We start from the raw sequence: 137,887 nt of genomic DNA, 5'->3' as shown, positions 1-137,887 counted from the left end.
TTGAGAGAGCTAGATAAGAGATGAAGGAGTAGATTTCATTGTATTATCATATGGCTATACAAATGACCTTTATATAGGATTACAAGTGTCAGTTACAAGCAACTCAAAGATCTAGCTAGTGAAAAGCCAAAAGTCTAGTCACTGAAAAGCCAAAGGACATCCACATAAATATATTATTTATAACACTTGTATATATATTCTTCAACCCAAAAAGTACAAAAAGAGATATTAGAGTTAATTAAAAAAATATTAATATGAATTATTAGCGGCATATTTTAATAAATTAGCTCTATGACTGGCTAGGATATATTCTAACTATATTTTTAATTTCCAGATATTTCAACGGACAAGCTTGCAACATTTATTTGACTGCAAGTCCGTTTACTTTTCCTCCATTCATCAATCATCAGAGTGATAAGCAATTTTTATTAAATTTTCGAGAATCACCAAATTTTTATCAGAATAATAATATGTGTCTTATATATAATTCTAGATAGGAGTTAAAATTATATATAAAATTGAGATAATATTAAAAATGTATTTTTTTTTCAAATACAGATAAAAATAAAAATGATACAATAAAGAAGATCTCAATAATTCCACGTCCATACCAAGTAATAGTAAATCAGTGAATTAAGTTACCAATTTGTAAACCAAACTGCCAAATTTGATGCTTTTCCGACTAAATGGACAACTAATATTTAAGCCCTCAACTGATGTTCTAAAAATTCAACTCTGCAAAAAACAATAATTGCGGTAGCCATGCAAACCAGCTAAATTGTGCTAGCCAATATAATATTACTAAAAACCTTTAGCCGGCATTTTAGAATCCATCTTTGCTGATCTAGATAAATGCCCATCACAAAATTACTAATTCAAATAAATTTGAAATTCCTATTATCAGAAGTGATTAACTATGAACCAAATCTACGACGAGTAAGCTGGTTTGTTCCATATTTTAGAAATATAGGACTTCATGTTTCATTATTTTGTCCCAACATGCAAGGTATTTACATCCATCACGGGCGAAAAAAGTACGTGATACTTACAACCAGTGATGGATACAGAATTTCATATATGGTGTGTGACTAATTTAATATCAATAAATTTCATTCAATAATTGCTCAACAAGCAAGAAATATAATGATTTTATCAAATAATTTTCTGCGACATTCTCACAAATACCTTGTAAGCTCAGCTTTTTCTTTGTCAAAATGTATATTTTTGGAATTTGATAATTTTAAAAATTATCAAGACAATTTAGAAGCTGTATGTGTGGAGTTTGAGATGAATACAAAGATTTGTGAATTAAAGTCGTCGTTGGTGAATGGAGTCCGGAGAGTGAACAGGAGCTTAAGCAGAGAAGCTGATAGAATGATACTCCCTCCGTCTCTAAAAACTTTTCTCATTTGATATGTCGGGACTGTTCATAACACGAGACAAATTATTAATTTACATCTAATCTATAAGACTAAATATAGTCATGAGTGATCTTATTGGATTCATATTTACGAGTACCTTAATACGGTGAAGTTTTTATATTTAATATTAATACGAAATCAAAAATATTAATGATCAAAAGTGTGTGTTGGCAAGCGTGACAAAGAGAAACATGAAAAGTATTAAGAGACTGAGGTAGTACCATACAGACTAATGCTCACGTGCATAGACATATACAAAATTATAAAGATTTTTTTTATTTTAAATAATGGTGTGTCACATGACACACCATGCCAAACTGTACATCCGCCCCCTGCTTACAACCTGTTAATTTATCTATCAAATAATTATCACTCTACGTTCCCGAATGACAAGTTTACTTCAATCATGTTTTTCACATTTTAGTTAATAAGGCCACAGTTTAAATGAGGAATAAACTACTATATTACATGACTAAGCAGGTAGTTTTGTGTGACTAATTAGACTATCTAGTTATGTATTCGTTTTTATGATTAGTATAGCCGGTAGTGCCGATATTACTGTTGTTTTAGCAAGTAGCAGTGATTAACACTATTTTATATTAAAGATGTTTTATATGTTCTTTGACTAGAAAATAAGAAGAGATATTAGAGATAATTAAAAATATATTGAGAAAAATCCTCTTTGCTTTAGAAGAGTTATCTCGAATCGTGATTCAAAAATTTAAATTTGAGATATTCAATTTGGATCATTGAATGGTACACCGATCCAAATCATTTTAACATTAAAATATTGTTATTTTTATTATTTGATAATTTTGTTAATGTTATCAATAATAGATTAATTAAGATTAGAATATAATTAAAATGACAATTAATTATAAATTAAAATTTTAAAAAACATGAAATAAAATAATACTAATATGGACAGATAAACAATAATATACCTCAAAACAAAAATTAAATTATCGATTTAGTCGTCGACTAAATCAGTTTTTTTTCCTCCTAGAGTATCCATCTTGAACTTCGAAAGTTGAGTATTTGTAAGAAGAATATAATAATTTTAAGAATTAGTATTTTTATCTAATATTTCAATGCTTTTAATTTATTTTTATGAACCATTTATCTTTTTCGAATAATTTTGTAAGATTTTATCTTTGTCTAGTTATTGATTTTATTATTATAATCTATGGTTGGAGTTGGTTTTAGGACTCACTGGCATGTGTAGATCACAAAATATATATAATATTTTGTTGAAATTGTGATTAAAAAAACCATATATATGATGGTTTCAAAAAACCATAGTGTATATGATGCTCCCGTATAATTTGAAAATATAAAGTTATTTTTAAAAAAATCTTTGTTAATTGTAATTTCGTTTATGGACGATCCATGCAGACACTTTATGGCAGGCGCAGCTGTTGCAGCATCTTCTCTGTTGATGAATGAGTGTGATTAATTTCTTTAAACAATCAGTATAATTAATTGATGAGTGAATCTACACTTTTGTTTGGCCTTGTATCTTCAAGAGAATTAATAACATAGGATCATCATATAATTATCTTTAATTCATGTGATTCAAACTTTCAAGTCGAGCTCATACAGAACAGCAGAAGGTTAGAATGGTTTTAAAATCGATAGTTAGTACTAGTTGGAGTTATAGTATTGAGCTAAAGGGTTGACATTGAGAATATGAATATTTAAAAGTGAATATATTACTAGGATTATGACGCCAGAAGAATAATCAGAGCTTATAAAATCACTAAACGTGCTGGTCGACCTTTGACAAAACAAAAAAAATTATTTAGAAACCAAAACTCCTGAATAATGATCATGGATTCATGTATGAGCAAAGACTCTATCTAAAGCTATCTAGAACTTCTCTAATTATAAGTAGCCTTCCTCAGGTAACAAACAGAGTACACTGCACCAATATTACTAATCAATCAAGTTTCAGATATGGCTACCATGGTTAGGCCAGCTGTAGCAGAAAGAAACTACCATGTGCCGCGGGAGCAATCTCCACCACCTCCACCACGACCACAGCTGCAAGCACTAGCTGTTGCAGACAATACTTATGTACCTGTGCAATCTCTTCCACCTCCATCACCACCACCGCTAGCTATAGAAAATCAATATAATGCAGCGAAACCACCACAAAAGGGAAGCTATTATCTGGTGGCTGAAGCGGTCTTAAGGGTTTTATTGTTCCTATTCAGCCTTGCAGCTTTGTTGATTTTATTGACTAGTAAGCAAACAATCGAGTTTGGAACCGACGATCCTCCCTTTCATGGACCTTTTTCTCTCAAATACAACACTTATTCCCCAGCCTTCAAGTAAGTCTATTAATAATTTCCATGATGTGTGATGAGCATATGAAAAGCTCAACTAATTAATCTGCAACAAAAAATTTCTTTATTTTGCATGATCCATGCAGGTACTTTCTGGTAGCGGTCTCAGCATCATCCGTATATAGCCTGATAACAACAGTCTTTGCTTTCCTTAATCTCTGCATCAAAGGTAGCTCTCGATCAGGAGACGTGCTTTACCAATTAATAACAACCTTAGACGTGGTAAGATTTTCCCTACCCTTCCTAGTCTAATAAAGTAATAATTGTTCTGCACTTTAGAAAAATTGGTCAAATAACATACAGAACAAAATGTTCTCACGCTAAAACTGTACCCGTTAGTGCAATCTATTACAGCTTTCTAAATGATATGCAGGTGATGTTAGGAATGCTTGGCTCAGCTTCTGGAGCTGCCGCTGCAATCACTTATGTCGGATTAAGAGGAACAAGTAATAGTGTTTTCGAGTGGTACTCCATATGCGATTATTACGATACCTTCTGTTTGCATATTGGACTCTCAGTTATATCATCTCTGTTAGCGTCCCTTGTGCTAATCATCCTCGTCTCATTTTCTGTTTCCAGCCTTACCCAGAGAATAGCCTCGAGCTATGCTCAAGTAAGAAATGAATAAGCTGTGTGTTTTCTACGAAGAATATGTAAATAAATAATTTGATTTATGTATATTTCTTGGTGCATTCATTGTTTGTATATAATTAGTTATGTAGCGGAAACAAGTTTCAGCTTAGTCGAATTGATCTGTTGTATTAAACTATGTTCTTGTCGTGGCAAAAAACAAACAAACTATGTTCTTGTTCTGTACGTTGATTTCCTCTTTACTTTTTAATCTATGAATCGTAAGAAATCTTTGAATTCTAAGATAAATATTATTTTATTCGTTTAGCAGAAAAAATATGCTAGATGAGACGGAATAATCTCATAATGAATCATCCTCCTTACCATTACTCAAACAAACCCTACTTTATATCAGCACTGCCGCATGTCAACTTATCCTTTGATCGCTGACATTATCTCCGACCAACCATTAACTTGTTAATTTATTTTCTCTTCCTCATTAATTAGAGTTTTCACCCATTCTCTTTCTTCCTTATTTCTCACATATTTCACTATTTCTTTTTAATTACAAACTACAGTAAATTCTCTATCATTTTCGTTTCTCATCTATTTCAAAATCTTAATTTCATATTATTTTATTTTTATAAATGCTTATCAATTATTTTATATTTTAAAATACAAATATAGAAAATTAGAAAAAGGATATAAACAATGTAGCCAAAGAAAGTTTTTAAAAATAAATAGATAAATAATGGGACAGCATTGAAAGATGAAAGATGAAATATATAGATAACTGATGTACAAACAAACGAATTTTTCTTTTTGGCAACGGTGCAAAACCAAAAAGGTTCAAACTGCCGGTACTTCAGAATTCAATGCAAGTTAATGGGTGAAGGAGTCGAAACCAAAGAGTTGTTTAGAGAATGTAACTTTGAAATCAACATTCTACACTGTTGCACTTCTCTATAATTTGAAATGAGTTCTATAAAATCCTCCCCTGTACAGTCACTTTAAGCACTCTGTAATAGCTCACCTGTAACTCGGAGTTTCTTTAGTTGCAGATGTGAGATGACCAATAAGGAAGTAGCCGTTGGAATTGATCTAGGTACTACATACTCTTGCGTTGGAGTATGGCAACATGATCGAGTTGAAATCATCGCAAATGACCAGGGTAACAGAACTACACCCTCATGTGTTGCTTTTACTGATTTGGAGCGTTTCATCGGTGAAGCTGCTAAAAATCAGGCTGCTTTTAATCCTGCAAACACTATTTTTGGTACTTTATCTTGTATTATTTGTTACTAGTATTTTACCCGGTTACTTATTTTTTTAATAAAATTAGGGGTGCTCTTTGATTGGTCATCAAAATCATTTTTCTTTTCTAATCGGTTAACTGCATGTTGTGATAGATTCATACACATGAAGTTTCATGTGTAGTGCATCTTAATTTAAATGTGCTTTAAGTGCTTTATATATATTTGTATAAACAGATGCTAAAAGGTTGATTGGGAGGAAATTTTCGGATTCAACAGTGAAAGATAATATGAAGTTCTGGCCATTTACGGTGGTCGGTGATTCTGATGACAGGCCCAAGATAGTTGTGAATTACCGAGGTGTGGAGAAACGATTCTCACCCGAGGAGTTGTCTTCCATGGTTCTCTATAAAATGAAAGAAACTGCTGAGAAATACTTGGGAAAGGAGGTAAAGAATGCTGTTGTCACTGTCCCTGCGCACTTTAGTGATTCACAGCGCCAGGCGACGAAAGATGCAGCAAGAATAGCTGGACTCAATGTATTGAGAATCCTTGTTGAGCCGACAGCTGCTGCAGTTGCTTATGGTCTTGACCAAAAGCTTACAAGTAGCTCATCAGGGGAGAATATAGTTCTTGTTTTTGATCTTGGTGGTGGTACTTTTGATGTTTCTCTCCTTAATATTGCAAAGAATAGCTGTAAAGTAGTGGCTACTGCAGGTGATACTCACCTTGGAGGTGAGGACTTTGACAATCGTTTGCTGAAATATTTAGTTGAGGAATTTTCAAGGAAGCATGGAAAAGACATAAGTAAAAATGCTAAATCCTTGAGAAGATTGAGAAATGCTTGTGAAAAGGCGAAGAGGGTTTTATCTCACAGTGCTATGACAACAGTTGATATAGATTCTTTGTATGAGGGAATTGATTATCATGCAAAAATTAGTCAGGCCAGATTTGAGGCTTTAAATTTGAATCTATTTAGAAGTTGTCTGGACACTGTAGAGAAGTGTTTGAGAGATGCTGAGATGGACAAAAACAATGTACAGGAAGTTGTGCTTGTGGGTGGATCTACTAGAATTCCCAAAGTGCAACAGTTGCTGCAGCAGTTTTTTAATGGGAAGGAACTTTGCAAGAATATAAATCCTGAAGAGGCTGTTGCTTATGGGGCAGCTGTCCAAGCTGCCATATTAAGTGGCAAGGGTAGTCAGAATATCAAGAATTTGATGGTGCTTGATGTTACTCGACCCATAAATGGGCTTTCGAGTGAGGGGGAATGTTAGAACATGATCCAAGGTTTTAGGAGGAGGGTTTACCAGGATCATGTTCTAACATTCCCCCTCACTCGAAAGCCCATTTATGGGTCGAGAGTGGATCACGGGCGCCCATCTCTTGGGGCATAACTTGCCTTCGTGTCCTTAATAAATTCTGAGAATATTGGGGGTCACAGGGAGTCGAACTCGAGTCTCCCGCGAGCCTAAGCTCTGATACCATGTTAAGTGACCAATTCTCCTAAAAGGTTTTAGGAGAATTGGTCACTTAACATGGTATCAGAGCTTAGGCTCGCGGGAGACTCGAGTTCGACTCCCTGTGACCCCCAATATTCTCAGAATTTATTAAGGACACGAAGGCAAGTTATGCCCCAAGAGATGGGCGCCCGTGATCCACTCTCGACCCATAAATGGGCTTTCGAGTGAGGGGGAATGTTAGAACATGATCCTGGTAAACCCTCCTCCTAACACCTTGAGGTTTTAGGAGAATTGGTCACTTAACAACTCCTCACTCTCTTGGTACTGAAGTAGGTAATGATGATCTCATGGATGTAATTATTCCGAGGAACACAACTTATCCCATTTCAGTGGAACAAACATATTATAGAATTAAAGATGATCAAAAAGCTGTTAGAATTGGAGTATACGAGGGGGAGAGTACAAGAGTGGCAGATAATAATTTACTTGGGGATTTTGTACTATCTGAACTGCCTCCTGCCCCAAGCAGCAAAGATGATATTTTGGTGACCTTTACAATTGATGCCAACGGGGTACTAATTGTTTTTGCAGAGCATAAGAGTTCTGGACTGAAGAACAGCATTAAATTTATCAAAGGAGGAACGCTATCAGAGGAGGAGATTGAAGTGATGGTAAAGGATGCTGAACGTTTGAAGGCTGAAGATGAGGAATTCAGGAAAAAGGTCAAGGCAATACTTGCATTTGAGGATTATATACATAACATGAAAGCCATCAGCCAAAAGAACTGCATGCTTGAAGCTTCTGTTAAAGAGATGCTAAGTTATTATTTCAAGGAGGTAATTGAATGGCTAAACTCAAACAAGAATGCTGAACTATATGAATTCAAATACAAGAAGCTGCAGCTCGAAGCAATCTGCAATAAATTCATTCCTGGCAGTGAAGGTATGGAGATTGAGGACTATGAGTAATGTCCATGTAACCATGTTCACATGTAAGATTCTAAATGCTTGTTATGTTTCAGTGTTTGGATATATTAGCTATGTTCTGGAAACAAGTTTGAGCTTATAGTCTGACATTACTTTGTATGGGTTTTATCTGATTTTTATGAAGAAGTCTTGTGATCTCAAATCATATGTCAAAATTAGTCCAAAACTATTTCATTTTACTAATTTAGCTATATTTAGAAAATTTGAGGTTTAACCATGCCTATGAATCCGTCTAACCCGTCAAGAAAGTCCATAGCAATCTTTAATTATATATTGTAAATTTGTAATGTGAGTAGGCCGAATTCGATCTGCTGCTAGTATCTAACTTGAATGCGATCACATCCATATGAGCTCTACTTTGATCCTGAATCTTCTGTTCTGTATCTACGGAGATGTAACGAAGGAGTTGTAATCAGAGACCATTTCAGCAGAGACAGTGTTTTTGCAGCTCAAGTTCTGCAAGGAAACCTCAGTCCTCAGGAACAAGAGTTCTTCAACAACTTATCAATTATCATAAACATTTTCAAATTAATCAAGATTTTCATGTACATGAGCTTGACTTACAGAAATTTTTATGTGCCAATGGTGCCATCAGCTCCATTACCACGGCAAGTAATTCATTTACCAGCTATAGTAGATGTGGATTTTATGAAAGTAATATTTGACATTTACATTATAGTATTTGAGTAATAACATTATAATATATTAAAATGAGATTTTACTCAATATTAATATAAAATAATATAAAAAAATCGAATAGTTAATAAATCAAATTATCAACGTTTTCTTTCTAAAAATGCTTAGTTAAAATTATAGTTGACATATCAAATTAAGATATAAAAACAATTGATGAGACATTTGTATTGTGGAAAATTATAGCGAAAATCAACATACTTAGGGGCCGTTTGGTTTGATTCAGAAAAATGGAATGCAATTCAGAAAGAGAAACGAAGGGAAAGGAAAAGAATGATACTGAATTGTATTACCAGTTTGGTTTTGATCTGGAAATAAAATGAAAAATTATATGATTATCTTTATATTTGATTTTCAGAGATTAAATAATATCAAAGACTCAAATATATTTATGTTTATAATAATAAAATTTATTTATGTTTTTTATATTTTTATACAATTTATTATTTTAAAATGTCATTAATGTTTTAAATACCTTGACTTATAAATTATATCATAATTATTTTTAATACATAATCTAAATTAAAATTTATTTTTGATTTTCAAAGATATTTTATATGTTACTTCTTATTTTAATGAATTCTGAAATACATTATAAATGAAAATGAAAAAAAAATTCAAATGGAAAGGAAATACCAGGTGGGGTGGGGAATGGAGTATGGGGAATTTTGGGTAAACCTAAAACTAAAAAGAAGGAAAGGGAATGAAAATTTTTTCAAAACAAACACCAACAGAGAGAACTAGATTTCTTGTTTCCTTTTCCCTTTCTTAAATACCCCGGACGACCTCTTATTATATTTATTATTCAAAAAAGACACAAATTATTCTAAGGGAAATTATCGGATATACAGCTTTTTATGTTTTTTATTGCAAACTTACTACTACATTCAATTAATTGCACATTTACGTTTTGAGTAGGGAAAATGAGGTGAAAATTGCATTAATACGATACGATCGTCCCACTCCCCCATTTACCCCCCTCTCTCTCTCTTCACCCACCCTCTTCTCATATCCTTCTCCTTCTCTTTCTCTCTCTCCTCCATCTCCATTTCTTTAATTTCTTTTCTCTCTCTTTTTACCTCTCTCTTTCTCTCTGTCCTCGCTCGTTTTTCCTTCTCCCTCTATCTTGATGTCTCTTTACACATTCGGGGGGAAGAGTCGGGGTTAGATAGATAGAAGTGAAAATGGATTCTAATGGTGATGGTGGGTAGTGAAGGAGGATGAGGCCGACACTCGGCGGTGGCTGAAAGAACGGGTATATGAGAGAGGTAAGTGTGGAGCAGAGAAAGTGTGCTAATTGTTTTTGAGTTGATTTCTAATTTGTTGCTTTAGTTGATTTTGTGGTTGCAATGTTTGTTGATTTTGATTTTGTGATTGTTTTTGGGGTTGTTTTTGTGTTATTGTTATCGGCCCCGCAGGGGCTTTTTTTTTGGCCATTTGCAACTAGTTGCAACTTATTATGCAACTAAAGGTAACTTTCAAAAGATTTTTTTAAGTTGCATTTGTAGTTGCATACATGGTTGCTAGCGTTGCAGATATGGTTGCATATGCAACCTCCGTATTTTTGCAAATATATTTTGAAGTATAGTATTTTTGCAATTTGTTTTAAAAATTGATAGTAATTTTGCAAAATATCATTTAGACTTGGGTATTTATGAGAAAAGCCCTTATTCTAATTACTTCAAGAAAATCTGAAAACTATGACACGTGCATAGGGTATAGCACAGTAGCACTACAGCCAGCCCAGCAAGAGCATGTGCGCCATTTACCAGGAAAAGGAAAATCCAAATGGGCCGGCCCAATTAAAAATGTAAAACTCAGTTACCGCTGTCGGAGATGTAATTCTAGGGTTTTACTTGGAGTGAAAAGTAGAGTGAGAACCGGCGCGAGTTTGAAACTTTGGAGACTACAGAGCGCGTATATTACCAATTTATTACAACTTTACTAGTTACTTTACTTGTTTAACAGAGAATATGTTCATCATTAACAAGGTAATTTTTCATTTACTACATCCTCATGGATTATTAATCATGTTTTAATAGTACAGTGCTAATACCTTGGTTTTGTTCACTCTTTATCAATAGTCATTGACATATCATTTATGTTTTGTCTATTTGGTTGTATACTTGTATCGAATTTTCTATGGTGTGCCCATGGGCACACAATAGTCACTAATTTTCATGAAAATACTAGCTCCTAATTGGTGGATAGGTAATAAATGTTTGTGGCCCCCTGCATTCACACCAATTCCACCAATCAAAATAGCCCATTTTCATAAAAGTTTGTGATTATTGTGTGCCCTTGGGCACACATTAGAAAGACCGTACTTGTATTGAGTGTGGATCAATTTTGATTGACTTTTTGATCTAGGGTGTTTATTTTAGCTTATTTTTCTTAAAAATTTCCAAGGAGTTACTTATTATTTAAAGTGGAGAAGCCGGGAAGAAGTTGATTATATTTGTTCATGAGAAAAGGCACCAAAATAAGTTTAAATTTTTTGTATTTTGCTATATTGTCTAAGATCATTTTCGACACCTTGAAAACAATCTGAAATGGTATATTTCAAATTATACAAGTCGAGTTCTAATTTCCAATTATTTAGAAAAAATTACCTTTATTTAGATGCCATGCAACACCAAAACACCAAATTAGTGTTACATTTGGCGTAAAACTTGCTCCAATCTAACATCACCAAATTTGGTGTCAAAGTATTGATTTGATGTCATTTTTACATTAAATTTGGAGTTTTTTAAAATCCCCACTATACCCCCATACTTGTTAAAGAAAACAAATTTATTTCTTCCATGTCCCATTTAAAGTTGTTTTATCTTATTTTTTTATTCTTCAATCATAATCAATTTCAAATTTTCATAAACATGGTTAAATTAACACTTCAATATTGATATAAATAACTTAAGAAAGAGAAAATATTTTATTTAATGTGGAAAAAATTCTTTTTGGTGTAGGAAATGGTGTTGATTGGCTGGAGTGAAATTTTGGAATGGTCTAGTTTTCACACCAAATTGGTGTAGTTTTGTCACCAAAATAGTGTCATGGGTTGGAGATGGTCTTAGAGTTGATAAAATGAAATCTAATATTTAAATGTTATCGTGAACCAAATCAAGAATTTGAAATGAATTTCAAGTTACCAAGGACCCTCGAAGAAATTCCCTCCCCATTATCACCTGTCTTATACTCTAGTTTATAACTGAAACCAACTTTCCGGCTCTTTTTCTTTATTAAAAACTGTAAGAAGACACCAAGTTATTTGGAAACTAACTGATTCATTAACAACAAACAGAAGTGCTGGAACATCAATCAGATTTTTAGGGAAAAGTGCAGAACCAAGTCCAAATGCCTATACTTCTGAATTTAAACTAAGTTGATTGACGAAAGAAATGAATACAAAGAGATGTTTAGAGAATGTAATCTGAAATCAACAATTTAACTGCTGCACTTCTCTATGATGCGCAAATAAGTCCTATAAGATCCTATTCTGTAAAGTAGCTGTAACATAATCTATAATAGCTTACAGATAATTCTGGAGTTTTTTCTTTAATATAGTTGCAGGATGGTCAATAATGGAGTAGCGGTTGGGATCGATCTAGGTACAACATATTCTTGTGTTGGAGTATGGCAACATGATCGAGTTGAAATCATTGCGAATGACCAGGGTAACAGAACTACACCCTCATGTGTTGCTTTTACTGATTCAGAGCGTTTCATCGGTGAAGCTGCTAAAAATCAGGCTGCTTTCAATCCTGCCAACACTATTTTTGGTACTTGTATTATCTGTTAGTATCTGTTTAGAGTTTAATATGTGGTGCACCTGCATCTTATTTAAAAGTGCTTTAATGCTTATATAAATATTTTGTGTACACAGATGCTAAAAGGTTGATTGGGAGGAAATTTTCAGATTCAACTGTGAAAGATGATATGAAGTTCTGGCCATTTACGGTGGTTGGTGATTCTGATGACAGGCCCAAGATTGTTGTGAATTACCGAGGTGTGGAGAAACGATTCTTACCCGAGGAGTTGTCTGCCATGGTTCTCTGTAAAATGAAAGAAATTGCTGAGGAGTACTTGGGAAAGGAAGTAAAGAATGCTGTTGTCACTGTCCCTGCGCACTTTAGTGATTCACAGCGCCAGGCGACAAAAGATGCAGCAAGAATAGCCGGACTCAACGTATTGAGAATCCTTGTTGAGCCGACAGCTGCTGCAATTGCTTATGGTCTTGACCAGAAGCTTACAAGTAGTTCATCAGGGGAGAAAATAGTTCTTGTTTTTGATCTTGGTGGTGGTACTTTTGATGTTTCTCTCCTTAATATTACAAAGAATAGCTGTAAAGTACTGGCTACTGCAGGTGATACTCACCTTGGAGGTGAGGACTTTGACAATCGTTTGCTGAAATATTTAGTTGAGGAATTTTCAAGGAAGCATGGAAAAGACATAAGTAAAAGTGCTAAATCCTTGAGAAGATTGAGAAATGCTTGTGAAAAGGCGAAGAGGGTTTTATCTCATAGTGCTGTGACAACTGTTGATATAGAATCTTTGTATGAAGGAATTGATTATCATGCAAAAATTAGTCAGGCTAGATTTGAGGCTTTAAATTTGGATCTATTTAGAAGTTGTCTGGACACTGTAGAGAAGTGTTTGAAAGATGCTGAGATAGACAAGAACAATGTTCAAGAAGTTGTACTTGTGGGTGGATCTACTAGAATTCCCAAAGTGCAACAGTTGCTGCAGCAGTTTTTTAATGGGAAGGAACTTTGCAAGAATATAAATCCTGAAGAGGCTGTTGCTTATGGGGCAGCTGTACAAGCTGCCATATTAAGTGGTGAGGGTAGTCAGAATATCAAGAATTTGATGGTGCTTGATGTTACTCCTCAATCTCTTGGTATTGAAGTACATAATGATGGTCTCATGGAAGTAATTATTCCGAGGAACACAACTTATCCCATTTCAGTGGAACAAACATTTTGCACAGGTTATGATGGTCAAAAATATGTTAGAATCGGAGTATACGAGGGTGAGATGCCAAGAGTGGCAGATAATAACTTACTTGGGGAGTTTGAACTATCTGGGCTGCCTCCTGCCCCAAGAGGCAAAGATGAAATTTTGGTGACCTTTACAATTGATGCCAACGGGGTACTAATTGTTTTTGCCGAGCATAAGATTTCTAGACTGAAGAACAGCATTAAAATCATCAAAGGAGGAACGCTATCAGAGGAGGAGATTGAAGTAATGGTAAAGGATGCTGAACATTTGAAGGCTGAAGATGAGGAATTCAGGAAAAAGGTCAAGGCAATACTTGCATTTGAGGATTATATACAGAACATGAAAGCCATCAGCCAAAGCAACTGCATGCTTGAAGCTTCTGTTAAAGATATGTTAAATTATTATTTCAAGGAGGCAACTGAATGGATAAACTCAAACAAGGATGCTGCAATATACGAGTTCAAGTACAAGACGCTGCAGCTAGAATCAATCTGCAATAAGCTCATTCCTGGCAGTGAAGGTATGGAGATTGAGGAATATGAATAATGTCAGTATTTACTTGCAAGATTCTGAATGTTTGTTGTGTTTAACTGTTTTGGATATCAACAATTTAGCTATGTTAGCCTATTGGGGTAATCTGAATGTGTATTAGCTGTTGGTCTAATCCTCTGATTTTTGTGAAAAGAGCAACTTTCTTTGCAAATACTTTCTTCTGTTATCCCTTATTATATTGCCAAAACAGTATTGTTTAGATTGATATTGATATGATTTCAGGTTTTGATGCGAGTCTTTGAATTCATTTCTTCCGATTAATTTTTTTTCTATTAAATATAATAAAAAATAAGTTTACAGAAAAATGATAGTAATATTTTTCTTAAATATGAGTTACTACTATGCGATTTATAATCCAATAAATTATGTTTTTCCTGATACGTATGCATTGAATGTATTGTAACATATTAACCGAAACAACGAGATTCCTTAACAAAATTTTCACCGTATCAATATCTGTAAAATCATCTTTACATGCTTTTGTGAATAATCTAATTATACAACTATATGCAAATTAATAATAAATCATTAATATGCAAAATAAGGTAATAAAATAAATACTATCTTCAATATAAGTAAATATAAAAATAAAATAAAAAATAAAAAAGGTCTGTCCTGTTAGTCTGTTACATAGAGGAGAAAGTGAAATATAGTACATTGAAATATTTTATTATAAAATTAATAGAAAACAAAACGATTATTTGTTTAGTTCGTTATTTGTTTCACAATCGGATTGTAGTTGACAGTTCGGATTTGTCCCGACTGAGTTTGCATTTCGTATTAATAAAATTTTTTGTTTGTCAAAAAAAAAAATAAAAAAAAAAATATTTCAATGACGTTGGACTAGCCTGGGCGAAAGAATACAACTGGGCCGCCCGACTAAAATATTAAACTGAGTTGCTCCCGGAGCCGGAGGATATGTCATTCTAGGGTTTTTTTTACTTGCTGGAGTGAAAAAATAAAGATAAATGGCGCGAGTTTGAAGCCTTTGAGACTATAGAGGCGGGGAAACTGCAAACTTATTACTGTAAGGTTGTGTTCACTTCGCATGAATGGAATGGTGCCGGAATGGAATGGAAGAAGGAATGGAATGGGAATGGAATGGGAAAGGAATGGTCATTCCATTCCCTTGTTCACTTGTCCAATTATGTAGGATGGAATGGAATGAAATTAGCCAAGAATTTTAATTTAATTGTAATGGAAGTCATATTTAATTTAATCATTGTAAAACCCAACCCGATTGTTAGATTTAATTTGAAAAAAAAAATATTTCGATCGACAAAATAAATACAATTAACTAGAAGTAACATAATACAAATTTTAAATTGAACTTCATCAAAATAAGTATAAAATAAAAATCGACAAGTCTCATACAAGCATCCATCAAAGTTTACGATACTAATACAAGGCACTTATTTCAACTACACGCCAAAGTTTCGCTACTTGACCATGTAAAAACAACAGAACATCAAAGTTATTTTCAGATTTTTAAACAGCACAACTAATCTGGAGACTCCTTCAACAGTTCAATGTCCACATCGCGTTATTCTTTGTCTTCTCCAGACATGCAATTATCTTCCTGCCATACAGATTGCTGCGCATGGAAGAGGAATTTTCATGAATTAACTTAAGCAGTGCATTCTGCGCAACCCCCTGCATTGCCAGAACGAAGAACAGATCATTAATATTATCACTACAAAACATACCGGAACAAAGGCTGAGGGTCAATTGACAAGTGAAGCATCTAAAGTCCGGTCAAAAACCAAAAAAACCAAGAAATATCTAGTTACTTATATTTACAATGATACATTTACAAACCAAGAAAACACTGATACATATACAGCTACTGACGCCTTGGTTAGTAGAGTAGACGCACACAGTTTCTCTTGTTGATTTACATACCTGCCCTGAGTCCCTCCTTATCAAGGCTGGTTCGTTAGTCTTAAATTAAGCAGTGTATAGCAAGTAGCAACTACCAAAGCCTTCTAATATGGAGTACTAATATCGGTAGTTTATTAAGAGTAAAACAGAAACTTAAAAAGTCACATAACTTAAAAAGTCACATAAGAATCTGTTGCAGTAACAGATTCTTTATCTAAAATTTAAATTATCCACACCTTTTCTGCTATAATTAAAGGTTATATTATAAGTAACTGAATTACTAGAAATCTACAATGCTGACTAGACTATATATATAGAAGAAGAGAAGTTGTTGCAAGTACGTGGCTGTGTAGTGACTATTTGTGAGATTCATCAGAAGAGCTCAGGTTGGTTTTACCATCCCCTTCACATGTGCTCCCAATGACACTTTCAATATGTAGGATTTGCAATTCAAACATTTGCTCAATCACATTCTAAATTCTAAATTCTAAATGTAAGTCTCACTTAGTTGTTAGAGTCCAAAGGTGAAAGGAACCTCAGATTAATATCGTTTCTTTAAGTAGACTTATTGTGTATAGTTTACGATACTAATATAAGGCACCTATTTTAACAACAGCACACCAAAGTTTCGCTACATGACCATGTTAAAACTTCATGTCTTTGGTTCTGGAGGACCATGCTCGTCGTGGAACCATGCTCATTACTCCAAAGAAAATACCAGTCCGTCTTATTAAAAGTTAGACGGGGATGAGCATTTAAATTTTGGGGGTCGTTTTTACAAACGCTGCACCATTGTTCATTACTTTAAACTAAAATGAATGAAGTCTTTCAATGCATTAAAATCTGTAAAACTAGCTTTCTTTTTAGTTCTGAGACCTATCAATAGAGCCAAAGACAAGAGGTTGAAATCTTAAATCTTTAGCTCATCAGACTAAGTAGGGTGGACAGATTAAATTAATTAAAACAAAGTTGTTATATAATCCAAAACTTCTGCAAAGTGATATAAACATAAAGAATTTATATATATGGCAGCCTTGTTGGCTACTACCAAAATCTCCTACATTTTCTCTTTCTCCAAATATATTTTTAGTACTAAAGCATCTTAATTACAGATGTTAGAGAACGGATAAACAATGTCCTAAAAGACGATCGCCAGGTATCTATGACCAGCCCTTTTATTTCTTGGAGTGCTTGTGTTCTTCAGATTGTTACTGCTATTCTAAATTCGTTTTCCATCACTTTATATTCCTTCCAGCAAAAAGGAGGTTTGGTGCGATATGGCTCTGTAACATCAGCTGGTTCAGTTTATTAATTATATTTGAGATCTAGCATTCATAACTCTATGCAATAAATCTGGTTTTCTGTGTGATCTTAAGGTCTAAGAAGAAATGTAATTAGTATATAGTCATTAATATCTAGTTACATGTCCTAAATCAGGCATATGTCCTTCATGATAGAGTTCAAGGAATCTCTTCCTTAGATAATAACAATAGACTTGTTATTACGGCAAAAGGAAGATAAGAATTTGTAAAGGGGGTCCAGTGCAGAACTACGCAATCAGCTAGTTGGCTTATATTTTTTGTTATATATTCATTTTCCTGCAGGTGTTTGCAGACCATGCTTCCAGCATAAACATCTGTAACTTCTATATTTAGAGGTAAAAAAATCTTACACACCATGATTTTGCAATAATCGTCGAACTGAGATAATAACACTCTCTTATCTTATTAGGTATGGAAACTAAAGACATCCAGTTTTGCTTCTGGAGAGGTAATAATAAGCCCACCTACTCTTGATAACTAAACACTAGTTACGAATGAAATTCTTTTATAAGCCTAAAACAGTGTTAACCAAGCTCTAAAACAGTGGTAGATTAGCGGGAAAACGCACAAACATCCACATTTTTTCATATGCTACCATATGGTTCCATCCAATTTCACCAAGCAAGAATATTCTCAAATACAAATTATTATGAAATTATTCTTAATTTTGATGAAATCAAGTAGATTATATCTAGTCTCCTAAAAAATTATCAGAGAATTACAAATACAAATTAGCAGAAAAATTATAAATATACGGCACCTCAAATCCTCAATACAGACATATTATCGACAATACATACATAATCAAAATCAACATACAAATTCTCAAACATATAAATCAAACAGTTCATAATACCGACAATGCATACATAATCAAAATCAACAATTCAAGCTGATACAAGTAGGTATTCGAATCACAGAGAGAGAGAGAGCTAACCAAGAGAGAGAGAGAGAGAGAGCTAACCAAGAGAGAGAGAGAGAGAGAGAGAGAGAGAGAGAGAGAGAGAGAGAGAGAGAGAGAGAGAGAGAGAGAGAGAGAGAGAGAGAGAGAGAGAGAGAGAGAGCGCGTGCTAACCGAGAGAGAGGGAGCTAATTGAGAGAAAGAGTGAGTGCTAGACAGATGATTGAGCTAATCGGGAGAGAGAGCGCTCTATTCGGAGAGAGAGATAGCATCCGGAGAGAACAATCGCGGGGGCTAGGGCAGAGAGTAGATCGTCTTGGCCATTTTAATTCGACAAGGGAATGGCTCTGTACCGCATGTTTTCAAAGGAATGAGTTGTTATTTTTTTTAGCCCAGAAGGAATGGACCTGGATAACTCATTCCATTCTGTTGGCCCAACCAAACAAGTTAATTATTCATTCAGCCCGGAATGACCATTCCATTCAGCCCAAAAGCATTCCATTCAAGTGAAGTGAACAGAGCCTAATGTTGTGTTTGGTTGGGAGGAATGAAATTTGTTAAGAATGGAATGAGATTAGGAATGGAATGGTGAGAGAATGGAAAGAAGGTTGAATGGAATGATCAATTCAAAACTCTTGTTTGGTTCATTTTTTTTATGATTGGAATGGAATGAACCATTCCATTCATTTGAGTTGTTTGGTTACTCAAAGGAATGGAATGGTAATTAATTATTTTTTTATCAAATTTTTTTCATATAAAATTTTAACTTCCAGAATTTATAAATCAAATAGACAAATGGATTAATTTCATGTCAATAGCATACTTCACATTTCATTACACAAATTAGTAGCAACTTAATCAACTATAATATATATTAAAAATTTACAAAAAAAATCCAAACTTTGGCCACTACTAATTCTCCTTCATAATTTACAAATAAAATACAAAAATTCTCCAAGAAGAGGTCAAGATTCCGAACTATTACTAGCCCTCCCACTTCTCCAGCATGACCAAGTCCACTTTCCAAGCCAGCATCAGGGAATAAAGCACTCTGAACAATATCAGAAATTTAAGATGAAGCCGCATTCAGTCTAAGATGCAGGTTCAGATCTGGCTGCGAACAAATTTAGTAGTTTAGCCAAAATTCAGAAAATTGAATGAACTGCAGAGTAAAGAACTTGACAGGAAACTTTGTTAGTCCACATTGACAAAACTGCAGAGTCTAAGATGCATTTTTCGAGTGCTCAAATAGACCAGGTATCACGTTTTAGTGCATGAAATGGCATCTACAGTGACAAAAAGTGAGTCATTACAATACAGCCCCATGTAAAAGATGAAAGGTAAGTGTGTATGTGCAACACTAGATGATACGACAATAATGGTCAAAAATAAACCAAGTGCAAATGCTTTGTAAAATATATATTTGTACACACCAGAAACTTATAAAGAATACAGGAGTACAAGGAAATGACAAGAGTTTGGTTTAACTTTAACTAGCCAGTTGAGAGTGAGATTATCAGTCCAACAGTTTGGTCATCATATATATAAATTAAGACATATTCAAAAGTAAACATTAATTTTCTATAATGTAGAACCTTGTGACAGCAATCAACGAACAAAATAGCAGAGTAAATAATTTAGAGTGTCACAACATGATCTAAATAACACAAGAGAGATTGTAGAAAACCAGGATGAGAAGTTCGTCAAAAAGTGTGTGCTCCTGATGACTAAACTAGCAACAGATGAAGATTCTACTTGGCAAAGAACAGAATATCAGATAAAACTATAATTTTATAAAATCTGCAGCACCTCAACAACATAAAATCATATGAACTCAGGACACATAATGATAAATCATATGAACTCAGCAACGCAGATTTATATGAATTAACCAAGATAAAAAGCCACCCAACAAAGCTATCTCCTGTGCAATTAATCACAATTTTCTTAATCAGTTCCGGTGTCTTACCTCTGTTAACAGAACCACCTTCAGCATCCTTTTCCTCAACAGGCTCAGGTTTCTCTGCCATAAGCACAAACCCGCCAAATTAGATCATCTAATAGAGTAAAATCCGTAAAATAAGGTTCAGATTACATCCGAAGTTGAGTCGACACAGCAACTGCTAAGAAAGATTTAGGCCTAATTATTCTTATGTTTCCCTTATGTTAACAAGATGAAGCTCCAGCAAACCATTATAATAAAGCTCAAATTTTGCATAACAGAAATCAGCTAGGCAATTCACAGAAACCATTATAATAAACCATCTGAGCTAGCATAACAGAAATGTTGGATTAAAAAAATCAGTTTTAAAAGGTAATGAATCCGGATTAGACCCCCATTACAATTTCTCTGGCATATCAGTTAGGACAATATAAATGAATGGACTTCCATACAATTTAGTACCACCAAAATTTAAAAATTAGAGTCAAGAAACCTATGAAAATCAGGACCAAACCCACAGCCAAACATGGCATCAGCCTTGTCTAAAACATAACACAAATATACTTGTGAATATAAGCAATCATATAGTTAAAAATAGAATCCTTGATTATAAGAGCCCCTGTGGACCTCCTGTAGATTCACTGTATAACACAAATTATCTAGCTTAACACATTCTCTGTATCGGCCTACTGACACATACTCCATCAGAGAATAAATCAAGCACAGGCAATTCTCATTGTTCTAAGAGGCATTTCATCAAACACGTAATACACATGGTGAAACACAAGCATCTAATCCGAAATGAGCAACTGCCCTAGGCACATCCATACACCGAAATCGCATAAATTAGCTAGATTGACAAATGATTTATCGAAATCAATCGACATAAAAACACATAAATTAGCAAGAATAATGAAGAAATTTAAATGGATGGAAATCAAACCTGTTTATTTAGATAAATTGAGGTTTGAAAATGTTAAGAATGGTAGATCAATGAAAACGAGACATATTCGTTGATGATTGCAGATTCGGTAGAGTTCGAAGCTCGCTGAGAATCGCCGGACATGGATACAATGGACAGTTTTTGTATATGTTGATTTTGTGCGGGAGCAGAGAAGAGAATGGAATGGAGCTGTCCCTTTGTTTTGTTCGAGAATAGGTTGTATACTGCCGGTCCAGAATGGAATGATTTAAAGAATGGACCATTCCATTCTTTTGGCCCAACCAAACAACAAAATTTTTTGATGGGCTGAATGGACCATTCCATTCTCTCCGAAACTCATTCCATTCAGGCCAACCAAACAGAGCATAACAGTACCACAACTTCACCAGTTACTGTACTTCTTTAAGAGAGAATAACTTTCAGATTATTACAATATTAATCCGAGTTAACACCAGTTTTACTTCATCATTAGCAAGGTAATTATTTTTTATTTACTGACACCGTCATTACTATTATTGATTTGACTTGGATTTTTGATGCAAAGTGTAAGTTAATTTTAGGACGTTGTTGATACTACTTTGCTTTTGTGCTTGCACTCTTTACATGTTGACTCTTTGAGTTTTTATACAAACAATATAAATAAGGTGATTTTATAAGTCCAGAAACACACACTATTCTCTGAAAATAAATACTCCACTTGTTCTTTGGAATAAAAACCGAATTAAGTCCACAAAAGTTTTATATTTTGCTAATTTGCCTCGGAACATTTTCCACTGCATAAAATTTGTTGGAGTAGTATATTTTAAATGATTCAAATTGAGTTATCAGTTCAAATTTGTACTGTATTCAGTTCATCAATTGCTATATACTCCCTCCGTCTCATTTTAGTTGTCACATTTCTATTTTTGTTGGTCAAATTGACTAACTTTTTGACTAAAGATTATAAGTCATTCTTTTATTATTTTAAAAAACTGAAAATCACATCTTAAAGTAGATTAAAAGTTGCTTCCGGTGACATATTTTTTTTTATTTTTTCAATTGATAGAATATTAATAAATTTCAGTCAAATTTTGGTCAATTTGACTGGCACAATACCAAATGTGACAACTAAAATGGGACTGAGGGAGTATTTAATATGCTGACGTCATCGGAAAATGATCAGATTAAGTATTTCCAGTATCAAAAACTTTAAACAGACACCCAATATTTGGAAATCGGTTTTTCTAGTGTGTGCTCATGGGCACATACTAAGCGCGGAATGTTACAAGTTTGAGAGATTTTGATTGGCTCTCATATTTTAATAATGGTGGACCCCCTGCAAATACAACAACCACATCAATCAAAACCTCCCAAACTTATCAAATTCCGCGCTTAGCATGTGCACATGGGCACACACCAGACAAACCCTTTGGAAATATATGATGGGATTTGTGATGCCAAACAACAAGCGAAAAGTACATATGATTTGGAGTATTATGTTTTTGTCAGAAGGTTAAAACCAAAGAGGTTCAAATGCATTTACTTATGAATTAATTTTAAGTCGATGATGAAGGAACAGAATACAAAGAGTTGTTCAGAGAATGTAAAATAAAATCAACGTTCTTAACCGTTGCACTTCTCTATGATGTGAATATAAGTTCTATATAATTCTCTTCTGCAAGTAGATAAAATCAGAATCTATAATAGCTCACAGAAAAGTCTGGGGAAATTGTTTTTAGTTATAGTTGCAGGATGGCAAATAATAAAGTTGCAGTTGGGATTGATCTAGGTACAACATACTCTTGTGTTGGAGTATGGCAACATGATCGAGTTGAAATCATTACTAATGATCAAGGTAACAGAACTACGCCATCGTGTGTTGCTTTCGCTGCCACGGAGCGTTTCATTGGCGATGCTGCTAGAAATCAGGCTGCTTTGAATCCTGTCAACACCATATTCGGTACTTGTTTTATCTGATCTACGTTAAGAGTTTTTTTATGTAGTATGTTAAGCTTGTATTCTACCCCCTCCGTTTTTTATAGGCTGTTTCGACTTACTAATGTTTAGGTGCTTTAACCGCATAGTGTTTGTTATTATTTTTAAAATTTTGGTTGTATATTTTAATTCACAGAGAGAGATAAAATTAGCGATTGTTAACAGTTGTCTGCATGTTAGTTCTGAATGTGTTTTGTGTACAGATGCTAAAAGGTTGATTGGAAGGAGATTCTCTGATTCAACAGTGAAAAGTGATGTGAAGCTCTGGCCATTCAAGGTGGTTGGTGATTCTGATGACAGACCTAAGATTGTTGTGAATTACCGGGGTGTCGAGAAACGATTCTCACCGGAGGAGTTATCATCCATGGTACTCATCAAGATGAGGGAAATTGCTGAGAAGTATTTGGGAAAGGAAATACAGAATGCTGTTGTTACTGTTTCCGCACGTTTTAGTAATTCACAGCGCCAAGCTACAAAAGATGCAGCAAGAATAGCTGGGCTCAATGTATTGCGTATCCTTGTTGAGCCGACAGCTGCTGCAGTCGCGTATGGTCTTGACCAAAAGCTTACAAGCAGTTCAGTGGGGCAGAGAACAGTTCTTATTTTTGATCTTGGTGGAGGTTCTTTCGATGTGTCTCTCCTTCAAATCAAAAAGGGTAACTTTAAAGTGCTGGCTACTGCAGGTGATACTCACCTTGGAGGTGAGGACTTTGACAATCGTTTGCTAAACCATTTTGTTGAGGAATTTAAAAGCAAGCATAGAAAAGACATAAGTCGAAATGCTAAATCTTTAAGAAGATTGAAAAATGCTTGTGAGAAGGCGAAGAGGATTCTCTCTCATAATGCTATGACAACTATTGATATTGATTCTTTGTATGAGGGAATTGATTATCACGCAAAAGTTACTCGGGCCAAATTCGAGAACCTAAACTTGGATCTATTCAGAAGTTGTGTGGACACTGTAAAGAAGTGTTTGCAAGATGTGGAGATGGACAAGAACAATGTAGATGATGTTGTGCTTGTGGGTGGATCTACTAGAATTCCTAAAGTGCAACAGCTGTTGCAACAGTTTTTCAATGGGAAGGAACTTTGCAAGAACATAAATCCTGAAGAGGCTGTTGCTTATGGTGCTGCTGTACAAGCAGCTGTTTTGAGTGGAGAGGCTAATCACAATATTAAGAACTTGATGCTACTGGATGTTACTCCTCTGTCTCTTGGTACCGAAGTGAGCGGTAATCTCATGGATGTAATAATTCCAAGGAACACAACTGTTCCCGTTTCAATGCAAAATTTTTTTAGCACAGTTAGAGATGATCAAAAAGTTGTGGGAGTCGGAGTATATGAGGGTGAGAGAACAAGAGTGGAAGACAACAATTTACTTGGAGAGTTTGAACTACGTGACCTGCCTCCTGCCCCGAGGGGCAAAGTTAAGATTTGCATAACCTTTACAATTGATGGTGACGGGGTACTAAATGTTTCAGCTGAGCATGAGAGTTCTGGACTGAAGAAAAGCATTAAAATCATCAGAGGAGGAACGCTAACAGAGGAGGAGATCGAAAACATAGTAAAGAATGCTGAACAGTTTAAGACTGAAGACGAGGAGTTCAAGCGGAAGGTTAATGCAATGGTTGCATTTGAGGATTATGTATATAACAGGAGGGAAGAAACTGAAACAAGTTGCATGCTTGAAGCTTCTGTCAAAAAGATGTTAAGTTATTCTTTTAAAGAGGCAATTGAATGGATTAATTCAAACAGAAATGCTGAAATTTGCGAGTACGAGTACAAGAAGCAGCAGCTTGAGGCAATCTGCAATAGACACATCCCTGGCATTGAAGGTATTAAGATTGAGTAATATAAATGATTCTGTTTAAAAAGCTTTCTGTGTTTCAGTGTTTGGAAAACCATAATTTAAGTATGTTTGGCTTTTTGGATAATCTGTGTGGATTAGCTGTTGGTCTCATACTCTGATTTTTGTGAAAAGATCAACTTTCTTTGCCTTTAGTCTCTGCTATCCCTTATTAAACTGCTCAAATACTGTTTGCAGCTTTTAAATTGTGTTAGATGATACAAATGAGTGAAGATGTTGAGTTATGACAAGTTCATGATCACAAAAGCCAATCCTTCCGAGTGACTATATAAAGCTTGATTTATACTGTTTGCTAATGTAATTTCAAAAAACTTAATACATACAAATATAGTGTTTCAGATTATCACGCCTATCGCCCTGCAGCAACCTGCTAGTAGAGACACATATATCATAATCGAAATGAACTCAACTTACTGGCACCCTTGTATTTGAATTAGATATATAGTGGGAGACCTCCTGGCCTAAGCATACCGATAAACCAACACACGGTGCCTTGGTTGCGGCATGCACACAGCCATGACACTAAGCGCGAGAACAATCAATAACATGATTATCTTGGGGTCCAAATTGCCTTCATCTTCTCCACCGCAGCAACACCCCATCTCTGACAACAACTATATTTCTTAAGAACTTGTTTGGTTTTATTGTTCTTGACAAGAGACGCGGAATTTATATAGGAGTTGGATATAGAGTTTAGGAGTTCTGGAGTTCTCAGTGGACTTGAGTTGACTTGACAATCCAGAAGTTTCACTACCTTTTCATTCTAAAGGCCCACAGAGTAGTGCAATTACTTGGTCTTTCATGGGAACATGGAATAAGAACCGATTCAAACTTTACATGAAAGTGATAGGAAAGGAAAACAGGGACCTAACCAACAATGAAAGAAAAGTCTTGGAAAAGATACAACATAGAGTTTGTTAGTTTCCTTCTTACTGTAGTGGCAAGCCAATCTATGAAAACAAGTGTTGGTTTTTCATCCTAACACATCTCGGCAATTGGTTTTATGGGAAGACTTATAGAAATAGTTTAATTAAGATTATGTGACCAATTCTGGAGGAGGATCATCTTCACCATCGAATTTGTACAATCTGGACGTACTATTGTAGAGGTCGATTTGCTTCCAGGAGCAGGACCATTTAAGCTCTGTCTTAGGAACCAGAGAGGTTCCAGTTCCCATTGTGCTGACGCTACCCTGATTGTAAACAATAGTTCAAGATAGTAATTAGCAAGAAAATCAATAGTTCAACATTAGGATATATATTCAGCCTTTAGGCCCTTCTGCATGCAAAAACACGTAAAGTGTATGAATGGTTACTAAAACCCTGCTCATCCTGCCTAAAGGCTATGACTTCTCATCTCCATGCTCTTGCAGATTGGTAATTTGGTATCATGGACGAAAGAAGTTCTTTTATGAGTTTACTGTATTACATTGATGCACGACATCCTGATCGACACTAGCTATTTTGACTAATTTGTTGTGACCACAAGTGTATTTGTATCAACATTACTTGCCTACAGGCCTCCAAAGCAAATCACTGCAGTCTTGAGAATAAATGACATTGAGAATGTTTTAAGCAGCCAAGTATATTAGCAGTGTGTGTAACATGATAACGTGTCGCATGAAAAAATATTGTAATTCTCAAGTTGTAGTCTGGCAAAAATAAAAAACTTATTTGCATTTAAATCTTCGTTCACCAGTACATTTCAATATGTGCATCTGCTTCAAAATTTTAAGCAGCATTTACTCATAAACTCCAAGGAAGTGAGCATAACTTTGGTACTTTGGCTCCCATCCTATTTCTTTCCGGGTTTTGGAGTTGTCTAACTTCTTACCCAAAGGATCATTAGTCCCTGCAAAAAAAACAGTAATTAACTAAACAATCAGGTGCAGAACATGAGTGCTGACAATTACGAATTATGTGCAATATTGTTTTGTTTGGTTGGGGTGAATGAATTTGGAAGGAATGAAATGAAATTTGAACTATATAATGGACACTTGTTCAGAAATTCATTCCTTACACCATAAACTAAATGTCACACCCCCAGTTTGGGAAGGAATGAACCATTCTTTCCTATTTCTACTTTCTTCTCAAATTTCAATACAATAATTTTGCACCGACTCATTATTTTTCAAAATTTCCCTTCATCCTCTCATATTTTCTTTTGTTTTTACTCATTCCATTCTCTAACCAAACACAACATAGATGCTTCCAAAGCTTCTTGAGAACTCCAGGCTGATGTTTGGTGCATATATATTGTTAAACAGAATGCTCCATCATCTCCTCAGATATAAACTAAACAACAAAAATTAAATAAATCATTAATATAACATTACCTGTGAATCCCCCAAATTTCTTGCTGAACTTTCCACTTTTCTCTATGATGTCCATCACTCCCTGCCTGTAAATCATCATAAAGGATAAATATTATAAGAGTAGAATAACTAAAAGCGTCCACCAGTTTCGCCTATATAGGAGAATAAAAACCTTGATAGAGGATGGTTATCACATCCCAAAAAGATCTGACTACGCAATTTCTTCTTCAAGATTGCAATAGAAAGGGAAGCCGCATCCTAGTGGAGAGACACAAGACAAAACATCAGATTCTACTGATATACTTTACTTGAGCTACCAAAACTACTAATTAGATGATGATATGATATGTGAAACAGAATTTTTTAAGATCAGTCATAACTGGATGCAAAAACAGCCATGTTCAGAATATTGAAATCCCTTTTCCTAGGAGTAGAGTAAAATTTTACTTGTTAACAAAAATAATCAAACTTTATAAATGTCATGTGATTCGCTACCTTGTTAGTTAAATCAAGTGAATACTAGTTTGGGATGTCCTAAACTAGGACAAACAGTCACATAGAGCATATAATATATATAAACTAGGACAAACAGTCGCATAGAGCATATAATATATATTGACCGGAATTTATGCAATGATCAACAACATACTATGAAGTAAACATCATCCACAATGATCTGTTCACCTCATAGTGTATAAAATTGAGAACGTGGTCTGGCCGAGCATCAACAGTCCCTTTCTCCAACCAATATACATGTGCTCCTCTGTCTTCTTTGTATTAATAGTTAAAGATCTTCATAAAATAACCAGAATACAAGGATGGAGTGGAGAAACTTCCCACTCTTATCGAGAATCAAAGCTTTTCAAAATATAATTAGCAAATGAAATATCTGGAACTGATAAAATCATATAATATATAATGCATGGCCCGAGTAAGATGATGGAAAATAACTAGTAACTTTCTACCAGTTATCTATGGCATTACCTGACAACTTGGAAAGTATGTGTTAATATTAAAATCTAGTATAATCAGTTAAGGTTAACAGACACCATATTATATGTGCCATTCATTGTTTAACCCAGTTCTTACAAATTTTAGTATTATATTACTACTCAATTTTCTGTGAAAGAGCAGAGATTCACAGCTATTTTATACAATGGCAAAGAAATTGTGAGAATATAAGCACTATTGAGGTGAATAAAGGATATGTAGAGTCCAGCCAATCTAAGCACACAACCACCTGCTGCTATCACTTCTTTCTCTGCTTTTAGAAGGACATCTGTCCGAGGGCTCCTGCCAATTGGCACTACTGGACTATCCTGTTGCGTTATGCAATAAAAAGTAAATCAAGATACTGAATATATGTTATATCAACAGCACACAGATTTGTTTGTTTTAGGATAAACTGTCTTTACACGAGTGAAATCATATTCGGCTGCTTATCAGCTATAAAATAACAGAAATATCTATATATATTTTTGGCATGGCTCTAACGCTATAGTTAAGCATCTAGTTTTCTTACTATTAAAAAATAGAAACCTTTCATAGAGACCCACATCCTGGTTTCTGGGAATACGATTAATATGTTTATAGAAATGATTATTATGTAATTTGTTATCATACAATACTAGTAGTTAGCTCTCTCAATCAAAATTAAAACAAGAGGTGGCTTACAATTTACAATTAGGGTAGTAGTTTAAGTTTTTGTATTTTGTATTGACTGAGGGTACTTTTAAGACAAAAAAAATGTTATTAGAAGATCTTATCTAAGGTGCTGTTTGGGGTTGCTGTTGCAGCCAGCAACAGCAGTTTTTTGCGGAAAGTCAGGTGAAAAACTGTTTGGTAAATCTAAAAAACAACTTTTCTGAACAGCAGCTTTTAGCTGAAAAGCTGCTTTTAGAAAAAGCAGGTCCTCTCATGCTTTTGGAAAAAGCTGTTTTCAGCTTTTGCAGGAAGTTGTTACAAATTTCACTATCAAACCTCACCAAAAAATTATTTTTTTTTTATATTACAACTCAAAATAAGTAAATATTAAAAAGATTACCAAACGGTAATCTGATTTCTACAACAGCACTTTTTTTACCAGCACTTTTTCTGACCGCACAACAATTTTTAACAGCACTCCCAAAAAGACCCTAAATCAGACAATATTGCATAAACAATTATACTTATAAGCCATCAATAAAAAATATTTTAAAAGAGATAAGCCTGTAAATATAACTTATTTCCTTAGCGAGGACTCATCCTAAAAATGGCCCTTAGGCCTGCTCTTAGTGAAATTGTTTTTGTCTTTCTTGTTGATAGAGAAATTTAGAGCATGGAACTAAATAGAAGCCTAAATGTGTTTTGAATTTAAGATGAAAATCACCAACTAAATTTTTAAGTCCATTTTAACAAAATATTGTCCCACTGCATTTAGAAGAGCATTGTTGGATATTCAATGTATCACCTCATTACAATATCCATTGTCATAGCGGTCATATGGTGCAGAGCTTGAGGTAAACAGAAAGGAACCTTCACCATTCCAGTAAGAGGCTGCTTCCCTGCATATTTTTCCACATTGACATGTAAACTTATATAGCATTTATCTACTACAATGAAGAGATAAAAGTAAAACTCATTATATTAGTATAATTTTCCAAACAATTGTTAATTAAGGCTGGTAGCTTAGGCAAACCTAATGAAACCAATATTCTATGTTCTTAAGTATAAGTATTGAAATTGGAAATTGGGGGGGGTGGGGGGGGGTATCTATATTGGTATCATGTAAGTTCAACACGTTTTGACGAGGTCCATTCTTGATTGGTATGTAAGATCAATACACCACAAGGTCCATTGTCTTTTTTTAACCGTTTAAGGAAGAACGTATTCATGGATTCTCAGGTAATATTATGGAACTTGTAAGATAACAATGCAGTAGAGCAACATTCATCCCCAACCAAACCTGACATCACCGGGGTAGTCAGACGTTTGATATGGCGGAGCACAGAATATCACAAAGGGGTACTTCCGAGGCAGTTTCGTTCCCTTTAAACATGGAACAATCCCCAAATTCAGCAACTCTTCGTGATGATCAGCCGTAACCGTTTGCCCCGTGATTTCACATTTCTCATGTTCCTGCCAAAAAAATCCCCTTACAGTCATCTCTCTGTCACCACAATTCACAAACCTAAACAGAACTTTCAATCCCCTCAAGAAATTATAAACACTTAAACAAAAATCAGTTTTCACTATAAATTAAAATTTTCGGCATTGTTCTTCAACATTGCACATAAACACCTAATCCTCGAGCTGTAAATTTACGAGATTACTCCCAAATCTGTAAGCGAAAACTTTTCGAAAAATCAAGATAATTGACAAGAAAATGAATAAACCTTGCGCCACTGATTAGCAACCAAACGTCCAAGAATCCCAGGTCCCACAATGAGCAAATCATTCGCCCCAATCACTCCGGAAGACGAGGTTTCTTCATAACCTGGGCAACACAGATAGTCAACATTTACCGATTACCGCGAAAAGGGCTTACCAGGATCATATTCGATACATTATTTTCAACATAAATGGAGATACACAGAGGATAGAAAGTGACCAGTGACAGCGTTGACTTGAAGAGGAGAAGCCATTGACGAAGATGTTTTTGAGGAACAAGAAGTGTGTTTGAGTTTGTTAGAAGTACTAGGTAGTGGTGGTGTTTTGGGAAGGGAAATAGTGGAAAAAGAGTGAGTGGCGGTTGAGAAGAGGGAGGATGACAAAATAGGAATGTCGAAATTCGAGATAACTGATCCAACCACCCTAGCTGTGGTGCCCATCAGATATTGATGATCCGCTTCTGTTTACGGTACCAATACCATTCACCAATCACCATTGACAAGCATTTATTTACTTTTGAGTGCAAAGTGTCCGACAATTTTTTAATCACTTTTTCATTTTCTTCGCACGATTTTTCACGTTAAAGGTGTGCACGGGTCGGTTACGAGATTAAAGTCAAATCAAATAATAAATATGTGTCTGTGACAAAAATAATACTCCCTCCGTCCCCTTTTACATGTCCACTTTGAAAAAAAATTTGTCCCAAATTACTTGTCCACTTCTCTTTTCAAAGCAACTTTTTTTGTATGTTTTTTCAAAAAGTAACAATTTCCAATGTTTGACTAGCATATATATACACAACTCTATCTAATTCATTACATTTATTAGGGAGATGTATGAAAACAAGATATCCAACTAACATTTTCTTAAGATGCTTCCAAAAGGGACAAGTAAAAAGGGACGGAGGGAGTACTAATAATAATAATAAATACGTGTCAAAATGTAACGTAAACAAACTGCTGGGACGGAGGGAATATAATCGCAACCTATTTGTGTTCACGTTAATTCGTGATTTATGTGATTCAATTTACGGTTCGACCAATTATTGTAAGAGCATCTCCAACGGTGTTGGCTAAAAGTGGTTGGCTAAATTGGACCTGTAAGACATTATGTTGTAAGAGCATCTCCAACGGTGTTGGTGTTGGCTATAATCGTTGGCTAAATTAGACCTGTAAGACGTTATGTAAAATTTGTTGAACCTGTAAGACATTTCTCTTCAATAGTATTGGCTATATTGGTTGGTTATAATTTAAAAATAGCATGTTATTAATATTTTAGATTGTCAAAATTGAATATATCAGTTCAATATGGTAATAAATGTTGTGCAATCTTCCTACAGATTTCTTACAGACCTGTAGAGGTTCGACAAATTTAGCCATCCACAGGAGATTGGCTAAGAGCCCATTTGTTTACTTCTGATTAATGCTTAATGAATAATCTGCTCACCGCATCAGTCATTCAGCTTATTTGTCATTGAACTTTAGGAGAGCATAATGGATAAGTTACTGCTGAGTGATTCCGTTTTGAGTTTATAACTCAGCGATTCAGCACATTGTTTGTGCACAAGTAACTAGTCTAATCTGCAACCAAAATTTTGGATATTCATAAAAATGTATGCTTGTGAAAGAATATATTTTATATTTATAATAAGCTCAGATATCAAAAAAAATTAAGATGTGATATTCTGTATAAAATTTCGAAGTGTCATATGGTTATAATATTACAATATCGAATGCTAATTTAGTGGAGTTAAATTTTTTTGGCTCAAAGCTCATTAAAATATGATATTATTAAATTATAAAAATATTATTAAATTATATGATGTTCTATTTAAATATAAAAATATTTTACGCTAAACAAATTTATTTTTTTAATACTATTGTAAATTGATTTCGTTCAGATATTTCAAAATTTATTTGTCAAATGATATTATTGATTCTGAATTCAGATAATTTACCCGCTCAGCTCATTCAGATAAGATAACGAATCAGATATTTTTAATTCAGATTTGCCAAATGACCCCTAAATTTATAGAGAACATGTTATTGTGGTTGGAGTGTGAATTATTGAAATGGTTGGCTAAATTTTTTATTTTTGGCATGACAACTCACCTTTTAGCTAAGAGCATCTCCAACCGCGTTGGCTATAATCGTTGGCTAAATAGGACCTGTAAGACATTATGTAAAATTTGCTGAACCTGGTTCGACAAATTTAGCCATCCATAGGAGCTTGGCTAAATTTACAGACAACAGTCGAGTATGGTTGGAGTTGAGTTTTTCAAGTTGTTGGCTAAATTTTTTTATTTTAAGTATGTCAACTCACCTTTTAGCCAAGGGGTTTCGATGGTTGGAGATGCTCTAAGGGGTATATTGTCATATGGTAATAAATGATACGAAATCTCGCTACAGATATTGCTACAGGCCTGTAGTGGTTGGCCAAATATAGCCAACATCAATTGGTTGACTATATATTTAGACAAGGGTTATGTGTGGTTGGAGTGGAACAAATTTTACACATTATCTATAATTTTAATTTATGGTATGATTTACCATAAGGCCATATCCATGGTGGTGATGGATAGGTCCAGAAAGGGTGGAGAAGAAGACTATTTTGGCGATAATTGTGCCTTAATTAAGGATACTAATTATTCTTAATTAAGGTTTTAGTACCATTTATGGTGACCATTTATGGCGACCATTATTGGGGCATTATTGGCCCATAAGAGGCATTTAAGTGCCATAATGTTGGCTCGTTTATGTCTTTTATTTTAATTTTAAATTTGCTCACATTCGTTCATTCTGTTTTGTCTTATTTTCAGGATGTTTGAAAAAGCATTTAAGAATTTATCTATTAAGGCGTCTTCCGAGAAGACGCGAATTTTGGTGGACAAGACAGTTGAGCAACAAACAAAGATAGAAAGGAATAAAGAAGACTTCATTTTTAGTCTATTTTGTAATCGATGTATTTTTTGTAGGGTACTCTTTTTCCCCCTTGAGTTTTTTTCCCACAGGGTTTTGCTCTTGAGGGGTTTTAACGAGGCCCTTTTTTTGTGGGTTTTCTCTTCGGACTTGAAAGGTTATGTTATCTAAGCGTCCGGAGTATTTACATACTTTCGGTTAGATGATATACCTTCTTGAATGAAGGAAACTCTGTCCATCCGGATTGTAATTTTTTCTTGGTTTAATACAACCGTTTATTGTGACAAAAAAAAAAAAAAAAAAAAAATTTATGGTATGATTTAATGAATTTAACCTAAGGGTTTTGATGGGTTGGAGATGCTCTAAATATACAATAATTGATAAATTGATAATATATTTTATATCTAAATTAATCATAAATTAATAAAAAAAATCAACGAATAGGGATTTTGATTTTCAGAATAGCTGTAATTATAAATAATAAAAAGATTAAAGATTCGTACCACTTCCCTCAGGTATTTGCAATGGGCTCGACTCGTATGATTTTCAACTATGTTGGGTCGTTGATACAGGGCCCAATTGTTTGGCAACAGGCCCCAACACCCGATTATGCTTGCACATCACACGCTACACTCTACAGACTTGGCTATATTATGCATATTATTAAATTAAAATAATTTACTTATTTGTTTATGTATTTTATTTTTAATAATGAAACCAGTCTGGATTATTTTACTAAATTCAGACTTATACTTCCTCTGTCTCGAAATAACAGTCACTTTGACTTGTTGCACCTGATTTCAAGCGTAAAAATTTGATATCTATTTTTCAATTTCTCTCCTTAATAAAAATTTAACATCTTTTTTTTATTCATAAGAAGATAATATATGAATTATGTTTTTGTTACATTTTAATTTATATGTAGAAAAATAAAATCTGGGACAGAGGGAATCAGAAATTAATAAATTTTGTCAAGAGAATTTGACTTTATTATTATTCTCATAATATTGCTTTGCTCCAAGAGTCGCATTACTGAGTACGCCACGTCCCCCAGCTTTTGATGTCGACCTGGAGTAATTTAAGAGCATCTCCAATAGTCTCTTAAATAGGCTCTTAAGACTAAAAATAAGGAGCATGAGAAAATATAGAGCTCCAATAGACTCTTAGTGGCTCTTAAAAACACTAAGAGTCTATTCTCTCTCCTCTCTTTTTAAGAGCCACTACATAGCTCTTAAGTTGTATTTTATAATACAATATTCTCTCTCACCCATTGGAATTTGAACTTTTGTCATAATGGAGTTCAAATAAGAATAAAATATAATGTTAGGAGTTGATATAAAGAGCATTGTTGGAGCTCAAACTCTTAATAATGTACTAACTTGCTAGGAGCTCAATATTTTATATTATATTTAGGAGCAAACTAGGAGACTATTGGAGATGCTCTAACAACATGAATCCCTTGTCTATTTTCAGTTCCTTTTTAAACACCTTTTGTGCCTTTTCACTTTCATAAAGTAAGGTAATTTCACATGAACTCAGCAGAACGTCCCTTCTGTTTCTTTGCTAGTGAATTTAGTCGGCAGTGTTTAAATTGTTATGACAATGGATTTCTAAAACTTTTTTCGGTTTTTTTCGTGTGTCATGAGCACATGTTAAACTCGAAATTTTATAATTTTAACTCATTTTTATTACACCAATCAAAATTTATCAAACATATAAAATTTCGCGCTCAGCCTAGCATGTAGACAGACCCAACTTTTTTTATTATAATATTTTGTGTTAAATTCTCTACCTGATATAAATTACAATTCGTACATGTTACATTCAGGTTTAACAAAAATATTTCTGTAATTTTGAGAAAAAGAAAAGGGGAAGAATTATCCTCTTTGTGTGATATATTAATATTTTTGGCTCTTATTTTTTCAGTAATTTTTCGTGTGTATCTATTTATACAGAAAGAGAAAGCCACGACCGACTGAGTGAACAGGAGAGTGCAGAGAGATATTTATAGTAGTTGGCTGCCATTAAAATTCGAAAGAAACTCAACACAAGCACTGAACCAAGTAGACAGCTACTCCATAAATACTGCTCAGTTTCCGTTGAATTAAAGTGGGAGTCTTTCTTGTCTCTCTTCAACCCCAGCTGGTAATCTCTCTCTCTCGCTCGCTCTCTCTCTCTCTCCCTCCCTCCCTACTCTCCCTGTCCCTCTCTCTCTCTCTCTCTCTCTCTCTCTCTCTCCCCCCTCTCCCTGTCTCTCTCCCATATCTGAATTTTCAATAAAGCTTTGATCTTTACTTGATACCCGTGTTTCTTTAGTTTCCTATATTCAATTATGTATATATACGTGAGAGAGAGAGGGAGAGATGATATCAAGAAGGTATGCAAAACTTATTATATGCTCTGCTTAGTGTTGGGCAAGTACTAAAAAATACATTTGTTATGAAAAACATGTTAATATGATACTATCAAGTATTTTAGTTGCCTTTCCTTTTGGTTGTATTAACTTTTTAATGTTTTTTATTCGATAATTGCAGTGATTAATTTGTGAATGTTGGTGATTTGCAGAGTTTAATTAGTTGCTGAAATTTTGTTGTAATTGGAGAGGAATTTTGTGAGTTAAGATGATGGGGATTTTCAACCTGGCTGTTTTATCGACAACAGTAGATAGGTTAGGCACCTCCGACTCCAAGTCAGTGGTATCGGTTAACTTGTTTGTTGCGCTTCTATGTGCTTGTATTATTGTTGGCCATCTTTTGGAGGAGAATCGGTGGATTAATGAGTCTATTACCGCGCTTGCTATTGTAAGACTTCTTTCGGAATTTTGATGTGTTTTTTTGTGTGTGATTACTGCAAAAGTGAAGTATGGTCTTTCTTTTGTATTGACAGGGGATATGCACTGGAGTTGTAATCCTGTTATTAAGTAAAGGAAAGAGCTCACATCTTTTAGTTTTCAGTGAAGACCTTTTTTTTATTTATCTCCTTCCGCCTATCATTTTTAATGCCGGGTATGGTTCTACTTCTCCACCATTGCCTTTGATACCGTTTTAGATTCAGTGGCTATTAGAATCTTTCTTTATAGTTAGTCTCGCTGTATCTTATGATTATGTGAAGTGCATTATAAATATAATCCTTCAAATGATATACTTCTTTAAACTGTAATTCTTTTAGACTGGGTCAGTTTTTATGAGAAGCTACTATGATTTCAAAAGGTGACAAAACTATTGAATTGGCAACAGATTACAACCTTCGACATTGGCATAATCTTAAAAACTCAAATAAGTTCTGAAGGCTTTTTTAAATGTATTACAGGTATGTGGCTTGCTGTTATTATGAAAATTATGAGATAAAAATCATTTTATGTCCTATGTATCTGAAGGATTATGGGGATCACATATCTTGTTACTGAGTAAACCTTTAACAGACTTTAAAATTTCATTTATAATTTCAATATGGCTCACTTTGTCTTCTCTCCATGTTGAGAAGCATTAAAAGTTGATAAGATGGATCTTATACTGTTTTAAGTAGAATCTTTGCAAGTATATTCCCAGATAGTTCCCTAGGAACCCACCAGTAAATATGCAATGGTCTCCTTTTAAATAACTTTAAAAGTGTGGAATATTTCATATCTGGTTCTTATTTGACTTTAGAGCAAAGTTTTAGCAGTATTTAACATTCATAACAAAAGCATAGACATGCCATTTATTAATTTTCTTATTCTTCTACCAGGTTCCAGGTGAAAAAGAAACAATTTTTTCGTAATTTTATGACCATCACTCTTTTTGGGACTGTTGGTACTCTGATATCCTTCAGCATCATATCATTAGGTAATTGAAGTTCACTTTTGTTGTTTTTGTTGAGTAAATCCTTTAATTACTTAATTCGGTGCAGAAAGTTTTCTGGGTTAAAACCATTGGCATTAGGAGCTTATTCATGGTCTTATGAGTTTACGATGATTCTCTAATCTATAAGTTGATTATGCACATAAAGCTTGTGTATATGTTTAACCCATGGCAGTGCGGTCGTGTTTAGGCCTTATTATTAATATGGTAATTTGTGCAGAAAGTTTATATATTAGAAGCAGAAATGATGCAGTAGTTCAAGATAAAAATATATCTACTGTACTGTATATATTTAAATTGTATATTTAGTGACAATAGTTTTTACCGAGGAATAGATACTGATGAATATGACACAATTTAGTTTTCATGATGTACTAAATTCTGGGATATGTTGTACGGCATTATATGCATTATGTACGACCACTCTATGCATAAGTAGAGCTTAAATTGTAAATGTTGGAGCTTTGGCACTTTTGAGTGGCAAAATTTCATACCAGTAGTATCTAATCCTCTACTTTCTTTTTACCTAGAAAAGGAGACCTCATCTTACTTGTATATGCACTAACAATTCATTTGTAATAGTTTATTGTTGTTTCACAGTTTAAGAGATTAGCGGAAACCTTAGATCTCCATTTTTTTGTTGAGTATCTCCTTTTTCATTCTGTGTGCATACACTGGCAGTATTTATGACTAGAAACAAATCTGTCTTTCGAGAATGTTCTATCTTTTGTGTTGATTATTATGCAAATGACTTCATCTGGGTTCATATTTCAAACAAAGCAAATACATATATTACAGCGTACAGCTAACAACTGTTTCAATCACATGGAATAGGTGCTATCTACATTTTTAATAAATTGGATGTTGGTACTCTTAAGATGGGAGATTTTCTAGGTAAGGTCATCTACTCCTGGCACACTATTTTGTAACATAATCATATAATTTCTGTTCTAATTCCCTGATATTAAACTATTTTAGCTATTGGTGCAATCTTTTCGGCAACAGATTCTGTTTGCACACTGCAGGTGTATATTTTGACTCCCTTTACACTAATAATCCTGAAATTGAAATATTTGTTCGTACCTAATACTTCGTGTAATTTTACAGGTGCTCAATCAGGATCAGACACCTTTGCTATACAGTCTGGTGTTTGGGGAAGGTGTCGTAAATGATGCTACATCAGTTGTGCTTTTCAATGCAGTCCAGAACGTGGACCTTTCTAATATCGACGCTGCCATAATATTTCAGTTAATTGGCAATTTTATATATCTATTCTTAATGAGCACTCTGCTGGGAGTTGTAGTGAGTCTCTCTCTCTCTCTCTCTCTCTCTCTCTCTCTCTCTCTCTCTCTCTCTCTCTCTCTCTCTCCCTCCCTCCCTCCCTCCCTCCCTCCCTCTCCCCCTCCACCTCTCTCCCTCCCTCGTGTGTGTATGTGAGTGTCTTTGTGTGTGTGTATGTTATCAGTTTGTGTCTGTCCTCAAGAACCCGAAGCCCTGGATATTCGCATTTGCTATGACCTGGGTTGATATATAATAATTGATTTTTTACTCTATTTTTCTGCAGGCTGGACTTCTTAGTGCATTTATTATAAAAAAGCTCTATTTCGGACGGTTAGTATTATTACCTCTGCACTATTTCCTTGAGCTATATATCTATCCTTCAGTCCAAGGTTTGATATATTAAGATAGGCACTGTAGGTGACTGTAATATATGCATCCTATATGTCTTTCATACCCAATTGATTTTTATTTTATTGCATTATTTCCATTATTGGAGTCTTGTTGCCTGTTTAATGTCCTTGTGCATATGGAATAAGTTGTTAGTCTAGAACCTGTTGAATTCAACTGGTAAGTTATTCATTGCAAACCTCTTCATTTATATATTTCGGATACATTTCAGGCACTCTACTGACAGAGAGATTGCTATTATGATACTCATGGCCTACCTTTCGTACATGCTTGCCGAGGTGAAAGTTTAACCAGTTATTGAATTCCTTTATTGCAGTTGTTATAGTAACAAAAGAGAACGAATTGGATCTTTTAGTTTTCAACTGTGTATTGATGATCTTAATTTGTCTCACAGTTGTCCGATTTAAGTGCCATCCTCACTGTGTTCTTTTGTGGAATTGTGATGTCTCACTATACGTGGCATAATGTCACTGAAAGTTCAAGAGTCACTACCAAGTGTGTAATTTCCCAATACCGTTGCTTGTGGAAATTGGATTAGATTTTTGATTATTTCACTGTCCTCAGCCATATGCTACCTGTACCTTACTGCTGTCTATATTGTTCTGGCAATTGTAGGCATGCGTTCGCGACATTGTCATTCATTGCTGAGATATTCATCTTCCTTTATGTTGGTATGGATGCCTTGGACATAGAGAAGTGGAGATATATAAGTGACAGGTATTGTGTGTGTGTATATATATATTTTTTGTTTGCCAATTGACATGTATTGTATTAGTATGTTTGTGAATGAAAAAGTATTAGTTTAGGTATTATATTAAACGCTCTTTTTTCTTTTTTCTTCTGATTAGCCCTGGAACCTCAGTTGCTGTAAGCTCAATTTTGCTTGGACTGATATTGGTTGGCAGAGCAGCCTTTGTTTTCCCCTTATCATTCATTTCCAACTTGGCCAAGAAATCTTCCAGTGACAAAATTGAGCTAAAACAGCAGGTACAATCCTACAGATTTTAGGTTTTGTTGGTTATGCATGATTTTGCATGGAACAACTGACTAGTGCTTCTAATATGTAGGTTACTATATGGTGGGCTGGCCTTATGCGAGGTGCCGTTTCTATGGCCCTTGCTTACAATCAGGCAAGTATTTTGTTATTATAAAAGTGACCTTTCTTTCATCAAGAGTAAAGCAATCTGCTAAGATTATTATCTTTATGCATTTTAGCGCTATTTTCCCTGTTTAGTCTTTCTAGATTCACTGGCATTGACAATGAGTGCAAACCATGACGAGGGGCATGGCATTGATATCACATAATTTGGTACTCATTCACTGATTTTCTCTATGCAGTTTAGTTCAGTAGGCATCACTCAGCTACGTGGAGATGCATTCATGATTACTAGTACCATCACCGTTGTTCTCTTCAGCACAGTGGTAAGACATCATAAATTTCACACAAGTCTGTCAGCTAACTGAATGTATTGAGTCTGTCAGCAACTGAAGGTATTAAATCATACCATGCACTAAGCAAGTTATTTCTATATAAAGGCAGAGAAAACGTAATGGTTGATTTCATAAATCTTTTGCATAATGACTGTCCCAAAGTCTATTGTCCATTTCCCCAAACAGCAAATTAGAACATTGTATTTATGAACAGTGATCAACCAGTGAGTCACCAAGGTCCAAGACATTTATGCAAGTTATGTAGGGGAAAAAGGTGAAATACATTGTCGAGATTGCATGATCTAAATACTCCAAGTGTGAAGCATGTTTTGGGCTGAATTGAGCCAACACCTAAAAAGTTTCCTGATCAGATAATCACATGAACTGGCAACTGATTACTTATGTCCAAGTGCTTTCAAGTGTACAAAGTCAAACACATTAGTCAGATATACTAATATAAGTTATGATCTGCAACTGGAATTATGTTCCGGGCAGCCTGAAGCTGTAATTTTAATTTCTTCCATACGGTCTGTCTGCATCACTCTCCTTGATTCTTATTATTGTTATTATCCAGGTCTTTGGGTTGCTCACAAAACCGCTGGTGTTACACTTGCTGCCTTCCCCAAAACACTTGAGCAGGATGATCTCATCTGATTTGATGACTTCAAAATCTTTCACTGTACCACTTTTAAATGGACAAGATTCAGAGGCTGACCTCGACCTAGTAGCACCCCTTCGGAAATCTTTGAATGTGCCACATCTAAATGGACAAGATTCAGAAGCTGATCTCGACCTCCCATCACCAGGTATACCCCGTCCAACAAGCCTAAGGATGCTCCTGACAAATTCCTCTCATTCTGTCCACCATTATTGGAGAAAATTCGATAATTCCTTCATGCGTCCTGTATTCGGCGGTCGAGGATTCGTACCGTTTGTCCCTGGCTCCCCAATCGAACAAAGTTTCCATAATGGCAGTGACAATTATCCGACAAGTGAGCAAACTCTTCCTTGATGGGTGTGAGAAGTAACTTACAGCTTCTAGTGTATATACACATTGTGGTTGGTTTATGCTTCATATTTCTGTCACAAACTTGTACATTTTGTTGTACGGAGGTCCAAATCAATTTTGCATTGAAATCGGTCATCGTTTTGAGAGTTTGTACATTAAAGTTGGTCATCGAACTAAGGCTAGATTATAATCCCCAGAATCATTATTTTATTGTTTTAACTTTAAAGGATTATGATACCATGGAATTAGATTTTTGATCAAACTTTTTTATTCATTTCTATGTGATGCCTGTCTGGCAACCGTCACTTTCTGGCTTTTTCTACTAAAAAGTCGGCTTCTATTTTTCTTGACCTGTTATGCTAACTTTTATTTCAGATGTCCTGCTTCTTTCCCAAACAGTTTAATAAATTATACTTCTCACTTCTAGTATATACTTCTTAACTTTAAGCAAAAAACATTTATTTTTAAGCTTTACCCAAATGTTCCTTTATACATTTTTTTGAGATATTACAAAGTCAAAAGATGCTCAAAATGAATTAATGGGATATAATTTTTTATGTCAGAGATAAATAAGGTAATAATCGGGAGATTATAATCCTTTAAAACAAACATGACCCGGATTCCGGACCCGAGAGTTGTATACACAATCGCTTCAGCAAGCTGTGTGCGAGGCATAGTTTCAAGTTTCGACCGGAATAATTAGGTCTCACTGCAACACAACGGAAAGGTGTTATATACAGTTTTACTTCGGCGGTAAACTGTGTTGGCACTTGGTAGATCCGGCAATCTGTTGGGGTTGACTGCACCCGAGATGGTGGATTGAAAAAATAACTTGATCTCATTTTAATTTCATTCTACTTTACATTTAATTATATTAATTTTTATTTTAATAATTTACATCAAAATAAAACTTTTCATTCAGAGTTGGGTTGTTTTAACTAAAAGCCGGAGCTTAAAAGCTGTTTCAAACTTTAAACCGAAAAAATATGTTTGTGCAATATATCAGAAGTCGGCTTAAAATCACGAATAAAACAAAAGTTAGTTTAAGATAATATTAATAATCTGTCCCGCATATTTGGTGATATATCTACGTGTTATTTTATCCTGCACATTTGTGATAATCTAAATGCATGATAAATTAATTGACCACTTTTCTTAAAAAATTGAAAGGATCATAACTGGTGCATAACTCATGCGCATCTTTGTCGGACAAGGAAAAAAATTATATTTATTAAAATATATCTAAGTCTTTTGGTCTCCGAATTATATGGTCTCCTTGACTTTCATCCCTGCATATTCTTTATCATAATTTTAGATATTTTACATAAAATTTTATAATCAAATTGACCAATAATTAATTAAATTAAATTACATACATTATTAAATTTAAGAATTTATAAAAATATATTCGATCTATTTAAAGTTTTATATTAATTTTCTATAATTATATAGAAAATTATACTTCCTCCGTCCCCCTCATTTGTTTACATTGGGGGACGGGGGCTCGACACGCATTCTTATGTTCTTGTAAATTATTTTGAACTTTTTTTTCTTTTGAATAAAAATTTGAGGTTATGTTTTCATACAGAAAAGAAATTTTTTAAAAATAAATTATAAACGTATTAAAATACGTGTCGAATAATCTAAAAAAATCTTAAAAAAAATGAGAGAGACATCAGTAGTATTATTTCAGTCAAAAAAGTTTTAGATAGACACCCAAACAGGCCCTACATATCTCATCATCAAGCAGTCCAAGGCTACAAGCACATCTCTATACAACAGTGTCACACTCTTCGTGCTCTCCGCCCCCAACAATATATATCTCTCTTCTTGTTTTTGTCGAAGCCTTTGCTTTAGATCTAAACTCTCTGCTCCATCCTATCGTTTCTGCTCAATACAATGGCTTCTGTCACAGCTTCTTCAGTTTCTTTCGCCTTTCTCTCAGCCCCCACTAAGCAAAGCCAGGTGAGAATTGTTTATACACTCTATTTTATTGCAAAGATCGTCGCTTTTTTCGTTTTCTTGATCTGGGTTTCATCTTATATGCACTTATGTTTACATGGATTTGTTATATATGTATGTGTGAATTGGTCTTGGGTGTTTCTGATAAATCTTGATGTGGGGTTTATTTGTTTTTGGTACATTTGATATGATTTGATGATTTTGTGTGTGTGTATTGGGTGAGGGGGTTGAGTGTATCTAGTCAAAATTGAATCTTGTGTTGTATTTTATATTTGAATTGATTGTTTGTGATAAATCTTCGAAGGGGTTTATCCATTTTGGCAGAATTCGATGATGTTTTGATTCGATTTGCATTTGTGTGTGTGGTAGAGAATAGATTTGGGTGTATCTAATCAAAATTGAATCTTGTGTTATGTTTTTAAGTTCACTTGGTTTCAATTGTTATTCGATGTTATTGTGGATTGATTTCGTGATTAGGATGTGTGTTAATGGAATGCAGTGATTTGGGAAGTTTTATTGTTAGCTTTGATGATTTAAATAAGGTGAAATAATTGCATATGTTTGCTTGATTGATCTTGATATGCTTTTAAGAATTGGAGTTTTGTTAGTTTCTGAGGATGTATTATCTCCTATGATTCACTCAAAAAAATTTATGTGGGGTTGTTGCAGGGACTTGCCCGTGGTTTAGTTTCACTTCCTGTCAAAGCAAAGTCCTTTGGGCCACTCAAGCTGCGCAATGCACCACTTCGCTTCAGAGTGTCATGTGCTGTATGTTTCTTATAAAAATAATGCATCTTCCTTTAATTTAGTGTTCTGCCTCATATGGTTCGATCGGATGTCACATAATTGCATTTTATCATTATGAAAGGAACATGTAGTTTTTAATTTGGGGATAGGCTAGTTGTAAAGGTCTTCTCCCCCGCCACCCCAAATGACAATGTCAGAGGTTGGAATCCTCAAAAGGGTGGGGGGCCAATTCGCCTTCCCAAATTTGTAAATTTAAAAACATTATAGTTAGAAATCATCTGGGTTTAGTTCAATTAAGATTAAGGAAAGGGCTTCTTTTCAGTGTCATTGTGCACTATGTAATGCATGTTAGGTATCTTGCAGATTTAGAGAGCTTTAATTGTGACTGTATCAAGCTACTCAAGATTTGCCACTTCTAATTTACATATTGCACTAGGAAGATTTAAACTAACAATGTCAAATGTCTCTAATCAGGCTAAACCCGAGACAGTGGAGAAGGTGTGTGAAATTGTGAAGAAACAATTGGCCCTACCACCTACTACTGAAGTTTCAGGAGAATCAAAGTTTGCAGCACTTGGGGCTGATTCTCTTGATACGGTATTTCATTATTTTTCTATTGACTTCTTTGTAAACATGTTTGACTTCTTTTAAATTGATCTTGGTACTTATTGTCTTTGTGTATGATACAGGTTGAGATTGTGATGGGACTAGAGGAGGAATTTGGGATCAGCGTGGAAGAAGAAAGTGCTCAGACCATTGCCACCGTTCAAGATGCAGCGGATCTGATTGAGAAGCTTTGCGAGAAAAAGGAGTAAAGAAAAATGCTTAAAATAATTTGATGAAAATTCTGCCCAATAGGTTTATAAAAAGAGACTTGTGTTTTCTTGAGATTGTTCATCGATGTATTATCACCTTCAGGAGTAGCTGTTATGTACTCTGTTCTTCGTCTAGGGAAGTTATGTGAAAAAGGCTTTGTGACATCTTCTGTTGTGATATTTTCTATAATTTTCATGTGATACTTTTTGTTGGAGTTTAATTAAATTGTGTCGGGGTAAGTCAAGGGTGTCTTATATTTTTCAGATTGAAGAATTTATTGACTATGAATTTATTGTTAGAGGCACATAACTTTTTCTTTGTCAGGCATGCGAAACTATTCTGATTATATCTCAGCAAGATGGCCATCAGTGATCGATTTTTAGGTTTTGTCATAAACCATCTTCTCCATGTTACAGGATTCAAAAAAAATCGTTTGTAGTGGTTTAATGTTTAATATCTAATGTTAAGATTGAGAGAGAAAAGAGAAAAGATTCTATTGTCACAAAACCCACAAGTAATGTCCAAAATAACAGTGCGAGAAAAAATGGTCCCGAATATCATTTATTAATGCCGGATGATCTAGCTTTTTGATATTTGAACGAAAATGCCAGGTCGTGTTACATTTTGAGTTGAAAAACGATATTACGTTTTGAGAGTAAAACACGATATAAATTGGTGTTACAAAAGCGTACTAGCATTAAGGACAAGAGGGATAAACGCTTGAGACCATTTTCTTCGTTTACATCTTGTTCAACATTGGTATTTGACCATTTTTTTCGTTTACATCTTGTTCGACATTGGTGTTTGAGATCATTTTCTTCGTATACATGACAATGAGGCCCAACAACGCATCAATATACATTACATGAAGGTTATCCATGAAACTAAGAGGAAGAATTACGAATTTATATATAGAATTTACAGAGAAATTTTGATGCCATCTCAGTGAATATATTGAACTGAACTTGGGATCTAAAAAACTTTAGCAACCATAAATTGATCATCAAAAGTAAAAGTAAGATATAGTTATTGTAAAGTGAGCTCATCAGCTGGTAGCGAAAGCATCAACCCAATGCTCAAGTTATGGCCCTTTGTAGATCCTTTACTAACACCGCCACACCTATAGCTGAGTCATTTTTAAGGGACGTTTCTCGAAGGGAAGACATCAAAATTGCCAAGGCCAGCATCAGTTATGGATGCCGAAACATGGCGTGTGTGAAGCTCCGTCGTGCATTGAATCAAAAGAATCGACACATGCAGTACTTGAATCAGACTCGCTAGTTACATTGCAAGCGGTGAAGAAAAGAAGCAATAATCAGCTCGAGGTTGGCCATAATATTCAGAACTGCAAGGAAATACTTCACGGAGATCGGAGGTTTTGTGTGTCTTTTGTTCGAAAGCATGAAAAATAGAATGGCTCATGAGTTAGCTAGATCTGCTTTAATGTTTTTACTGTCACATCCATCTATAGTGTTGGAGGCTCTCTTGTATGATTCCTAATTTTGAATGAAAGTGGCATTACCTTTATAGAAAAACTTTGCTTAAAATTTAAAAGTAAAAAGTTATGATTAAGATATATAATATGTAATACAAGTTAAGCATTCTTTGCATCATATAATAGTTGTTTTAGCTGAATCATGAATTTTTAGCGATTTTAAATTTTAAATTGAAACTAATTAGCAAAACGAAGTAAATTAAGTTAACATACATGCTTGTATCATAATATAGTGGTGAAAATTATAGTGGTAGTAAATTAAGTTAACATACATGCTTGTATCATAAGATAGTGGTGAAAACTACAGTGGTGTAGCTGAAAATGTAAAAATTGTCGGGCTTAAAAAAAAATAAGACTAGAATTGTTTTCGTAAAACAATCCCAGTAAAATAATAGAGCATGAGACTAATCGTTGCTATCACAACACTTGTACTTTTACTGCGCGACATCACTTGATAACTTTTCTCATACACATTATTAAACACGGTATTATTGGGACAAGTTAACTCCGCCCCTAGCAGGTGTCAATAATAATTTTTTTATTCCATAACTCAAATTTTAAGGAATTATCTTTAACTCCGCCCTAAGAGGGGTCAATAATAAATTTCATAACTCAAATTTCAACTAATTATCTTAAACATGTATGTTTTTCTCATCGCTTCAACGAAAACAATATGAAAGCTATTTTGGTTCTAATTAACATTTTTTTAGACGAAGGAGATGGTAACAAGTTAAGTTTAACAATATGAAGGTTATTTTGGTTTGGTTCTAATTAACATCTTTTCAGATGAAGAGATGGTAACAAGTTAAGTTTCTTTAGATTCAATGCCCCAGATAGTATGTTGGGAGTCACAGTGAAAATCACAGCAACAATGTATAGAGCAGTTATATTATATAAACAAGAGTAGGCCAACGAAACCACAACAATATAGCATGCACGAAGATCATATATACAATAATCAGTGACTGATAAATTACGAGAAAAGAAGAGAAAGGCGCACCTTACACCGTCGCTAGAATTAGTATACAGAACAGCTGAGTCGCCTAGCCCTTCGATGAAGACTAGACTGTTCTTGAAGTGATTATTGCCCCACTACGCTGTGATGGGTAGTCGCAATATCGCTCCCAGGATAAAACAGCACAGACCGAACCGCTCACAGACACGAGTACGATCAACAGCGATCAACACCTCAGTTCGCCCGAGAACAGTATGTATATGTGTATATATCGGAGTAGATGGTGAGAGTGTAAGAGAGAATAATGAGAATGGTGTTTGTGTTTTTCCCGTGCTTCAACTCAAGTGTCGAGGCTCACTATTTATAGTGAGGCCAAGCCACCAACACACTGTCCAGATTCATCTGTCCAGGTTCAATGAATCTGTATCTGTCAGACATTCTGACCAGATTCATTTGTCCAGGTTCAATGAATCTGTATCTATCAGACATTCTGACCAGATTCATTTGTCCAGGTTCAATGAATCTGTATCTGTCATATATACTGACCAGATTCATTTGTCCAGGTTCAATGAATCTGTATCTGTCAGATATACTGACCAGATTCATTTGTCCAGGTTCAATGAATCTGTATCTGTCAGATATACTGACCAGATTCATTTGTCCAGATTCAATGAATCTGTATCTATCAGATATACTGACCAGATTCATTTGTCCAGATTAAATGAATCACATTCTCATTTCAAGCTCTTTCAAGCCACTGTATTCAACTCTATTTCTCAATGGATTTCACTAAGAAAATGTCCCGGAAATTACATCAAGAACATATTAAAAAATATGCTTTAAACTTTCCATTTTCTAACAATCCCCCACAAATCCATATAGATATGCATATTAGTCCTCATCATGACTTGTTTTTCAGAGTAGGTACCCTTCCGGGTTTGAACCCTCCTAAGTCCCCTACTTCGATGGCTACCGGATATAGATGGATTGTTTCACCTTGAATCTCTATCCGTTGGGTGTAACCACACTCCATAGACGACGACAAGTCAAAGGCTATGGTGCCGATCTACGGCTTTGAGACATTAATGGTCGTGTCTCGATCCTGTTCGTCGAATGTTTCAAGGAATAACCCTTTCCTCTAATTGCGACCTCACAATTACATTCGCTTAGCTGGGCATCTCCAGAGATGTACTGCAACCATCTCGTCAAATGACTTGACCCCATTCAGAGTTCTAAAAACTCTTGCTATACTTGCAGTGTCAGTACCTTTTAGGTTTGCAGGGGATAGACTCAGATGCATGAGTATCTACATTGTAGTTAAAGGTACTACCGATCCACCCTTACAACTTGTTTACCACATTGAATACACTTTGAGGGATCTCCTCTCAGATGTATTGGGTTCCCGCTGTAGATGAATCATGATGGGTTATCAGTCCCATCCCCAACCTTGACTTAAGGACAACAGCATGCTCAAGTCCTTTAGTCAGTGGATCGGCTATGTTATCTTGAGTTCCAATGAACTCAATAGCAATAGTCCGATCAGACACCAAACCCCTTATAGACTTAAGTCTAACTTGGATGTGTCTCTTTGTTTTAGCATTATACTTGACACTTCTGATCTTGTCGATAGTTGTACGGCTATCACAATGAACAGAAATTGCCGGTAGCGGACGACTTACTACAGGTAACACAGACATGAGTCCATGCAACCATTCAGCCTCCGTACCCGTGGCATCCAATGCACACAACTCGGCCTCAAACGTAGACCGAGTTACTATAGTCTGTCTAGTCGACTTCCAGGATACTGCTCCACCCGCAAGGGTAAACAGATATCCAGTCACTCCATTGGAACCAGACTTCTTAGCTATCCAACTTGCATCACTATATCCCTCAAGCACACTCGGATATCTCCTGTAGTGCAACCCAAGATATATGGTGCCTTTCAGATATCTAAGTACTCTATCTAGAGCATCCCAATGAGTTCTGTTTGGACAGCTTGTATATCTTGCTAACTTAGACACAGAATATGTTATATCTGGTCTAGTACCATTAGCAAGATATTGCAAACTACCAATAATCTGAGAATATCTTAACTGAGACACAGGTACACCTGAAGCATTCTTGATAAGAGCAACTTTAGGATCATATGGTGTACTAGCAATTCTACAATTTGAATAACCATACTTCTCAAGTATAGATTTCTCTATATAATGAGATTGTGACAAGGTTATTCCCTCAGTTGACTGAGTCAACTTGAGTCCAAGAATCACATTCGCCTCACCCATGTCCTTCATTTCGAAGTGTTTTTTCAAGAAATTCTTTGTCTCGTTAATAATCTCAATATTGGTTCCAAACAGTAGTATATCATCCACATACAAGCACAACACAATATGTTCATTTCCTTTAACCTTATAGTAGACACACTTGTCATTATCATTAACTATAAAATCAAAAGTCAAAACAGTGTCATCAAACTTTTTGTGCCAGTCTCTAGGTGCTTGTTTCAAGCCGTAGATGGATTTGACTAACTTACATACTTTGCTCTCATTGCCAGATGCAACAAATCCCTCAGGCTGATCCATATAAATCTCTTCTTCAAGATCACCATGAAGAAAAGCTGTCTTTACATCCATCTGATGGATGATAAGACCATGTACGGAAGCCAATGCTACAAGCATTCGGATTGTTGTCAATCTTGCAACAGGAGAGTATGTATCAAAGTAGTCAATACCTTCTCTTTGCCTAAAACCCTTTGCCACCAATCTAGCTTTATACTTATCTATTGAGCCATCTGGTTTCATCTTCCTTTTGAAGATCCACCTACATCCTATAGTAGAACACCCAGGAGGGAGGTCAACCAACTCCCATGTTCCGTTAGAAACAATAGAGTCAATTTCACTCTTCACAGCGCCTTTCCAGTGCCTAGATTCCGAAGAATCCATGGCTTGTCGGAAAGTCAAAGGTTCGTCCTCGACATTGTAAGTGATAAAATCACTTCCAAAGTCCTTAACTACCTTTGCACGCTTGCTCCTTCTAGGTTCCTCAACTTCATTAGGAGTAGAGCTACTAGTAGGATCTGCCCCCACATTTGTCATCTTTTCCACATGATCGGGAATAGAACTAGATGTGTGAGTAGGATCAACACTAGAAGAACTTTGAGGTATACCAGTCTTCATAGGGAAGACATCCTCAAAGAATGTTGCATCACGAAACTCAACTATCGTGTTTGCCACTATACCATCTATGTCAGATTTTAATACTAAAAATCTCATAGCTGTAGTGGTTTCAGGATAACCCAGAAAGATACTATCAACAGTTTTCGGCCCTAGTTTCTTTCTCTTGTGTTCAGGGACAAGTACCTTCGCAAGGCACCCCCACACACGAAGATACTTTAGACTAGTTTTCCTGCCTTTCCATAATTCGTAAGGTGTCTTGTCCATATGTTTCAGAGGGACTCTATTCAGAATATGGCAAGCCGTATTCAGAGCCTCCCCCCACATGTACTTAGGCAATCCCGAATTAATCAACATACTGTTAATCATATCTTTAAAAGTTCTGTTCTTTCGTTCTGCCACCCCATTAGACTCAGGTGTATATGGTGGAGTCACCTCATGAATTATACCATTGCTCTTGCAAAATTCATTAAAGGTGTTTCCCGTATATTCACCACCTCTATCAGATCTCAAACGTTTAAGTACTTTACCAGTTTGTGTTTCAACTTCAGTTTTAAATCTAATGAATTTTTCAAGTGCTTCATCTTTATGTTTAAGCAAATAAACATAACAATATCTACTACAATCATCTATAAAGGTAATGAAATATCTACAGTGTTCCTTAGTCAACACACCACCAAATTCACATATGTCCGAGTGCACTAAATCTAACAAGTCAGAATCCCTAACCACACTATGAAAAGGTTTCCTTGTTAGTTTAGCTGTCACACATACTTGACATTTAGTTTTCTTATCAATGGCATGCTTTGGAATCAACTCTAAGTTCATCATATTCTTTAGAGCACCAAAATTTAAATGACCAAGCCTAGAGTGCCACAAATCGGATGATTCAATATTATTAACAGAAGGAGAAGCAATATCATTAATAAAACCGCCTAAAACAGGCTCCACATTTATTAAAAACAAGCCGTCTGACAAGTAGCCCTTGCCAAAAAACACACCAGTCTGAGTAATAACTACTTTATTACACTTTAAAGAAAGTTCAAAGCCATTTTTAACTAAACAACTTCCACTAATAATATTTCTACGAATCTCGGGAACATGATGCACTCTAGTAAGGGATAGAACACGTCCTGAAGCAAACTTCAGGTCCACGTTTCCTATTCCACGAACTTGAGCCGCACTAGCATTCCCCATCGTCACTGTCATCCCATGAGCCTGTTGATAAGATACAAACAGAGTAATATCAGCACAAATGTGCACATTAGCTCCCGTATCAATCAACCACTCATTAGACAGATAAGTGGAAAATAGTTCAGGGTTGAACTTAACATACCCGTCATTGGTTTCAGAAGCAACAGCCTCACCAACAACCATGTTAAGCAAAGGCCCATCAGTGGTTCCAAGCACAGTATTTGCTTGTGCTACCACCTCAGCTTTCTTTGCTTTCTTCACAGGACAGTCCTTACTCCAATGACCAACCTGTCCACAAGACCAACATGGTTTGTTGGCCTTTGATTTCTTATCCTTGCCCTTGTCAGTTTTGGGCTTAGTGTTCACCTTCTTAGCGACAGACTTTCTTTTCTGTCCCACAGTCACTACATTGACCTTCGAGCTACCAGATTCAGTTGGCATCACATGTCCCTGTTTGGACTTGTGCTGCTCCTGCACAGAGATGTCCAGCATCAGGTTAGTCCAAGTGATCTCTCCCTTCTGTCTTTTCAGGGAGAGTGCAAACTCTTCCCAAGACTTAGGGAGCTTTTCAATCACAGACATAACCAAAAACTTTTCAGGAAGGTCCATTCCGGACTCCTTCAAAGCATGCACCAACGTCTCAAACTCATGCACCTGCTCAGTCATGGATTTTGTATCCACCAGTTTGAAGTCCAGGAACTTAGCCACAGAATACTTTTCCAACCCTTGCGAGTCAGTATTGTGTGTCTGATCAAGTTTCTCCCACAAGGTCTTAGCAGTGTAGGAGTCAGATGAGTAAACATCGAACAGAGTGTTCGTTAAGGCTGCTAGAATAGCAGCCCTAGCCACCCCATCCTTTTCCTCCCACATAGCATAGGCCTTAAGGGTTTCAGCCTTTTCCTGTACCACAACTGGTTTCTCGTACTGTAACACCGGCCACAGACCCTTAACCGTAAGCCACAGTTTCATCTTTTTCTGCCAGCGAGAAAAAGAAACTCCCCCACCGAATTTATCAGGAATACCTGATAAATCAATGGGCTGTGGAAAACGATACGTAGTCCAATCGATGTTACTAGTAACACCAGACCCAGAACCAGCACCACCACCAACAACAGAATCCGCAATCTCATTAACCATCTTGCTTACTACACAATATAACAGGTAATCACTTCAAGATTGTTGGGAGTCACAGTGAAAATCACAGCAACAATGTATAGAGCAGTTATATTATATAAACAAGAGTAGGCCAACGAAACCACAACAATATAGCATGCACGAAGATCATATATACAATAATCAGTGACTGATAAATTACGAGAAAAGAAGAGAAAGGCGCACCTTACACCGTCGCTAGAATTAGTATACAGAACAGCTGAGTCGCCTAGCCCTTCGATGAAGACTAGACTGTTCTTGAAGTGATTATTGCCCCACTACGCTGTGATGGGTAGTCGCAATATCGCTCCCAGGATAAAACAGCACAGACCGAACCGCTCACAGACACGAGTACGATCAACAGCGATCAACACCTCAGTTCGCCCGAGAACAGTATGTATATGTGTATATATCGGAGTAGATGGTGAGAGTGTAAGAGAGAATAATGAGAATGGTGTTTGTGTTTTTCCCGTGCTTCAACTCAAGTGTCGAGGCTCACTATTTATAGTGAGGCCAAGCCACCAACACACTGTCCAGATTCATCTGTCCAGGTTCAATGAATCTGTATCTGTCAGACATTCTGACCAGATTCATTTGTCCAGGTTCAATGAATCTGTATCTATCAGACATTCTGACCAGATTCATTTGTCCAGGTTCAATGAATCTGTATCTGTCATATATACTGACCAGATTCATTTGTCCAGGTTCAATGAATCTGTATCTGTCAGATATACTGACCAGATTCATTTGTCCAGGTTCAATGAATCTGTATCTGTCAGATATACTGACCAGATTCATTTGTCCAGATTCAATGAATCTGTATCTATCAGATATACTGACCAGATTCATTTGTCCAGATTAAATGAATCACATTCTCATTTCAAGCTCTTTCAAGCCACTGTATTCAACTCTATTTCTCAATGGATTTCACTAAGAAAATGTCCCGGAAATTACATCAAGAACATATTAAAAAATATGCTTTAAACTTTCCATTTTCTAACATAGTATTGGATAAAAAGAGTGAAAGTTCATATGATACGCGCTATAATTCATTAACAACTTATCTAAAATACCAACACTGGCCAGCAAGCCAACAGACTCCTGAGAAGTACAGTTTCTGAAGATTTTATCACATTCCAGGACATTGCAGATGACTCCGGGATTGGAGCAGATGGTGCCATTGCAGATTCTGGGCCAAAAGCAGCTATTTCATCAGGGTCCTGACTCGGGTTCGAAGGGATAGTTGGAATAGAATAGCCAGAAGAAGGCACCACACCGCCCGAAGAAGGTAAAAGAGGTGCAACATCTGGAGGCACCTCTGTAGATGGAGGCAGAGGAGTCGTAGGCAATACTGCCGGTGCTGCTGCTATTGTCTCTGATTTTACACGAAGAGACGAGAGTGATAATGCAGTCGAGGCCATGAAGACCATAATAATGTTCAGTGTCAATACTATAACAGATCCTAAAAAGGAAGCCATTTTGTATAAACTACACTGAACTGAAATCTATGAAGCACACAACACAATAAATGTGCAATGAGTAGGCTGAGGGGATCGAAAGAAGATATGTGTGGGGAGTTAAGATGAAGAAAACAAAAGAGGTATGATTGTGAAATGATTCCAAGAGGGGACAAGATCGAGTGGATGGCATGGGGGATCCAATATGCTTAGCATGTTTAAAGAAGAGACAAAAGGTTGATAGATTTAGGGGTTGGAGAGGGGGTACGGGGTTGGGACGAGGAATCGAGATATCATTTCTGATATCAGGTGTTTGGTTGAGTAGTGGTATAAATATGATTGAATTATAATATTTATTAGTTATTAGTTGTAATTAATTTAAAATATCATTAAATTAATATTTATATACATTTTTTTAGTCATTAATTTCATTTTGTATTAATAATTTACATGAAATGATAAAAATAGTAATGAAACAAAAAGAAAAAGAATTTGATTCCAGAAACCCATGTTTAATATCCACCTCCCCTCTTGGGTATGAAAATCTCATACTTTGTGGGAATCTCATACTTTGTGGGTTTGAGGAATGGGATTGATAAAAGAATTTGAGGAATGGGATTGATAAAAGAAAATTTTCAACCAAACACCAGGTATGAGTTTGGAATGAACAAAACCCATACCTGATACCAGAGAAGCCCCAACCAAACGAGCCCTTAATGGTTTTGGACGAGCACACACGTGCCCCTAGGATTCTTTCGAGCTTCTGCAAGAAATTTTTATAAAACTAACGTGAAATGCAGCTTTATATAGTGCTGCACTTCATTGGAATAATGTCAATTATGGTATGAAACAGTGGCCATATGTAACAGTTTGATGCAAAATTGTTGTTCATGCTGCGACTCCTCTCGAGTCTTGGCCCTTGGGAAGGGCTGATTGCAGAGCTCTCAAAGAAAGTGTGTTTGTCAATGACCTACTAAACAAACCTTACTATGTGGGCCTAAACAACAAATCCTACTAAACAAAAGGCCTTCAGTTCTAAGTAATTTTTTTGGACGATTAGACCCAACTTTGATGACAAATTGCATATACTCTATTATATCTTCAAAAAATTATAAAATTTATACATATATACTCCCTCTGTTTTTTAATATATGACATTTGACTTTTTGACACATTTTCAAGTGCTTTGACCGGATAGTTAAAAGCATTATTTTTGAATTCTTCTTTTTTTGAATAAAAATATACAATCAAAATTTTAATTCACAAAAAAAATCAATCAAAAATAATGATTTCTACTATCCGGTCAACCCACCTAAAGTTACGTGCCCAAGTCAAAAGTGTTATATAAAAAAAACAGAGGGAGTATATTTTATAATAAGGTGTGATTTTCAGGGTTTTTTTTAAATTCTAAAATTCTAATATAAGAACTATGATTAAAATTTAATTAATTTGACTGAAAATCAAATAAATTAAAATTAACGAGATGAATAAAGTATTTAACGATTGACTTAACTAGAAGTGGTTAATTTTTCTTTTAGATAATTCTAACATTTTTTTAGAAATGTAATTTATATTAATACTGACCTTTATACGTTGAGGCCAGATATTGATAGTTTAAATTTTGATTTTGGCTGATATATAAAATAAGAAGCAAGAATTACTAATGGGACTATCTCCGTAGTAAAACAAACACCATTTTTAAATTTATATATACTAGCCTTTAACCCGTGCGAAGCACGGACGGGTATATAGTTCGTAATTTATTATTTATAATTTAAATTTTAACATCATTTTATCAGTATTTTAGTATTAACGGATTGAATTTTAATTAAATTATATTATTCAACTGACTAAATTTTCACCCGATTACTTGAAAATGTACAAACCCTAATACACACACACACGATTTTAGTACATTTAATCCGAATTTAGTAACGTAGATTTAAAAATTAAAAAATCAGAAAATTCAAATCTTTTCCGAACATAGCCGATCGTGTAATACCTTTGAAAGATTTAGTAAATCAATCGAATTTCAACATAATTTTGATTTTTTGGTTTTTTGACAACAATAACTTTTAAGATTAGAGTTGGAAAGGGTTATATAATGGTTCGTGTTTATATTGAAATAGAACACGTTAAAGTTAAAAAGAGTTATATGAATGTTTTTGTTAAAAGAAGATATTCAAAATTGTATATTTATAATTTTATTTATAACATCATTATAATTTTTTTAATGAAATATTATATGATAATGGATTGTTATCAGTGTTTTTAGGATTTGAAACTGTTTAACAATATAATACTAATAGACTCCATAGACTTGTTGTACCAAAAGGAGAGTACCAAACCAAAAATTATAACTAAAATCTTGGATTACAAATTATACCCATGTTGGCTTATTATGGTATAGTATAGATAAGTTCTTACGAAAGTTGATAAATTTCTTGAAAATTAAGTTGATAATACAACATACAATAATAGTTAATTTATTAACTTAAAAAAATATAAATATTACTCCGTGTCACTCTCATTTTTTTAAAGATATTTTTTCATTCCGTCCAATTCCTCCCAAAATGCAACCAAAGGGAAGAGACGGAATTTAGAGGCCGTTTGGGCAAGCTTAAAAGAAGTAACTTCTTGCTTAAACTAGAGAAGTGGAGCAGAAATGAGAAGTAAATAAGTGAATAAAGTGTTTGGAAAAGAAGCAGAAGCTGTGAGAGAGAAGCTATGATTCTCAGCTTTTTAAAAGTGCTTCTGCTTCTTTACACAAACGGGTCAAGAAAAGCAGAAGTCAGAAGCAGCTTCTGCTCCTGGTAAACAAACAGGGCCTTAATATATGGGGTGTCCAAATAGTCCATCTTAGACCCGACCCGCTTGAATCTTGGGGCCACAAACTCAAGTCCAAATAGTCCATCTAAACCTTTCAGATGAAAGATATCCCCACCCACCTCCAACTCCCCAAGCAGCAAGTAGGCCACTACCAAACTCTGCCATCCTTGCATATTTTACCTACCAAACCCATCTGACCATCTCATCTCAGTACATGGCTACATGCACTATTATATTGTCAGCATGTGTGGATGAGATTTCTGACCATATTCTGGAGTTTGTTCAGGATAAATCAGTTTTACAAATGCTCTAGTTTTGACTCCCATTATTAATATTGAATTATTGATATGATTTAAAAAAGATATAGATAACATTTTGAATGATATTGTTTAGATAAATAATACATTATTAGAAAAAATTAAAATATCATCCCATGTGAATATTTTTCGTATGTGTGATTATAACTCTCTTATAAATGAAACTAATGTAAGAATGTCTTTTATTATATAAAAATATAATTTATATTTCTCATATAATGTTTTCAAGACTATGAATAACATAATTCAAATTATAAAATTTAAATATATAAAAATAATATTTCGAAAAATTGTGTGAGAATAAAATATTTATTAAATTAAATTTATTTTATACACGATCGGATTGATAAATTTTTATAAAATTTTTGGCAGCATACTATTAGGAAAAATTATAAGGTGAATGAGTGAAATTTTTATCCAATATGAAAAATACTACCACTAAAGACTCAACTTTATATTTATATATGATTTAAAAATTCAGTTTTTCTCGAAGAATGAATATGTTAATATGGTATCTGTCTTTCTTTTTTGATGAATACGGTATATCTCATTTGACACTGAAATATAAACCCAACTTAAAAGTAACAGGCGGGCCCACCTCGCATAAATATATGTGTGTATATCTCTCTCACCAACAACGTTGGCGTGCGGAAACTCAGCAGAGAAACAAGAACAAAAGTTTGGTTGCACTAGTCAATCCCCATGGAGCTGGTAAGCTCTTTTATTATACTAGTAATTCATTCCCACTATATCTTAATGGGTCTAATTATATGTTTTTCTTTGCTAATAAGTATATTGTAAATTTTCAAATACCCACCTACCCTAACGAACTGAATAGTAGTTTTTCACCAACTTTTTCTGCTCAAATTCCCCATTTGTTCATTTGTCTTCACCTTAATTTGATGCCCTTTTCTTGCATTTCAATACCCTTGTTGATACAAGCTTAAAGTTTTGATTTTTACCCATTTTCTTGATTCTTGATTTTATTTATCAGACTGTTGAAGCTGTAGAGATGGAAAGTCAGGGAATTAGGAAGAATTCGACCTTAATTTGTGCACCATTGATGGCTGATTCTGTTGAAGAGATAGTGGTTCAGATGAATAGGGCTAAGTCAAGTGGTGCTGATCTTGTCGAGATTCGATTAGATAGTTTGAAGAATTTTAATCCTGTGGAGGATGTTCAGTCCTTGATCAAGCAATGCCCTCTGCCCACCCTTTTTACTTATAGGTTTGTCATCGAATGGTTACTTACATTTGTGCGTTTTTTGTTAGTCTTTGATGAATGTTGTGTTTGGGATACATTGGATATATGTAGGAGGTTGAATTGATGTAAAAAGTGTTTTGCTTGTCAAGAATGTTGTTCGGGTTTTTTTACATGGAATTAGTTTTCGAAGTACTAGTATTATGTTTTAGTTTTAGGAGGAAATGTCGTTGAGGTGAATAGAAAATACTAAAACACTAAGATGACATAGCAACATTATTGCCAGTTTTTGTGAATGCAGTTTGAGCATAGGCTTGGTTGCTCCCGAAACATAAAACATATGGTTACATTGAGATCCTTAACACAACCTAGATAATGTATACAAATAGAAGTCCATGCTTATCAGCCAAGCTTGATAGCATTCTAGTATTTCCCAATCTTCTCGAATTGTCATGTATTCTGTTTCTGTGTAAAATTAAGGGGTCACAATGACTGATATGCTAGTTCACCTCTAATTAAGTTTTTGTAGTAGTAAAACATTTGTTTACGGTCTGACATTGTCAGCGAGGTGCATATTATGGTTGTAGAATAATATTGTGGTACCTATCTTGCAAAACTCAATCCAAGCATACTGCTTTTTTGCTTGTTAACAATCACCCTCTTTACTTAATTTTTGGTCGAACAAAAATTTCACTTATTGTAGCTCACTATTAACTTTATAATAACCCAAAAACAGGGACATCAACTTGCTTCTTCTTTTTTATTAGATCATCATTCACAAGGTTTCGTTATGTATCTTTTATGTATAAACTTCCTTGTATGTTATTTCGTTAGTTGATTTGTCATTTGTCATTTATCTTTATATTTTATTTTGTTATTTGGTCTGAGCACTTATTCATGGTACACCAGTTAGATTGTATCAAAAGGCATTTCTGACTTCAATCTAACTACGAGCTTCTTAAATGTTTGTCTTAATAGACCTACATGGGAAGGTGGTCAATATGATGGTGATGAGAAAAGTCGGCTGGATGTGCTTCATTATGTCATGGAATCAGGAGCAGATTACATTGATGTTGAACTAAAGGTTGCTTTCTTTTTGATACATTTATGATGTTTGAATCCTAGCACTCCTCTCACTGCAAAGCAATCAATGGAGTATATGTAATCATGGTATCTGATTACTTTAAGAGTAAAAGTTAATAAACTCAGTTCTGGTGGAAGATTGATGAGCATAAAGAAATAAACAAGAGTTTAAAATCGCAAAAAATTTCATATATAATTATTACAAATAGGTCTCGCTAATTTTTTTTACTATTTGACAGCCTGCCAAGCTGGTAATTTCTGGATAAGTAGCATATGCATGCTGTTCTTTACCTTTTATATTCAAAATGTGCAACTTGTATCATGATTATGGTCTTATACAGGATATTGATCTGGAGTGTATCGACTTCTATCATTTTGGATGGTATATGATTTTAAAAACCATAGCTAGCAGTATGCTAGTATCTGTAAGAATGACTTTTATAGAGTCCCATTACTGTATGAATTTTCCTTAACTTCGTGCATCTGAAATTCTGGAAGGTTAGACTTATCATTTTACTATTGTTGACCTGAAGGCTGTTGAGGAATTCAACAATTCAATGCGTGGAAAGAAGCCTGCAAAGTGTAAACTCATTGTTTCCTCTCACAACTATCAGTATACTCCATCCATCGAAGATCTTGGCAACCTTGTCGCTGCTATACAAGCAAGTGGTGCTGACATCGTGAAAATTGCAACTACTGCCTTGGATATTACTGATGTGGCACGTGTTTTTCAGATAACTGTTCATTCTCAAGTAAGCGGCGTAAGTCGAGTGCCCAGTTTTTCTTGGGATAAAAATACAAATTATTCTGTTACTCTGACTTTATTAATTATATATTTATATCTACATGTTTATATCAGAACCTTATAGTATTCTTGAGGACATACTGTAGATTATGTTTAAACTTGATACAATTTTATGACATATCCGTCAAGGAGACTTCTTTTTAACACGTCTCCATGTAATAATTGAACACCATTACACCAGTATTTTTTTTCATGTAGCTGACTTATTAAACAAACATGTAATGTTTGCAAGCTAATACAGAGAATATACCATGGTTTAAGGTAGTTTGATAGTAGCTATTTTATATTGCATATGCTGGACTGACAAGATTGAAATCATTCAGTACAGTGAGTTTTATTTCTTGAAGTAAGAATAAGCTCCAGGGTGTTTATATTCGCCAACAAATGTTTTAAAGAGATTTTATATAATCTTCCTAAGAAAGGATATCCTTTCGTCTTCTTAGACTACTAACAAGTATATATATAGCAAAGCCCTCTGAACATGTTAGTGTGATTGATGCTTAATGACCTTCATACTTCTCTTTTCTTGTGTTATGAAAGAAAATTATTTTATTACTTTCAACCTCCTTAATGTTCTGTATATTTTTTTTGTGTAAATGTTTCGATTTAATACTTTGTGATTCCCGTATCATTTCACTATATAGTTTATGTATTTTGTAGTTACTGGGAGACATTATTGTTTTCAGGCTCCAATAATTGCAATGGTTATGGGTGAGAGGGGATTGATGTCAAGGATACTTTGCCCAAAGTTTGGTGGATATTTAACTTTTGGTGCCCTTGATTCCGGAATAATATCTGCACCAGGACAGCCAACAATTGCAGATTTACTGAATCTGTACAATTTCAGACAAATTGGGCCTGATACAAAAATATTTGGTATTATTGGGAAACCTGTTGGCCACAGCAAATCACCAATATTATATAATGAAGCATTCAGAGAAATTGGTTTCAACGGAATTTATGTGCATTTGTTGGTGGATGACATAGCCAATTTTTTCCGGACGTATTCATCTACAGATTTTTCTGGCTTCAGGTTAGTCTAAAGTATTGATTTTTCCTGGGCATTCATCCTTCATAATTCAGGTCTTAAAAGTTGATTTGGTTGTTTTTATCTCTAATGTTTCCTGGTGGTTAAATTTTCGTGAGTGTTCATTTTCAGTACAGTGATCATATTCATGCCTCTCTTTAATAATTATTTGTTGGTGTGCCTACTTTTTTTTTTTTTTTGACAGAAGTGTGCCTACTTTTAAATTAATCTATTAATTGATTGATTTAAAACTAATTTTTCTCAGTTGTACAATTCCTCACAAGGAGTCTGCACTAAAATGCTGTGACGAGGTTGATTCAGTTGCAGAGGTAATATATTAATGAATTGCTTGGCCATAGGATGAAACTAATATCTTTATAAATTCTGTGTACTACTGGATGTTTTCTCCTTTTCCAGTGTAGAGATGTAAATTTGTTGCTTGTTTTTATGTCACAGTCGATAGGAGCTGTAAATTGCATCATCAGGAGAAGCAATGGGAAGTTATTCGGCTGCAATACAGACTATGTTGGTGCTATCTCTGCTATCGAGGATGGCCTCCGAGGTTTATTAACTTCTCAAGCTGCACAAGATTTTTTCACTTTGAATTAAATACTTAATCCCTGGACTCTACTCAAAATTTTCTCAGGTTCAGACCATATAAATAGTGCGGCTGGGTCACCCTTGTCTGGAAAACTTTTTGTTGTCATCGGTGCTGGTGGTGCTGGCAAGGCACTTGCCTATGGGGCTAAAGAAAAGGGAGCCAGGGTCGTGATTGCAAATCGCACTTATGGTTAGATTCTCAGCTCTCTGACTTTCACATTGTATCAATAAATTAAAGATTTTACAAGTAAATCAATATGTAACTCTGGTCTTCTGTTACTTGAAATCCCAGTCAACTTATTTGTATGATGATATGATATTTTTTTTTTAAGAATTAGTATTCTGAGTTTCCCTCAATTTCTTTTGCAAGAACGAGCTAAAGAACTTGCTGATACAATTGGAGGGCATGCTTTATCTATTTCTGAACTAGATAATTTCCGGCCAGAGAGTCATATGATTCTTGCCAACACTACTTCTATTGGGATGCAACCAAAAATTGATGAAACACCTATTTCTAAGGTTTGCTTTACTTTCAGTTTCCTTGAAATCTCAAAATTGTGCATACTCAAAAATTGTAATGAACTTTTTAAAATCATTTTTCGTATGAAAAACACCTACTAACATAGCATGACTAGTTGTTTCTTCATCTTTATTGATTCTGTAAAAAGTCGAACATTGACCAGTTCAATGCTGGATACCTTGATATTCATGTACTAAAATCATGTCAGTTTTTTATAATAGTAGACGTGAATTTAACTAGATCTGTGATTCTGCAGGAAGCCCTGAAATCATATGAACTAGTATTCGATGCTATCTACACCCCTAAGATCACCAGATTATTACGTGAAGCAGATGAATGTGGAGCAAAAATTGTTACTGGGGTGGAAATGTTCGTTGGACAGGCATATGAGCAGTATGAGAGGTTTACTGGGCTACCTGGTAAGTCAAACAAACTCATACGGTTCCATTCCAATATTAGCATTTTTACTATATTAGTGGCCTAACCAGTGTTTCTTTCCATGGTATAATGTAATCCTCATTCACAGCACCTAAGGAACTATTTAACAAGATCATGTCGAATTACTGATACAGGTTTGTTTGGCCGAACCCTTTTGGCTTCATCCAATTTGATTATGATATTTTTTACTGGCTACACGCACTTATCTGGCAATTATCTTATTACAAAGTTATTTTGCTAGTCATGTCTTCAGTAAGTATTACTTTTGATCCTAGGGTGGTCTGTTAAAAGTTCAATGTATTTATGCAGAATACAGAGTATAGTAGTTCTATTGCCCCATGTGGAAGCACAAGTTTGGTTCGTTTTGTCCCGTAAATGCACTCCAAAGTGAGCCCTTCATCCCATGATAAGCATAGAGAAACCGGTTGTAAACTTCTGTTATCGATAATTCAGCCTCTAGTTTTGATAATCATTCTTTTGACCACAACCAAGTGTAGTTATACATCTACTACTTAGTAGTGGAAGCTATGTATTGATCTGATCATAGTGTACAATGTCTTAAATTGTATCATAGGTTTGGGCACATAATCCAACCATCGTATTGGTGTTTTTGGTTTTTGGTTTTTGTGTTGCTCCTTTGTTCTAATTTTCGGATTCAGTTTTTATTCTTTTACTTCTTACTGGTGCTAGAGGCTCTGAGATATCTTTAATTTGCCAAGAATCTGGCATGGCTACTATTTGCCGTTATGTGTAGAGGCCAATGGCAATGATGTTAATTCTCAAGTAAAATTGCATATGCAAATTTAGACAGAGATGTAGCTTTACTCCGTCCCACCCATTTTGTTACGTTAAAATCGAGTGTCTCATCCAATTCAGTCGTTCGTTTCAACCCATTTTGTTATGTTGAAACCGAGTGTCCCATCCAATTCGGTCCCCGGCTACATTGGAACCAATTGTCCCACCCAATTCAGTTCAACACAATTCTTTCTATTGAAACTAAGTTGGAGGTTAAGAAAAAGATATACATGTGTGTGGAAGGTTAACAAATGTGGATAAAGTGCTGGAATAATATTTATATTATAAAATATTATAATTTTTAAAAAGTTTGAAATGTGAAGAATTGGAAGAGGTTTAAAAAAGAAAATGCAAAAAAAAAATACATGAGACGGAAGGAGTAATGATTATTATATCATGGATGAAAAATAATTTGATTTGACAGAATTATATGGCAAATGTACAAGTAAATATTCGATCATATATAATAACATGGAAATTATAATATATTCGATCTAGGATGATGAATATCAGATATTTGATATATGTAAAATTTATGTACAGTGTACTCATGGAAAAAGATTTATGTAAAATTCGACATTTTTTAATTTCAAGAGAATTAATTTGGAATCCTGACATATTATTATCCACATGTGCGCATAGACATGCATCTTATTCTTGTCCGCCCAAAAAATAATTCAAATAAGATAATCATGTAAGATGTAAATTTAGCAATAGATGTAAAAATGGGTAAATTACCAATACATGTTTATCGAACATTTAAGGGTTTGTATGAATCAGTATTGTAACTTGATGCAATCCTACTTGGTTCAAGTGACATCTAAGCTCAAGAATCTTGCAAGAGCTGGTCACATTGGCCATGCCCGCAAGCTGTTCGATGAAATGTATCACAGAGACCTGGTTGCTTGGAACTCGATGCTCAGTAGTTATTCCCATCTGGGTCTTTACCAAGAGGCTCTTTCATTGTTTTACTGCATGAGGGTCAGCAACATTAGGCCGGACCACTTCACATTCACCTCAGCTTTGAGTGCTTGTGCAGGCGCAGACGAGCTTCGTTACGGGCAAAAGCTTCATGGTTTAGTTGTTGTTTTGGGATATTATCATTCATTGCCTGTGAACAATGCGCTTATTGATATGTATGGCAAGTGCTTGAGCTCGTTTAGCGCCGGGAGAGTTTTTGAGGAGTTGGGGTTGAGGAATGAAGTGTCATGGTGTTCGTTAGTGTTTGCATATGTCAATGCTGATGAGGTTAAAGCTGCATATGGTGTTTTGAATAGTATGCCAAAGAAGGTGGATATTGCGTGGAACACTATGATTGCTGGTTGTGCTAGATTAGGTGACATTCAGTTATGTTTTTCTTTGTTTAAAGATATGCTAGAGGATTTATGTGACCCTGACCAATGGACGCTGAGTGCTCTAATGAGCGTTTGTGGTGAAGCTCGACAATTTCTTTCAGGCTGTGTGGTGCATGCTCATATTGTTAAGAGTGGGTGGGGTTTGGCAGTGGAGGCCAACAATTCCATTTTGAGTTTTTATGCCAAATTAAGTCATCATGATGGTGTTGTCAAGATGTTAGAGTCCATTGAATTTCGTACTCACGTGTCATGGAATGCAATCGTAGATGCTTATATGAAGATAGGAGACACACAGAAAGCATTTTATGTATTTGAAGAGACACCTGACAAAACTATTGTGTCATGGACATCTATGATAAGCGGTTATGCTAGAAATGGACAAGGGGTAGAAGCTTTACGCTTTTTCTGCGACATGATTAGGACTGGTCTTCAACCAAATAGTTATTCGTTAGGAGCAGTTTTACATGCATGTTCAATGTTGGCAACATTTGGGCATGGTAGTATGGTTCATTGTTGTTCTTTTCACATTGGTTTTCACACTACTGCGTATGTAGGAAATGGTCTAGTTAACATGTATGCCAAGTGCGGGGACATAGAGGGTTCTAACAAGGCATTTGATGATATTCACGTGAAGGACATAGTCTCTTGGAATACAATTTTGCTTGCTTATGGAATGAATGGATGGCCTAGTAAAGCTCTTCAAGTTAAAGAATTAATGGTAGCATCTGGTGTAAATCCAGATAAGGTGACATTCACAGGCTTGTTGATGACTTGCAGTCACTCAGGACTTCTAGACAAGGGACGTGCTCTGCTTAAATCAATGACTTCAGATTATGGACTCTCCCCTGATGTGGATCATGTGACATGTGTAGTGGATATGCTTGGTCGAGGTGGTTATTTGAAAGAAGCAAGAGAGGTAGCTAATCTTTATCTAGGAAAAGATAGCATGAAGATCAGCTCAAATGAGCCTCTTCTTGGAGCTTGTTCCTCACATGGAAATGCGGAGATGGGAGCAGAACTTGGGGAGGCTTTAAAATTTATAGAGCCCCAAAACGCATTGAGTTATGTGGTTTTGTCAAATTTGTATTGTGCAACTGGAAGGTGGAAGGAGGCAGAGATAGTGAGAAAGACGATGTCCGATCAGGGCGTGATGAAAATGCCTGGATGTAGTTGGATTGAAATAAGAAATGAGGTCACAACTTTTGTGGCTGGTGGGGTATTTTCACATCCATGTATGAATGAATTGTATAGTACAGTGTACATCCTTGAATATCAGATAAAAAATCCTGGTGCTGTTACCTGAGAAGGTGTGTGCTGTACTGCTTTCAGATATATACTTAATTGACTATTAGTTTCTGTTAGTTTCAATTAGTTTAATTGGTAAAGAAAGAAACTATCGAGGATGGAATCACATAAAACATGCTGATTTATTGGATGGGGTATATAGTCTGATTCAGTTAACGATTATAAGGTGGAGTGGGGAGCCAAAAATAGTTTTTCTTATGAAATCATCTTACGGGTATAATATGAATTGTTTTATTGATATCTTCTCTGTGATGTATTTGCGGTTAAAGTTAATGGGACTTCAAGTTTAGCATTGCAGGTTTCTTTTTCTTCTAAATAGCCTCAAAATACAGCAGTATACTGGCTGTCTGTCTGTTCTTTTACTTTCTTTCTAACGTTGATCTAAATCCTGAATCAGATATTTATATGTGAACAAAAGTTGTACTCTAAAGAACAACTAAACATATGAACCCTGGTGACTCAGAGGTCGATGGCACTGAAGCTGAAAGAGGTGGCTTCATGGGACATCTCATGTGTGACTTCTGCCGAAACCCACATGTCTACCGAACATGATACCTGTCATATATGTCTAAGGTTGTCTATGTTCTCCTTTACTTGTTGCGAGGAAAATTTGTTTGCTGTTCAATTTTAATGCATTTGCTCCTACATTATAATCTTACCTTAGTGCAGGCAGCATCCAGGACATTCTGAATACTGTAGAAAGTATTATGAGTTGGAGGCTAGTATTCCTTTTTTCTTCACTGTTAAATTCAACTTTTTTTATATCTTTACTTTTATTTCCTGCATAGGCCCTTTGATAATTGGCAATGAATGTTTTCGTTTCAGATCCATTTTCGCAGAGACCACATGCTTGGTGAAGATGAAGGCTGCCTTTTAAAAAAGTTCATTGAATTTGCAACTTAATCTGAAATGAGGGTGAGTGCCTAGTCTATGTTGGGCCAACTACAATTTATATACCTAAAAGAAGAAAGTCATTTCATTTATCTTTTTAGTCTACTTTCACAATTTGGTGATCTCCAGAGACATATATTAATTGCATAATCTTGCGTAAAGAAAAAATTAAAATCTGCAGAGACATAATGCCATGGAACCTGGAGAACGCATGTCTATATCCGAGCGTAATGCTGTGTTGCAGGTACTGATATATCAAACAATATCTATGTTATGTTGTTATCTTCAGAAAGATATATACTGAGTCTTAGCTGTGGACCTTTTAGTTACCATGTATGTCCATTTCTTGTCGTACTAATATAGTGCTCATATTCATGCATTATTTTGAAGATACCTACAAGTTTCAGGTATGAAAGAAGTACCAAGCATGAGCCACATCAAAGAGGACGCAATTTCCATTTAGAATCATTACGACATTGAACTTTCCAGAGCAGTCCAAGCCAGCCTTGAGCAACTAATGCTAATAATCATGCTAGCCTATCTGGTTTAGAAGTTTTACCCAATATTACACCCGCTGCTCTTTTTTGTGATAATTAATCTGCCTTGCATATTGCCTCTAACCCGTTGACACCTGTTGCTGACTAGACATGCCAACTGGCAAGTCTAATGAATTTCCTGCCCTAAAGTTAGTTATGAGCTGCAGAATAAGAGCAGAGGGGTTAGTTAGAATGAGTGAGATAGAAGAATTATAATTTCTCTCCTAAACACTTCGGTCTTGTTTGGCAATTAGTGATTAGTGGTTAGCTGTTAGCGGATTGAATTAGCCATTTTTACCAGCTGATTGAAGTAGTTGTTTTGACTAGCTGATTGAATTAGCTGTTTCGGGTGAAAATGTTTGGTAAATAGCTATTTGATCAGGTTTTGGTATTCTAACTAGACACATGTCAATCCTCTGATCCAAAAAACTCCTCCAAGTAGCTTTTTGAAAATAAGCCTTCTGAGTCCAAAAAGCTATATAATCCACTAACTACCAAATATTAATATTAGCTTATTCACATAGTCAAACTTTTAATATGGCTCAAACCTCTAATTTTTTACCAAACCTCTAACTTCCAAACAGGACCTTATATCTCTCAACTTTCACTCTAAATCAATCTCTCGTGTGATATCTCTACCTGATGATGTAAAAACAGTTTATTTTTGAACTTTAAGCTCGAGTCAGAAGACAACTTGCTTTGTGTTTTTTTTTTGGTAAGAACTTGCTTTGTGTTTTGATTGTTAATAAAATGAAGATTAGCAGATGATCTATTTCTGTGATTTGTTGCATAATTGTGAACGTCTAGTTTGGATGCCTTGAAGATTGATGGAGTTGGATATTGGTGGAGAGCCACATTGACCACTTTTGAAATTCAACCAAACTTAGTTTTCAGTGTAATTTTGAAATTCTTGGTTTATATTGTATCAATGTTCTTAATAACCATTCTGTGTACCAGGTTTTATTCTAAATTATATATATAATTTAACAATTTCTACTCGTCAATTTATCAAATCATATTCCACCCAAATACCGTTTAAAACAAATTAGCAAGACTTTGAATGATGTGAGTTGGGACCATCAACTTGACCAAACAAAGTCAAAGGCTCTATTGTTTATTTGTCAACGATATGTTGTCTCTGCACATGTGATAATTAGAATAATGTGTTATGATCATATTATAATTAATATTTTACTTATCAGAGTCAATCATAGTGTGTACCTGCTATGTATGAATAATGATATTTAATCTCTACTCTTCACATTGAGCTGCTGTATTGCAAGTTGATTAATCATCTTCATCCTCCCATTTGCTGTATCCGATGGCCTCAACAAGTTCTCAAACTCTACCCTCTAGCTGGGACGTTTTCTTGAGCTTCCGTGGCATAGACACTCGATATAGTTTCACCAGTCATTTGTATTCTGCCCTGGATCGCCATAATATTCCAACATATAGAGATGATCCTGAGCTACGGTGTGGAGAAGTCATCTCTGATGCCTTGCTCAAAGCTATTCAGGAATCTAAGATTTACGTTGTTGTCCTCTCTCAAAATTATGCTTCTTCGAGTTGGTGCCTTGACGAGCTGGTGGAGATCCTCAATTGTAACAAAGCAATGCAAAGATCGGTTATTCCCGTGTTTTACAACATTGATCCATCAGTTGTTCGATACCAGAAAGGGGCCTTTGAACAAGATTTTAAAAGGCATGAAATTAAATTTACGGGTGAAATGGAGAGAGTTGAGAATTGGCGCCTTGCACTAAAACAAGTTGCCAATAATTCAGGGAAACATGTAGACGGTAAAACGTAAGTTCATTGTATATCCTATATATAATTAACGGGTACCTTAATATGATTTGTTGCTTGTATGTTTGATGATAGGAATTAAGTATGTAGTTAAGTTTTCTGCTTGTTTGGTTGTGAGGCTTCACTTAATTAAAAGAATTGCATTGCAGGTCTGAAGCTGATGTTGTCAATGAAATTGTTGACGAAATTCTACTGCAAATACAATCCATTGCTTTAGATGTTGCCAGATATCCAGTGGGATTGGATTCCCGCCTTAAAGACTTGACTGCATTGTTGAGCAGGGGGACAAAAGATGTCATCATGATCGGTATATATGGTATGGGTGGCATAGGCAAAACAACTCTTGCCAAAGCACTTTTTAATAAACTCTTGCCGGGAAGCTTTAAGGGAAGCTGCTTCCTCGCAAATGTGAGGGAGATTTTGGGGAATTCAAAAGGTCTGGAGTCTTTGCAACAACAACTTGTTCACGATGTTCTTAGAATTAAGAACAGAGTTGAGGTTAACAGTGTTGACCAAGGAATTAAGCTGATAGATCAAAAAATATGTTCAACAAAAATTTTGGTTGTTATCGATGATTTAGAGGACCATCAAGAATTTAAATCACTGGTGAGGTCATTTGCTCCTGGGAGTGTAGTTATTATAACTACAAGGGATGAAGAGATATTGGATAAAATTGAAGTAGAAACTCAAAATCGATACAAGGTTAATGTGCTGGGTGATGCCGAGTCCGAGACACTATTCTTCCAACATGCATTTGGAGATGCTCAACCAAACATTACTCTAAAGATATTGTCTAAAGACATTCTACGTGTTGCTGGAGGGCTTCCCTTGGCTCTCGAGGTTTTCGGCTCGTCCTTGTATAAGAAATCCGAGGTTAGATGGAAATCATACATTGAGACACTGCAGCGAAGTCCCAACAGCCGTATCCAACAAAAACTTATAATCAGCTTGGAAGCCTTGGAATCAGATGATCCTCTGCTAAAGAAAATGTTCCTTGACATTGCTTGTCTTTTCATCGGATGGAACAAAGGAAAGGTGGTTGAAATATTAGATACTTATTATTCCTACGCAGATGATAAGATTGATATTCTCAAGAAAAGATGTTTATTAACGATCAATAATAGAGATGAATTGCGAATGCATGATCTGCTTCAGGATATGGGGAAGGAAATCACGCATAATAACTCTCCTGACGAGCCTGGAAAGCATAGTAGATTATGGGTACCAAAAGAAATATGCTCCGTGTTAAAGGAACACAAGGTAAATATTCAAGAATGGTTCAGATCAATCTAATTGATTCATATGAATTTATATGACTTATTGTTTATCAACTTTTCTTCCTATTAATCTAGGTATATAAAATTACGCATAAGATGAAATTATGTGTTGATGTGGTAATTGTTGATTATACAAGTACGGTAATTAACTTATCTTATTGATATGCATGTGTTAGGGAACAGAAGCCATTGAAGGTATCATCTATAGTGGACCTGAGGAGGAAGTACCGTTTTCTACGGAGACATTAAGAAGAATGAATAAATTAAGATTTCTTTACTTAAAGCACATTAATCTCACCGGAGAGTTTAAAGGGACACTAGAAGATTTGAGGTGGTTTTTCTGGAATCACTGTCCTTTAAAGTGTTTACCTTTTGATTTCTGCCTTGAAAAACTTGTTATTCTTGAGTTGCCCAATAGCAAATTGACAGCAATGTGGGAAGAAAAGATGGTAGGTACTCTGTATGTATGAAGAGTTATAATTCAAAATTTTCCCATTTGATACATCCTAATCACACTCACTGTTGCAGGTTTCAAATGTTTTGGAGAAGCTAAAGACTCTAATCACGCGGTTTTTCTTTGGTGTAACTACTACCCCAGATTCCAGAAGACTACCGTGTCTCGAAAATTTAAAGACTCTAAACATGAGGTTTTCCATAGATTTAACTACCACGCCGGATTTCACGAGACTGCCGCGCCTCGAAAATTTATATCTTGAGGGCTGTAGAAGTTTGAAGGAGGTCCATATATCAATTGGAAGTTTGGTGAACCTTGTTTCCTTAAATTTGAAGGGTTGTTTAAACCTAAGAAGTCTTCCGGATACCATTTGCGAGTTGAAAGCATTGGAAGTTTTATGTATTGATGGATGTACAAGGCTAGAAGCATTGCCAACACAATTGGGGAACGTTAAATCCCTAATAGAGCTTAATGCTTGCTGGCTACGTGTTCTGGAATTACCAGATTCGATCGGAGATCTTACTAAGCTTGTTAAGCTGAAATTAGATTATAACGAGAAGCTTGAATATCTTCCAAACACCATTTGCAACTTGAGAGCATTGGAAGTTCTAAGTATTATGTATTGCCCTAAAGTGGAAGCATTACCTGTTGAACTGGGGAACATTGAATCTTTAATAGAGCTCAGAGCCGGGGGAACAACCGTTTCGAAATTACCTAACACCATTTGCAACATGAGATTATTGGAAATTCTTGATATTTCTGATTGTTATAAACTAGACAGCTTGCCTGATCAACTGTGGAAGCTTACAAACTTATCCATTGCAGATCTTTCAGGTTGTGGTAATCTGTTGTCCATGGCAGATCTTCCTCCTTATCTGACACGCATTTATGCCCGTAACTGTTTGTCTTTGGAAAGAGTGAACGTATCCAATCTGAAACTGTTGAAGGAATTGGACCTCACAGATTGTTGTGCTTTAACAAAGATTTTGGGCTTGGGGGAACTCACTTCTTTATACGACCTGCAATTGCGAGGTTGTCATTCCTCTCTACTGGCACGCACTCTTACAATGCAATTATTTCAGGTTTTGCGAAGATCTCAAACTCTTATCTTATAAAAATAACTATTAGTTGGTTAATCAATTATCTACTTCTAATTAGAGGTCCAGTTTTGACTTGTTCGCAATCAAATTAACTAAAGTTTGATTGAAATTTACATTTGTAGTCGTTGTTTGGTTACATATTTTTGGTTAACGTTTTTGTTTTCCTTTTTGTACAAGATTTATTGTGGTTTTGACCACGAAATTGGTATTGGGGTTGAGGTAGAAAAGATTTTGGAGTTGATGGAAGATGACTTGGCATATGACATTTCATCCTCTGTGAATCTGCAAGCAAATTTGTCACACAATTACTTGGGGATGATTCTCTGCTTTCCACCACGGATTCAAGAAGTCTTTGATGTTAAAGAAGTCTATTATACTGTTACGACAAATTATCATTCAATGGGCCAAAAGATGCTATGTGGATCAAATATAGTAACAATACCAAGATCAATATTTCCACTCGCAGATTTCAATCATACAATCAAAGTTACATCAAATGCTGGCAGAGTTTGGTTTCATCTACTGTACAAAAACGAGGATGATAACACCACTGTCAGACAGTGATTTCAAGTAGAAGATGCAGGTACCACTGTTTAATGAACCTGATTCGTTTTTATACCACCTAGCCTGCAAGATGTATTTTTATCAAGGCTTCTGTTTTCCATGTATTCGAATACAGGAAGTACCTCTGATCATTTGTGACAGCATCCAAGTAGACTGATGATTCGTGATGAACATTACTTAGGAGCCAAACTTCAGTCTCAATATCCAAATTTCCTTTGCTTGAAGTTGTAGCATCAACCACATCTCCATTATGTTGTATATGCCGGTTCATTGACATAACAGTATAATGTCTGTATTCAATATTTGTTGATTGTAAGCCAAGATGCAAATTTTTTTTTAGTAATTTCTTTCTCTGTCTTGTAAGGCCAAGTTCATAAAATTCTGGAAGGTAAAATGTGTCGAGGAATGTAAAAAAAAAAAGAAGTGTAAGGAAATAAGCAGAACAATGAGGATACATGATTGAGTAATTTTCTATTTACTTATATCTCATTAATTAATAATGATACTCCCCGGTCCTGATGAAATTGTATACGTTATTTTTCGGCATGTATTTTTAGTATTTCTTTAAATTATGGTTCCACAAATTTTTTTAATTTTTTTTCTGAATACAAATTTAATATATAAAATTTTATTTAAAAAATAAAATTTTTAAAAAATATTACTCCCTCCGTCTCATTTTATAGGTCTTTTTTGGGAAAAAAATTTGTCCCAATATACTTGTCCTTCTCTTTTTTCAATACAACTTTATCTCTATATTAATTATGACTTTTTTGAAACTCAACATTATTCTTATTTTTCAATGCACTAAATCACTATATTTATTGTGATTTTTTTGAAACTCAACTCTATTTTCCTTTATCAATGTACCAATTAATGATACATGACATAAAATTATATCTAACCAATCATTTTCTTAATATGCGTGTTTATTTCAACCGTCCCTAAATACTTTTTCCGTTTATCATATTTTTACTGTTTATCTTTATCACGTTTGTCAATACACACTATTGATCATTAATATCATTGATTTTATATTAGTATTAAACATAAAAATTTCACCGTATTAAAGTATTCATAAATACGAATCCAACCAAATCACTCATTACTATATTTTATCTTATAATTTAAATATAAATTAATAATTTGTCTCGTGTTATGAATAACGCCGATATTTGAATGTTTTTAGAGAGAGAAGGAGTAGTTTTTTCCACAAAAATCTTCCCGGATAAAGATGTCTTGACGACTGACAAAAGAAAAATGTCTTGATGGGACCCCAGACCCAGTTACTTTTTGAAATCATACTGTGCACCTCTCATCATTGCTATGCATCAATAATGATATTCAATCTCTACTCTCCACACTGAGCTGCTATATTGCAACTTAACTACTCATCTTCTCCACAAATCATCCTCCCATTCACCCTATCCAATGGCTTCCCCAACTTCTCAAACTCCATCTCCCAGCTGGGACGTTTTCCTGAGCTTCCGCGGCATAGACACCCGATACACTTTCACCAGCCACTTATATTCCGCCCTGGACCGCTACAATATTCCAACATTTAAAGACGATCCCGAGCTTCGCTGCGGAGAAGTCATCTCCGACGCGTTGCTCAAAGCTATTCAGGAATCGAAGATCTACGTCGTTGTCCTCTCTCAGAATTATGCTTCTTCGAGCTGGTGCCTTGACGAGCTCGTAGCGATCCTCAATTGTAGCAGAGCAATGCAAAGAACGGTTATTCCGGTGTTTTATAACGTTGATCCATCGGTTGTTAGGTACCAGAAAGGGGGCTTTGAAAGTGATTTTAAAAGACATGAAATTAGATTTGGGGGTGAAATGGAAAGAGTTGAGAAATGGCGGCTTGCACTGAAAGAAGTTGCCAATAATTCAGGGAAACATGTAGACGGTAAAACGTAAGTTCATTGTATATTCTATGTATAATTAGCGGCTAATTTCATGTGATTTGTTGCTTGTGTGGTTGATGATAGGAATTAAGTATGTAGTTAATTTCTAGGCTAAATGCTCTTTTATGTTTAGGGTGTATATCGATGCGGTCGGGCAATTTAAACCCGTCAAGTATTGATATGTTCCGATTAGCCCTCGTACAGGGATGGAGTCAAAAAAGGATATATAAAGGAGGGTATTTTTTATTCTTTTTAAGGTAAAGTTTGCCCGTTCCTTTTAACCTCTGAAGAATACGTGTGTTTAAGGTACCCTTTTAACCCTCAATATTTAATGCTCTTTTAACTCTCAGGAGTGTGAAATGTGATGGTTGTCCATCGGTTGTTTTTTGGTATATGAGGGCTAATCGGAATATATCGGATATATGGAGGGTTGAATCGGCCGATTTAAAATATTGATGCTGCATCAGTACATACCCACAAACATGGAGGGTTAAAAGGGCATTAAGCCTAATTTTTATAGCTGTGTGGTTGTGAAGCTTCACTTAAATTATAGATACAAGGCTCTCTTCCTTTTGTAATTACCAAAATTACAATGCAGGTCTGAAGCTGATATTGTCAATGAAATTGTTGACGAAATTCTACTGCAAATACAATCCTTTTCTTTAGATGTTGCCAGATATCCAGTAGGATTGGATTCCCGCCTTAAAGACATAACAGCATTGCTGAGCAGGGGCACAAAAGATGTCATTAAGATCGGTCTATTTGGTATGGGTGGCATAGGTAAAACAACTCTTGCCAAAGCACTTTTTAATAAACTCTTGCCGGGAAGCTTTAAGGGAAGCTGCTTCCTCGCAAATGTGAGGGAGAGTTTGGGGAATTCAAAAGGTCTAGAGTCTTTGCAACAACAACTTATTAACGATGTTCTTAGAAGTAAGAATAAAGTTGAGGTTAACAGTGTTGGCCAAGGAATTAAGCTGATAGATCAAAAAATTTGTTCAGCAAAAATTTTGGTTGTTATCGATGATTTAGAGGACCATCAAGAATTTCAATCACTGGTGAGACGATTTGCTCCTGGGAGTGTAGTTATTATAACTACAAGGGATGAAGAGATATTGGATAAAATTGAAGTAGAAACTCAAAATCGATACAAGGTTAATGTGCTGAGTGATGCTGAGTCAGAGACACTATTCTTCCGCCATGCATTTGGAGATGCTCAACCAAGCAATACTCTAAAGATATTGTCTAAAGACATTCTACGTCTTGCTGGAGGGCTTCCCTTGGCTCTCGAGGTTTTCGGTTCATCCTTGTATAAGAAATCCGAGGTTAGATGGAAATCATACATCGAGACACTGCAGCGAAGTCCCAACAGCCGTATCCAAGAAAAACTTAAAATCAGCTTGGAAGCCTTGGAATCAGATGATCCTCTGCTAAAGAAAATGTTCCTTGACATTTCTTGTCTATTCATCGGATGGAACAAAGAAAAGGTGGTTGAAATATTAGATACTTATTATCCCTACGCAGATGATAAGATTGATATTCTCAAGAATAGATGTTTATTAACGATAAACAGTAGAGATGAATTCCGAATGCATGATCTGCTTCTGGATATGGGAAAGGAAAGTAGAGATGAATTGCGAATGCATGATCTGATTCAGGATATGGGAAAGGAAATCGCGCATAATAACTCTCCTGACGAGCCTGGAAAGCATAGTAGATTATGGGTACCAAAAGAAATATGCTCTGTGTTAAAGGAACACAAGGTAATTACACTATATGTATATTCAAGAATGGTACCAGATCAATCTAATTGATTCATCTGAATTTATTTGACTTAAATTCGTTCATCAACTTTTTTTCTTAATCTAGGTATAAGAAATTACACATAAGATGAAATTATGTATTGATGTGGTAATTATTTATTGTACAAGTACGGTAAGTAACTTATCTTATTGATATGCATGTGTTAGGGAACAGAAGCCGTTGAAGGTATCATTTATAATGGACCTGAGGTGGAAGTACTGTTTTCTACGGAGACATTAAGAAGAATGAGTAAATTAAGATTTCTTTACTTAAAGAACATTAATCTCAGCGGAGAGTTTACAGGGACACTAGAAGATTTGAGGTGGTTTTTCTGGAATCACTGTCCCTTAAAGTGTTTACCTTCTGATTTCTGCCTTGTAAAACTTGTTATTCTTGAGTTGCCCAAAAGCAAATTGACAACTATGTGGGAGGACACGATGGTAGGTACTCTGTCTGTTTCTTACATCTATGAAGAGTTAAAATTCAAAAATTTCTGATTTGATACCTCTTAATCACACTCATTATTGCAGGTTTCAAATGTTTTGGAGAAGCTAAAGACTCTGATCACGCGGTTTTCCCATGGTTTAACTATCCCAGATTTCAGAAGACCGCCGTGTCTCGAAAATTTAAAGACTCTAAACATGAGGTTTTCCAGGGATTTAACTACCACGCCGGATTTCACGAGACTGCCGCGCCTCGAAAATTTATATCTTGAGGGCTGTACAAGTTTGAAGGAGGTCCATATATCAATTGGAAGTTTGGTGAACCTTGTTTCCTTAAATTTGAAGAGTTGTTCAAGCCTAAGAAGTCTTCCGGATACCATTTGCGAGTTGAAAGCATTGGAAGTTTTATGTGTTGATGCATGTATATGGCTAAAAGCATTGCCAACACAATTGGGAAACCTTAAATCCTTACTAGAGCTCAATGCTCGCTGGCTACGTGTTCTGCAATTACCAGATTCGATCGGAGATCTTAGTAAGCTTGTTAAGCTGAAATTAGACTATAACGAGAACCTTGAATATCTTCCAAACACCATTTGCAACTTGAGAACATTGGAAGTTCTAAGTATTATGTATTGCACTAAAGTGGAAGCATTACCTGTTGAACTGGGGAACATTGAATCTTTAATAGAGCTCAGAGCCAAGGGAACAACCTTTTCGAAATTATCTAACACCATTTGCAACCTGAGATTATTGAAAAATCTTGATATTTCTGATTGTTATAAACTAGACAGCTTGCCTGATCAACTGTGGAAGCTTACAAACTTATCCATTGCAGATCTTTCAGGTTGTGGTAATCTGTTGTCCATTGCAGATCTTCCTCCTTATCTGACACGCATTGATGCCCGTAGCTGTTTGTCTTTGGAAAGCGTAAACGTATCCAATTTAAAACTGTTGAAGGAATTGGTCCTCACAGATTGTAGAGCTTTAACAAAGATTTTGGGCTTGGGGGAACTCGCTTCTTTATACCGCCTGCAATTGCGAGGCTGCCATTCCTCTCTACTGGCGCGAACTCTTACAATGCAATTATTTGAGGTTTTGCTGATTCCAAACTCTTATCTTATAAAAATAACTATTAGTTGGCTAATCATTTATCTACTTCTAATTAGAGGTCCAGTTTTGACTTGTCCGCAATCAAATTAACTAAAGTTTGATAAATTTACATTTGTAGTCGTCGTTTGGTTACATATTTTTGGTTAACGTTTTTTTTTCTTTTTGTACAAGATTTACTGCGGTTTTAACCAGGAAATTAGTATTGAGGTTGCGGCAGAAAAGATTTTGGAGCTGATGGGAGATTTGGCATATGACATTTCATCCTCTGTGAATTTGCAAGCAAATTTGTCATACAGTTACTTGGGGATGATTCTCTGCTTTACACCGGAGATTCAAGAAGTCTTTTCTGCTAAAGAAGTCTATTATACTGTTACGGCAGATGATCAATCAGTGGGCCAAAAGAGGCTATATGGATCATATATAGTAATAATACCAAGATCTGTATTTACACTTGCAAAAGACAATCATACAATCAAAGTTACATCAAATGCTGGCAGAGTTTGGTTTTATCTACTGTACAAAAACGAGGATGATAATACCCTTGTCAGCCAGCGATTTCAAGTAGAAGAAAATCCAGGTACCACTTTATAATAGACCTGATTCATTTTTATCCCACCTAGCCTGCAAGATTTATTTTTATCAAGGCTTCTGTTTTCCTTCTATTCGAATACAAGATTACTTGTGACAGCATCCCATTTGACTGATGATGTTTTCGTAATGAACATTACTTGTGAGCCAAACTTCAGTCTCAATATCCAAATGTGCTTTGCTTGAAGTTATAGCATCAACCACATAGAATTCTGGAAGGAATGTTTTATTTGAATAGACATGGGAGTTATAAGAGCCCCTTGTAAGACTGGCTGGAAAACATTTGTCATTTTCTTTGACGCGTAGAATAGATTGCCCCTTGATCCTCCACGGTATTTTCAATCAGTAGCAACATGCTTCGGGTAAATTTTTTTGACCCATGCCTGAGAAATGTTTTGTGATGTTTCCAGAGTACCACAGTTACTTGAGTTTTCAAGATATCAGAACTCTACACAATTTGCACATACATGGAGTTGGTGCAAGTAAAATGGTCACTAACTTTAAATGCATTTTCATCCTTTGCAGCAAAATGGATTTAAATTTAGTTCGATTTGTATTTAAAACTAGATCAGAGGGTGTTTGCTTCCTTATAAGTTTTTATAAGTCGGAAACTACATCTAAATTGCTTTTAAGTTAAATTGTAGGCAGAATATTGTTGTATAAAAAATTCAGTTGACAAAAATGAAAAAATAAGTAAAATATTTTGATTAGTACCGGAATACAAATTAAGAATTTGAAAATATATAAATTGTGTCTTACATAAGATGGTATACGCTGACTCGCCCTCTCGATTATAGTTATACAAATCGATACATAGCATTTTTTTGTAAAGGAATAGCTTATTGTATGTTTCCATTACATGTTGCAAACGCAATCTTAGCTTATTGTATGTTTCCTTGAAAATACAGCTGAATTACTTTAAAAGGAATAGTTCAGATGTTACAAAATCTGCTATTATTGGAGGAACTAGAATTTCCCTACACCAGCATTTTTAGAAAGGGTATTCAGATTGTTGGTCGCCATTGCCCTCACCTCAGGTCATCCACATTGAATCAAAGAACATGCTCCTATAGTCGAAGTCCAAGGTGTGATAGGCAGGCTCTTGCTATTGCAAACAGCATGCCTGGTTTACGACGTCTGCAACTCATTGGAAATAGGATGACGAGTACTGGTTTGATGGCCATTCTTCGTAAGTGTCATCACTTGAATACCTTGATCTTCGAAGGTGTGATGGCCTTTGTAGAATACTAAAAGACAAGCCTGGCCTTGAAACAAAACTTCGTCAACAGATAAGGCATGTGAGGTTCCCACAGGATTCGACTGAAGACTGTGAATATGATACTGAAACTGATATTTCTGATGTATATTGGCAGTGATTGTTCTTCTGCATTAGACTAATTCATACTGACGATCAAGTCAAGCCACTGTTTGTAATGTGTCTGAATAAATCATTGTTCTCTCTGTAATTTTTGTTCTGCACAGGTTTCTTGATCCTTTGAACGAGTTTAACCAAGGATAACGGCAAGTTATTTTCCGTTAATATTTGGATACGTGTTTTGAGACTAGTATAAAGTATGGTTTCATAATATTTTTTAATTTTTTTTTTCTGGATAAAAGTTTGACATCTAATCTTTTATTAAAAAAAAATTTAAAAAAATTAGTATGAAACTACACTTGCAAACAAACAACCTCCTAAACAGACGGGTATGATTTATGAATTAAGAACTTCTCATAAATGAGAGTAACATAAAAAATTAAAAAAATTGGGGTCACAACTTCATTTTAACAGAGGAAAAAATATAAATATATATTAAAAAAATAAATATTAAATTATACAAACCTAACAAAATAAGTATTCCCTCCGTCCCTATGATTTCTATACACTTTCTTTTTCGGGATGTCCCATTCAATCCTATACATTTCAAAACTTTCCCAAAATAGTAAACTTTTATAATATAAAAATCCGACCCACCCACTATTTCCATCTACTTTTCCAAATCTATCAATTAAATATGCATGGGTCCCACCAGTTTACCTATTTTTCTTTCTCTTTCTCATTACTTTACACTACTTTATACATTTTTCTTAGTCTCCGTGTCCATTCCAAAATATACTTCCCAGAGGACGGAGGGAGTACTCCATAATCTAAGTACTCCTTCCGTCTCCAAATACTTTTCCTGTTTGTACTTTTCACGTTTGCTAATAAACATTTTTTATCATTAATATCTTTCATTTCGTAGTAGCATTAAATATAAAAACTTCACCGTATTTAAGTGCTCGTGAATACGAATCTAACAAGATCACTCATGACTATATTTAATTTTATAGATTCGATGTAAATTAGTAATTTGTCTCATGTTATGAACAGTACCGACATCATAAACAGGAAAAGAAAAAAGAAACGGAGGGAGTACGGTTTTGAAACAAATCTTAGCGAGACAGCTGTTTTGGGTACAAACGGTAATTTCAAGTTTTTAACATCCTTTCTCCCCCATTTGTATTTCTTAGACGATTGATGTTACCGTTCCGATAATTTTGCATTTGCCCATTTATTACACAGCTCGACCAGTAAATCTGTAAAAGCTGCTTACACAACAATGTAAGTTCTTCCCTTTCTAATCTTCCTGTTAGATTCATAAATGATCATACACTTTTCTCACCTGGTAACACATGAGAAATTTAGGTTTCAATTTGTCCGGATTCGTTAACCATGAACCAAATGCACTTATGTTGTGTTTGGTTGGGATGAATGATTCCGGAAGGAATGGAATGAAAAATGAACTATCTTATGGAAGATTTTTAAGAAATGTCATTCCTTACTCCATTCCATTCCCTACATCATATGCTAGATATCATCCCTTCCATTTGAGATGGAATGCTCCATTCTCTCTCATCCTCAATTTGTTCTCAAATCTCATCATAGCAATTTTGCACTTCTTCAAATTTTTTCAAAACTTTCTTCCTATCTCTATTAGTTTCAAGTATTTTTTACTCATTTCATTCCATTCCATTCCATTCTCCCCAACCAAACACAACATTAGATCTTTTTATATTATATGTGTGATTAACTGTGCGCTGCAAACCCTGCTAAATAACTTCTTTACACTGATATATGTGTGCTGATGATTCATAGATTCGAATATTTAGAAAGGTTTTCCTTTAAAATAAAAGAACGATACTTTTCGGAATTTAGTATTAATCAACTTTCCTAAAACATCAATGATCATGTTTGGTCCCCTGTTTTTACGAAAATAAGGACTTATTTTGACAAAAAAATTAATTAATAGATAATATACCACACCATAGGTGTTTATCATTCCTTGTTGGTAGAAATAAGTCACTCGTTTCAGAAAAATATACTGTATATTTATGTGCCTTTTTCAGAAATAAGTTGTTTTTTTTCTGAAAAATAAGGGTAGTCAAATTCAAATACACTCTGTGTAATGTTAATGTAATGTTAGGGGAGAGGATTCATAGTTACAACTTACAACATGGTTATATGTTTATGCATCTCCTAACTTGTGGACCCATAATCGCTTAATGTGGTTACAATTAACCTCGGACGGGAGATTTTAATATACAAGGAGGTTAACAATATGTTGTTGTCTTTGTTAAGTTGGCATTAAAAGATATTAATTTATTGTGGATATCCATTTATATATTATTCAAATAAAGTATCATGCTCTATAATTTGGATAATTGACAGAAATCATGCACCCCTCATCATATATTTGTTAACATGCATTTATTTATATGATTTTTTTTCTTTTCTGGTCAGCGATGGAGTGCAATAAAGGAGAGGCCTTTAGGGCCATGAGAATGGCCGAAAAGAAGATGGAAAACAAGGACTATTTGAGGGCTCGGAAGATTGCAAATCAGGCCCAGAAACTATATCCTGAATTGGAAAACATTTCCCAACTGATTATGGTTTGTGATGTGCATTGCTCTGCTGAAAACAAGGTCCATGGAACTGAAATGGACTGGTATGGCATCCTTAAAGTCGAGCCAACAGCTGACGATTTACTCATAAGAAAGCAATCCAGAAAGTTTGGTCTTTTTCTTCATCCTCACAAGAACAAGTGTCCCGGAGCTGCAGATGCTTTTAATTTAATTGGTGAAGCTCAAAGTGTGCTTCTGGACCAAGAAAAAAGGTGGATTCATGATATGAAATGCATTTCTGGTGCAGTAAATGACGATCCTAGACAAGCAAATGGGCCTTACAATGTCCAACGACCACCAGGCCATGAGAGAAGTTATGTGAACGCAAATAAAGAATTCCAGCAGGCAACTCAGACTGCCCAAACAGGATTTAGTTTTAGTCGACCAACTTTTTGGACTGCATGGCCATTTTGTTCTATATGTTGCCAGTGTAACAGAGACGTGCTCAACCAAAGTATCAGATGTCAAACTTGTGGAAAGTCATTTATTGGTAATGATATCTGTAATCCAGGAGAAGCATCACATAATAGTTGGAATCTGTTGGCAGTTACCAAACAAACAGGGGATCACAATCAAGCTCCTTCTAAAGTGGATCAGCAAAGTAATGTTAAAAACTTCAAAAGATTAAAAGTAGGTGAGAATATATGGTCTTCTGAGGCGCCACAAGGATATAAACCCAATGAAAGATGTGGGGATGTTTCTACACATTGTAACCAAAAGAGCAAAGTTGAAATACCTCAACTATGTGAAAACATGAACAGGAAGAAGAGGAAGCAAGTTTCTGAATCCATTAGATGTTGCAATAGCGAATCTAGTACCAAATCCAAAGAATTATTTGCTAAGGGTGGTGGGTCTAATAGCGAGCCTTTCGCGTCAAGAGCAACTCGGTCAGAAAGGGACTTGTCTTTGAAGAACAATACTAATGATGATGTTAACGCTGTAGAACCTGCCCAAGGAAACAATTACCAGGATTCTTTCCAATCTACTAGAGTGGCTGTTAAAGATTTACCACCACAACAAGTGCTTCCTGGTATGATCAGTTTTACTAGTATTTTTAATCATGCTTAAAATTTCATCAGAATCTCTCTGTATAAAATAGGATACGTGAAAGTTTGCTCCCTACAGTTATCTTAGAGTTAATTGCAAATTGCACCCCTTGGTTTCGCTTATTAGCAAAATGGGTTCAATAGTTTTACATTAGACACTTTACATCCCTTTATTTTGTTTGAAAAATCACTTTGCACCCTTTTCGTTAATTCTAACTGTTACCGTTAAAATTATCAGGGGCATTTTGGGAAATTTTATTATATTTAATTAAAATCAGACCTTTATTTATATATTCTGACCATCTAAACGATATTTTTCAGAAAAATTTAAAGAACGAAAGTTGTAGAGAATAAAAAGATCTTTTTAGAACAATAAGGTTCAGAATTTAAATAATTATTTAAAAAAGATTGTTCATTTTTACAAGATTGCTAATTTTTGAATTTTTTTTAAAATAATTATAAACAGAATTATGATAATTTTGGACCTTATAGTTCTAAGAAGATCTTTTTATTCTCTACAACTTTCGTTCTTTAAGTTTTTCCGAAAAATTTCGTTTAGATGGTCAGAAAATTTAAATAAAGTTGTGATTTTAATTAAATATAATAAAATTTCCCAAAATGCCCCTGATAATTTTAACGGTAACGGTTAGAATTAACGGAAAGGGTGCAAAGTGATTTTTCAAACAAAATAAAGGGACGTAAAGTGTACTATTGAACTCATTTTGCTAATAGACGAAACCAAGGGGTGCAATTTGCAATTAACTCTTTATCTTATTGGTTAAAATTTTCATTTAATGACATTCATATTTTGGTGGCCCTAGTTTGAATCAGTTTATTCATTTTAGTCTCTGATCTAAAGCATGAGCTACTATTTTTGCTTCTAAACTTTGTATTTAATTGAACGAGAATAGTAATTGAGATTCTTTCTTTCTGGTTAGTGTTGGACTACAACAAAGAAGAGGCACTCAGGGCCAAAGGAATAGCAGAGATGAAGATGGAAAACAAGGGGCTGCAAAATACAGGCAATAATATTCAAATAGAGCACGACAAACCATCTGAAGAAAATAGTTCTGTGAATGCAAATAGACATTTCCATCTGAGGTACTATTCTAGCTTTTAAAGCTCTTATGCACATAAAAAGAGGATGACTAATAAGATCTTTTCTTCAGGTCAGCGATGGAGCGGACCAAAGAAGTGGCCTTTAATGCCAAAGCATGGGCTGAGAAGAAGATGGAGAAGAAGGAGTTTTTGGGGGCTCGGAATTTCGCAACCAAGGCCCAGAATCTCTATCCTGAATTGGAGAACATTTCCCAGTTAATTATGGTTTGTGACGTGCATTGCTCTGCTGAAAATAAGATCTCTGGAACTGAAATGGATTGGTATGGCATCCTCAAACTTGAGCCAACAGCTGATGATGTACTAATAAAGAAGCAATTTAGAAAGTTTGCTCTTTATCTTCATCCAGATGAAAACCAGTTCGCCGGAGCTGCAGACGCCTTTAAGTTAATTGGTGAAGCTCACAGGGTGCTTCTGGACCCACTAAAAAGGAAGATGCATGATGTGAAACGTAAATCTGCTCTAGTAAATGGGTCTTCAAAGACAACAAATAGGCCTTTCAGTGACCAGAGAGCACCGCAGCATGAAAATAGTTCTGTGAATGCAAATAGACCATTCCAGCAGGCACCACAGACTGCCCGAACAGGATCCAGCGGTGAAGCCAGCACAAAATCTAAAGAAGATGTAGCTATTGAGGGTGGTGAGGATTATTGCAAGCTAGGCTCAAGCTCAAGCAGGTTGAGAAGTGATGTTTCTTACTCTGGAGAAGCAGTTGAAGATTTATTGAAAACACAAGAGCCTTCTGGTATGAATAAATCGAGAGGCCATGATGCTCATATGGAAGAGAATGGCGAAGAGGCTATAATGAAAAAGCATTGCTTTTCTAAAGAGGTGTTGCCTAATAAAAGCAATAAAACTGAAAAGAATAGTGAGAACGGTGCACCATCAGAAGAGGCTAAAACAGAACCAGAAACCTTTGAATATCCTGATCCAGATTTCAGCGACTTTGACAAAAATAGGGAGGAAAAAAGATTTGCCGCTGGGCAGATCTGGGCAGTCTATGACACCCTGGATACATTGCCTCGATTTTATACTCAGATTGTGAAAGTACTTCGTCCCAACTTTAAGCTTCGGATAATCTGGCTGGAGCCAGACCTAGATGATAATGATGAAATTAAATGGGCAGAAGAGGGTTTACCAATTGCATGTGGTAAATTTAGACCGGGGAGTATTGAAAACACTGAAAATCATCTGATGTTTTCACATGTGGTTAGCTGGGACAAAGGCATCAGAAGAAATACTTTCAAGATATATCCAAAAAAGGGTGACACCTGGGCCCTCTTCAAGAGCTGGAATATTAATTGGTCTTCGGATCCAGAAAGTCACAGGAAATACGAATACGAGTTTGTTGAAGTCTTGTCTAACTATGCCAATGGAACTGCTATTTCTGTTGCGTACTTGGGTAAGGTAAAGGGTTATGTTTGTCTATTTTGTCGAGCAAAACAGGAAGGAGTTGACACATTTGAGATAGAGCCAACAGAGTTATTCAGATTTTCTCACAAAATCCCATCTTTCCGAATAACTGGGAAAGATAGAAAAGGCATCCCTCTAGAATTTTTTGAACTTGACCCTGCAGGTCTGCCTATCGATCTTTTGGATGAATACGAGATGTTGCAATCTAATGCCATTGAATACAAGTTTGATAATCTCACTGAAGATGCTGGTGTTGCATCAGATATCTCGGAGGAAGGTTACGAAATTCCTGACCCTGAATTTTATAATTTCGACAGCAACAAATCCCTTGAGAAATTTGAGATTGGTCAGGTCTGGGCTTTGTACAGTGATGTGGATGGATTGCCAAAGTACTATTGTTGTATAAAGAAAATTGATCGATTGCCAAAGTATAAATTGCATGTGGCGTGGCTCGATGTTTGTTCAACATCTAATGACATAATTCAGTGGAATGACAAAAAGATTCCCGTCACCTGTGGGAGATTTCAGCTTAGAAAGTTTGAACGGATTCAATATGCCAGCACTGCTTCCTTTTCCCATCAGGTTAGAGTAAGAGTAGAAACAAGAGGTAAGAAAGAAGAATATGTCATCCTTCCTAGGAAAGGAGAGATTTGGGCATTATATAAGAGTTGGGATGTCAGGATGAAATGTTCTGACTTAGAAAACTGTGAGTACGACATAGTAGAAGTCGTTGAGGTAACTCAGTCGGGTATATCTGTTTTGTCTTTAGAGGAAGTTAAAGGATTTGTATCCGTCTTCAGGACACAAGTCAAGGAGCAATTACCAGTAACATTCACGATACCTGCCAATGAGTTGCTTAGATTCTCCCATCAGACTCCCGCATTCAGGCTGAATGGGGAGAGGGGTGGCAGCCTGAAAGGTTATTTGGAGCTTGATCCAGACGCACTTCCTATTCACTGGTTTCGTAAAGATTGAGGTAGCAAAATGATAAAATGTTTTTTTTCCCTTTCTTACGTTAATATTTTTGAATATCATTGCCTTGGAATCACATGCATGGCTGGCTGATGGCTGATGGCTGATGGATTTTAAATGGAGGGTAGTAGTTCTTTTTGTAGCAACTTATATGCTTTTGCCAATCAGTATATCTATTTACTTGATCAATTTTCTTAATTGTATCGTTTATGGATTGACCTTTGTGTATGATTTTTAGGTATGGATATATTTTCTCGAAATATTATAGAATCTCACTGGATGACCATTTATTTGGGGACATGTGTCTAACCCCTATCTAGTATGTACAGGCTGCATGATATGTCTATTAGTAAACTTTTGTGACTGAAGATGTGTATGGATTAATGCATGCCTTACAAATTAATTATTAATTCTTTAGTTTAAAAGTAAAAAATGTCACTTATTATCTTTAACTTTAAGTAAGAAATCATACATAAGCAAAATGTAACTTATTATTTACTTGTTTGGATAAATATATTAGTAATTTACAACATATTATGTATAAAGTATTAATATAATAATAAAATATTATTAGCGATCTTTTAAAGTCGTTCTTTTAAAATGATCATTTATATATAAATATAAATAATACCAATGATAAAAGTAAGAATATGATATATGTTCGTCTTACCTCCAGGGTTCATTGGGGACAAACATTTGTAATGATGAGTGAAAATTTAAGAAAATAATATGACGGTTATTGAACCGCCAAAGTGCGTCACTTTTACGTATACGTCATGAGAACCATTTTTTTTTTAATGTTATCATGATTAGTAAAAAAAATGTGATTTCAATATTTGAATAACATAATTTATATTTAAAATTTTTAATTACTATTTATTTTATATTGAAACAAAGAAAATGACAATAAAATTAAAAAAAATAGTAGATTTTTTTTGTTTTTAAATAATATTATCTAAAAAACTAAAATCCATAATTTTCACTTGATGATCATGATAACATTCAAAAAAAAAGTGTAGAATTTAATATATTATCTTAATCACCGACTTCATGTTTAAAGGTTCGTATTTGATATTTATAATAATAATTTATTATTATATATTTTTCTTTATGAGAATAATAAAAAAGAAATATACAAAAAAAATTGTAAAAGTGCTTCTTAACGAAAAGAAAACTTACACCCTGCTCCCGAGTTTTAAAAAGGAGGAAAGCAAGTGAAGAGGAAGGAAAGTTATTTAACTTTCACTTCTACTCGTGCTCCCGAGTTTTTTAAAGGGAGGAAAGCGAGTGAAAGTGAGTGAAAATATAGCATACTTTCACTCCAAAAGTGGGATGAAAGTGAAAGCACACTTGCTTTCACTTGCATTCACTTGTTTTCTCTCCTAAAAAAACTCGGGAGCAAAGCCTTAATGACGCAAAAGAGCATCCATTGTGAAAAATCATACAAGGTGGATAATACACCTTTAAATCCTCAATACAAGAAATTGCATTCTTAACGATATTGATAAAAGTTTTGTATTTTGTATCTCCTGATATGGTCTTGCCCTACAGGGAGTTTGTCAACCTAGCAAGTGGTAAGAATACGACTTTATAGCAGAGGGCGAGCAAAACAAAACTTAGCTATGCATACTAACAAGATGAGAGAAGTACATCTCCTCCCATTATAGTCACCGGTGAATATTGATATTGCTGTAAAGAATCATTCCATCTAAAATCTTAAGGTATTAGAGGAAGCCTCTTTACAGATCTTATACTTATATTTCAACACTCCCCCTCACTCGAAATCTCATTATTTGGGTTGAAGAGTGGATCACGGTCGCCCATCTTTGGGATATAAATTGTCTTCGTGTCTATTTTAAATTGTGAGAATATTGGGGGGAGGCAGGGGCTCGAACTCGAGACCTCCCGCAAAACTCGCTCTGATACCATGTAGAGAACCATTCAATCTAAAATCTTAAGGTATTAGAGGAAACCCCTTTATGTATCTTATACTTGTATTTCAACAATTGCATCATCATGTAAATAAATAAGTAGTCAAGAGAATCCTAAAGATGCACCTTTTAAGAGAATATGTGTTTTATAAACATATAAATTAGGGCGACTTTCTCGGAGTTCTTTCTTCTAATTGTGCTTGGCTGATCAAGAAGAAGAGACTTTTAAAGGAAGGCTGGGAAGCTCCCTTTTTGTGTGCTCGTGACATGTTTTTGCAATATTATCAATGAGAGGGCCATTAAAATGTTAACAGTCAAAGTTAAACAATAATAACATCTAGAATATTAAACAGAGTAATCTGAGGATGTGTCAAAGTTAAACAATAATAACATCTAAAGTATTAAATAGACTAATCTGAGGATGCGGCATCTCGGGATGTGGCACGTCTTTTAAGAATCATAGAAATCTACCATAAATTGATCAACTTTCTTTTTAAGAGAGCCACCTTGGAGACAACTCCTTCCTTATATAAATCTTAAAATACGATTTGTGAAGTTGAGTTTTAAAAAAATTTGAACTCGTGCCTTGTTAAAGGAAAACGCATCTCACAATAAAGTATTGTCTCTAAAAAGATACATGATTGCTCTATTAGATCGGGTCTAAGCATTACTGGTCTGAGTCAGAGAATTATTAGTTTGGCTATGAACATTTACTATCAAATATATCTCATGATTTCCTCGATTTACAGTTTGATTCTGAGCCACTCGGGCTAAGCCTATCCAACATTCGTTGAAGGGATCATGGGATGCCAATGGGATGACATCTAAGATTGTTTTCCTAGAAAGCACTTCATATAGCAAGTCATTTGTCAAATTCACGATCTCAATTGCTCTCATCTTATTAACCTATACGCTCTTCCTTTATTTCCTCCTCTAAAGATATCTTCGTCACCCATCAAGAGAGTCAGTCGGGTGCGATAGATGTCCACGCAAGGGATAGTTCCAAAGTTCTTATATACACCCTCTCCAAGATGAATTCCTTCAATTGCTTCGATGTAATAAAATATATGTGTTTTCCTTACAAAGATTCAAATTTCAACCTCATCAATAACGCTCTAAATCTTTCATCATTACCATTTTAACCAGGACCCGAGTTTGGTGCGTGTTGCACAAACCTAGGGTCATACTCATCTTAATACTCTTTCCGTCCCAATTTATCTGTCTTATTTGACTTTTTGTGGTCAAATTGACTAAATTTTGATCGGTAATTATTATTCTTACATGATGATCTTGAAAATTGAAAAAAAAACATTTTAAAGTAGAATAAATGTAGATTCTAGTAATATATTTTTCATAATTTTTTCTAATTATTTTATATATGTAAATTTTAGTCAAAATTTGGTCAATTTGACCATAAAAAGTCAAACAAAACAAATAAATTGGGTCGGAGGGAGTAATAATCATCTTTCTCGTACAAAATCTTTCTCATCACGATTCTTTAAGATATCTTTCCTTTGAAAAATGAAAAACTTGAACAAGACCGTATACTATGCTAGATTAATACAATTATTTATAAGTTAATACAGAGTATATGGATTTAGCATACTGACCTCGTAACAAATATTATGTGTTCAACCCTTACACGAACATGTGTTATTTTACAATAAATAATATGTCAGTTTTGATGGTGTTGGTTTCCGAGCAGTTTCAGGATAAGAACCGGTAAATACTCAATCCTAAATCTCAATTCTTTGTAAAAAAATTCTCGATCTTTGACTTGTAGCCAAAAATATCTCCCATCAAGTTTGGTTCATTCATGTATAATGCCCATCACTAGTTTAGTCCTGAATTTTTTCAAACTCATAACTTTCGCATACTACATATTGAATTTAGTCAACGATATGTGTCATTTATGAAAATTAGAATTGGAATTTTTTTTTTCATAATTAAAAAATTAATTATTTAATATAATTTTAATCGATCGGACCGAATACCGATTTGATTCGCATATGATTATCATTGTTATTTTTTGGGCTTTCTTTTCTCATCTATACTATACTATAATAAGCCAACATTGGTATAATTTGTAGTCCAAGGTTTTAGTTATATTTTTTGGTTTGGTACTCTCCTTTTGGTACTACAAGTCTACAAATGTGGAGCTTATTAGTATTATATTGTTAAACAGTTTCAAATACTAAAAACACTCATGACAATATATTATCATATAATATTTCATTAAAAAAATTATAATGATGTTATAAATAAAATTATAAATATACAATTTTAACAAGAACCTTTGTATAACTCTTTTTAACTTTGACGTGTTCTATTTCAATATAAACATGAACCATTATATAATTCTTTCTAATTCTAATCTTAAAAGTTATTGTTGTCAAAAAAACCAAGATTACAAAATTACGTTTGAAATTCGATTGATTAGACTACCGAATCTTTCAAAAGTATTACACGATCGGCTATTTTTGGAAATGATTTGAATTTTCTGACTTTTTTATTTTTAAATCTACGTGTACTAAATTCGGATTAAATGTACTAATATATAGTCAGTTGAATAATATAATATAATTTAAATTCAATCCATTAATACAAAAATACTAATAAAATGATGTTAAAATTTAAATTATAAATAATAAATTACGAACTATATACCCGCCGTGCTTCGCACGGGTTAAAGGCTAGTATTATGAATAAGTGGAGTTCATTAACGATCACTAATATTTATAACAAGCGAAATTTCATCAAAATACGTATAAATGGGCCAAACGATATGACATCTATATCCGAAAAGCCCATCAAAATACATATAAATGGGCTAGGGCACATATCACATACACCTACCATGTCCTAATACAAAGGACAAAATTGTCAAGCAAATTGTGGATATAATTCCAAGAATGCCCTCATCCTTTCTTTAAATTACAAAAAGGGACTAAAGAACAATCCCTATAGGACACAAATGGTAAATAAGTAGAACTTTTAGCCTTCTTTCCCGCCCTTTCAGCTTATAAGTCGATTGCGTTTTTACCGCCCCCAATTTTCACACAACCCTTTTTCTCACACTCCTCTTCTCTGTTCACAAGTAAGTTCTCTCTCTTTTACTCTGTAAATGCACGCAAACATATATATTACTAGTGACTACATATTGCACACGATGGTTTTCGGACAAGTAAAAGGTTAGGTGTTTTAATCCTATGTTTATTTTTGTCTACATGGTGTTCTTATGTTGTGTGTTTGTTGTGATATTTGTACTTTCGATTCATGTAACTATGTGAGTTATGCATGTGTTTGGTTGTGCTGTACGTCTGTACGAGGTTATTACATGCTTTATGTATGATACACTAGTTGGGGGTTTGAATTGGGGTTTTGTATGAAATTTACCCTTTTAATTGACTGATGGATTCTTTTGATGGTTATGCGTAATGTTGCTGTGCATATGATGTTTTCTCGATTTTAAAGGGTGTTTAGAGTGGTTGTGCATATGTTGTTTCCTCGATTTTGCAGGGTGTTCAGGGTGGTTGTGCATATGTTGTTTTCTCGATTTTGAAGGGTGTTTAGGGTTTGAATTTTAGAAATTAGGTACATTAGAACCTAGATTAAATAATAATCCTTATCGTATGATAAAACAAATCGGGTCCAGACATGATAAAGATAGTGTATTTTTAACCTCTATTAAGTTAAAAAAATTGCCGTTCATGAGGGTTTTTTAATTTGTAGAGGTTTAAGTGTAATGGGTTTGTCTATATGAACAATTATGTGAAAGAAAGATTGAATGTCAAAGGTATAATTTTTTTTTAATGGGGATGTGTGCTTAGGTGAAAGCAAATCAATGAAATAGCAAAAAGATGAGGGAAAGGGCCCAAAATTTGAGCGCTAATTGAATTTTTTTTGGGCTGCGTATTTAGGAGAGAACAATTTAACCAACACAGCAAAAAGCTGAGGGGAAAGTGCAGAAGATGATGCATGTGATAGAATTCACAAGTGGCTCCATTGTAGCAGCTGGGGTGTTGTAATTTTTGAGGTGAAATGCATTGCCCAATGTGCATAATACGTTATATGCATTATAGTGTATTAACAAGATATTTGGGCCCTGGGGCACTGGGTTTCATTTATAGGATTGGAAAAGAAAAGATAACACATACAACCAATGTTTAGGATTAAAAAGGGAAACTAGAGCATGGCACCCTGATAACTAAATGTAACAGATTAACATGTAGTGACCATAGCTTTAAGCATATAACCAATGTTTTAAGGGTAAAGCATATGGAAACAACTCATTAATTATTATAATCATTGTCATCAAATTAATTAATTAAGTATGCCTACCTCCCTTTATTTGAATAATAAATAGTCCAAAGAACTAGGCTTACCTATATTTTACGTTATTGGAGTTTTCTGTAATTGTGTGATTATTTGCTGCAAGCCTACAATATAATTTTCCTTGCACTCAATCTTCTGATGGTCCATATTTTAGGAATTTAAATTATTGTATCATTTTCTGTAAGCAAAATCATAATAATAGCTATTTATAGTTTAGTAGTCAGGACCGGTAATCTTCTCGATTTATAGAGCAGGAGAGAAAGAGACATGCACCACCCTTTTTTTTATTTACTTGAAATATTGGAAAGTGAACCGGAAACGGTAATGGGATGCCCTAGATTGATAAAAGGAAGATGTGGAGACGATATAAACAGTGTATGTTATTTACTGGTTGTTTAGTAGACATTACCAAGTAATGATCTCTATATAATAAAATAAGATACCAAAAAAATGCCTCTCTTCTTCTAGCTTAAGATATTAGAAAGGGGATGCGGAGCATGGCAGCCTGATAATAACCCCCCCCCCCCCCCCCCCCCCCCCTCCACACACACACACACACACACACACACACACCAAAAAAAAAGGGCAAAAGGAGAGGAGAGAAAATGAATGGCTGCAGTAATTTTCTCCACCTTATTTTACAAGTTGGATATATAGTATATATGGATATGTTTTGCATTTTTAACTTCTAGATGACTATAAATCTACATTTGATTGCATGTGATTTATATTTTTCATTTTATTTTCAGGTTCAAAAAGTGTCAACTGATTTGATTCTACTGAGGAGATTGTGTTGTGGGTTCCTCATATGATTGCTGTGTAAACTCCCATTCTATTATTTCCTATCATTTTTCATCTTGAGCATGAGGACTATTCTAGCTTCTAAAGCTCTTATGCACATAAAAAGAGGATGATTAATAAGATCTTTTCTTCAGGTCAGTGATGGATTGCAACAAAGAAGAGGCCTTTAGGGCCAAAGCATTGGCTGAGAAGAAGATGGAGAAGAAGGACTTTTTGGGGGCTCGGAAGCTTGCAACCAAGGCCCAGAATCTCTATCCTGAATTGGAGAACATTTCCCAGTTAATTATGGTTTGTGACGTGCATTGCTCTGCTGAAAATAAGATCTCTGGAACTGAAATGGATTGGTATGGAATCCTCAAACTTGAGCCAACAGCTGATGATGTACTAATAAAGAAGCAATTTAGAAAGTTTGCTCTTTACCTTCATCCAGATAAAAACCAGTTCGCCGGAGCTGCAGATGCCTTTAAGTTAATTGGTGAAGCTCACAGGGTGCTTCTGGACCCACTAAAAAGGAAGATGCATGATGTGAAACGTAAATCTGCTCTAGTAAATGGGTCTTCAAAGCAAACAAATAGGCCTTCCAGTGACCAGAGAGCACCACAGCATGGAAATAGTTCTGTGAATGCAAATAGACCATTCCAGCAGGCACCACAGACTGCCCAAACAGGATCCAGTGTCCATACTGATCAAAAAGGACCCAGTAGCAATAAACCAACTTTCTGGACTGCATGTCCATACTGTCTTCAGAGGTACCAGTTTTACAGAGACGCGCTCCACCGAAACCTTTCTTGTCACAATTGTCGAAAGGCCTATACTGCCTATGAAATCGATGGTCAAAGAGTAGCACCACAAATTAATTCAACCCGGTCAGCATTGGTTAAACAAACAGGGGTTCACAATCAAGCTCCTTGTAAAGTGGGTCTGCAAAGTAATGCCGAGTACTCCAACACAAAAGCAGAAATTGGGGGAAATACGTGGTCTTCTGAGGTGGCACAGGGGTCTAAACACAATGAAAATTTAGGGGGTGTTTCCACAAATTTCAAACAAAAGCGGAAGGCTGAAATACCTCCACCATGTGGAAAGATGAACGATAAGAAAACCAAGCAATTTCTTGAGTGCAGTAAAAGCTTCAGCAGTGAAGCCAGCACAAAATCTAAAGAAGACGTACCTACTAAGGGTGGTGAGGATTATTGTGAGCTAACCTCAAGCAGGTCGAGAAATAATGTTTCTTATACTGGAGAAGCAGTTGAAGATTTATTGAAAACACAAGAGCCTCCTGGTATGAATGAATCGAGAGGCCATGATGCTCATATGGAAGAGAATGGCGAAGAAGCTATAGTGAAAAAGCATCGGTTTTCTAAAGAGGTGTTGCCTAATAAAAGCAACGAAACTGAACAGAAGATTGAGAACGGTGCACCATCAGAAGAGGCTAAAACAGAACCAGAAACCTTTGATTATCCTGATCCAGATTTCAGTGACTTTGACAAAAATAGGGAGGAAAAAAGGTTTGCCGCTGGGCAGATCTGGGCAGTTTATGACACCCAGGATACAATGCCTCGATTTTATGCTCAGATTGTGAAAGTACTTCATCCCAACTTTAAGCTTCGGATAATCTGGCTGGAGCCAGACCTATATGATAAGGATGAAATTAAATGGGCGGAAGAGGATTTACCAGTTGCATGTGGTAACTTTAGACCAGGAATTTCTGAAAACACTGAAGATCGTCTGATGTTCTCACATGTGGTTAGCTGGGACAAAGGCATCAGAAGAAATACTTACAAGATATATCCTAGAAAGGGTGAAACCTGGGCCCTCTTTAAGAGCTGGGATATTAATTGGTCTTCGGATCCAGAAAATCACAGGAACTTTGAATACGAGTTTGTTGAAGTCTTGTCTGACTATACTAATGCAACTGGTATTTCTGTTGCTTATTTGGGTAAGGTAAAGGGTTATGTTTGTCTATTTTGCCGAACAAAACAGGGAGGAGTGGACACATTTCAAGTGGAACCAAAAGAAATATTAAGATTTTCTCACAGGATCCCGTCGTTTCAAATGACTGGGGATGAAGTAATAGATATCCTGAAAGGATCATTTGAACTTGACCCGGTATGTCTTCCGCCCAACCTTCAGGAGATAGATCCTCCTAATTGTGAGGAAATGAAGAGAAAAATGCCTCCAGTTGGTCCTTCTACATTTGCAACAGATACAATGGAAGCAATTCCAAATATTCATGTGGAATCACCTAAAAACCAAGCAGAGCAGAAAACACCTAAAAACCAAGCAGAGCAGAAAAAACAGTGTGATCTGTGCGTGGATTTATCTACGGATGAGGAGGACCAGAAGTTGCAGTCTGATGCCAGAGTCATGTTTGAAAATTCTACTGGAGATGCTGGTGCTGCACCAGATTTTTCGGAGGATGCTTATGAAATTCCTGACCCTGAATTTTATAATTTCGATGGCAACAAATCCCTTGAGAAATTTGAGATTGGTCAGATCTGGGCTTTGTACTCTGATGAGGATGGCATGCCGAAGTACTATGGCCGGATAAAGAAAATTGATCTATTGCCACAGTGTAAATTGCATGTGGCGTGGCTCGGTGTTTGTTCAACATCTAATGACATAATTCAGTGGAATGACAAAAAGATTCCGGTCACCTGTGGGAGATTTCAGCTTAGAAAGTTGAAACCGAGTGAATACACCAGCCCTGCTCCCTTTTCTCATCAGTTAAGAGCAAGAGTAGAAACAAGAGGTAAGAAAGAAGAATATGTCATACTTCCTAGAAAAGGAGAGATTTGGGCATTATATAGGAGTTGGGACGTTAGGATGAAATGTTCCGATCTGGAAAACTGTGAGTACGACATAGTAGAAGTCGTTGAGGAAACTCAGTCGGGTATATCTGTTTTGTCTTTAGAGGAAGTTAAAGGGTTTAAATCCGTCTTCAGAGCGCAAGTCAAGGGGCAATTTCCAGTAACGTTCATGATACCTGCCAATGAGTTGATTAGATTCTCCCATCAGATTCCCGCATTCAGGCTGACTGGGGAGAGAGGTGGCAGCCTGAGAGGTTATCTGGAGCTTGATCCGGCTGCATTTCCTTTTCACTGGTTTTGTAAAGATTGAGGTAGCAAGATGATCTTTTTTTTCCTCTTTCTTACAATAATATTCTTGAATATCATTGCCATAGAATCACTTGCATTGCTAATGGCTTATGGTATTTAAATGGACTTTGCAGGGGTAATTTTCTTACATAGGAACTGTCCTGGCACTGGAAGACTGGAAATATATGCTTTTGCCTAATAGATATCTATTTACTTAATTATACTTTTCATTGTTTATGGATTGGCCTTTAAGTATGTTTATTGCTGGCTATAGAAATATTTTGAATCTAAGAAATTTACATAATCTCTCTAGATGACCATTGATTTGGGTATAAGGGTGTCGAACCTGTATCCACCCTACATAGTGCATGATATGTTTACTATCAACCCTTTTGTGGCTGAACATGTATATGGATTTATGCGTACATTACAAGTTTAATGCCTTGTTCCTTTAGTATAAGTTTAATGCCTTGTTCCTTTAGTAGACCGATGTCATTGATCTTAAACTTTGCCGAGTCTAATATCTGACAAAGAATGCAAGGAGGTGAGGACAGGATGAACTTACCCGTGGTACTCTGTATGTTATGTGGATATCTGAGTATTCCATAATAGAGTATAATTGTTAAATATCCTTGAAGAATAGTAGGTTAAATCTTTAGGGTTAATTTGATGCATCCAAATAGAAAAAGTGGTAGATTGGTCTCTCCATATTCATGGATGATATGTTTCCGTCCTGCGAGATGGCAAACAATCAATCATTTTGCATTTATCACATATTATTATTTAAAATATTTTTGATAATTTTTTGAATACCTTGCACTTTCTCTTGAGAATTCAGGTCAAGGTACATAGAAAAATACGGCATTTCATATAATTGTTGCTTTAACAGGCCATTTCTAGATTGTATAGATGCGCTGATCCGTCTGATGGCAAATTGACAATGTGTTTCAATTTTCTAGCAAGTTTATACATCTCTTCCACATTTATTCTTCTGCAGCAAAAAAAGAAACTAATGTTACCTGTAAATAGCTTCCAGTTCTGATGCATTATGATTCTGTTTATTTCACTGAGTATTGTTATATTTAATGTGCTGTGTTTCTTTCCTTCCCTATATTGTTCATTAACCAAGCCTTAAGCAAATGGTTATTACTGATTATTTTAAATAAATCTCATTGCATCGATAATTATGCATTATACTTTAGCTTCAAAAATGTATCATCAATAGAGAGAACTAGTCGACCATTCTATCCATCTGTCATCAGTTGATATGCCAACCACACACGTTTGCACTTATTTGAGGAATTGTGGGTCTTTCATTAGTACCCTCTATTAGGTACTTTATAATTTATATAATCCAACTCTGTCCTTTATTTATCATATAAATTAAATGTAATATATATATATATATATATATATATATATATATATATATAATTATAAAAACAAAACTCATGAATCATTTCATTAGATATAAATAAATGGTCGAGATTTGATACTTGAGTTCTCAGTTGAAAACAAGTCTTCATAGTCCTTTTTTTCCTTCAAATATTGTATACTAAAATAGATGTCTGGATAGATATGAAAATTAATATGCCCGCAATCAACGTCATCTCCTTTACGCGTGTTAAAAAACTTTTTATGTGGACACGGTTTACTATTATCTGATAAATAAATACATAATAGTTACGGCACTTATACCGTCACCGAAAATATATTCTATAAATACCTACTCCCTGTCTCTCTGATGTATAAGACACACACACACACACAATTACTCATAACTCTAGATCATTTTTCTACCATGATGGAGGAGAACAAAATTGAAGACCATGTCAAAAATCATGGAACAAAAGTAAAATTCATGGAGTAGTTGTGTGTGTGTGGATAGATATGAAAATTAATATGCCCCGCAATCAACCTCATCTCCTTTACACGTGTTAAAAAGCTTTTTATGTGGACACGGTTTACTACTATCTGATAAATAAATACATAATAGTCACGGCACCTACAGCGCCACCGAAAATATATTCTATAAATACCTACTCCCCGTCTCTCTCTCTCTCTCACACACACACACACAATTACTCATAACTCTAGATCATTTTTCTACAGTGATGGTGGAGAACAAAATTGAAGACCATGTCAAAAATCATGGAACAAAAGTAAAATTCATGGAGTAATTGTGTGTGTGTGGATAGATATGAAAATTAATATGCCCCGCAATCAACCCCATCTCCTTTACACGTGTTAAAAAGCTTTTTATGTGGACACGATTTACTACTATCTGATAAACGAATACATAATAGTTACGACACCTACACCTCCACCGAAAATATATTCTATAAATACCCACTCCCCGTCTCTCTGATATATAAGACACACATACACACACACACAATTACCCATAACTCTAGATCATTTTTCTACGGTGATGGAGGAGAACAAAATTGAAGACCATGTCAAAAATCATGGAACAAAAGTAAAATTCATGGAGTAATTGTGTGTGTGTGTGTGGATAGATATGAAAATTAATATGCCCCGCAATCAACCTCATCTCCTTTACACGTGTTAAAAAGCTTTTTATGTGGACACGGTTTACTACTATCTGATAAATGAATACATAATAGTTACGGCACTTACACCGCCACCGAAAATATATTCTATAAATACCTACTCCCCGTCTCTCTGATATATAAGACACACACACACACACACACAATTACTCATAACTCTATATCATTTTTCTACAGTGATGGAGGAGAACAAAATTGAAGACCATGTCAAAAATCATGAAACAAAAGTAAAATTCATGGAGTAATTGTGTGTGTGTGTGTGGATAGATATGAAAATTAATATGCCCGGCAATCAACCTCATCCCCTTTACAGGTGTTAAAAAGCTTTTTATGTGGACACAGTTTACTACTATCTGATAACTGAATACATAGTAGTTACGGCACCTACACCGCCACCGAAAATATATTCTATAAATACCTACTCCCCGTCTCTCTGATATATAAGACACACACACACACACACAATTACTCATAACTCTAGATCATTTTTCTACAGTGATGGAGGAGAACAAAATTGAAGACCATGTCAAAAATCATGGAACAAAAGTAAAATTCATGGAGTAATTGTGTGTGTGTGGATAGATATGAAAATTAATATGCCCCGCAATCAACCTCATCTCCTTTACACGTGTTAAAAAACTTTTTCTGTGGACACGGTTTACTACTATCTGATAAATGAATACATAATAGTTACGGCACCTACACCGCCACCGAAAATATATTCTATAAATACCTACTCCCCGTCTCTCCGATAAGACACACACACACACACACACACAATTACTCATAACTCTAGATCACTTTTCTACAGTGATGGAGGAGAACAAAATTGAAGACCATGTCAAAAATCATGGAACAAAAGTAAAATTCATGGTTAGTTATGGTGGCAAAATTCAACAAAAATTACAAAACCATCAACTCTCTTATGTTGGTGGAGACACAAAAATCTTATCAGTGGATTACAGTATCAAGTTTCTTGACATTGTCGCAAAGGTGAATTCTCTATTCAACATAAATACTAGTCAGTTTCAACTAAAATATCAACTACCAGGCGAGGATTTGGATGCATTAGTGACACTTATAAATGATGAAGATGTCGAAAATATGATGTTTGAGTACTATCGAGCACAATTAAATTCTACCAAGCCAATGAAGCTGAGGTTATTTTTGTTCCCGTATAACAGGTGTGAAGCTTCAAACAATGGTTAGTTCAATTATGAATATTTATATGTTTTTATACACCTTCAAACAATGGTTAGTTCAATTATGAATATTTATATGTTTTGCAGAGTAGCAAAGTGAACTGAAGTCTCGATTAACATCTAAAATAAAATAAATAAATTTTGCAGAGTAGCTCAAAGTTATGGAATATGATGATCAGATTGATGTCATGTGGTTCCAGTAGATGGCTAAAATTCGTCATCAAGTGAAAGAGAAGAAAAGAAGAGAAGGAAGCATAAACGAAAGTTATTGGAAATAAGATGAAAAAGGATAAAAGCGGTACAATTAGTCCTTCAAGCCCTTCAGCAAAGACGTCTCGGACAATAGTTAGTTTCATTATAGATAAATCACTTAAAGTAAAAAGTATCAAATGATGTTAAAATCTTATATAATCAGTCTTTTAATTTTTAATGAATATTATGCCCTTATGATCTTGAGTTTTGATATTATTGTATTTGTTTATTTAATATGCTTCATACATCTTCAATTGTTCCTTGTTTATGTCTTTGTTATGAATACTTGAAAACAAAATCATATTTAAATTTTATTGACTAAAATTTGTTTATTGAAAGAAAAAAAATATTACTTTAAGTCAAATTACTCTTCCAACAAATAATCTCATCGGGCTTTTTTTCTGAAAGAAAATAATATCATTTGTTGATTGTCAAAATATGATATTGGATAATGTATTGCTTATCAACAGACTGTGAAGTATTACTTATTTCAATTAATGAATGAAGCACTGTATCAACGTATAATTGTATAGTTTGATAGTTTATTATTATGTTTACGAGATTCAAACCTTAAACTTTTAGTAAGTTATAACTTTTAATTAATTTAAAACAAAATATTAAAATATAATTACATATTTTGTTTATATATTTAGAACTAATATATATATATATATATATATATAATTTTAATAAATTATTTACGAATAGATATTTTATACTGGGATTCACCCTAACAAAATTTAAGATTCTTATCTATTCATTTTAACACTTCAATTACATGTACCTTGCTAATATTACTTATATACTATTTATATTTATATACACACAGTAATGTCAACAATAAATTATTGTAGTTTTAAAATTTAAAATTACACATATATAATTTTTTTTATATATAAATAGATATTTTGTCACGAGATTTACCTTAGTAATAATATTTTTTCCCTTTTGTCACAGTAACATGAACCGTAAATCATTGTAAAGCTCTTATTTCTATTTCCCTCCAAAATCCGCAATTATTATTTTCACAATCTCCCCCAAATTCTGAAACCCTAGTTCTCTCCATACCCTCCGTTTGTTTTGCCCCCAAGGTCACACCTTTTTGCCACTTCAATATACATATATGTGCGTGTAATGTGTGTCAAGTTACAATCTTTTTGTGTAATTTTTGGTGTTTTGTTTCAGATTTGGTGGAATGGGTTCGATTGAAGATGATGATAATGATGATAAGACTCAAGTGGGCGATGATTTTAGTGATAAAGACACTCAGTTTATGGATACTCAGTCTTTTCTCGATGGTATGCCTTTTTTTTTTTAGTTTTTTTTTTAATGAATTTTGAAATGTGTGTTTATGGGTAATTGATAGTGAAGCAATGTTTTGTTGTAAGTTTTATGTGAATTGCTGATTATTGATATGGGAATTTTAGGTTATAAAGTGAGTATCGGATGACGCATTTTTAATCTTGTGGTAAAATTGAATTTTAGAGACTTGAACACTTGAATAGTTGTCTCCAAGTAACTTTAGTTGTAAATTTGTTTTTTCAATGTTAAAATTCGATATGTGGGATTTGAGGTTTTGTTCGGAGTTCTTATATATACACCAGTAATTTTCAATTGATGTAGTTTAGAAATTTCGTTGGTTATTCTGTGTATTATATTTTATTGATTTATATATGCTTTTGATGCTTAAAATGTTAAAAGTGGAGAGTTACGCAGAATATAAAGTAGAATGATGATGAGTTACGATTTTGTGTCAGGGTCTGGGTCATTTGACAATACGGTTCCATTTGAAGATGCTGAGACTCAAGTGGTATGCCTTGCTGGTGAAACTCAAGTACTAGATTTTGATTGTGAAACCCAAGCAGTGGATAATCTGGATTGTACTGAAAATTTGTGCACCCAGTTATATAACGATTTTGATATGGAAGTAGTTGGTGATACTGACGATGAAGGAACTAAGAAAACTGAACTTGTAAGTGACACTGAGGAATTGTCTGATGTTGATTCTTTGAAAGAACTTGGCAGCCATCCAGGGGAACCTGAGAATATTTTGCAGACTGATGTGCACAAACAAAGTGGCGGTGCATGTAAAGATATTCCGGTTACGAAAGAGTGCAATACAGGTTTGAAGAATCTAGTTCTGGATATTGAATTGTGGATTTTGCATATTTCTCTTTGATTATATACATTTGTCATTTGGCAAGGTGTTGTTCAGTTTAACCCTAATATCACAGCTAATGCAAAAACTATGTAATAAGTATATATTATGTCATAAGAAGAAAGGAGGCTTTAATATTGGCAAGCAAATAACCATCAACCTTTGTGATAAGAAGACATTCTAATAATGATTTGTTGAAAACAAAAAATATGATAATACTGCAGATGCAGTCCCCTTAATTTTCCATCTGAAAAATTATAAGTCTATTATGTGTACGAAATTTGTTAGTCATGTAACCCTTAAGAAGTTCCATGTATACATTTGTAAATATGTTTCTTGGGTTTAATGGCAAAAAATGATTTTTAAATGGCACATTTTGGGAAATTAAGTATAATGTTTGAACTACATCTAATGTTTTCTTGCTAACTATTTCTGCTAAGCTTTTATCTGCTTTGAGTTTCTAGAATTACTACCTTTACATACTTTTCTCCTATAAGTTGCATTTTTCTTGTTAGCCATGTTGTCGTTCAAAAATCATCTACAACTAATAAGTTTTACCTAGGTATGTTAAGAAGCTATATATCGGTCAAAGATTAAAACATACAGTTTTGATGCAGGACCTGTCCTCAGAGGATTTACATCATTACGTGTGGCGTCTGTCAGATCTGCTGGCTTGGCTGCTCGCGACATGGGTTTGAGAAGAACCAAAGGTGCATCATATTCCAGTGTGAGTGACAATCTACATGAGGCAGGGCATAGTGGAAGAAGTGTTGTTAGAGATTTATATGACTTTGATAAAAGATTTAATTTGGAGGAGCATGATCTTCAAATGAAAGGATTGACTAGTGAAAACAGGTGCAGGGCTGGTAAGTCAGCAATGAGGAAACTTTTTAATGATGATATTTCTCGTGAGAAAGGGGTTAATGAATATTTGAACACTGATAAAGGAGAAATGTTACCCCCAGTGTGTACTATGGAAAATGATTTGGCAGGGTTGAGCTATGTTGATTCTCAAGAGCCCGGAGAGGCATCGCAAACCATTGCACTTGACTTTGTGGACAAATTTCTGAAAGTTAATGTTACAGACTTTGACGAAGAATCTGATGTTATTAAGTCAACTGGGGGGAAATCAAAGGTTCTCTCAGGTGCCAAAGGGACTCAATGTTTTGCTAAAAATGCTAATCGCAATTATTTAGCTTCCAGTGGGATATATGATTGGGATGATAATCAAGAGGATGAAGGAGGGGGTGAGTTTTACAGGAAAAAGAAACATTCATTTTTTGATGATGGATGCAGAGGACATAAATCTTTTACCCAACCTCGGGATTCAAAGCATCATAATGTCAAAAGACGTCAGGCAGTCAAAGTTGACTCTGGCAAGGTAGTGCAACAAGACAGTAGTAGTAATGTACCTGAGTTGTTTTACTCCGATTCAAAGTTACTGTTACACAAAAATAAAGAGAATGCTAAACTAATGAAGGTGGCAAAACAGTCTATTGGAAAAAATCTTATTAAGGATTTGGATGAGGTTCAAACAGGTGCTGCTAGAGATAATCTAGACATGTTGGGTATAGGAGCTGATACTCAGTTGGCTGCTGAAGCAATGGAAACCCTATGCTGTGGGGTTGGTATGACTGACTGTAACAGTGATGTTGATAATCAAGACGCTGAAATCCACTTTTCCAGTTCTGCAGAAAGAAAACTCCCCAAAAATTCAGAGTCGGATAAAGGTTTTCTTCATAAAAAAGCATCACGCGCTTTGAAATCTAGAGTCAGTACGATACAATCAAATCAAAGTAAACGCTCTTCTCGTAGATTGACTAAAGGGTCCTCCATTGTGTCAGAACTGGAATCCATGAAAACCAGAAATCAGTGGGATGAGGCTGGAGATTTGTGTAACTTACATTGTGGCATTGTTGAGGAAAATCTGAATAAAACAGAGTTGGAAGAATGTGGTATCAGTGAAACTGAAAGATGTCATACTGCTGCGTCAGCATGTCAAAAAAGAGTTAAAAAAAGGTCTATTGAGGAGCATTTTAGTACATTTTCACCCATTGCTTTTCGTACTAGGCAGAAAATGTCAAATCAAAATCAGAGGGATACGTATACGTCTACTGATTTAAGAGAGAAAATGGATAGTTTAGCTGGCTCTAATGCCTCTAAAAAGAAAAGGAGGACTGTGTCGAATGCAGATGCCAGAGGAAAATCTAGTGAATTAAAGTTCATCCAACCTTCAAACTCTAAGGAAACCAAAGAAACTCATACTGAGCAAAATGATACTGAGAGATGTGGTATTAGTACAGCCCAAAAAGAAAAGCCCTGTCAAAAGCTGCCCAAAGAAAAAATTAACGGAAAATCAGGTGCTAAGTCTAAAATCTTACAGGTGAATTCAGGCATAAAGAGGACAACAAGGTCATCTGTTCGTAATCCAGCTTCTCCTGTGATGGACAGGCAGTGTGGAAATATTTTGGCCAAGGACACTTCTGTGGTCAACAACCCTATTGAGCAAATTGGCAATGCTACTTCAAAAGGTTCTACTGTGTTGCTGACCCCTATTCAATGCAAAACACCTGTAAATGAAGCCTCCCCGATTTGTATGGGTGATGAGTATCATAAACAGTCATGTAGGAAGAATTTATTAAGGTCGCCACTTAAGAAAAATTCTAGCAGGATAAGTGCAGATGGACCAGAATCTGCATATGCCTGTGAATATTTACAGAAAAAGAGGAATATAACTCAGCTTCAAGTATTGTTCAGTAAGCACATGGATGAAGATATAATTAAGCAGCAGAAGAAGGTACATGTTTTTTATATTTTCTTGATTCTAATGTAAGCATATTTAAACTCAAAACTATTATTCTATAATCGATCCACTTTTACAGGTTTTAACTCGGTTGGGGGTATCTGAAGCATCTTCTATTTCAGATGCTACACATTTCGTAACTGATAAATTTGTGCGTACGAGGAATATGTTAGAAGCTATTGCCAAGGGGAAACCAGTGGTGACCCACTTTTGGCTTGTGAGCTGCGGACAGGCTGGGTGTCTCGTTGATGAGCAAAACTACATACTAAGAGATGCTAAAAAGGAAAAGGAATTAGGCTTCAGTCTGCCAGTTTCACTGGCGCGTGCATGCCAACATCCACTTTTACAAGTAGGGAACTAGGAAGTATGGTTGAGTTTTGTATTTATATTAAGGTGGTCATGTGGTGCATTTTTAACAAACTACTTTCTTTCAGGGATGTAAGGTCTTCCTTACGCGTAATACAAAACCTGGTAAAGATATACTGGCAGGCTTGGTAAAGGCTGTTCACGGTGTGGTGCGTAATCTTTCTGAGCCTGTCTTACATTTTTACTTTTGACATTGGAATTCATACTTTTCTTTTGCATTATCTACAGAATGTCAGAACTGTGGAATTTAGTCTTACATTATTACTCGTCTTAAATTAAGGCTAGTTACTGTATGCATGTATATGCACATCTGCATCGACCCCTATGGCTTCTTGGGTCTCAGTAACATGATTTGAAATCTACACAAAACTTTGTATGGTATTAGCAAGATGTTTTCTAAAGGTCAATTTTAAAACCCGACGTCCAGTTTGAATAATATCTACTGACAGAATGCATGGTAACTTGGTTACTTTATGCCTGTAGTTAATCAGTAATGGTAAAATTTTGCTTTTATGAAAATTAACTTGGTATGTTCCCATCATTACTTCTGTTTCATATCATTAGTGTTGGTATCCTCCTGCGGATAAAATTTGCGAAGTTTGCCAAATCGAATATTAAACCACGTTCTGCTTTTTGCTTAGAGTGTATTCGTGTACTCCATCCGTACACAAGTCATAACTGTGACTAGCTTCAAAGAAGGGTGAGAAGGAAATAAATTGAAATTCCTGACATAATTCAGAAACATACAAGGTTGAAGGCCCTCCCCCTCCCCCACCCTTTTTGTATCATTTATTTATTAAATAAAAGTGTAAGGAGGCAAGGAATGCAGCTGGCCCTATGGTAACTTTGACATTCCAAAGGAGAAAAGTTAGAAACAGAGGAATTACAGCGATGAAAGGAGACAAAGGTAATTGAAGAATATAAGTCGGGGGCATTTCAGGAATTGCATAGGAAGGAGTATAAGCATAAAAAGATAGGGTTTTATGTGTTATATAAAGAGATTATTGTTCAGTAGAGAATAGGGAGGCGACCTCTCCTCTAATTGGGGGCGGTTTTAGACTGGTTACTGGATCGGAGAGCTAGCTCATTTCTTATCAGTACTATTATCAGTTTGTCTGTTCTTTTTAATATTAAATCGTTGAGCAATATATTGCAAAGGACTAGTCACAATAACCTGAACTTAGCATTTGTAGAGAAGAATAGCACATTGAACCTATGTTACCCGGACTCTTCATTTTGGCTCGAGTACCCGTGTCAGACACTCGACACTCGGACATGGTTATGGACACTCCGACAATTACTTTAAGCCAAAAACATGTAAAATTTTCAAATTATTCCCGAGTCCGACACTCGGACACGTATCCATGTTGGACACTTTTAGCCGAGTCCGGGTAACATAGCATTGAACTAAACAAAAATAGTTGTTGGACCAATTGTAACAGATCATCACAGCAGAATAAAATTGTCTTATGAATAAGATATTATTCCCTACTATTAAATTTATCAATAATGATATCCTTATTTAGTCTTATGACTATTTATGCTATACAGTATCTATTGTTCTCAAGTAAACCTATGAGGTTTGATATTAAGTTTTAATGTCTTTTTATCTTTTTCTAGTTATTTTTACATGCTATTGTGAAGTAAGAATTCAGCTCAGGTATATTCTTGAATGCATAACATGTCTGTACTAGAATTTTTCTATCATGACTAGCAAATATATCTATTGTGTGGAAATATCCCCTTAAATGGTTAAAAGGCAAATTTATGATGTTCAGCCATTTCTGTTTTCATGTTTCTACCTGCCGCTGGGCAGTCACATTTTTTTTAAGTTGCTTGATGGCGTTGAGATACTTTATGTGCTTGGGTCTGTTTTCTGATTTTCACTGGGTGTATTTTCTCAGGTTGTAGAGCGAATTGGTCGATCTGCATTGAGGGATGAAAGGATCCTGAGTGACCTGATCATTTTATCTTGCGAGGAAGATTATGCAGATTGTGTACCTTTTCTTGAAAAAGGTTAGGAGTTGCTATGTTTTTGATGCAGTGAAGCTACTTGCAAGAGTTATTGTGTCTTTTTTCATTCACAATATATCATTTAATGTTGCAGGAGCTTCAGTTTATAGTTCTGAGCTACTGTTGAATGGTATAGTTATTCAAAAGCTGGAATATCAAAGGTTGGTTTTTTTTTTATATCAAATTATTGCCTATTACTCAGATCTTAATTAAATAATATATGTAACATGAAAGCCTTTTAATGCTATTCGTCCCTGCGATTAGTTATACCAAGAATTAACAAACTATGAATACTTTTTTTAGCAAGAAATAAATCATTATACCACACTGCTCAGAGTTTGATATGTAAAATGACATCCTGAACAAAATATGTTCAGTAATATATACAATTCTTCATTTTTTACATGACAGGTATCGGCTCTTTGCGGAGAATATTAGGAAAACCCGCTCCACAGTCTGGTTAAGAAAAGATGGTGAGCTTATTCCCGTGGCTAAATGCAAATGACGCTGTTCTTGTTCCTCGATGTATTCGTTCCATTCTCACAAGTTATCTGCACCATCCTTGGCCCCCATCATCACATAGAGTGCCTTTTACCTGTTTGTATTCTTTCCGAGTCCTTAAAATGCATCCAGGCCTCCACATAGAATACATATGTATATATTTTAGGTGGCCAATGGCTAGATTCAAATAGATAGTAACCCTGGTGAAAAAATCAGGATGTAGTAGCTACTGCGTTAAACATTGTAGGATGTCTTGCTCTAAAAGTTATATTTGTAGATCTTTTCTTAGCTAATGCTATAGTGCAGTTTACATGATTCAGTATCTTAACTTATGGTAGGTGGCTTTTGGCTAAATGTTATAGTTGTGCTATACATCTGAATTAACTGTAAAATACAGCAGTATGTTCATAGCAGGACTCCAAATTTTGTATCATACTCAAAAAGTGATTTTGTGATAAATGGTTTCTCGAAAAATCTAGCAATTAATTCTGCTCCATTACATCATATACATGTCTCAGCAGAAACAAATATACCATCTTCTTACTAGTGGTTTACACAAACAAGAACCAGACATTTAGCTGACTTGGAAAGGGAAATGAGTATAACATGTCTTATTGCATAGAATATCTTTATATATCAGTATTTACAAATATAGCCAGTTCTGCAATGCAAAAAACAATGAAATACATAATCTTTAGAGACTACACTAATTAAACTTAAAAATATACAAGCTTTACAGTGCACACGCAATCAGAGGCCTGGTCATTACTATTTTTATTTTATTTTTGCTGATTGAACACACCAAACTTTTGCCTCTGTCAAAAATTTATCCCTTGACCAGCTAAAGGGATGGGGATAGTACCACGAGAGCAAAGCTCTTTGGCAATCAGTATTGAGATCTACTTATACCCACTAGTACTTGCCTTCCAAGCTTTCCATTACTTGCAAGTTGCAACCCTGCGAGTAGTATTTTACAGTTGCAGGCTGTACTATAACACTTATGCATGTTAAATCAGCAGAACATACTTCACAACTTGCATCTTCATACCCTTAAAAAATTGATGTCATGCTGAAGAAGAGCTCTGGGAAACTTGGGCTCGCCAAGTAAAACATCGAATATATAGTGAGTTGGCAGTCATAGCCAGTCCATATCCCAACACAGCTGATATCATAATTGCATAAATCGCCATCAAATGAAGCTGCAAGAAACATAACAATTGCATGAAAGAAGATCATAATGCAAGCTTCAGCTTCTGCAAAGCCATAATTCTGGCTTCAGCTTTCTTGAATTATTAGCTAAGCAACCAAGACAGGAAGCAAAACAAACAAAAATGTTCTTCCAAAGAGACATTCATAGAGCAATATGCAACACAAAGGGATCCACTGAGTTGGTGATGTTGCAAGGTTCCTGTGGTTTTTTATTATTCTCAATTCATCTCTTGGCTAAACACCGCATTTTCTCACGCATTTACTGTCTTTAGCTAGGGCAAACAGCAAGTGCATAAGAATTACACTGTTTTTGAAAGCCGCTTTTGTATTTATCACACTGGAAACAGATTGACATTGTCTTGATAACAAACTGAAGCTTCTTACCTCAAGAGATAACCTTCTCACCGTTTTCCCAATACATGTGAAATTCGTAAATTGTGCAGTGCCGCAGTTTAGCACTAACATATATTTTCTACCAAGTCTATGTTTTCTACAGTAGTCATACTGAAAAGGAGATATGATTTGTGTTGTCAGGAGACAGGAGGCGTATCTGTACATATTATTATTCCCACTTCACAAGTTCATGAGACCCGATTAGATCAGAAGGCCTCAGGAAGATGCTCTCATGAGCAGAGCCTAATGATATATCGCAACTTACATAATTTGGTAAACAAATTTGATTTAAGCTTATAAGCTGCCTTATCCTATACTGTAGAAGTAGCCACGTCTATATGTACAGAACCAAGCTTAATAAGATAGAGAAGGTCGTGCAAAAGGCTCCCATCATCAATATTATAATATGTATGCTGTGATCAATAATACTATACACTTAATTATGTTTAGAGGGTTTTTTACTTTTCAAGTTAGACTACAAGAAGGTTATACATCAATTAAGATGTTAAAATATATCAAAAACAGTTTCTTTGTATTAACATATTGCTCTACTTCCAAGTCATCTCATCCGGCATAAGTTTGTCGGCTACAAGTTTCAATATTATCAATCATGAACCAAAAAATAACAAAACAATCTAGTGAATTTCATCAAAGTGTGTAGTTATCTTTTTCCTACTTTCATCTGTTAACCATCAGTATCGTGGGTTACAGAAGCCTACAGCGTAGAGATAGTAGGTAAGCATAAATAGTCGGTAATATATATTACAGTGTCATTACCAGATAATGTCCTTATTGTACAGCATAGATTGTAGGAATTTATATATTACAGTGTCATTACCAGAATATGTCCTCACTGTGCAGCGTAGATATTAGGCAAGCGCTGATAGTAGGTAATATGTATTACAGTGTCATTACTAGAATATGTCCTCACTAAAGTCAATGGTGAGAACCATTTTCTTGGTATGAGAAGCAGAAAAACATTAAATTTATAAAGATATATGCTCAAATTTTGGCAGTGGTAATGCACAAATAATCGACAACAGAGACCGTCCAGTTTGCGGGAAGAAATGTAAACAGATTATTTACTACTTCCAGAAATGATTTAAGGAAAAGATGTGTAATATCAAAAATATCGGAGTCATTGCTCACCACAGAGTAGGCCAGGTGGAGTATCACGGCTAAAAGTGCGAACTCAAGTGCTGCATATGTCCATATATACTCTCTGATTGCTGCAAGATTATAGCACAAATGCACAATCATGCCACCAAATAAAAAGTGACTGGCATACAAGAAAGACAATGCCTCATCAATTATTTAATAATTACATGTACAATTTGGTTCTATGGTTTTTCAATTAAAAATAAGCCCATTCAAGCTTAATTTAAACATAACTTCATTGTAGAAATTAATAATCAACCTCACCTGTACCGGGAGATGGGCATGTATGGTTAAATAATAGAATATATTCCCTTTTGAATTAATGTCACTAAGAAACCCCAAAATAGAACCCAATATAGTTGGGATTTCACAGACACAAACAATGAACACAACAAGCGTTAGCTAGTAAATTTACATAATCTGATCAATAAATTTAGAATAATCTATGATAAACATCACAAAGAAATATACTCGGTTACAAAATACATTCTTCATCTAACTATAAAACTTGCTTTAAAAAAATATTTACAAGCTTAGTTTTTCTGGTAAAGATGATAAAAACATAAACATGCAACTCATGTTTAGCATAATAGCACTTGGTGTTAAGTTACTAATATGCAAAAGTATATAGTTCAAGTAGGGCTATACCTAAGATGACAGCAAATGATGATGACAGAAGACCCAATGTGAATGAAAATGGTGCAGCGATAACTACTGCTTCGGTTTTAAGATCCTGAATCTACAAAACAAATGAATGGAATTAATACATGTCCTGTTAGATCTGATTATATCAACACTAAAATCTGAGATCATGTTTCCATTTAGCACGTCCATTCAAAAACAGTGTGTCATATTAATTTCAATTTTCTCTGCACTTTACCACTTGGAAAAGGATTTTAACCAGAAACTATATTGCACCAGCTAAGACTTTATGCCAAACTTACCTAATTAATTCATTTTAATAGCCTATGAATTATCATGTGAAATAGAACACTGGTTATTATGAATTAAAATACCAAGAGAACACCTTGAAGGTAGTTGATAAGTTCTGTAGAGAAAACATAATATTAGATGTACAGGATAAGTATACGTATATTACAAGAGATGTAAAATTTATCTTATATAAGATGGAAAAACATATAGAAACCATCTAAATCCAAGTCATAGCCCAAGAGTACAGAGTAGGCATATGTGAATGTTCTCTTCCACCATTTATAAAGAACTCTAACAGGTTTGCGAAGGACATGGAATCAAAATATAGTGGGGCAGGCGAAGTGAAACCTCTAAATGTGAAACATTCTATATACATATATTTCCAACCAGTCACTTCTTGTAAGAGCATAACCACAAATCCGACTGATTATTGTATTTGGACACCTGAAGGCAATCATGAACTACCATTTTATCAAAAGTTGTTAAAACGTAAAGCTAGACTGATTTCAATTCTTTAAGTAGAATAAGATAAAAGTTTCTAGTAACAAAGAAGTGATAGCCTTGGTGTTTTCTCTTTTTGCTGTAATTTTACATATCTAGCTTACCAGAAGATGCTCAAGAAAGAAGAAGTAGCATACTGTGCTAACCAAGACGAGCACAACAAAGTCCTGCCAAACACTACAGTAAAAAGCCAAAAGTAGACATGTCATTATCATTTTTACAATCTGATTCTTAGAATAAAAGGATTATCTTCTAATTTGATATTTGATGTAAAGAAGAGGATAAAATTGGGAGGGAAACGCCAAACTTTTATACGCTAAAGTTGGACTGACAGGCGAGCTTTAAAGTTTAAAGACTAATGATAAGTTATCTTATTCTTTCCTTGTGTTCTAATATTAGATACTATCAGATTAGGCCACAAACTGATTAATGATTTGATATGAAAGTCTCTGGATCAAACATAAGGTAGGATAAGTACCTTATTGTTCTTGTATTCACACCCTGCTGATTATGCTCAGTCCTGTTATTACTTCGGGAGGAAGTTGGCAAACGAAGCAAAGTTACCGGTAAATTTGTAACTTCTTGCCCACATACATCACAATTTTTGTTCCCCTTAATGCTAAACCACTTAACCGCACAGTCTTCATGTAAAAGTCTAAGAGCACCTTTACAGCTGCATTCCATCTTCAGTGTGTTGCTTTCTTCACATTTATCAAGACATATCCTGCATACAGCGTCTTCTTCAGGTATCTCTTCATCTTCATCTTCTACAGAATCACTTATCTGATCTGATTTGCCAAAAAGCGAAGTTTTAGATACCAAGACAAAGGAGCACTATTGAGCACAGAAGTCCTCCGAGCATCCTCCATCTCCAAACTTAAATTTATAAATATAAAAAACAAGGACAGAGATAGTATTCCAGTATAACAGCATATGAACACTGAGTTCAATATCTAGATCCACATGGCCTTTGATACTAAATTTCCGACAGATATAGAGGTTGCCTAATTGTATCTCAACCTCATAAATCATGTCCCACAACCTAATCTACTGGTTCTACCCCTCTTACATTGATGACCCCCAAGTTGCCTCATATTATAAGCGTTCGGTATTTTTTTCGAGCTTTAATCTGTCTTTTCATTTGTACTTAGGTTCATTATATAAACATATTAATACACATCTAGTCTTAAGGCCACAGATTACTTACAAAAGAAATTATTATGTTCTTCAAGGAATGAAGCAACATTTTTAAACAACCATAAAAAAAAACCAAGTTTGTGGTACACTGTAAACTGTATAGCAGTGTATTATAATAGTAGAATTGTAAATGTTTTATCAACACACAATCAATTTTTTTAGAACTAATAGGAGGCATATATCTTTTGTAAGCCATAATTTTAATACAATGTAGACCAGCTTACCACATACCATCAACAGCATCTGACTGAAGATTCTCTCTACGATTAGAAAAGGAAGCGGATCTTACGATAACAATATTTCGCCCAGGTACAGAGAGGGACCTTGAGACAATAGTTTTGCCTGTTTTGATCTGCAGGATTTAGGTAAAAAAACAATTACGATGCAAAGAAGCCACGTTTCTGCTCCCAAAGATATTTAAATCGAGTGAATACCAACTAAGAAGACAATTTGAAATGCCATATTTCTATATCGGTGATACTTATTATCTATAAATTCCATGATCAACACGAACGTTCAGGAAAATCCAGATTTGACAGCAAGAAGCTTGCACATTAAAACAGTTAAGAATGGTTGAAGATACAAACATGCAGTGTGCACAAGGAATTAACAACTGCACTGCTACTTTTCACCATTCTGATGGTAAATGCTTTTCCCATGTATAATGAGTCCCAGAATAAGCTAAGTGATATGTTACAGGAAGGATCCAAGATAACAACAGTGAGGAACCAAATATGCATCTAATGAGTATAGTTTACAGGTAAACAGAGAGCACTCCTATCACTTCTTTGACATCCTGAGAAGTACAATTACACTACCTGCCCAGACCTAATGAGATGAATGCGAATTAAAGGGGATAACAAATTGCAACGACACAATTATGTTTCTATCCTGCACATCTACTAAAAGATAGAGTAAATCAGGAATTACATGGTTACTGATTAAAATAATATATGAAGAATTCCTAAATACCTAAATTGATTTGGCTACAGGGAAAATAGTTCCTACAGTAAAACAAAGAGAATAATTATATCAGTGTCGTGTTTGCACAGTAATTAGGTTCTAGCTTCTGGATGCTGGGCCCTAGGTTTTTTATGGGTACCTTCTTTTCAACTCACGTTGAGTATGCTACCATATGCTTACAAATTATAATGCTGAAGCGTTTTATATATCAGTACTGGTCAGGTATTAGTTTGCACATGGCTAAATTAGGAACCACCTTATTTCAAACTAGACTGTTGCTATGAAAGAATGAGTATTGACTGGACATAGAAAAAGAAACTAAATAAAAGATTAGAACTTGCTTGTGGCTTGCTTTGTTCATCACATGTTCTTGTTGAAGCAGGCACAGGAGTTGAAGGTGACAAGTTTGATGTTTGTGTCACGGGAAGAGAGGTACATCTGTGAAAAGAGAACTTAGTCATGAATTTGGCTAAAGGACTCCCAGGGGATGTACTGGAGCCTGAAGTTAAGAGACAACTTCTTTCCCCATCAAAGGTGATGACCTTTCTGTTGAAGCTTAGTCCCCGAAGAAGACTTCCTGATGATGAACTTCCATTTAGATAACCCGGAGCCTGGTGGAGTAAACTCTTTCCACTATGGTTACTGCCAAATCCTGCAGGTCTGGGAGGGATTTGAAGGGATGGCACAGACTGAAAATCACTTGTTCCTGAACTGCCAACTTCGCTTGTAGATTCATCATTTTGGGGACCAACCTGCATGTATTAATGTTCGTTTGGTGTTATTAGACATTCAAATAGTACAATTGTAAATGACAAATATATAATTCTATATTTGTAAAAAAAAAACCATGATCAAATCTCCATCTATTCAATAATATTGTTATGGGTCTGTTTGTTAAATTACAAAGGATGCACTTACCTGCCATGTAGCCCAAATTATCCAGATATAATGATAATAGTATATTCCTTTAGAGTTTAAAAAATCAAGAAAAGATTAACAACATTAAAATAAAAGGTGATACGAGTTTCCACAAGACTTGATATTTGGTCCTTACTCGAAAGCTTCATAATTAAAGCACATCAGATAACTTATTAAACTACAGTACAGAGAATTAATCAGTCTGATCTGATTATATCTTATAATACAGATAAGGACCATAGGTAGAATTTCAACAAATACTGAAAATCTAATGTGTTGTCTACTGAGACTCTTTGGAAACTGAGTATGCTATCCAGTGGAAGAATTGGCCAAGCTAAAGCCCGGAAATCCATTTTTTAAACATCTCTTACACACTTGTAAGATTTCATAACTCCCACATATGCACTTGGCGTGCTATTGCAAACCGCTACTCTCCACAGTATTAGTATTTCTAAACTCACATGTCTCCTTCCTGTAGTTTATCTTGTTGAGTTACCCACATTAAGGTTTAGGAAGTAGGCTTATTTATCATTTTACCCTGACTCTAAAACCTTTTTTTTTGGCGAATAAAGAGTGAATAACAAAGAGAACTTAAGACCTCCACCTTGATACCATGTTAACTCTCCAACCCTCAAAAAACTCTGACTGTTAGAAAGGGCTTAAATGGATTGTATATCACTTGTAAACAATGACGAAACTAACATACACGCTAACAAATTATTTCTGCATAAGTCTCCTACCAACCCCAAAGACAACTCCTCTTCCCAGAAACCGAAAAAACTCACTTGTTTCCACAAATCATCTCTGGCCATATTCAGTTGATTGTACAAAAATAAATAATCAAGAAGTTCGAGCACAATAATACTATAAGCTATTAATTCAACATATAATTATAAATTCAAGAAACAGACAAAAACAAATTCAAACAAGACCAATCAGTGCACCCACATAATCAGGCGTAGAAAACTTAATTACTATGACAGTTATTATAAATACTAACCCAAGAAAGGGAGAGAGGGAGAGGGAGGGAGGGAGAGAGAGAGAGAGACCGTGGCAGGATGATCATCTTGTGCAAGGGTGTTGCTGATAGCCTGAGAAGTTTCAGTAGTATTTTGCATTATAAATGGTCCTTTCTGATCAGTCCCTCAAAATGTATAGTCTCTGAAGAAAATATAAAGAAGGGTTAAAAGGCAAGTGATGAAAAGTGAAGAGCTTTTTGCAAAGAAGTGAAGCAGGTCAAGCAGTGTGCTTGTGTGTGTTGTTGCTTGGAAATTTTGCAAAGCCCCCACCACACCACACTTGAGTTGTTGTTGCTTACCCACCTAATTTACTTCTGTCTCACACCTTCATTTCTCACTCACACCCAAACTCACAGCAGACTTAAGTGCGTGTTAGGCTTCTCAGAGTCAAGAGATCACTCTTAGTTGACAAGTCAGAAAGACCAACTTTTCTCCTGAAAGTAACTCAATTTTTTGACTTTTAAAATTTAATTTTACCAAATTATATAGAATGGTTTTGAAAAATAATTTATAAAATTTTATTTATTATTTTAATAAATTTTATTATTATTAAACTATATATATCAAAAAAAATTATCTAAACATATAGATTAAAATTTCTTTCAAGTAAACAGTCCGTTCCGCTAAGTTAATTTTTTTAATAATCAATCCAATTAATTTTACTAATTAATTGTTGTATATACATATTAAGATTAGCAGTATACTTTACCAATCCATAGTCCGTCCAATAAATTAATTACATTTTGTAATTGATATCAAGTTAATCCTCGTGCTGTCAAAAAAAAAAAAGTTTAATCCCCGTGAACTAGTATTTTGAATTTAGTTTATTTTACTTTTGTTGGACATACATATTACATTTAATTAGGATCATAATCTTTGATTTGTTAAAATTGAAGGATAAAATCTTATTTGAAATTTCAGAAATATGATATATTAAAATTCAATATTGGATATACAATCAAATATTTAGTAATATATAATTTATTATAGTATGTCTAAAATTGTCCAAAATCACACGATATTTTCTTTCTTCCGAAAAATTCAGGAGTGAAATTCTATTCCACATATGTAGCCCGAGTAAAGTTGTGCTTACCAAAAGTATTACTGTCTGATACACATTCTGCTGATACCACATAATTCAGTGTTCGTAGTTCTAACAGTTGCATCACAGACACCTAGTGTGTCTGAAATATATGCAAACATACACGGAAAGTAGAGTTGTCTTCGTTTGTTCAACATTGTTTATATTGTCAATTCGTGTTCGAGTTGGGATACATTTGCACTAAAAGCAAAAGTCTTGAATAATCAGTTAAGATTGCAGCAGATATATTAGTTCATTGCATTTATGTCTGATTTCCGCGCTTCACTGATTCAGATCAGCACCATTCAACAACTTCCAACTCTAGAACTTCGAAAGTCACAAGTACTTCTTCTAGACAGCTTCTTGATAATTGAATGTATGGCAAGATTGCAAACAACTAGACTGTTGGTACAAATCATTTATGTAGATATAGCACTACTTGCTGAAGCAGCTTCACGTTCTTGACGTCGACGTTCTCGCTGGAACAAATATAATATAAGCTAATAAGTATCCAGACATTCAACACCACTTGCAACTTGCAAGCACATAAAAAAACACCATGTTCTAGTGTATTCCAGTACTTAGAGACACTTGTCTACACTAAATTACCAAGTGTCCTAGATTTACACATACACAACTCGCTAGCTAGTCAGAAGAGTTGGATGTTTCTATAATATTTTTCGTCCTGTTGTTCATTATCGCCTTTCCAGTTAAGCAACACCAATTCGCCTAATCAAAAACTTCAAGGTAACTCAACATAAAAGGCTGTACACTAGAGATGGCAATCGGGTCGGTCGAAACGGGTTTAGTAAAAATCAAACCTGAACCCGAATTTTTTGAGAAAACCCAAACCCGAACCCGAACCCGAAAAAACCCGAATCACTAAACCCGAACCCGAACCCACCGGGTTTGTTCGGGGTCGGGTTTTCACATACTCTAATAAGATATTATCAATATCTGATTCGAGTTAAAGGGCTCCTGAGTCTGACGTTGTTGAAATTGTTAATATTAAAAAATTCGGGTTCGGTAAATCCCGATCGGGTCGGTACGGATCGGGTATTCATCGGTTCGGTACAAATTGCCATCCCTATGGTACACAGTTACAGAGCTCATAACAGTCTACAATTAACGGAGCTATCAGGATTAGTTTAGGTGAAATAGAATGGTGATCAGATCCTACAATTAACAATACATGTACTGATGTGCAGATATATATACGACTGTGCTCAACTTGCAAAGTACTACGAGAATAGACTAGTGCAAAATAAAAGTAATGATGTAGAAGTTCTTTTGAGATGTAAACATACCCTTCTTTCCCAGTAAGGATGGAAACAGACAAAATCATAGACTGGAGTAATTGTTGAAACAAGAACAACATTAAGACCAGTAAACAGCAACAGAGCAGCCATTGGGCGTGTTCTGTGTGGCATGTCTCTAAATGCTGCTGCAAAATCAATATATCAGAAGATACATTTATAATCTTCAAGTTCTCATATTTACATTTATAAATCAGAAAAATTAATTTATAAATTTATTATACAAACACTACATAATTATGAGGTACTTCCATCCCTCTTATTTGTCTACAAATTAGGCACCGAAATAATGAAAAATATATAAAATAGGTGAGAAAGAGAAAGAAAAATGAACGAAATATTGGAACCGACTGATATTTAATAATATTCTTGGCTGCAAATTCCAATTCTCATCCACAAAATGTGCAGTAGGAGATAAATACCCATCCATGGTTGATGAATACCAAAAATCAGATGTAAGACATATTTCTTCCAGATAAAGACTCTAACTCTTGTTTCATTTTTCTCTTCTCAATTCTATATACATCCAAGATACCAGCTTTTATCGTGTTCCTTGAAATATCTTGTACATTAGAATTTAAGTAGTTATGCATTTCCCCAATACCGATATACTCGAGAAAAGTAAAGGGTAAGTTATGTTGTGTTATTGATTTTCCCATTAGCTTTCAGTAAACATCTTGATCAAAAGGAACAATTTTTGCCCATGCTTTGACATTGTATGTTTTCACCAATTTGAGGTACCATAGTCACATATATAAACTTGATCATATTCTTTACACCTAAATTTTGTTTTTCCATCATCATTAAATTTCTCATATGATTCCCAAATTTTTGATGTAGTTTTCTTATATCGTTTTGGAGGTCTACTAGTACTTGAGCTTTCTTCTTACAATTACAATCTCATCTATATTAAATCAAACAAAATAGAACAAGAATGGCCACACATATCAGTTACAACTTACAAGTACATAATTAGTCACCCAAAAATATTCATAAAATATTTGTTACTAATTCATAATCAATCAGAATGCCCCGTCTAATAGCTGCAGCTCTAATTCTACCATACATACAGAGACCCAACAAAATTACAACAGAGACGCCACAAAAGCCATATTTCCACCATATATTACACATATACAACACAGTCACACAGACATGTACAGAATTACTATCTCACACTTAATTAAAAATCAGAGACAATGCGAGAACAAATGAGAAACGCATATACATACAGATATAGGAGAATTTAGCCAAAAAAAAAATAGAGGGAGAGGGAGATGAGAGGTGAGAGAGAGAGAGAGGTTTACCTTTGAATCGAGAGAAGGAATTAACAGCACAGAGAGACAGATAAATTCCCCGGAGTCGGTCGTTGCACAGTATTCCCAAGTTCAGTTGAGACTTGAGAGGCTCGATAGACTGAGAGTACAATTGGGCTTCGACAATCGGGTTTCGTATAATTATGGATATGGATATGGATATGTTAACCTATATTTGGAATCGGACCCATCCGAGGAATTGTTAAAAATTGCTCCCCCGTTTTGTGTGCCCGTGGCACACATTGAGCACGGTGGATGGTTTTGATTTACTCCTGCTTCTTTATGACGGTGGATTTCTACAAATTCACCCATGACGATAATTAAAATCCACCAAAATTATAGAATTTGATGCTTATGCTGGACAAACTCTAATATTAAATATAAAAACCTCATTATATTAAAATAATAATAAATACGAATCCAACAAGATCACTCATGACTATATTTAATCTTATAAATTTTACGTAAATTAGTAATTTATCTCATGTTATGATTTATGAACAGTCCAGACATTTGAAAAATTAAAGAAATTGAGGGAGTAATGTGAAGTATTTTGAATAAATTGCAAATATTTGGTTAGAGTGAATTTGATAAATTCATAATTATTTAAGAGAAATTAGTCTGATCGGAATTTTTTAAATAGTTTAAAATTATTTTAACATTGATGTGAAATTAAAAATATTATTTTATATAAAGTAAGTGATTTTTCGCTAGCCCAAACATTAAGAACTAGTTTACTTTGGTTAAATAATTTTGGATGTATTGTAAAATCTATTTAATATACAATGCTCCAATAGTAAAAGAAATTAATGATTATTTTAGTTTATATATTATAATTTTATAATTTTTTTTACAAATCTGAAATTATAAAAAAGTAAAAGAAAATTAAAAAACGTAATTATTAAAATTTTTACACTAAAAGAATAATTCATTAAAATGACGAAAGCTAAACGCAGGAGTAAGAAAGATTGTGAGGTGAGGGCGCGTTTGTGACACGTATGTCCCCTCGGCGCCACGTGTGAAATCCAACCCCAACCGTCGTGCTCATCGTACCTTGACTTTTCATCTGCAGCACACTGTTAATAGGAGTAATTCACAGATACCCCTTTCTCTTCCCTCAACTTCACCCCAGCTCGCCAGGTTCTCTCTCTCTCTCTCGCTAAGTATCTTATGACAAATCTCTCTCTCTCAATATTCAAGTACCTTCTGACAAATCTCTCTCTTCACACGCTCTCTCCCTCCCTCCCTCTCTCTCTCTCTCTCTCTCTCTCGCCCCCTCCCTCTTTCTCCACACACACACAGTAGTTTATGTGATATGTATGTTTATGTATCTATGCGCTGTTTCTTTACTTGCTTTGACTAATTTCCCATTATTTTCATCGTCCAATTATGATTCTCTGCTACATAAAGATCATATCTTTGATTCGAATCACTTCAATTTTATTTTAACAATCATTCTATTTTATTCATGTGTTCAAGGGGTGCTTTGCACACTTGTTGTTTACAAAGATAATTAATTACTAAACTGCTACTGCCCCGAAAGTTTTTTATTTTTTAAGAATTCTTTTTCTAGTAATGTCCATTTGTGGGGTTGAATTGAAAATTTGGTAATCGTAGGCACATTTGTTTGACGGATTCGTAGTTTGATAATGTTTTGTTTAGTTTTGGTCGTTGCTCATGGTTTTTGAATTTGTGTGAATGTGCACTGCTTGTGTTTCAGGACCGGCATACCTGCTCAAGGGTTTGGGCATTCTGCTAGTTGAATTATCGATTTTGTGAATGTAAAAAAATGAGTAGGACAAGAAACTTTTTGGTCGAATGCGGGTCTGCTACTCCAAGTGAACCATATAACAGTCACGATGAGCTGTTGGGTCTTGATCATGACATTGCACAGCTTACGAGGCTTAAGTCAGAACCTCACAAGTATATGAGTCGAAGATTACCGGGAAAGTCGATGTTGCCTATCTCCCCTGTGGAAATGCTAGCGCGCCGGGAGGCTAACTTTTCTGGTCGTGGCAGGTTTTCATCTGCAGATGGCTGTCATGTTTTGAACAGATACCTGCCAGTCAATGGGCCCTCTTTGATTGATACAATGGACAGCTCTGGTTATGTATCTCAGTTCTCTGGTGATGGATCTCTTTTTGTGGCGGGATTTCAGGTATCTTTTGAGGCATGGTTTTCATTTTGTAAAGATTAAAACTTGATGTGGATTAAGTTTGGATAAGCCTTTTACTCCCGTTCTCCTCAGGAAAGTCACATTAGGATCTATAATGTTGATAGTGGATGGAAAGTTCAGAAGGACATTCGTGCCAGAAGCTTGAGATGGACAATTACTGACGCATCTCTTTCACCTGATCAACGTTTCCTTGTGAGTTTATAACCATGATTAGACAATAGTTAATATGCTATGCACCAAAATGCTGACTTAGTTTCTTTACTGTTTTTTTACTTTATTGTTAATGCCCTCAATTTGTTGATGATGTATTGGGTTCCCTGTATCTGCTTTTACATGTTGCTTGACTGAATTTTTATAAATGCTAGTTCACTTTAAGGCTTTGAGCTCGCCCTTAGTTTGAACATTCGTAGAAGGTTAAACCATAGCAAAGTAAAAATTTATTATTATTTCATTCTTTTGCTGGAAAGTGGAATCTAAAGCATATAGCATTTGACTCGGCCATAAAATGCTTTATATATCTTCTGGAGTTATATGCCTAAGCAGTTTTTAGGAATGTTTTTGGCTCCCATGACTTGATTATATTGACAATATGCCTTGCTGACCTTCTAATAGCAGTGTCTGTCTTTTAGCCCCTGCTGGAGTAGGTTCAAGTGTAGTTCTGTTAAAGTTTGTAGAGATTTATAAATTACATTACAAAGGATATCACATAACTACTTCTTTGCACTGTCTCTCTTAATTCTGGAAATTCCCTTTCGAGTTTCGATCATGTAACCACTTGCACAGATTTATCTTAAAAATTTGTGCCCTACATCAAGTTTTGTTATGTCATTCAATCAAGTAGGCAGTTTTTAGTGCCGTGATGTGTTTTTACATACTATTGTGGCCAAGTCTTTAAAATTTTAGGTTCTCCCTTTGTACATTAACTGCAGTCCTTTGAGAAAGACCCAAGGACTTAATTATCAATTTAGGTTAAAAATATAACAGAACAATCTCTACACTAGATAATTAGTGAAAGAAATCCGATTTTCTGTTTGATTGTGCCGGCCAGCTGCAATGATGAATAAAGCCAACAACTTTGCTTCGCTACATACTCACTTTTGTTGGAGGCCTATCTAATATTGTGCTGATGATATTTTCCATATCAGCTAGTAGTGGCTTAAGACATATACTTAAATGATATGCTAACTCTTGCCGTTTATGAAAATTATATTTATAGTTGGTCATATGCCTAATTATGGGCTTCTCCTTGTTAGTTAATTTACACACGTTCTCACGCCTAAAGTAACATGTCTCATATTTAACATCTAAAAGTGCAATTCTATGCTTAAAGACAGTGACAAGGCTATACACACTCTAATACAAGGATTCATGGTTTCCTTTTGTTTGACCCCTCATTAATATTTCTTTACCCACAATCGAAGTTGAATGTCTATAGCGGAAAATTCTGAGAAATTTTTGTTATATTGCAGGTTTATTCCAGCATGTCCCCCATTGTTCATATTGTTAACATTGGATCTGCAGCAACAGAGTCTGTTGCAAATATTACAGTAAGTCCTGAAAGTTCATCCTTAGATTTAATATAGAATAATACAATGTCCATATTTATCTGTTTTAAGGTATAATGTGTTTAAGAAACATTTTCATCATCGAAGCTCTGTTATGCAGGAAATTCACGAGGGTCTTGATTTTTCTGCTGGTTATGACTTTGAAGATGACGATTATTATTACGATGCTTTTGGAATATTCTCTGTAAAATTTTCAAATGATGGACGAGAACTTGTGGCAGCAAGTAGTGATGCTTCAATATATATCTATGATCTTGGTGCCAATAAGCTTTCCATGCGGTTCCCTGCTCACATGGTATTATAATTCCTGTTAGTATTTTTTGTGAGAACTGTCTGAATTTATGAATAATTATGTTTTATTGTTAATTTCAAAAAAAATTATGTTTTATTGTTATCTGCAAGTTTCACACGAAAGCGAGTTAACCTATCCTGTAGCTGTCCTAATCCTTACAAATCCTATCCTGTTCGCAGATTTAAGTTACCTAATCATTTTGAAATGTAATTAGGCGATTTATTTCCTGTGCTGTTGTGAATAGGTTTCTGACTTTCTTCATTGTGGTAATCTCAAACATACTTATTTAGTATGAGGGATCTGTACATTTTCTAGATGCAAATCACTTGATGCAGATTTTATGTGGTATATTGGGACCCTAGTCACGTATAGGGGTGTGTATCGGGTGATTTGGTTGGGTTTGGACCGTATAACTAAACCCTAACTTTTAGGTTTTTGATTTTTTAAACCAGAACCAAATCCAAAACCATATACATTCAAACCAAACCAACCTGAATCAAAACGGTTTCGGTTCAAAACAGTTGCTAAGGCTATTTTATGTTTACTTCCTCAAAAATACAAGGTTCAATTAGTAAAATGAAACAAAATTAATTGGCAACAAAAATCGTAGCATTAAATTAGTAGCACCAATAACTTTTGACAGGTTTGTGACCTGAAATGAAAATATAAAATTATAATATTATTCCTAGTAGCAGCCAGGTACGCGGTTGTCCATAATGTTTTCCTGGTTTCCTTGATCATTTTTAATTGAACAAATTGCTTTGATTTGTTATTCTATATATTTAGGCTCTATACTCTTCTGCTATACTGTAAAATAAATTATTTAATGCTTATGCTTTTGCCTTGGATTAATAAATCAGTCTCATTCTTTGATTGTAAAGTTTGAAAAACTATATATTATATAAACATTTTCAAGAAATTGGACCGAGATTACTAGGCCACTGTAATTATGCTTTGTTCTGTGAACAGGGATTAGTTTTTTCATGATTCGGACGTGTCATTTTGCATTCCCAATCATGATGCGGATTATGATCCCCTCCCATTGTTGTTATAGATTGTAGAGATGGCAATCGGGTTGAATCGGATATGGCACTATCCAAAATCAAACCTGGATTTTTTATCCATGCTCAAACCCAAGTTGAATCCAAAAAATACCCGAAAATGAGAACCTGAACCCGATTCTACGGATTTCGGATCGGATTTGGGTATACCCGAAACCCGATCTTTTTCAAGATTGGATATGGATATACCCAAAATCTGAAACCCGGACCCGAAATTTGTGGACTCCATAGAATTTAACGCCTTTTGGCTTGAGCTGGTAGAGAATATTTGTGTTTGTGTTTACAGTTTGGACAAATTATGTAGGTCATCATTGGAGATGCCCCCTCACTTGGTGAATCATGTTGGATTGAGTGAACCACATAATTCCTTATTTGGTGTGATTACTTGATAGCTACCTTTCACTCAGTTTGCCACTTTTTCTACTCTGTCAAAAACAGTAATGTAAATCTGACACTTAATTGATGACTTATTTGCATTTTCTGCTCCAGTGTGATGTGAACACAGTGTGCTTTGCTGATGAAAGTGGTCATATCATATATTCTGGGAGTGATGATGGACTGTGTAAGGTAAACATTTTATTTCTTTATTTTCTGCCAAAAGTAGTTGTTGGCATTGAACTGCCTAAGACTTGCTTCCTGCATATACTGCCTCTTAGCATTTGTGAATCAAATTAGCACAGGCTCCCATCAAAATTTTGTTTTTTGTTTCAAATTGCCAGACCATCTTATAAGGGGTGCTTAAAGTTTTGGTAGTCTGTCATGAGTCATGATTATCATAAATACTGATGATTGAGAATTATAATGCTTAATTTTCTATCTTATACAGGTTTTGGACAGACGTTGTCTCATTAATAACGAACAAGCATCTGGGGTTTTAGTTGGCCATCTAGAAGGTGTAACATTTATTGATAGTCGAGGTGATGGCCGTTATCTTATCTCAAATGGAAAAGATCAGACTATTAAACTATGGGATATCCGGAAGATGTCCTCTAATCTTTCTCAGTATGTCTTCTATCTTTCTTCTACCCCATTGCACATGTTTGACTTTTTGTTTAAGGATTTACTATTTAAGAGCTCATATACTTTTTATGGCATCTCTGCTGGCCTAGCTGTTTGTGCTGTCAGCTCACTAAATTGTCAATTAAATTTTGAATTGTCAATCAAGTTTTAAATGAAGGTTCACAAGATGAATTATTAGCTACCACTTGTCAATTGAATTTAAGAGATTTGTCGCCTTGTAAGATCTGAACGTGGTCTGTGCCTCTCTCCCTACAAATTTTATATTATCAATCTCATTAGTTTCTTATGCAGTAATCCATATAAAAGAAACGTAAGATGGGACTACAGATGGATGGAGTACCCAGTTCGTCTAAGAAATTCTCGTCATCCGAATGATATTTCTTTGGCGACATATAAAGGTCATTCAGTTTTGCGTACCCTCATACGGTGTTACTTCTCACCAGCATACAGGTGAGATTGAAGTGATTTACCCTGTGTATGTTTTCAAGTTATTTTCTGCAACCTACTTACTTAATAACATAATAACATGATATTTCTATAGAACTGTTATTTAGCCTATTTAGTCGGTGAACATTCTTGATTGTTACTGTAGTTTTTCATGAGAGTTTGACTTGGCACCATTTGGTTCTGCAGTCAAGCTTTTCTTGTTGATCTGGATTTACCTAGTCTATTGTCCCATATGCTATTAATTGCATCTACTCTCTATGCTAATTAGCTGAACTTCTAGTATTACTAGTACTTTCCTAATTTTAGGATTTTATTAATCGGATTAATTACCCTAGTTTTCAAGTGCTAGTCGAACTTCTAGTATTACTAGTACTTTTCCTAATTTTAGTATTTTATTAATCAGAATAATTACCCTAGTTTTCAAGTGCTGATAGTGGTATTAACAGCGTCCATTTTCATGGATTACTCTTTATATGAATCAGAAAATTTAAAAGGGTAGGAGGTACAAAAAAAATACTGTATGGCCGGAAAACCTTAACTTCCCTCACTTCTGAGCCCCCCACCTCTTTTGAATGAAATAGAATCTCCTTGGTGAAGAAACCCTGCCTAATAGTAGCTGACTTGATGAACGATCTTGTTGAGTTAAACTCATCCATCTAAGAAATCCCTTTTGCCTTTTACTTTGAGGCCAGTCCTATTCCTGTAGGGTAAAATTTTTAATATCGACGCTAAAAATGTCAACAGACAAACAATTACTGACACATTATATGTGCTGGAAACTAGACTTTTACTGATTTCCTGCATATTGGTTCTGTTATAGCTTTTGCCAGTAGTCTAGTCTATTCGTCATATTGCAGCAGATGTGCTGCCTTTAAGATATTCTTGGATCTTTTATGATGACAACTTTCTAGCATCAAAGGATTCTCTCTGCTAATGAATTACTTGTGTAGTTACCTGCATTTTTTACTTGGTGCAGCACTGGTCAGAAGTACATTTACACCGGATCTGCTGATGATTCAGTATATATATATGATCTGGTAAGCTTTCAGTTTGGTAACTCTTACGCTCCTGCATTGCAATTTATACTTATTTGTCATCAAGAGCCATTCAATGTAGAAAGCCATCCTTTTGTGCATTTTGTTCATACATGTAAAAAGGCAAATCAGGATAAGATTTTCTTAATCACGTGATGGTCCAAACTTTTGAGGTCGATGTAAAGTATTAAATTTAAGGGACGTGTTGGCTATATAGTCCCCATGGTCTTGTGTAGCTGAGCTGTCCACCTTGTAAACTGGTAACATTTGTATATCAATATAACAACGATACCCTTGACAGTAGTTTATAGTGAAATCTACTCAACGCAATGTGTTCATGTTATCTCGTTTGCTTTAATGGTGCTCAAATTTGATATATCGCCGTAATTGGTTGCAGTTAACTGGAGCTCAGGTTGCCAAACTCGATTATCATGAAGGTCCTGTAAGAGATTGTAGCTGGCACCCGAACTACCCTACTCTAGTTAGCTCTTCATGGGATGGAACTGTTGCAAAATGGGACTTCTCTGATAAATCTTTAAACCAATCCTCTGAGACTGAGACAGTCTAGTCAAATTTGGTGGAGCGTCTACTAAATTGTCAGCTATCCAGCAATATTGACATGTTCTGTAAATTATGTCTAGTCTAAAATTCTAGAGCTCTGTCTCTAGACTGTGTTTAAATTATCGAAATAAATATTTTTCTTATATTGTAATTAACGACTAGAAAAAAGATGGTGCAGTTTTTACCTTATAATCCCCCGAGTCATATAACATTACACACAGAATACATGAATACAAGCCAGTTTTATCACCAACAATTTGTTCTTTACAGTGGTGATGAGGCAATTTTGATAATTTCTATATTTGTTTTGTGCAAGATTTGAGAATGATATTTGTTTTGTGAAATATGCTACCCATTAGTGTTGTAGAATAGTAGATGCCTGCGTAAGAAAATTCAAGCTTTAATGGGGGCATGGCCTGCAGGTTTGTAATCCAGCAAATGACATTTTGCACGCATGAACTTGTATTTGTGTTGGCCTCTACACGATTATAGGTCCTGGTCGGCTGGGGATTCTTATAACATACTCCGTGTATAGTTTCCTGGTAGTTATAGGTCCTGGTCGGCTGGGGATTATAGGTACTAGTGTTTTGCCGGAAGAAAATATTTATTTCTGTTGTCTAGCTAAAAAATAGTTTAATGGGTAAATAATTGTTTTACCTGTTCAACGGGCTGAACGTGTTAAAAAATATGTTGTATTATGATTGACATTCGTCAAATATGCATTAACGACCAAAAAAGTATACCCGACCGCCAGAAATTCAGACCGTCATATATGCATTAACGACAAAAAAAGTGTATAAAAGGTAATATGCTATAGCTTCATAAAAAGTCTTCCAAACTTTGAGGTCTAAAATATTTAACAACCAAAAAAGTATACCCGACCGTCAGAAATTCAGTCATATATGCATTAACGACAAAAAAAGTGTATAAAAAGTAATATGCTATAGCTTCATAAAAAGTCTTCCAAACTTTGAGGTCTAAAATATTTAACAACCAAAAAAGTATACCCGACCGCCAGAAATTCAGACCGTCATATATGCATTAACGACAAAAAAAGTGTATAAAAAGTAATATGCTATAGCTTCATAAAAAGTCTTCCAAACTTTAAGGTCTAAAATTTATTTTTAAGTCTCAACACAACATCAGTGCTCTCACGAAAGATTGAGCTCTGGACAAATCAAGCAATCCATCATAATAAGTAAAACAAAACAACCAAGGAACCCAAAACATGAAGCTACGCAGTCTTAGTCCAGGCGACCAAATTTCATTAACTCACATCAAATGAAGCAGAGGAACTATGCCACCAGCTTCCACAATCTGCCGCTCCAACTGCAACCAAAAAGTTAAACAAAATCCTATCAGATATGTTATATATATATGCAGAAGATGAAGGCAACCCTGGAGCTAATGATGGTTTAACGATTCGTGCTAGCCGTAACTCCATTGGAGTTACCGCACAATCAGGGGTGGATCTAGTTTTTTTGACAATTTTTCGCCATTTTAAATTTTACAAAATTGTAGAAGTGTACCACAAAATATAAAAATATATAGGTGTATTTCAAAAAATTGCTTGGTGCCCCCAAGACTTGGATCATAGATCCACCACTGCATACAACACACTAATTGCGATGAATCAGCCCCCCAAAAAAAGAAAAAACAACACACTAATTGCGATGAATTAGCCTCCAAAAAAAAAAAAGAAAAAAGAAAAATTAGCACAGAGAAAATATGGTCCCCCCCCCCCCCCCCTCCCCTCAAATAAAATTAAAAAAAAAAAAGGAAATATAGCAAAGAGAAAATATGGTTTTCAGGAGATCACCATGAGCAAGTGGTGAAGCTTGTCCTTCGCAATTGCGTACTCTTGTTTAGCTTGCACCAGACATCTCATGCACCTGAATGTGAATATTCATGTTTCTATGTTTAGTGAATAAATCAAGATTGATAACTTTTTTAATTTTAGGCATGAAATTGAGCAAGTACTCACTCTTCAGCGTTCTGTTGATCACAGAAGCCACGAAAAGCAATGCAGGCGTCTCGGACTCGCTGAGCACCGACACTGCAGTAACCAAAATATAAGAGAATTCAGAAGGTCGTATCTGGTGCGAAGATCAATACTTGTTATCCTCTAAGCACCAAGTGGCCTCAGATTACAGTCAATTTCGGAAAATAAAAGTAATGCTGTACAGGGGACATTCTGCACCAGGTATATGCTTTAGGCATAAAGTTAGATATGTACCCGGCGCTGCTACCCTTGATTTTATGAGCATAGCCATCCATCTTCTTGAAATCTTTAGGCTCCTGATCCCTGATATGAGGACATGTAAGATTATTAGTTCCGACAAGGATGTGCGTGTGTTAAAACGTGTGCAGTAACAGAACTAGGAATCATTTTGAAAGTGATGGAGGGCATGATGGAACTTCGCAGAGTAAAAATGAGAAAATACTACTAGAACAAAATGGACTTATAGCGTCGCACTTTCAGCGTCGGTTTTTCAAAGAACCGCGGCTTATTGTGCTAAATAGCGTCGGTTTTAACTTTAACCGACGCCTTAAGTTCTGAAACAAAACATATCAATTACTCATATTCTAACTATTCACTGTGGGAGCCCTCAACCTGTGATTCCACCACTTTGTATGTGTGTGTGTCAGAGAGAGAGAGGGAGAGAGATAGGGAGAGAGAGAGAGAGAGGGAGGAGAGAGAGAGAGAGAGAGAGAGGGAGAGGGAGAGAGAGAGGGGGAGAGAGAGAGAGGGAGAGAGGGGGAGAGAGAGAGGGAGAGAGGGGGAGAGAGGGGGAGAGAGAGAGAGAGAGAGTACATGGCTGCAGTGAGAACATTGAAAAGGCCATCCGAATCAGCGAGGTACATTGAAACCACTTCAGCAACAAATCCAGGGCTGCCCCCATATTGCAGTTGTTGCAGCTGTTTAAACTGGTCATCGAAGTACCCCTATAACCAAACAAACAACCAGACAGACACAAAATTGACTCCAACCGTAAACTTTACATTGATTTATATATAAATCCCCCCAAAAAATTAAAATCAAAAAGCTGACAGAGTAAATGATATAGTAACAATGGCTACTTAGTGATCTAACCTCTCTAAACATTGATGCATTGTATTCAATATATCTCTTCTGCATTTGGAACAACTCCATGCTTCGAAACTTGTGTACCTGCAACCACAGATAATCTTTCAAAGCTTAGCAGTTGATATATCAATGTGTGAAACACAGAAGAGAAGAGGCAAAATCCAAGAAGTACTCTGCCCTGCCTGCTTTGTTGGTTCTCTGGAGCCAGAGCACACAAATGCTTTGTTTGTTTTGTCAGGCAATCACTAGCTACTCCTCTGTCATATAACCTTGTTTTTGACCAAGATACTATTGTGGGACCAAAGGACCCACCCTTTTTTCGAAAGAATACTCCATTATTCTGATTTTATTCCAATATACTTGTTTTTTTTACGTTTCAAAAGTAATACTCCATTTGCTCCATGTTGTTTATTGGAAAAATGGCATTCGATCTCACAAAATTTAGAAATAGTCCGGTCCATACTAACTACAGGCCTCATCAAACTTCATGCAGGCTTCAGACAGGCCCAAGAACCCTCACTAGACCCCATCGTGATCTCAATAAATCCGATCCAAGTCCACGTCGAAATCCATGCCGCAATATTGACATGTTCTGTAAATTATGTCTAGTCTAAAATTCGAGATATCTCTGTCTCTAGACTCTGTTTAAATTATTGAATTTTTTTTTTTCTTATATTGTAATTAACGACTAGAAAAAAGATGGTGCAGTTTTTACCTTATAATCCTCCGAGTCATATAACATTACACACAGAATACATGAATACAAGCCAGTTTTATCACCAACAATTTGTTCTTTACAGTGGTGATGAGGCAATTTTGATAATTTCTATATTTGTTTTGTGCAAGATTTGAGAATGATACTTGTTTTGTGAAATCTGCTACCCATTAGTGTTGTAGAATAGTAGATGTCTGCGTAAGAAAATTCAAGCTTTAATGGGGGCATGGCCTGCAGGTTTGTAATCCAGCAAATGACATTTTGCACGCATGAACTTGTATTTGTGTTGGCCTCTATACGACGATAGGTCCTGGTCGGCTGGGGATTCTTATAACATACTCCGTATATAGTTTCCTGGTCATCCCGATGAATATCTCGCAGTTGGGATTATAGTTTTCTTTTAACGCGTCTAGTGTTTTTCAACCGCCGGAAGAAAATATTTATTTCTGTTGTCTAGCTAAAAAATAGTTTAATGGTTAAATAATTGTTTTACCTGTTCAACGGGCTGAACGTGTTAAAAAATATGTTGTAATTATGATTGTTGGACATTCGTTAAAATAAATGTTATTATCCTGACTGTCGAAAATTTATCCAACGATTAAAAAGCTGAACTGTATGTTATATAATGCCCGACCGTCGAAAATTCATCCTGAACAGTTAAATATGCATTAACGACCAAAAAAGTATACCCGACCGCTAGAAATTCAGACCGTCAAATATGCATTAACAACAAAAAAAAAGTCAAATATGCATTAACGACAAAAAAAAAGTCAAATATGCATTAACGACCAAAAAAGTATACCCAACCGCCAGAAATTCAGATCATCATATATGCATTAACGACAAAAAAAGTGTATAAAAGGTAATATGCTATAGCTTCATAAAAAGTCTTCCAAACTTTAAGGTCTAAAATTTATTTTTAAGTCTCAACACAACATCAGTGCTCTCACGAAAGATTGAGCTCTGGACAAATGAAGAAATCCATTTTAATAAGTAAAACAAAACAACCAAAGGAACCCAAAACATGAAGCTACGCAGTCTTAGTCCAGGCGACCAAATTTCATTAACTCACATCAAATGAAGCAGAGGAACTATGCCACCAGCTTCCACAATCTGCCGCTCCAACTGCAACCAAAAAGTTAAACAAAATCCTATCAGATATGTTATATATATGCAGAAGATGAAGGCAACGTTGGAGCTAATGATGGTATAACGATTCATGCTAGCCGTAACTCCATTGGAGTTACCTATGATCAGGGGCGGATCTAGTTTCTTTTTGACAATTTTGACCATTTTAAAATTTACAAAATTATAGAAGTGTCCCACAAAATATAAAGAAAATATAGGTGTTTTTCGAAAATTTGCTTGGTGTCCCCAAGACGTGGACCCTAGATCCGCCACTGCACACAACAGATTGGTTGCGATGAATCAGCAAATAAATATTAGCAAAGAGAAAATATGGTTTTCAGGAGATCACCATGAGCAAGTGGTGAAGCTTGTCCTTCCCAATTGCGTACTCTTGTTTAGCTTGCACCAGACATCTCATGCACCTGAATGTGAATATTTATGTTTCTATGTTTAGTGAATAGATCAAGATTGATAACTTTTTTAATTTTAGGCATGAAATTGAGCAAGTACTCACTCTTCAGCGTTCTGTTCATCGCAGAAGCCACGAAAAGCAATGCAGGCGTCTCGGACTCGCTGAGCACCGACACTGTAACCAAAATATAAGAGAATTCAGAAGGTTTGTCTGGTGTGAAGATCAATACTAGTTATCCTCTAAGCACTAAGTGGCCTCAGATTACAGTCAATTTCGGAAAATAAAAGTAATGCTGTACAGGGGACTTTCTGCACCAGGTACATGCTTTAGGCATAAAGTTAGATATGTACCCGGCGCTGCTACCCTTGATTTTATGAGCATAGCCATCCATCTTCTTGAAATCTTTAGGCTCCTCATCCCTGTTATGATGACATGTAGGATAATTAGTTCCGACAAGGATGTGCGTGTGTTAAAACGTGTGCAGTAACAGAACTAGGAATCATTTTGAAAGTGATGGAGGGCATGATGGAACTTCGCAGAGTAAAAATGAGAAAATACTACTAGAACAAAATGGACTTATAGCGTCGCACTTTCAGCGTCGGTTTTTCAAAGAACCGCGGCTTATTGTGCTAAATAGCGTCGGTTTTAACTTTAACCGACGCCTTAAGTTCTGAAACAAAACATATCAATTACGCATATTCTAACTATTCACTGTGGGAGCCCCCAATCTGTGATTCCCCCACTTTTTGTGTGTGTGTGTCAGAGAGAGAGATAGGGAGAGAGGAGGGAGAGAGATAGGGAGAGATAGATAGAGGGAGGAGAGAGAGAGAGAGAGAGAGAGGGAGAGGGAGAGGGAGAGGGAGGGGGAGAGAGAGAGAGGGAGGGAGGGAGAGAGAGAGGGAGAGAGAGAGAGAGAGAGAGAGAGAGAGGGAGAGAGAGAGAGAGTACATGGCTGCGGTGAGAACATTGAAAAGGCTATCCGAATCAGCGAGGTACATTGAAACCACTTCAGCAACAAATCCAGGGCTGCCCCCATATTGCAGTTGTTGCAGCTGTTTAAACTGGTCATCAAAGTACCCCTATAACCAAACAAACAAGCAGACAGGCACAAAATTGACTCCAACCGTAAACTTTACATTGATTTATATATAAATCCCCCCCAAAAAATAAAATCAAATAGCTGACAGAGTAAATGATATAGTAACAATAGCTACTTAGTGATCTAACCTCTCTAAACATTGATGCATTGTATTCAATATATCTCTTCTGCATTTGGAACAACTCCATGCTTCGAAACTTGTGTACCTGCAACCACAGATAATCTTTCAAAGCTTAGCAGTTGATATATCAATGTGTGAAACACAGAAGAGAAGAGGCGAAATCCAAGAAGTACTCTGCCCTGCCTGCTTTGTTGGTTCTCTGGAGCCAGAGCACACAAATACTTTGTTTGTTTTGTCAGGCAATCACTAGCTACTCCTCTGTCATATAACCTCGTTTTTGACCAAGATACTATTGTGGGACCAAAGGACCCACCCTTTTTTCGAAAGAATACTCCATTATTCTGATTTTATTCCAATATACTTGTCTTTTTTACGTTTCAAAAGTAATACTCCATTTTCTCCATGTTGTTTATCGGAAAAATGGCATTCGATCTCACAAAATTTAGAAATAGTCCGGTCCATACTAACTACAGGCCTCATCAAACTTCATGCAGGCTTCAGACAGGCCCAAGAACCCTCACTAGACCCCATCGTGATCTCAATAAATCCGATCCAAGCCCACGTCGAAATCCATGCCGCACCCAAAAACCCTTTCTCTTCTCTTTTTCATAATAATATTAGTTTCTATTTAATTGATTTATATTGGAGTAATACTATAATTATATATAATTTAATATTTTCAATTCTATACTTATTTGTTTTTATTTATGATTTTACCAGTTTACCATCATCTTAATCATCTCCATTTTCTTGGCGAGCCACAAGCCAAAGCAGCTCCGGCAAACGACTGCTGCCATCATCATTCTCGTCATCTCTTTCTTTCTTTCTTATCCCTTCTTTTATACTTCCAAGCAACGCGGCTGCTGCCATCATCATTCTCGTCATCTCTTTCTTTCTTTCTTACCCCTTCTTTTATACTTCCAAGCAACGCTATTATCACCCTCAGTAAAGAGAGTTTTTACACTAGGGCCCTGTTTTTTGGTCACTTCTCAACCACCAACAACCATCAACACAATCCTTTCTTTCTAACTATTCCCCATATCAATTTCATAAATCTAACACTATATCATAAAGTTTTCATTTAAAACACAATCCTTTCTTTCTAACTTTTAACCATATCAATTTCATAAATCCATCATTATATCAGAAAATTTTCAAATTAGATGAAATCTTAATTTTTTAGAGCAGAGGAAAATTCAAATTCCGCTTGTATATCTCAGTCAATGTGTACTCTTAATGACAAGATAATACTCATACATTTTACTGAACACAT

The 137,887-nt window shown here is 35.2% G+C and overlaps 18 protein-coding genes and 2 long non-coding RNA genes across 43 annotated transcripts; 13 read left to right on the top strand and 7 right to left on the bottom strand.

Moving 5' to 3' along the window:
* The first annotated feature begins 3,267 nt into the window (after positions 1–3,267).
* LOC108199043 (CASP-like protein 1) lies at positions 3,268–4,581 on the top strand. Its single transcript, XM_017366802.2, has 3 exons — positions 3,268–3,754; positions 3,856–3,991; positions 4,143–4,581. Exons 1-3 carry the CDS (start codon positions 3,378–3,380, stop codon positions 4,395–4,397), a joined length of 768 nt encoding a protein of 255 aa, XP_017222291.1. The 5' UTR covers positions 3,268–3,377; the 3' UTR covers positions 4,398–4,581.
* An 819-nt stretch (positions 4,582–5,400) lies between these two features.
* On the top strand, positions 5,401–8,023 carry LOC108198470 (uncharacterized). The gene is made up of 3 exons (XM_017366225.2): positions 5,401–5,615; positions 5,830–6,852; positions 7,389–8,023. The coding sequence occupies exons 1-3, from the start codon at positions 5,408–5,410 to the stop codon at positions 8,021–8,023; spliced, it is 1,866 nt and encodes a 621-aa protein (XP_017221714.2). The 5' UTR covers positions 5,401–5,407.
* Positions 8,024–9,696: 1,673 nt separating this feature from the next.
* On the top strand, positions 9,697–14,518 carry LOC108197763 (heat shock cognate 70 kDa protein). 3 transcript variants are annotated; one of them, XM_017365457.2, is made up of 3 exons: positions 9,697–10,002; positions 12,299–12,528; positions 12,618–14,518. In XM_017365457.2, exons 2-3 carry the CDS (start codon positions 12,306–12,308, stop codon positions 14,276–14,278), a joined length of 1,884 nt encoding a protein of 627 aa, XP_017220946.2. In that variant the 5' UTR covers positions 9,697–10,002; positions 12,299–12,305; the 3' UTR covers positions 14,279–14,518. The 3 variants fall into 3 exon arrangements, with proteins under 3 accessions (XP_017220946.2, XP_063938515.1, XP_017220947.2); XM_064082445.1 differs by having other exon boundaries at positions 9,697–10,725; positions 12,299–12,513; XM_017365458.2 differs by having other exon boundaries at positions 9,697–10,725.
* A 1,097-nt stretch (positions 14,519–15,615) lies between these two features.
* Positions 15,616–18,760, bottom strand: LOC108197698 (uncharacterized). Its single transcript, XR_001802069.2, has 2 exons — positions 18,563–18,760; positions 15,616–15,937 (listed from the first exon to the last, which is right to left on the bottom strand). It is a non-coding gene; the product is annotated as an uncharacterized LOC108197698 (long non-coding RNA).
* Positions 18,761–19,163: 403 nt separating this feature from the next.
* LOC108197556 (uncharacterized) lies at positions 19,164–21,529 on the bottom strand. Its single transcript, XR_001802025.2, has 3 exons — positions 21,274–21,529; positions 20,358–20,411; positions 19,164–19,502 (listed from the first exon to the last, which is right to left on the bottom strand). It is a non-coding gene; the product is annotated as an uncharacterized LOC108197556 (long non-coding RNA).
* Positions 21,530–22,997: 1,468 nt separating this feature from the next.
* LOC108200059 (heat shock cognate 70 kDa protein) lies at positions 22,998–25,099 on the top strand. The gene is made up of 2 exons (XM_017368119.2): positions 22,998–23,212; positions 23,451–25,099. The coding sequence occupies exons 1-2, from the start codon at positions 23,005–23,007 to the stop codon at positions 25,097–25,099; spliced, it is 1,857 nt and encodes a 618-aa protein (XP_017223608.1). The 5' UTR covers positions 22,998–23,004.
* Positions 25,100–26,766: 1,667 nt separating this feature from the next.
* LOC108200058 (uncharacterized) lies at positions 26,767–31,316 on the bottom strand. The gene is made up of 9 exons (XM_064083204.1): positions 31,018–31,316; positions 30,803–30,903; positions 30,373–30,545; positions 29,878–29,971; positions 28,640–28,747; positions 28,113–28,205; positions 27,601–27,686; positions 27,450–27,514; positions 26,767–26,965 (listed from the first exon to the last, which is right to left on the bottom strand). The coding sequence occupies exons 1-9, from the start codon at positions 31,235–31,237 to the stop codon at positions 26,856–26,858; spliced, it is 1,050 nt and encodes a 349-aa protein (XP_063939274.1). The 5' UTR covers positions 31,238–31,316; the 3' UTR covers positions 26,767–26,855.
* Positions 31,317–35,641: 4,325 nt separating this feature from the next.
* Positions 35,642–41,957, top strand: LOC108199775 (sodium/hydrogen exchanger 1). Of its 2 annotated transcripts, none has more exons than XM_017367745.2 (15): positions 35,642–35,860; positions 36,281–36,516; positions 36,602–36,720; positions 37,442–37,539; positions 38,389–38,448; positions 38,533–38,579; positions 38,662–38,856; positions 39,119–39,165; positions 39,455–39,521; positions 39,638–39,738; positions 39,859–39,960; positions 40,092–40,230; positions 40,311–40,373; positions 40,582–40,665; positions 41,249–41,957. In XM_017367745.2, exons 2-15 carry the CDS (start codon positions 36,337–36,339, stop codon positions 41,684–41,686), a joined length of 1,740 nt encoding a protein of 579 aa, XP_017223234.1. In that variant the 5' UTR covers positions 35,642–35,860; positions 36,281–36,336; the 3' UTR covers positions 41,687–41,957. The 2 variants fall into 2 exon arrangements, with proteins under 2 accessions (XP_017223234.1, XP_017223235.1); XM_017367746.2 differs by lacking the exon at positions 35,642–35,860 and adding an exon at positions 35,954–36,092 and having other exon boundaries at positions 41,249–41,935.
* A 1,459-nt stretch (positions 41,958–43,416) lies between these two features.
* Positions 43,417–45,447, top strand: LOC108197402 (acyl carrier protein 1, chloroplastic). Its single transcript, XM_017365008.2, has 4 exons — positions 43,417–43,648; positions 44,315–44,413; positions 44,867–44,989; positions 45,082–45,447. The coding sequence occupies exons 1-4, from the start codon at positions 43,583–43,585 to the stop codon at positions 45,205–45,207; spliced, it is 414 nt and encodes a 137-aa protein (XP_017220497.1). The 5' UTR covers positions 43,417–43,582; the 3' UTR covers positions 45,208–45,447.
* A 12,915-nt stretch (positions 45,448–58,362) lies between these two features.
* On the top strand, positions 58,363–64,071 carry LOC108197089 (bifunctional 3-dehydroquinate dehydratase/shikimate dehydrogenase, chloroplastic). 2 transcript variants are annotated; one of them, XM_017364581.2, is made up of 12 exons: positions 58,363–58,491; positions 58,775–59,007; positions 59,959–60,064; positions 60,597–60,815; positions 61,555–61,901; positions 62,161–62,224; positions 62,352–62,457; positions 62,542–62,685; positions 62,866–63,014; positions 63,272–63,434; positions 63,542–63,587; positions 63,763–64,071. In XM_017364581.2, exons 1-11 carry the CDS (start codon positions 58,483–58,485, stop codon positions 63,580–63,582), a joined length of 1,581 nt encoding a protein of 526 aa, XP_017220070.1. In that variant the 5' UTR covers positions 58,363–58,482; the 3' UTR covers positions 63,583–63,587; positions 63,763–64,071. The 2 variants fall into 2 exon arrangements, with proteins under 2 accessions (XP_017220070.1, XP_017220069.1); XM_017364580.2 differs by having other exon boundaries at positions 60,597–60,824.
* A 693-nt stretch (positions 64,072–64,764) lies between these two features.
* On the top strand, positions 64,765–73,876 carry LOC108199241 (TMV resistance protein N). Of its 7 annotated transcripts, none has more exons than XM_064082820.1 (11): positions 67,185–67,206; positions 67,306–67,481; positions 67,578–67,626; positions 67,734–67,823; positions 67,981–68,043; positions 69,671–70,138; positions 70,288–71,173; positions 71,294–71,398; positions 71,592–71,864; positions 71,944–72,951; positions 73,147–73,876. In XM_064082820.1, the coding sequence occupies exons 5-11, from the start codon at positions 67,988–67,990 to the stop codon at positions 73,531–73,533; spliced, it is 3,183 nt and encodes a 1,060-aa protein (XP_063938890.1). In that variant the 5' UTR covers positions 67,185–67,206; positions 67,306–67,481; positions 67,578–67,626; positions 67,734–67,823; positions 67,981–67,987; the 3' UTR covers positions 73,534–73,876. The 7 variants fall into 7 exon arrangements, 6 of the variants coding, with proteins under 6 accessions (XP_063938890.1, XP_063938886.1, XP_063938884.1 ...); XM_064082816.1 differs by having other exon boundaries at positions 70,288–71,398; positions 73,147–73,552; positions 73,649–73,876; XM_064082814.1 differs by having other exon boundaries at positions 70,288–71,398.
* A 939-nt stretch (positions 73,877–74,815) lies between these two features.
* On the top strand, positions 74,816–80,971 carry LOC108198469 (disease resistance protein RPV1). Of its 2 annotated transcripts, XM_017366224.2 has the most exons (6): positions 74,818–75,443; positions 76,033–77,194; positions 77,402–77,674; positions 77,765–78,769; positions 78,959–79,364; positions 80,284–80,971. In XM_017366224.2, the coding sequence occupies exons 1-6, from the start codon at positions 74,962–74,964 to the stop codon at positions 80,295–80,297; spliced, it is 3,342 nt and encodes a 1,113-aa protein (XP_017221713.2). In that variant the 5' UTR covers positions 74,818–74,961; the 3' UTR covers positions 80,298–80,971. The 2 variants fall into 2 exon arrangements, with proteins under 2 accessions (XP_063938883.1, XP_017221713.2); XM_064082813.1 differs by lacking the exon at positions 77,402–77,674 and having other exon boundaries at positions 74,816–75,443.
* A 921-nt stretch (positions 80,972–81,892) lies between these two features.
* On the top strand, positions 81,893–88,184 carry LOC135146743 (uncharacterized). Its single transcript, XM_064082604.1, has 4 exons — positions 81,893–81,974; positions 83,154–84,344; positions 85,299–85,461; positions 85,530–88,184. The coding sequence occupies exons 2-4, from the start codon at positions 83,156–83,158 to the stop codon at positions 87,862–87,864; spliced, it is 3,687 nt and encodes a 1,228-aa protein (XP_063938674.1). The 5' UTR covers positions 81,893–81,974; positions 83,154–83,155; the 3' UTR covers positions 87,865–88,184.
* Positions 88,185–92,759: 4,575 nt separating this feature from the next.
* Positions 92,760–98,462, top strand: LOC108199582 (uncharacterized). 8 transcript variants are annotated; one of them, XM_017367470.2, is made up of 5 exons: positions 92,761–92,889; positions 93,713–93,828; positions 94,877–94,946; positions 95,063–98,046; positions 98,158–98,462. In XM_017367470.2, exons 3-4 carry the CDS (start codon positions 94,936–94,938, stop codon positions 98,043–98,045), a joined length of 2,994 nt encoding a protein of 997 aa, XP_017222959.2. In that variant the 5' UTR covers positions 92,761–92,889; positions 93,713–93,828; positions 94,877–94,935; the 3' UTR covers position 98,046; positions 98,158–98,462. The 8 variants fall into 8 exon arrangements, with proteins under 8 accessions (XP_017222963.2, XP_017222957.2, XP_017222959.2 ...); XM_017367472.2 differs by having other exon boundaries at positions 92,827–92,889; positions 93,623–93,828; XM_017367471.2 differs by having other exon boundaries at positions 92,880–92,983.
* Positions 98,463–103,006: 4,544 nt separating this feature from the next.
* On the top strand, positions 103,007–110,167 carry LOC108197152 (uncharacterized). The gene is made up of 9 exons (XM_017364668.2): positions 103,007–103,141; positions 103,236–103,348; positions 103,808–104,173; positions 104,826–107,005; positions 107,091–107,360; positions 107,446–107,526; positions 109,282–109,393; positions 109,485–109,551; positions 109,802–110,167. Exons 2-9 carry the CDS (start codon positions 103,246–103,248, stop codon positions 109,893–109,895), a joined length of 3,273 nt encoding a protein of 1,090 aa, XP_017220157.1. The 5' UTR covers positions 103,007–103,141; positions 103,236–103,245; the 3' UTR covers positions 109,896–110,167.
* A 320-nt stretch (positions 110,168–110,487) lies between these two features.
* On the bottom strand, positions 110,488–118,562 carry LOC108199853 (uncharacterized). Of its 4 annotated transcripts, none has more exons than XM_064083540.1 (9): positions 118,486–118,562; positions 118,164–118,324; positions 116,587–116,997; positions 115,514–115,634; positions 114,564–114,873; positions 114,190–114,262; positions 113,300–113,390; positions 112,643–112,722; positions 110,488–111,090 (listed from the first exon to the last, which is right to left on the bottom strand). In XM_064083540.1, exons 2-9 carry the CDS (start codon positions 118,227–118,229, stop codon positions 110,956–110,958), a joined length of 1,287 nt encoding a protein of 428 aa, XP_063939610.1. In that variant the 5' UTR covers positions 118,230–118,324; positions 118,486–118,562; the 3' UTR covers positions 110,488–110,955. The 4 variants fall into 4 exon arrangements, with proteins under 4 accessions (XP_063939610.1, XP_017223342.1, XP_017223343.1 ...); XM_017367853.2 differs by having other exon boundaries at positions 118,213–118,324; positions 118,486–118,559; XM_017367854.2 differs by having other exon boundaries at positions 118,213–118,324; positions 118,482–118,513.
* A 687-nt stretch (positions 118,563–119,249) lies between these two features.
* On the bottom strand, positions 119,250–122,023 carry LOC108197783 (uncharacterized). Of its 2 annotated transcripts, none has more exons than XM_017365484.2 (3): positions 121,887–122,023; positions 120,571–120,707; positions 119,250–119,742 (listed from the first exon to the last, which is right to left on the bottom strand). In XM_017365484.2, the coding sequence occupies exons 2-3, from the start codon at positions 120,691–120,693 to the stop codon at positions 119,683–119,685; spliced, it is 183 nt and encodes a 60-aa protein (XP_017220973.1). In that variant the 5' UTR covers positions 120,694–120,707; positions 121,887–122,023; the 3' UTR covers positions 119,250–119,682. The 2 variants fall into 2 exon arrangements, with proteins under 2 accessions (XP_017220973.1, XP_017220972.1); XM_017365483.2 differs by having other exon boundaries at positions 120,571–120,704; positions 121,887–122,020.
* An 837-nt stretch (positions 122,024–122,860) lies between these two features.
* On the top strand, positions 122,861–130,352 carry LOC108200102 (LEC14B homolog). 2 transcript variants are annotated; one of them, XM_017368170.2, is made up of 10 exons: positions 122,861–123,035; positions 123,616–124,053; positions 124,144–124,263; positions 125,541–125,618; positions 125,737–125,931; positions 127,479–127,556; positions 127,816–127,991; positions 128,301–128,459; positions 129,433–129,493; positions 129,888–130,352. In XM_017368170.2, exons 2-10 carry the CDS (start codon positions 123,685–123,687, stop codon positions 130,056–130,058), a joined length of 1,407 nt encoding a protein of 468 aa, XP_017223659.1. In that variant the 5' UTR covers positions 122,861–123,035; positions 123,616–123,684; the 3' UTR covers positions 130,059–130,352. The 2 variants fall into 2 exon arrangements, with proteins under 2 accessions (XP_017223659.1, XP_017223657.1); XM_017368168.2 differs by having other exon boundaries at positions 122,871–123,035; positions 128,289–128,459.
* A 762-nt stretch (positions 130,353–131,114) lies between these two features.
* On the bottom strand, positions 131,115–133,364 carry LOC108199004 (histidine-containing phosphotransfer protein 1). The gene is made up of 7 exons (XM_064083038.1): positions 133,312–133,364; positions 133,146–133,223; positions 132,867–132,997; positions 132,288–132,356; positions 132,036–132,107; positions 131,871–131,943; positions 131,115–131,380 (listed from the first exon to the last, which is right to left on the bottom strand). Exons 2-7 carry the CDS (start codon positions 133,203–133,205, stop codon positions 131,324–131,326), a joined length of 462 nt encoding a protein of 153 aa, XP_063939108.1. The 5' UTR covers positions 133,206–133,223; positions 133,312–133,364; the 3' UTR covers positions 131,115–131,323.
* A 1,342-nt stretch (positions 133,365–134,706) lies between these two features.
* Positions 134,707–136,846, bottom strand: LOC108199003 (histidine-containing phosphotransfer protein 1). The gene is made up of 7 exons (XM_064083037.1): positions 136,788–136,846; positions 136,622–136,699; positions 136,343–136,473; positions 135,745–135,813; positions 135,497–135,568; positions 135,332–135,404; positions 134,707–134,979 (listed from the first exon to the last, which is right to left on the bottom strand). The coding sequence occupies exons 2-7, from the start codon at positions 136,679–136,681 to the stop codon at positions 134,923–134,925; spliced, it is 462 nt and encodes a 153-aa protein (XP_063939107.1). The 5' UTR covers positions 136,682–136,699; positions 136,788–136,846; the 3' UTR covers positions 134,707–134,922.
* Between the last annotated feature and the right edge of the window lie 1,041 nt (positions 136,847–137,887).

The sequence above is a fragment of the Daucus carota genome, chromosome 8 (genome assembly GCF_001625215.2).
Source record: "Daucus carota subsp. sativus chromosome 8, DH1 v3.0, whole genome shotgun sequence".
Taxonomy (NCBI): domain Eukaryota; kingdom Viridiplantae; phylum Streptophyta; class Magnoliopsida; order Apiales; family Apiaceae; genus Daucus; species Daucus carota.
This window is presented reverse-complemented; position numbering and strand designations above follow the sequence as displayed.

Excerpts from the sequence above, each read along its gene's own strand:
- LOC108199004 (XM_064083038.1), bottom strand. The coding sequence starts at position 133,205 with ATGGAGTTGTTCCAAATGCAGAAGAGATATATTGAATACAATGCATCA. Across the intron at positions 132,357-132,866 it reads AATGTTCTCACTGCAGCCAT|GGATCAGGAGCCTAAAGATT; the intron begins GTACTCTCTCTC and ends TCCTCATATCAG. Across the intron at positions 131,944-132,035 it reads GATCAACAGAACGCTGAAGA|GTGCATGAGATGTCTGGTGC; the intron begins GTGAGTACTTGC and ends ATTCACATTCAG.
- LOC108197089 (XM_017364580.2), top strand. Across the intron at positions 60,065-60,596 it reads ACATTGATGTTGAACTAAAG|GCTGTTGAGGAATTCAACAA; the intron begins GTTGCTTTCTTT and ends GTTGACCTGAAG. Across the intron at positions 62,686-62,865 it reads GATTGCAAATCGCACTTATG|AACGAGCTAAAGAACTTGCT; the intron begins GTTAGATTCTCA and ends TTCTTTTGCAAG.
- LOC108199003 (XM_064083037.1), bottom strand. The coding sequence starts at position 136,681 with ATGGAGTTGTTCCAAATGCAGAAGAGATATATTGAATACAATGCATCA. Across the intron at positions 135,814-136,342 it reads AATGTTCTCACCGCAGCCAT|GGATGAGGAGCCTAAAGATT; the intron begins GTACTCTCTCTC and ends TCATCATAACAG. Across the intron at positions 135,569-135,744 it reads ATCAAGGGTAGCAGCGCCGG|TGTCGGTGCTCAGCGAGTCC; the intron begins GTACATATCTAA and ends TTTTGGTTACAG.
- LOC108200059 (XM_017368119.2), top strand. The coding sequence starts at position 23,005 with ATGGCAAATAATAAAGTTGCAGTTGGGATTGATCTAGGTACAACATAC. Across the intron at positions 23,213-23,450 it reads TCCTGTCAACACCATATTCG|ATGCTAAAAGGTTGATTGGA; the intron begins GTACTTGTTTTA and ends TTTTGTGTACAG.
- LOC108198470 (XM_017366225.2), top strand. The coding sequence starts at position 5,408 with ATGACCAATAAGGAAGTAGCCGTTGGAATTGATCTAGGTACTACATAC. Across the intron at positions 5,616-5,829 it reads TCCTGCAAACACTATTTTTG|ATGCTAAAAGGTTGATTGGG; the intron begins GTACTTTATCTT and ends TTGTATAAACAG. Across the intron at positions 6,853-7,388 it reads ACCCATAAATGGGCTTTCGA|GTAATGATGATCTCATGGAT; the intron begins GTGAGGGGGAAT and ends GTACTGAAGTAG.
- LOC108197152 (XM_017364668.2), top strand. The coding sequence starts at position 103,246 with ATGGGTTCGATTGAAGATGATGATAATGATGATAAGACTCAAGTGGGC. Across the intron at positions 104,174-104,825 it reads TACGAAAGAGTGCAATACAG|GACCTGTCCTCAGAGGATTT; the intron begins GTTTGAAGAATC and ends GTTTTGATGCAG. Across the intron at positions 107,361-107,445 it reads GCCAACATCCACTTTTACAA|GGATGTAAGGTCTTCCTTAC; the intron begins GTAGGGAACTAG and ends ACTTTCTTTCAG.
- LOC108200102 (XM_017368168.2), top strand. The coding sequence starts at position 123,685 with ATGAGTAGGACAAGAAACTTTTTGGTCGAATGCGGGTCTGCTACTCCA. Across the intron at positions 125,932-127,478 it reads TGCGGTTCCCTGCTCACATG|TGTGATGTGAACACAGTGTG; the intron begins GTATTATAATTC and ends TTTCTGCTCCAG. Across the intron at positions 127,992-128,288 it reads ATGTCCTCTAATCTTTCTCA|TTTCTTATGCAGTAATCCAT; the intron begins GTATGTCTTCTA and ends CAATCTCATTAG.
- LOC108198469 (XM_017366224.2), top strand. The coding sequence starts at position 74,962 with ATGGCTTCCCCAACTTCTCAAACTCCATCTCCCAGCTGGGACGTTTTC. Across the intron at positions 77,195-77,401 it reads CTGTGTTAAAGGAACACAAG|GGAACAGAAGCCGTTGAAGG; the intron begins GTAATTACACTA and ends TGCATGTGTTAG. Across the intron at positions 78,770-78,958 it reads TTACAATGCAATTATTTGAG|ATTTACTGCGGTTTTAACCA; the intron begins GTTTTGCTGATT and ends TTTTTGTACAAG.
- LOC108197763 (XM_017365457.2), top strand. The coding sequence starts at position 12,306 with ATGGTCAATAATGGAGTAGCGGTTGGGATCGATCTAGGTACAACATAT. Across the intron at positions 12,529-12,617 it reads TTTTGGTACTTGTATTATCT|ATGCTAAAAGGTTGATTGGG; the intron begins GTTAGTATCTGT and ends TTGTGTACACAG.
- LOC108199241 (XM_064082816.1), top strand. The coding sequence starts at position 67,988 with ATGCCATGGAACCTGGAGAACGCATGTCTATATCCGAGCGTAATGCTG. Across the intron at positions 68,044-69,670 it reads AGCGTAATGCTGTGTTGCAG|TTCTCAAACTCTACCCTCTA; the intron begins GTACTGATATAT and ends GGCCTCAACAAG. Across the intron at positions 70,139-70,287 it reads AAACATGTAGACGGTAAAAC|GTCTGAAGCTGATGTTGTCA; the intron begins GTAAGTTCATTG and ends ATTGCATTGCAG.
- LOC108197402 (XM_017365008.2), top strand. The coding sequence starts at position 43,583 with ATGGCTTCTGTCACAGCTTCTTCAGTTTCTTTCGCCTTTCTCTCAGCC. Across the intron at positions 43,649-44,314 it reads CCCCCACTAAGCAAAGCCAG|GGACTTGCCCGTGGTTTAGT; the intron begins GTGAGAATTGTT and ends GGGTTGTTGCAG. Across the intron at positions 44,414-44,866 it reads GCTTCAGAGTGTCATGTGCT|GCTAAACCCGAGACAGTGGA; the intron begins GTATGTTTCTTA and ends GTCTCTAATCAG.
- LOC108199043 (XM_017366802.2), top strand. The coding sequence starts at position 3,378 with ATGGCTACCATGGTTAGGCCAGCTGTAGCAGAAAGAAACTACCATGTG. Across the intron at positions 3,755-3,855 it reads ACTTATTCCCCAGCCTTCAA|GTACTTTCTGGTAGCGGTCT; the intron begins GTAAGTCTATTA and ends TGATCCATGCAG. Across the intron at positions 3,992-4,142 it reads TAATAACAACCTTAGACGTG|GTGATGTTAGGAATGCTTGG; the intron begins GTAAGATTTTCC and ends AATGATATGCAG.
- LOC108199853 (XM_017367853.2), bottom strand. The coding sequence starts at position 118,281 with ATGCAAAATACTACTGAAACTTCTCAGGCTATCAGCAACACCCTTGCA. Across the intron at positions 114,874-115,513 it reads TCAGTCAGATGCTGTTGATG|ATCAGATAAGTGATTCTGTA; the intron begins GTATGTGGTAAG and ends TTGGCAAATCAG. Across the intron at positions 113,391-114,189 it reads TCTTTCTTGAGCATCTTCTG|ATTCAGGATCTTAAAACCGA; the intron begins GTAAGCTAGATA and ends TTTGTTTTGTAG.
- LOC108200058 (XM_064083204.1), bottom strand. The coding sequence starts at position 31,237 with ATGGGCACCACAGCTAGGGTGGTTGGATCAGTTATCTCGAATTTCGAC. Across the intron at positions 30,904-31,017 it reads TCAAGTCAACGCTGTCACTG|GTTATGAAGAAACCTCGTCT; the intron begins GTCACTTTCTAT and ends TGTGTTGCCCAG. Across the intron at positions 28,206-28,639 it reads TGCTTAGATTGGCTGGACTC|TACAAAGAAGACAGAGGAGC; the intron begins TACATATCCTTT and ends TTTAACTATTAA.
- LOC135146743 (XM_064082604.1), top strand. The coding sequence starts at position 83,156 with ATGGAGTGCAATAAAGGAGAGGCCTTTAGGGCCATGAGAATGGCCGAA. Across the intron at positions 84,345-85,298 it reads ACCACAACAAGTGCTTCCTG|TGTTGGACTACAACAAAGAA; the intron begins GTATGATCAGTT and ends CTTTCTGGTTAG. Across the intron at positions 85,462-85,529 it reads AATAGACATTTCCATCTGAG|GTCAGCGATGGAGCGGACCA; the intron begins GTACTATTCTAG and ends TCTTTTCTTCAG.
- LOC108199775 (XM_017367745.2), top strand. The coding sequence starts at position 36,337 with ATGATGGGGATTTTCAACCTGGCTGTTTTATCGACAACAGTAGATAGG. Across the intron at positions 38,580-38,661 it reads ATTCTGTTTGCACACTGCAG|GTGCTCAATCAGGATCAGAC; the intron begins GTGTATATTTTG and ends GTAATTTTACAG. Across the intron at positions 39,739-39,858 it reads AGTTCAAGAGTCACTACCAA|GCATGCGTTCGCGACATTGT; the intron begins GTGTGTAATTTC and ends TGGCAATTGTAG.
- LOC108197783 (XM_017365484.2), bottom strand. The coding sequence starts at position 120,693 with ATGCCACACAGAACACGCCCAATGGCTGCTCTGTTGCTGTTTACTGGT. Across the intron at positions 119,743-120,570 it reads ATCCTTACTGGGAAAGAAGG|CGAGAACGTCGACGTCAAGA; the intron begins GTATGTTTACAT and ends TATTTGTTCCAG.